Source organism: Phycodurus eques, chromosome 11, assembly GCF_024500275.1.
Source record: "Phycodurus eques isolate BA_2022a chromosome 11, UOR_Pequ_1.1, whole genome shotgun sequence".
In the NCBI taxonomy this organism is placed as follows: Eukaryota; Metazoa; Chordata; class Actinopteri; order Syngnathiformes; family Syngnathidae; genus Phycodurus; species Phycodurus eques.
Window position 1 is genome coordinate 3,503,770 of NC_084535.1, and position 142,730 is coordinate 3,646,499.

At 40.6% G+C, this 142,730-nt stretch overlaps 9 protein-coding genes across 20 annotated transcripts; 5 read left to right on the forward strand and 4 right to left on the reverse strand.

The window, feature by feature from the left end:
• The first annotated feature begins 8,791 nt into the window (after positions 1-8,791).
• On the forward strand, positions 8,792-18,156 carry mrps5 (mitochondrial ribosomal protein S5). Its single transcript, XM_061690185.1, is given in 13 exon segments — positions 8,792-8,856; positions 9,197-9,328; positions 10,333-10,458; positions 10,527-10,640; positions 10,758-10,877; positions 12,133-12,167; positions 14,073-14,096; positions 14,098-14,164; positions 14,699-14,745; positions 15,017-15,074; positions 16,542-16,604; positions 16,723-16,859; positions 17,764-18,156. Coding segments are annotated over 13 exon segments (1,197 nt in total). The 5' UTR covers positions 8,792-8,807; the 3' UTR covers positions 17,989-18,156.
• Positions 18,157-18,554: 398 nt separating this feature from the next.
• Positions 18,555-21,977, reverse strand: LOC133410045 (myelin and lymphocyte protein-like). Of its 2 annotated transcripts, none has more exons than XM_061690771.1 (5): positions 21,730-21,977; positions 20,789-20,924; positions 20,081-20,233; positions 18,860-18,982; positions 18,555-18,754 (listed from the first exon to the last, which is right to left on the reverse strand). In XM_061690771.1, exons 2-5 carry the CDS (start codon positions 20,879-20,881, stop codon positions 18,680-18,682), a joined length of 444 nt encoding a protein of 147 aa, XP_061546755.1. In that variant the 5' UTR covers positions 20,882-20,924; positions 21,730-21,977; the 3' UTR covers positions 18,555-18,679. The 2 variants fall into 2 exon arrangements, with proteins under 2 accessions (XP_061546755.1, XP_061546754.1); XM_061690770.1 differs by having other exon boundaries at positions 20,066-20,233.
• A 436-nt stretch (positions 21,978-22,413) lies between these two features.
• Positions 22,414-28,505, reverse strand: LOC133410044 (myelin and lymphocyte protein-like). The gene is made up of 4 exons (XM_061690768.1): positions 28,364-28,505; positions 25,212-25,376; positions 24,925-25,098; positions 22,414-23,993 (listed from the first exon to the last, which is right to left on the reverse strand). The coding sequence occupies exons 1-4, from the start codon at positions 28,448-28,450 to the stop codon at positions 23,919-23,921; spliced, it is 501 nt and encodes a 166-aa protein (XP_061546752.1). The 5' UTR covers positions 28,451-28,505; the 3' UTR covers positions 22,414-23,918.
• A 5,452-nt stretch (positions 28,506-33,957) lies between these two features.
• Positions 33,958-42,257, reverse strand: nphp1 (nephronophthisis 1). Of its 2 annotated transcripts, none has more exons than XM_061690037.1 (20): positions 42,116-42,257; positions 41,852-41,913; positions 41,318-41,378; positions 41,098-41,237; positions 40,819-41,020; positions 40,204-40,305; positions 39,964-40,100; positions 39,821-39,869; positions 39,640-39,727; positions 38,257-38,351; positions 37,933-38,061; positions 37,338-37,412; positions 37,120-37,230; positions 36,954-37,036; positions 35,932-36,008; positions 35,728-35,804; positions 35,538-35,650; positions 35,339-35,412; positions 34,687-34,731; positions 33,958-34,582 (listed from the first exon to the last, which is right to left on the reverse strand). In XM_061690037.1, the coding sequence occupies exons 1-20, from the start codon at positions 42,179-42,181 to the stop codon at positions 34,356-34,358; spliced, it is 2,013 nt and encodes a 670-aa protein (XP_061546021.1). In that variant the 5' UTR covers positions 42,182-42,257; the 3' UTR covers positions 33,958-34,355. The 2 variants fall into 2 exon arrangements, with proteins under 2 accessions (XP_061546021.1, XP_061546020.1); XM_061690036.1 differs by having other exon boundaries at positions 35,728-35,827.
• A 2,600-nt stretch (positions 42,258-44,857) lies between these two features.
• On the forward strand, positions 44,858-75,168 carry LOC133409496 (pantothenate kinase 1-like). 7 transcript variants are annotated; one of them, XM_061689572.1, is made up of 9 exons: positions 44,858-45,743; positions 52,966-53,112; positions 53,738-53,773; positions 54,003-54,208; positions 55,457-55,710; positions 57,240-57,416; positions 59,421-59,544; positions 60,734-60,859; positions 74,957-75,168. In XM_061689572.1, exons 1-9 carry the CDS (start codon positions 45,494-45,496, stop codon positions 75,071-75,073), a joined length of 1,437 nt encoding a protein of 478 aa, XP_061545556.1. In that variant the 5' UTR covers positions 44,858-45,493; the 3' UTR covers positions 75,074-75,168. The 7 variants fall into 7 exon arrangements, with proteins under 7 accessions (XP_061545556.1, XP_061545558.1, XP_061545557.1 ...); XM_061689574.1 differs by lacking the exon at positions 74,957-75,168 and adding an exon at positions 63,659-68,513; XM_061689577.1 differs by lacking the exon at positions 44,858-45,743 and adding an exon at positions 46,112-46,272.
• LOC133409495 (monocarboxylate transporter 12-like) lies at positions 75,081-82,435 on the forward strand. Of its 2 annotated transcripts, XM_061689569.1 has the most exons (8): positions 75,081-75,283; positions 77,943-78,046; positions 78,138-78,281; positions 78,902-78,997; positions 79,071-79,230; positions 80,331-80,957; positions 81,225-81,484; positions 81,778-82,435. In XM_061689569.1, exons 1-8 carry the CDS (start codon positions 75,165-75,167, stop codon positions 81,975-81,977), a joined length of 1,710 nt encoding a protein of 569 aa, XP_061545553.1. In that variant the 5' UTR covers positions 75,081-75,164; the 3' UTR covers positions 81,978-82,435. The 2 variants fall into 2 exon arrangements, with proteins under 2 accessions (XP_061545553.1, XP_061545555.1); XM_061689571.1 differs by lacking the exon at positions 78,902-78,997.
• Positions 82,436-82,871: 436 nt separating this feature from the next.
• On the forward strand, positions 82,872-88,565 carry LOC133409717 (uncharacterized). 3 transcript variants are annotated; one of them, XM_061690123.1, is made up of 7 exons: positions 82,872-82,981; positions 84,416-84,899; positions 84,984-85,154; positions 86,093-86,223; positions 87,139-87,265; positions 87,339-87,429; positions 87,504-88,565. In XM_061690123.1, exons 2-7 carry the CDS (start codon positions 84,423-84,425, stop codon positions 87,521-87,523), a joined length of 1,017 nt encoding a protein of 338 aa, XP_061546107.1. In that variant the 5' UTR covers positions 82,872-82,981; positions 84,416-84,422; the 3' UTR covers positions 87,524-88,565. The 3 variants fall into 3 exon arrangements, with proteins under 3 accessions (XP_061546107.1, XP_061546105.1, XP_061546106.1); XM_061690121.1 differs by having other exon boundaries at positions 84,416-85,154; XM_061690122.1 differs by having other exon boundaries at positions 84,416-85,154; positions 87,342-87,429.
• Positions 88,566-89,361: 796 nt separating this feature from the next.
• Positions 89,362-104,473, forward strand: LOC133409585 (actin-related protein 2-B). The gene is made up of 9 exons (XM_061689808.1): positions 89,362-89,521; positions 91,970-92,080; positions 94,277-94,492; positions 95,314-95,386; positions 95,487-95,623; positions 96,264-96,413; positions 98,197-98,342; positions 98,426-98,558; positions 102,277-104,473. Exons 1-9 carry the CDS (start codon positions 89,363-89,365, stop codon positions 102,445-102,447), a joined length of 1,296 nt encoding a protein of 431 aa, XP_061545792.1. The 5' UTR covers position 89,362; the 3' UTR covers positions 102,448-104,473.
• A 5,366-nt stretch (positions 104,474-109,839) lies between these two features.
• LOC133409584 (sprouty-related, EVH1 domain-containing protein 2-like) lies at positions 109,840-141,877 on the reverse strand. The gene is made up of 6 exons (XM_061689807.1): positions 141,332-141,877; positions 126,111-126,303; positions 125,646-125,814; positions 121,638-121,702; positions 114,733-114,894; positions 109,840-114,583 (listed from the first exon to the last, which is right to left on the reverse strand). The coding sequence occupies exons 1-6, from the start codon at positions 141,358-141,360 to the stop codon at positions 113,795-113,797; spliced, it is 1,407 nt and encodes a 468-aa protein (XP_061545791.1). The 5' UTR covers positions 141,361-141,877; the 3' UTR covers positions 109,840-113,794.
• Positions 141,878-142,730: the final 853 nt, after the last annotated feature.

The window sequence follows — 142,730 nt, forward strand, 5'->3', positions numbered from 1 at the left end:
TACAGTATATTACAAAAACCTAGCATGAGAAAAGGGGTGTGTAGACTTTATATTCACTGTTACAGTATATGATCTGTTGTTTGTTCATGTGATGGCACATATATGATCTCCTGGCCTGATTTTATGGCTCTCGCAAGTACGCTCTGCTGCACGTACACACAATCAGCTATCCCAGTGATTTGGACGAACACACGCGCGCACACACATGCCTTTTTTCACACAACACTGATGGAGTGATCAGCATCATTGCGCCGATGGCTTCTGTCAATGACTTCTGAAATTGTTCTGAGGATGAGAAAAGAAGGTACACGCACTACCTAACACACTCGCGTAAACACACACACACACAATTTGTACCACATCGCCACCCCGGGGTTGGAGGCAGGAAGGCAAGTAATTTATTTTATTTTATTTTTTTAAAAGGAGGCTTCAAACGGTTTAATGCCACTCCTAGTTAAAGTTTACGATCAAACGAAACATAAAATTACACCTTGTGTATTTAAAAACAACCACACAACTTTGCCTTGAGACAATACCCCCTAGCTTAATGTTAACAAGTGACGCAAGACGCCATTGACATGCTAACACTTAGCATCCATAGTGGCTCTTTTCGATGCAACGAATTTTTGATGTCGTTCACAGTTATCACAATTCTCACAGGCATATATTCTTTATCCCCTGCGAAAAACAAATTACTGTAACATTACTGCACTTACTGCAGTCGTGAAAGTCTTCTTCATTTGTGTCTGGATGACAGTGTTATACTGCCCCCCGGTGGATAAGTAACACATTCCAGAAGGCGCTGCAAGAAATTCATCCTGATGCACAAACCTTTTGTTTACATTCTAATTGAATGAAGTTATCACTATTTTTATAAAGTAGAATATTGTACAGTATCATATTTGTATTATATTTTTATACTCGTGAACAAATAAATGATGACAAGTGCACTAATGACATTCACATAAAAAGTGTTTTGTTGGTTTTTTTGTCCTGCCTGCCACACACAAAACTCACCACGGCGCTCATCGGCAGGTCGCAAAGTCGTTTGAAGAGCCGTCCGAGGTCGCAAGCGCCGCCGTGTAAACGAGGGGAAGAGGAGGCCATAAATCAAAGTGTCGACGTCGCCGGAAGCGTCGCAACTTCTTAACGTCCGCCGAGTTTTAAGTTTAAGACGGCCCAACGGTTTGACTTTGAAGGTAAGGTGAACATGATGTTGCTTGTTTGTGCTGCACACATAGGGAAGGAAAGGAAAGGAAACTTTGGTAAACCAAGGGCCAAACAAATTATAAATCAAATATAAATTGTGACAGAAGAAAACAAAAACTTTTTTTTTTTTTTTTAAGTAATGCTATGAGAGAGAAGTTGTATTTTTACGGGAAAGATTACAATCAGATTATTACAAGAAAAGGGGACGATTTTTATTAGTAACTTCAAAAAATCTTAATGCTACAAAATGTTAGTCAAGATTCTTGCATGAAAAGATTTTATATTATCAGAAAGAAGTTGCAATTTTACAAAAAAAAGATATTTCTACAAGAAGGTTGAAAAGTTGCTGATTAAAGTAGCATTTTGACGAGGAAAAAAAAGAAATGATTTAAGCAAAATAAAGCCAGTTGTTTACAAGAAGAAAAAAAAAAAGTCAGAATGTTACAAGATTAAAATATGATTTGGACAAGAAAAGGAACATTTGTAATTGTACTGAATCATAATGTTTCAAGATAATAATTTTTAAAAATGTAATATCATCATTTAAGAAAGGTTCATGTTATGATGATGATTAAAGTAGTGTTTTTACAAAAAAGAAAATGTAAGCAAACAAGATTAAAGTGTGATGTTTATGAGAAAAACAATTTGTAGTGTAGTCTTGAACAAAAAAGTTCCAATGTTATGAGAAAGAAGTTGCATTTTTTTCCAATATAAAAAAAATAGGAGGAAACATAGTTGTTAAAGTTGCCTTTTATGAAAAAAGATGTTACGAGAAAAAATTACAATATTTACCTGGGGGGCAAGAAAATCTATTTTACATGATTAAAATATGTCCCATTATGTGATTAAACTAATCCTTTGCACACACACAAAGTTGGAATATTATACAGTTAATGTTGTATTTTTCACAGCAAAAAGAGTCAGAATTTTATGAAGTTAATGAAAAAAATAATTATGTTAGGTGATTAGAAGTTGTGTTTTCATGAGAAAAAAAAGTCGAAATGTTACACATTTAAACTTGCATTTTTTGTTTACAACCAAAAAGTCCAAATTTGACGAGGAAAAAAAAAAATGTTACTTCACGAGATTAAAAGTTGTATTTTTACAAGGAAATAAAGTCGCCGTGTTACGCAGTTAACGTATTATTTTTTTAATCAAATAAAAGGCAGAATTTGACAAAAAAAAAAAAAAAAAAGGTGACACGAGAAAAAAAAATGTACGTTTACGAAATTGCAAGTGTCAAAGACGGTGATTTTAGCAGCATGTATACGCTCTCGTTAAACCTTTTCAAAAGGTGTACATCAAATACAAGTTGGAATTCAAGCGCTGCCTGCTTATTGATTTTTCCTCTTGCTTCTTTTTGTGTAAATGGCGCAAACAGCTCCACTCATCACCGTGCTGACAAGCTGATAGTAACACGGCCGCCGGCTCCCACGCACTCGCGCGTTGCATTGTAGTCCTGTGAATACGTCGATGATTCACGGCTAACGGCTAGCGTCCGTTTCGTTTTGCCGTAATGGAGGCGGGAGACCGAGTCTGCGTCGCCCCGGTCGCGGCGAGACGTTATCGCACCTCCGTTACGGCTCTCCAAAGACGGCAATTTGTCAGGAGTTAGTATCCGAGCCGTAACAGAGGCGGGAGATTGGAGTCTGCGTCGTCCCTGTCAAAGGGGGTAGTGAGTGAGATGATGTCCTGCCTGTCTCGCCATAAAGTGGAAAATGTTCGGCAGATGGACGTTTACCACCTGTGTTACCAAAGGTGCAAAATGGTCGTGGGGTAGTAGCAGAGCCTTCACATCCCAAACTTAAAACAGGGCTGTCAAACTCCTTTTTGTCGAGCGCCACGTCGTAGTTACCCTTTCCCTCAGAGGGCCGTTATGACTGTGAAACCATATAAATGGTTAATTACCTCCTATTATTGCATATACACATCAAATACTGTAGATGAATAACTCCAATTCTGATATCAGAAGCCAAGGATACTAGATTGTTCAGTTACTGGGAAAACAAAACAAGGGGGATTGGTAACAAACAAAAAAATGCTTGCAATAGTTTAACATTATTGATTACATATGACAATTTAAAATGTTGGTACAGATTTTAGCAAGGATCACAGGAGTTGATGCACATGCTTTGCTTTCGTGTGCCACATAAAATGATGTGGCGGGCCGGATCTGGCCCCCGGGCCTTGAGTTTGACCTTAAACATTGCCTGAGCAGTCACTGAATGTATTTTGTTTAAAACAATATATATTTTGTTCTTAACGTTTTTTTTGTAAAATGTTATTTAATATGTTGCATCTACAGTGCGGAAAAAGAAACCGTTTTTAATAAATTGTTAATTATAACATGACTTATATAGTATAGTTAGTAAAGTTTTGGAAGGTTACAATTGTATGTTAAAATTGCCTTAATCACATTTTGGTGGTTAACATTCATAACGTTTATAAATTAGTTTTGTTGAGAAAAATCTTTTGTTGAAATGTGACTTAAAAACTGGCCTGTATCATTGACAAAAACTACTTTTTTAACTAAGTTTTTTAATATGTTACTTAAACATTCCCTGTACTGTTTATAATTGGATTTTGTAAATAAAGTTTTTTTGTTGTTGTTTTTTTTTGGTATACTGTCACTGAATGCAGCCCTATGGGGGGCACAAGTCCGTGCAAACTGTAGGCCGGTCCCAAGCCCGGATAAATGCAGAGGGTTGCGTCAGGAAGGGCATCCGGCTTAAAACCTTGCCAAACAAATATGAGCGTTCATCCAAAGAATTCCATACCGGATCGGTCGTGGCCCGGGTTAACAACGTCCGCCACCGGCGCCGTCAACCTGCGGGGCGCCGTTGGAAATTCAGCTACTGTGGGTCGAAGTCAAAGAAGAAGAAGAGGTGGAAGGAACTTGGAGGGACAGATGGTGGCAGACTTTGCAACAAGGATGCAAATGGCTGTAGTGAACACTTTTTTCCAGAAGAGGCACGAACATAGGGTGACCTACAAGAGCGGAGGTAGAAGCACACAGGTGGATTACATCTTGTGCAGACGATGTCATCTGAAGGAGGTTACCGACTGTAAGGTAGTGGTAGGAGAGAGTGTGGCTGGACAGCATAGGATGGTGGTGTGTAAGATGACTCTGGTGGTGGGGAGGAAAATTAGGAAGACAAAGGCAGAGAAGAGAACCATGTGGTGGAAGCTGAGACAGGACGAGTGTTGTGCAGCTTTTCGGGAAGAGGTGATACAGGCTGTCGGTGGACGGGAGGAGCTTCCAGAAGACTGGACCACTGCAGCCAAGGTGATCAGAGACGCAGGCAGGAGAGTACTTGGTGTATCTTCTGGCAGGAAAGGAGAGAAGGAGACTTGGTGGTGGAACCTCACAGTACAGGAAATCATACAAGGAAAAAGGTTCGCTAAGAAGAAGTGGGACACTGAGAGGACCGAGGAGAGGCGAAAGGAATACGTTGAGATGTGACACAGGGCAAAGGTAGAGCTGGCAAAGGCCAAACAAGAGACATAGGATGACATGTATGGCAGGTTGGACACTAAAGAAGGAGAAAAGGATCTATACAGGCTGCCCAGACAGAGGGATAGAGATGGCAAGGATGTGCAGCAGGTTAGGGTGATCAAGGATAGAGATGGAAATATGTTGACTGGTGCCGGCGGTGTGCTAGCTAGATGGAAGGAATACTTCGAGGAGTTGATGAATGAGGAAAATGATAGAGAAGGGAGAGTAGAAGAGGCAAGTGTGGTGGACCAGGAAGTGGCAATGATTAGTAAGGGGGAAGTTAGAAAGGCAGTTGGTCCTGATGACATTCCTGTGGAGGTATGGAAGCATCTCGGAGAGGTGGCTGTGGAGTTTTTGACCAGCTTGTTCAAGAGAATTCTAGCGCGTGAGAAGATGCCTGAGGAATGGAGGAAAAGCGTACTGGTGCCCATTTTTAAGAACAAAGGTGATGTGCAGAGCTGTGGCAACTATCGAGGAATAAAGTGGATGAGCCACACAATGAAGTTATGGGAAAGAGTAGTGGAGGCTAGACTCAGGACAGAAGTGAGTATTTGCGAGCAACAGTATGGTTTCATGCCTAGAAAGAGTACCACAGATGCATTATTTGCCTTGAGGATGTTGATGGAAAAGTACAGAGAAGGTCAGAAGGAGCTACATTGTGTCTTTGTAGATCTAGAGAAAGCCTATGACAGAGTACCCAGAGAGGAACTGTGGTACTGCATGCGGAAGTCTGGAGTGGCAGAGAAGTATGTTAGAATAGTACAGGACATGTACGAGGGCGGCAGAACAGCGGAGAGGTGTGCTGTAGGTGTGACAGAAGAATTTAAGGTGGACGTGGGACTGCATCAGGGAGCAGCCCTGAGCCCCTTCCTTCTTGCAGTGGTGATGGATAGGCTGACAGATGAGGTTAGACTGGAATCCCCGTGGACCGTGATGTTTGCAGATGACATTGTGATCTGCAGTGAAAGCAGGGAGCAGCTGGAGGAACAGTTAGAAAGATGGAGGCGTGCACTGGAAAGAAGAGGAATGAAGATTAGCCGAAGTAAAACAGAATATATGTGCGTGAATGAGAGGGGTGGTGGCGGAAGAGTGAGGCGACAGGGAGAAGAGAGAGCAAGGGTGGAGGACTTGAAATACTTGGGGTCAACCGTCCAGAGCAATGGTGAGTGTGGTAAGGAAGTGAAGAAACGGGTCCGAGCAGGTTGGAACGGGCGGAGGAAGGTGTCGGGTGTGTTATGTGACAGAAGAGTCTCTGCTAGGATGAAGGGCAAAGTTTAGAAAACAGTGGTGAGGCCGGCCATGATGGACGGATTAGAGACAGTGGCACTGAAGAGACGACAGGAAGCGGAGCTGGAGGTGGCGGAAATGAAGATGTTGAGGTTCGCTCTCGGAGTGACCGGGTTGGATCAAATTCGAAATGAGCTCATCGGAGGGACGGCCGAGGTTCGATGTTTTGGAGACAAAGTTCGAGAGAGCAGACTTCGATGGTTTGTACACGTCCAGAGGAGAAATAGTAGAGTATATTGGTAGAAGGATGATGAGGATGGAGCTGCCAGGCAAGAGAGCGAGAGGAAGAGCAAAGAGAAGGTTGATGGATGTCGTGAGGGAAGACATGATGGCAGTTGGTGTTCGAGAGAAGGATGCAGGAGATAGGCTGACATGGAAAAGGATGACGCGCTGTGGCGACCCCGAACGGGACAAGCCGAGAGGAAAAGAAGAAGAAGAAGAAACTGTCACTGAAAACAAAACATGAATAGCCAAAAACATTTTTAATAACATTTGAAAACATTGCCTGTAGCATTAATAACATTTTGTTAAAAGGTGACTTAAAACTGCCAATACAGTTCATAATTTTTTTTTTTTAATATTACCTAAAACACAGGGGTTTTTTTTTAAATATAAAATGTTACTTAAGACATGCTTGTACAGTTAATAGTTTTTTTTGTTGTTGTTGTTGGGGTTTTTTTTGGTCAAAATGTTACCCACTGTATTGCCTAAAAAGTTTATAATTTGTGTGTGTGTGTTTGTTTTTGTATGCAACCTTGTTTTAAAAGCCTGAGATTGAGCTGCCATTTGAATAAAAAACAAAAAACAAAAAAAACAACAATTTCAAGCATTATTTTTTTGGAGGTCCTGCCCGCCGCGACGCAGCGTGGGCGCCCGTGATTGCAGCCCCCTCGCACGCCTCTCAAACTGCAGAAGCAGCTTGTCGAATGCGTCGCATAATTACCATCAATCACGTCCAGAGGCTGGATGCTGATTGGCGAACCTGCTGCACGCGCGAGGAAAGAAAGCGCTCGAATGACAAGAACGAACGCTGTCACGAACTCCCAGTGCGATATTTTCATCAGGGGTTGCCAAAGTATGGCTCTGGGGCCACATATGGCCCACTACGTTTGTTAATCCGACCGACAGGTCATTCACGTTATCAAGAGTCCTCTAATGTGTGTTACATTAATTTAGCCGTTTATTTCCCTAAATTTACAAATTTGTATTTTTTTTTTAATTCATTGACTTCACGCTATAATTGGTTAAATGATTCATTGTGAGTAATATGATTAAAACACTTTTGTATACGCCTTTAACATTTCTTTGTTTTGTCAATTAACTGTTTAGTCAATGATAATTAAATTACAATAAAATTAGATTTAATTTTTATTTTATTATGAAAATAAAATTTGACAATTATAATTACATAATTAGCAATAATAAAATGTAGAAACAAAGATGATCTATTTCACTATTACAATAAACTATTTCACACATTTTTGCATACACATTAGATTTTTTTTTTCCACTGCAGATGACCTTGCCCATCTGCCCGTTTTCAAAATCAGATGTCGCCCTTCTTTACAAATGTTTGCTCACCGGTGATGAATAACAAATCATCTGCAAATACTCAACACATTGCATGACACTCGAGCAACAGAAATGTATTCATTTGCAGCATTTTGGTAGCAATTTCCCTTAATGTCGTCTCCCTTGGCGACTTCAATTTATTCTGCATGTTGTAATTGTTCCTCGTCTCTTGATGGGATAATTGATGCCAGAGGGGGAAAATGAGGCTCGGCAGGGTCTTGCATATGCAGTCAGTCATCACAGAAGCCGGCGAGTGAAAAAGCCTGTAAAATTATTTTCTTCAGGTTTCTTATTCGCATAGCAAAGAGCTAAAAGGATTCAAATGTCATTCATGTTACCGTCCATCCATATTTCTATATTGTGTCCATGTTTTCAATACGCATCAGGGGTCACAGGTGAGCAAATCGCAGGGTACATATAGAACAAAAAAAAACGTTTACACCGACGGACAATTTAGAATTCTCAATTATTGTTTTGGGAATGTGGAAGTAGCCTTAGTACCCAAAGAACCCCACGCAAACACTGAATAAACACTGAAGGTATTTTAAAATTTAAAATTGTATGTATTTTTAATTAAGTACAAAACAATAGTTAAATAAGCCCCCCAAAAAATACATTTTACATTTATTTATTTTTTATTTCAAAATTAAACATATACTTAATTTTAAATGAGTGATTAAATTGTCAAAATGAGAATACTTAATACAATACTTATATTAGATGACCAAAAGTAAAATTTAAAGATTTTTTAACCTCACTTACACATTTTGAGGACCATTATAAATACAACATGGTGGTATTAGTTTAAAAAAGTAATTTATCAACAATTATTATCCATTAATTATTCATTATTCATTATTACCCATTAATTATCCATTAATTAAAATAATATAAATTATAACCTCAATAAAATCTAATAGTAAATATTCCAAATTAAAATACAATAATACAAAATGATTTGCATGAGGTTTCCTGATATTTGCACCCTTTTTCTGAACAGGCGAAATTCGGACACCTTGGTAGTACTGGAGTAGAAATTTATAACTTTTGATTTTTTTTACAAATTATTACATACAATGAATTACAAATAAGTGATGCAATAATCAAACTTACAATAATTACTTCGTGCAATTCTAATAGAAATAATGTTTTAAAAGATATGCACGTCGTTGTTTATTGTTTTTAAACAGGCGAAGCGCGGCCACCTCGCCGCTGCCTTGTGAGGACCCGTAGGAAATCCAACATGGCGGCGGCCATACGTGTGTGTTGTGCCCTCCGTATCACCGTTGGAGGTGAAGTATTTGTCATTTATTTCCCTTGTTTTGATTATTTAATGACCGTTTTATGACGTTTCTGTGTTTGTGATTAAAAATTTAACATGTTTATCAATCGGGGCAAATCCTGCATAATGTGTCAGTCATGATCTGCGTTCGTAATTACGCTGCTTGTACAAAATAGTACACCTAATATTGAGGCGGCTGCCTTTCCTTCTTTTCCTTTTTTGGTTGTTTTTTTTCTTGCTCATTGTAATGTAGTTTTCGTTACACAGTGGAGACGAAAACAAAAGCGCACACTTTAATTAAGACTGACTGACCGTTTTGTCTGTCTGATCACGGCTGTCTCTCACCTCAGGTGCAGCTCCCCTCCGCGCAGTAGGGGGCGCCCTCCACGGATCCCAGGTGCTCAGTGGAGTGTCCCCCGCACTTCCTCTTGTGCCTGTCGGGTGTTGGCAGCCAAGCAGACACGGCAGCTTTTTCAACAAGTGTAAGGACAAATGCTGCCATCAGGAGCCCTTTTAAACTGTCGCTAACTAAAACAGCAGCACCGACAGAGGCAATTATCTTATATGGAAGTTTCGTGTCTTTCTGTATAAGGTAGAGTAAGCAAGTCCTTTGCGCTGTATTTATGATAATTATTCCAAAAATAAAGCCCCGCCAGAACCCTGTAGATGCTTCCTCCATCTGCGTTTGAGTAAATAAATGCCCATTCTATGCTGTGTTCCACATTATCAAGCACATTTAGTTTTTTATTTTTCGTAATTAGTTGGATCAATCGTTGGAGGATTGGAATATTTCTGATATAACAATTATTAGTGTCTATAATCATCTTTGTTGTTATTTTTTTGGTGTAAAATTACATATTCTTATTCATGTATTTAATTTTTTTACAATTTAATATGACATGGTGAGAAACTTAATTTGTGCCTCTTTTTATGGGAATATATATTGTATTTAATGGATGTTGATTTATTTTGACAGTTTTGTCGTCCGTATTTAAAAATATCTGCATAGATGTGACTGCGGTTTTATGTATTTAGTTTTTTAAATGTATTTATTTAATGGACGAAACTACAATTTTGTCATTGCTTTTAATGTTTCGTTATTTTTAGGTACGTTTTTGCATTTGGTAAACTGATTCTTTTAGGTACGTTTTTGCATTTGGAAAACTGATTCTTTTTAATGGGCACAGTTTTTTTTCTGCACTTGTTCAAATGAAAACTATTTTTAAATACCTGTAAATGTGTGAGTGTAGTTTCAAGCAGGCTTGTATTGAATTTTTTGTTTTTTATTACTAAAGTAAAATATGTAGTGTTTTCTGTGTTCTTATTAAGGGATGCTCCACAAATTCTCAATAGGGTTGAGATCAGAGGATCGAGGTGGCCACATCTTGAGTTTTTCAACCTGTATATTCGTAGCAGCGCAGGGAATTCAAATTTTATCATGCGAATCCTTTTGTAACGCGTGTCCTCATTGCTTGCTCCTGCACAGTGACGGCCGAAGAGCTGTGGAAAGGCGTGCTGGCCGAGTCGGGGGCCGGCGCCAGGAAAGGTCGAGGGAAGAGAACCAAACGCAAGCTGAGGAGGGACCTGAACCGAGGCCAGAACATCGGAGAAGGTGAGGAACACTTCGGACCGCGAAGAGTTTAAAAGTGAACGCGTGTTGCCTCTGACTTGACCGCGTAGGGCACGGAGGCTTCCTGTGGCCGGGGCTGAATGCGCCAGTGTTAAAAGACGGCACCGTGCAGAGTGTGAGCCGCAGAGGCCAAGCCGAGCAGCAGGAAGTGCAAGCTGAACTGGGTACACACAGATCCGCGCACACGCACGCACGCACACACACACACACACACACACACACGTGTTGATGTGCATGGTGTGAAATTGAATATGCGCTGACGTTGGTTTCCTCTCTTGAAGTGCGTCAGCGTGACGAGTGGGAGAGGAAGAGGAGGATGAAGGTGAAGCGGGAGCGAGGCTGGACAGGAAACTCTTGGGGGGGCACCAGCCTTGGGGCCCCCGATCCGGGACCAAACGGAGGTAACTTTGAATGTTTTTTTTACATTCATTCATTCATTCATTACTTACTTCCCAACCTACATGTACAGTATAATTTACTTTTACTCCACTGACGATTGTTGCTGGGGTGCCTTTTCTACAAATGACTTTCTTCAGACTTCTGATTGGTTCAAATGGCCATATTGCAAGTGGTTATAGTGCCACTCATTACTTTGGAGTTTTTTTTGTTTGTTTTGTTTGTTTTGTTTTGATAAAGCAATAAGTGTTGATTTACTTTCCCATTGTAGTGGATTTTTTAAATAGATTTTTAAAATGCTTTTGATTTAATTTTATTGTATTTCTCAATGTATTTTTTTTTTTAATATGTATTTTAATTGTTGCAGATTATTTATTTTTTTTAACCCTATTTAAGAGAAACATTTTGACATATCTTTAAATGTGTGAATGCAGTTTTATACATATCATTTTTGTAAAATAAAATGTTCAAAAACGTGTTTAGACTTTATATATTTTTTACCCTATGGGTGATTTTTAATTTTTTTTTACATTTATTGAATTGGTATGTATTTTCTTTGTGACCCTAAAGAATACTTGTATAATAATATTTAATTACATTTTAAACAAAAATGGAAACATATAATAAAATGTAATAAAACTACTGTTATAATAATAATAATCCATAATATATATAATAGATCAAAGTAATTTAATACAAAGCAATTTAACAGCAAGTGGATGCACGTCCATGCATATATAATGCGCTATAGTAATACTAGTCATGTCTTTACATAATATAATATGTAACTGAGGTTTAAGGCTCACAAATGCATTGCAAAGCTTGTCGCCACCTCTTGCTTGGACTTTTACATTTATTTCTCCCCCCCCTTTTTACCGCTCTGGTGCCCCCACCGCTAACAAGCACTCTCAGGTTGTAAAAATAAAGTGAGGGAAAAGAAATCCACAAGAGGCCTGCACGCTGGATGTGATGTGCACCGAGCTGGAACTGCCTCTGATCAGCACCGCAGATGGTTCTGTGTGTGTGTGTGTGTGTGTGTGTGTGTGTGCACGTGTGCGTCTATGTGTGTGTTATCCCATCTTTTTAAGGACATCCTTTGTTTGCTGTTAATTAAAACGGAACACACAGCTGTTTTTCTCAAAGAAAGGTGCTTTTAGAGGTCACTCAGAGCAATGCCAAAAGGGCTCATGGGTATTTTTTGGGGTCAGCTTGGACTGTTCTGTATGTGCTAATTTTTTATTTTTTATTTTTTGGGGGCAGAGACCTACGAAGACTTCGACTCTCGTGTCATTGAGGTGAGTGCCGTTGGCCAACAATCGTAGGTTGTTCCTGTTAAGTGCTAAAAGAAAAGACAAGACAAAAGAATGTAAAGGAGATATACATTTTGTGCGAGAGAGACAGGGGTGTGTGTGTAGGTTGAAGGGTAATGTACAGTGTGTGTATCCCAGTGTGCGTGTTCATGTGTGTGCGTATCTGTACTTGTGTTTGTGTGTGTGTATGGAAGGGTAATGTGCACTGTGCGTATGGATGTGCGCATGTTAAACAGGACGTAACCTTAACTCCATTAGTACTAATTGATGCAACTAAGTTAATGCCTCAAGGTCACGCACCCACCCACGCACGCATCATTTTGCACAACGAGGTAATATGATTTTAAATTGAATTTATTGCTATTTTTCTCATTTGCTTTTTTTGGTGTGGATGTGTGTCCCTCAACGTGCTTCTAGACACACATGCACACGCATGCACACACACGATTAGGTTGTGTGCGTGTGAGTGTTTTCCATTGATGAATCTTCTACAGCCCTGCTGTAGGAATTAGACTCCCCCCCGATGGCCACTTAAAAGTTAGTATCGCAAGTGCTTTTCGCGTGTGTGCATGTGCGTGTGTGTGTGTGTGTGTGTATACGTGTGTGCGCACATTCAGTGTAGCCTAATGAAATGAAAAAGGCTGGACTCCCAAGGACGATGACACCGGCATGCCATTAAAGAATACAGCCAGCAAGGTAGAGGAAAGGAGTAGGGAGGGAGAAAGAGGAGGAGAGGAGGGGGGGGGGAAAGGAGCAAGGGGGTGAGGATGGGGAGAAGGGAATGGGTGAGGAAGGAGTATATAAAAAGTGGGATGAAACGGAGACAGCGCAGTGAGCGGTGATGTCCATCGCCACCAATCTTGTGTCTGTCGCTTCTGCTTTGCTTGAGTTAATTATATTTCCTTTCATTATTTTCTTTTCATCCGTGAAACGTACAACCTTGAAAGTTGTGTCGCTCGGAGGAGGACAAAGTGGCTGAATGAGAGCAAGTCTGCAACACGACTTTGAGATGAGAGAGAAAATTAATTACTTAAGTTGGCATAACCATGAAATCAAGAATCGGGGAGGAAAACCAGTTGCCTGATATTAAAAATCAGTTAGTACCCACATATATTAAAAGACCATTTAACATCTTTGACATCCCAAATATCTTTTGTAAACATCAAAGACAATTTATCGGTAACCTGACATATCCATCCATCCATCTTATACCGCTTATCCGAGGTCGGGTCGCGGGGCCAGTAGCTTTAGCAGGGACGACCAGACTTCCCTCTCCCCAGCCACTTCATCCAGCTCTTCCGGGGGGATCCCGAGGCGTTCCCAGGCCAGCCGAAAAACGTAATCTCTCCAGATGACCGAGCTTCTCACCCTCTCTCTAAGGTAGAGCCCGGACACCCTGCGGAGGAAACTTATTTCGCCCGCTTGTATCCAGGATCTTGTTCTTTCGGTCACGACCCATAGCTCGGCGAGGCCCCGGGGGTGCATGGGAGTTCGCCCAACCAGTCTACATGTGTTTTGTGGACTTGGAGAAGGCATTCAATGGTGTCCCTCGGTACCGAACCCCCTGATACGGGCTGTTCGGTCCCTGTACGACCAGAGTCAGAGTTTGGTTCGCATACCCGGCAGTAAGTCGGACTCGTTTCCGGTGAGCCTGACATATCTTTTCGTAAATATCAAAGATAATTTATCGCAAACCTAGCCTCCGTTATATATCCATTCTGTATACACGCATGAGAACCGGGTGGCATTTGTCCCATAGATCTCTTCTCTGCGGTGTATCATTGCTGACCCCTAGTGTTTGTCACGCCTTTTTACACTTGTTTAGATGTCCATGGACTATATACGCGCGCTGCGCACACACACATATTTAGCGATTGTCATTACCCGCAGGTGAAGAGCGTGTTCAACATGACAGGCCAAGGAAGGCAGGAAGAGGTCCATCAGCTGTCTGGTCGCCGTGGGCAACGGCCAAGGCGCCGCAGGTATAAACACGCTGGACACTTCATTGACTGCACTACAGTTGCCCACCGCTGCAAGTCACAATAATAAACATTAAAGAATATAATAATAAAAGGTTACATGATTTGTACAAAAGTCATAAGTGGTGCAGGTGTACCTAATGTTGTGTCCTAATAACTATTTGAATTATTTTTTTAATGCCTTTTAGGACATATTAGTATATTATTCATTTTATGTGAATTATATTTTGGCTCAATCAGTAACAAAGACAATTTTCTGTTTTCCATCTTGAATCCAAAGTGGACTTAGCTCAGCGCTCTGTGGTACACCATTCTCCAGTCGGTCATGCCTTTTCATTCAAAGCTAGTCTATACGGGATGGATTCTCAGTGCAGAACCAGAACTGAGTGTGGGAGTTTGATTCAAAGAAAAATAAATGCATGAATAAATCATCGTTTCAAAAGCTGTCAATCATCAGTTATTTTAACTATTTTTGTTTGTTTTGTTTTGGTAACAAGGTCATCATGTGTGAATGCGGCGAATCCATTTTGTGTGCAGGTTTTGCCTTGGGGAAGGCGGCAGACAGAAACACAGCTCTCCGCAAGGTGAGAGCAATGATTAGAACTTTAATTTTTGACGTTATGAGCACATTGAACATTGTTTTTTGAAGTGTTTAAACTTATTGGTGGAGGTCATTGACCTGTGGTGTTATTCAAAGATGAATCTTTATTTTATTTTTTTTTTATTTTTTTTTTACAGCTCTTGAATTAGATGTGTTGTGCAGCTATTGAAATGCCTGTGAATGTATTTTATTGACTTTGCAATCATAATTGCTACTTTGTGTGTGTGTGTGTGTGTGTGTGTGTGTTTGCACAGGCAAAGAATCGAGCCATCCACTACTTGTACTACATAGAAAGATACAACAACCACACCAGTAAGTACACCCTGACATTGTCAGCCGCTACTTTTGAGAACCAAACTGTCGAAAAAATGTCTCAGAATTGTATGCCTCAATATGAAATCAACAAAAAATGTGCGATTGGCTCCCTAAATGCCATTGAGGACGTCAGCAAAGCTTTTTGTTTGCCTTGCTGTCCGTCAACTCAACACAATGACATAACAAAGTGAGCAACAAGGAAGGTTTGGCCTTTTTCTTTTTTTTTTCTTCCCTGCTTGAGTCATGATGTATGATTCATTAGGCACACAATGTTCCTAAGAGCTCTTCTTTGTTTGGCATTTTAAATGTCTTTTTTTCTTTTTTTTTTAAAGACATCACCCAGCAGGATGAAAAACACAAGAAAAATAGGGATAAAGTGGAACAAAAAAAGCAAATAGCAAAAGATATTTGGTTTTAATAGAGGGCAGACACAAAGTGAAATGACATAAGCAATATGAAAAGTAGGGCTGGGGGGGGGCAAATAATCTCTGCTAAGTCGACTTAAAAAATAGTTTGACACAAAATTTCTGCCTCAAAGCTCTGCCGAGACACAACAAATAAAAGGTTCCACCCGGAACTGTGTTTGCGCCGCCGGAACCCATATTTCACACGGACATTTATTGTAGACAGACGCAGTGTTGGGCCAATGATACACTTTGCCAAAAACCACACAGGAGCCTCTGTAAGTGATTTTTTTAAGACATCGTTAGATGTGTAATGCGCATAGAACATGATAAGAATGACTAAGCTGAATGGTGGTTCGCGTTTTTGTTTTGTTTTTTAGCCTAAAATGGTAATCGCAAGCGTGCCGATCCTAATCATGATCGCTCACTGTTTAGCATTTAGCTGTCTCAAACTCTGTACACCAAATTTATTCCGTGCACACAATACCAACACATGCAGTTTAAGGATTGAGGTCCATCCCCCTAAAATGAGAATAAAATACATTTTGGTAGTGAAGAAAACAATATTTTGTAACAGTGACGGGGCGATTATTATTTGGTTATTCGATCAATAATCAATAGGAGAATCGATTCTAAAAAGATTCAGTAGTGACAGCCCTAATGAAAAGACAACAAGAAAGAAACACAGAAGACTGTCACAACTTAACTGAAATAATATTTGTCGTTTTTTCGCAGTGGATAAAACATATATGCCTGTGAGCATTGTTGTATGCTGTCTGCATGTATTGCTACTGTTTTTTTGTTTGTTTGTTTCTTTGTTTTTTGTTCACAAAATAGGGTGTTTTCAAGGTTTTTAACTACCCCAATATCGACGCTAGTTTTGTATGCCAGTCAATGGCGTTTTGCATTATGTGTTAACATTAAGCTAGTGGACTTTCGTAAGGCGAAGTTATTTGGTTTAGTTAAAGTGTAATTCGGTTTTATCTTTAACATCAACTTGGAATGGCAATAAACAGCTTAAAGAAAACACTTGGCCTCTTTTTATTTGTATTTTTGACAGTTTATCACGACATCGAATCCAAGTTCAAGAGGACGACGCTTCGTATGAAGAAACAGAATGAAGGTGCTCAGTCTGTCATGGAACAAAAGGGTTTATTGTTGAAGTTGAAACGATTTAAAAAAAAAAAAAAAAAAAAAAGAAAAGAGTGCGCGCGCGACTTTTTCCCGGTGTGCACTCCCAGGTTACGGCCTCCACTGTCACCGCGCCGTCATCACTTTGTGCAAGCTGATCGGCTTGAAGGACATGTACTGTAAAGTGGGCGGATCGGTCAACCTGCTCAACATCACCAGGGCGCTTTTCTCCGGACTGGCCAAGCAGGTGAGCCCTGGCGCATCATGATAAAAGATGGAAAACCTAGATTTGTTTTGATTGAAATTATACAATGTATGCAATTACATGGTTTATCATTGAAAATATTGACTTATTATACTATATAGTCATATAGTATTATAAATACTGTTGAATCATCAAAAATGTACTGGTATAAAAAAAAATACTTTTTGCTGAAGAAAGAAAATCTGTTGTAATCATTTATTGTTCATTTGTTAGTCAATTTGAAGTCATTTATTATATATATGTAATTGTTATTAATTGATAAAACATTTTACAATGTATTTGTAGTTAACAGTAAAGATCATCAATATTTATCATGCACCATTTATTTTTTACTCATTTTAATCAATTATTAAAAATGGATAAACTATATAAATCATATGTGTAGTTAGTATTATTTAAACATTGAGAAGAATATTTTACATAATATTTGTGGTTAACAGTAATAAACGTGTTTATCATGTCATAAGTAATTCAGGAGTTTATTTCAATTGTTCAAAATAGTCTATAAATGATATAGACATATTTGTATTTTATATTTAATTAGGTTTTTTGTTTTATATTAAATTTTTACTAATTACAATGTGTTTTCTATACCATATCTCTATAGATATTTGTAATAGTACTTTCTGTATATTGCCCTATTATGTATTAAAGTATTGCATATATTGTGTTAGATTTAATAATCATTTTCAAATTACATTGTGTATTTATTTAGAATTCTTTATTTTAATTTAATTAATTAATTAGACTTGTATGCTAACATCTAGTAACGCCACTGTCTAGTTCCTGAAATGTTCAAGTTCACAAGCAATAACTCCTGAGAGCTTTTTAATGTCCCAATCGTATTTAACGTTAATGGCTGCGCCGTGTCTCGCCCGTCTCGCAGGAAACCCACCAGACGCTGGCGGACAAGAAGCAGCTGCACGTGGTGGAGTTCCGTCAGGAGCGCGGCCCGCTGCCCGTGGTGGTGGCGTCCCCCAAGGAAGGAGCCCGGGCCCGGCCGGAGCCCGAGGACGAGATCCCCGACACGCGTCTGCACTGGGACGACGTGCGCGCCGCCCAGGGCCTCAAACGCTCCATCTGGGCGGGCGTCAAGCGCACCGTCTGGTAGAACCGCAATTAATGTGTGAAAAGCTCATTTTTGTAGGTTTTTAGTTTCTAATTATGTAAATTAGTTGTATCATATAATAATAATCATGATTACATGTCACAAGCCAACATTCGTCCTTGTCTACGCTCATCTTTCTTTCCAAAATGTGCATTAAAAAAAAAAAATGCAACTCGAACATTAACTGGATTTCTTGATTCATCCTTGAAAATTTGGCCTTCAAGGTCATGCTTAATTTTTGAGGTATTAATTTAATCATGTTTCTAATATATTGGGTACTTTATTGAGGGAGACGAGAAAAATTAAATTTCGGATTGGGGCTCATTTGGGCAAATTGAGAAGTAATTCTCAGTGCGGTAGTGGTACGTCGGCTCCCTCTGGTGGTATGTGAAATATTCACCACATGAAAATCTAATTTCAAAAAACAAAAAAGATGAAATACAATCAAACATTCGACTCAAGCTTGTAGTTATGTATACAGGCGATTTAAACTATTTCTTTATACGCTCACTTGCAACAACTGGTGACTTTTCAGTGTCTGTGGAAAAACAAGACAGACGGAAATGTTTCGTTTTATTTGTCAACACTATAAAAGCAATCGAGAAGAAGCCCTAAAAATGCTATCGCAGGCTAGCGATGAAATGCGAACTTTAAGGTCATTGAAATGTTGATCGTTGAGATGATCGTTGTCTTTTCAAAGGTTTTTCCACCGCATCGACGACAGCACGGCGTGGATGAAGTAGAGCAGCGTGGCCGTGAAGGCAAACACCTGAAACACGCAACAACACGCCAGTAACACGACTTGACGTCGAGTTAAGAATGGAATCGATATTATTATGAAGCTAGCGTGTGTACTGTCAATGTTCTAACTGACCACAGCGGCGATGTCAATCTGGTAGATTCTGAAGTCTGCTGATTTCATAACAAAGGTGATGAAGGCTAAATTGACTCCGGCGCTGAGGTAGAACAACGCGGCCAAAGCGTGATAGACAAAATCCTAACACACACACACACACAGCGGGAGGAAATAACATTTATTCATGGCCTGACCAGGTCTCGTGTTTTAGCTCATTTCCTAATTAAATGTCCTCATTCTCAACTCATTTTCCAATCTCATGAAGTTCTCGTCACTAGCTGGTGTTATTCCTCACTAAATATCGATTCTCATTCCCAACGATAATCTCATTCTCAACCCATTATTTTTGTCATCATTTCATTGTAATCCCACATTCCATTCTCAGTCTTCCGTATCACATTTCGTTCGCTTATTTCCCCATTCTCGTGATCGAGTGTATTCTCATTTTCAATCCAAGTCTCATCCCCATGATACCCCATTGCCATCGAAATCTCATTTGAATCCCATGCTTGGTTTAAAGATCATTCTCGCTGTTTTCTTCCCATATTTCACATTCTCTTTCCAGTCTAATGATCTTGATTCTCATTCTAATTCTCTCCTGTCAGTCTGAATGATCATTCTCATTCATTCTCTCAACTCGTCACAATCACGTTCTCGTGCCAACTTGGTGTTATTCCCATCCAATGATCTAGTTTCATTCTCAGCGACAATCTCATCACCATTCTCATCTCGTCGCTATTCTCAATGGCAATTCCATTCTCATCTCATGCTCATCTCCTTCTCCTTGCCGTCAACGTCGTCTTTCTCCGTTGTCATGTCTCCCCCATCTAATATCATCTCGTTCTAATCTCATTTCAATTTGATCTCATCCTAATTTCATTTCAACCTCATCTCAGTTTTATGTAATCCCCCATTCTCATCTCATTCTCAATTGCTTCCAGTCTCACCTCACTGTCCTGTCATTCACCTCCCGTCCTCAGTTTCATGTTATCCTCATGTCATTTTAATCTCGTTCCAATCTCATCCCGTTCTCAATTTATTCCAATCTGACCTCATTGTCACGTCGTTCTCATCTCCTCCTCATTTTCATATCACCCTCGTCGCATTCCCATCGTCGCCCTTATCTTAGTCTCATTCCCACGTAATACTCAAATCATTCTCATTTCATTTCATTCCAATCTCATTCCCGTGTCACGCTGGTTCTCATGCCCCCCCGCGCCTTACAGCCGCGACCCACACCGGGGCGTTCTTGTGGCATCCGGCCACGAAGACCAGCGCCCACACGAGGGTCGTGACGAAGCAGAAGACGGACACGAACATGACCCAGCCCAGAGGGTTGGCGGGCTGCACGTGGGTGGACGCCACCAGGATCCACACCAGACCGCCCGTCACCTGCACCCAAGAACCGGACGCTCAAAATATAGTCACGATGAAAATCAACAGACATGCCGGAATATTCTTTCTTCTTACAATTTCTGTCCAATGGAGAACTTTCTTTCCTTACAAAGTCGAATAAAAGAACATCAAGACTCTTCCGGATGCTTTTGTAACTTTTTCAAGTTTCATTTAAGTTCATAATTCTTAAAATTGTGGGTTTTTTCACATGGTTAAAATCCAGAATTACATTTGACATTTTTACGTATATAGATAATATCTTTAAAAAAAATAAAATAATAATAATAATCATCATCAAACTAATCATGTCTTACTGGAATGCCTTCTTAAAAAATATATCTATATTTTTAAAATGTTTAATTCTTTCCAGAAGGCTTCACAAACGAGACAGCAATGACGGCATGCAGCGTGTTTATGTATAAACATCGAACGCACCCAAATTGTGTCAGTCACAAATACTGCATCGTAATAATATAATATTCCAACTAAAAGCATGTTTCCCAGTAGCGTCATTCGTAGAGAGGATGTGGTGATCTGTGACGGGTGACTCACCAGTTCGGGCAGGTAGAACATATCCGGCGGCGTCATGCATATTGCGAGTCCGCTGGGCAGACCCCCCACGGAGCGAGTGGCGGTCGCCGCCATCCCAGAACAGCCGCTCGCGTTTCTTTGTGCTGGTCGGCGGGGACTAGAGGAGCGGCGAGCAGGTGCAAATGCCAGTGAGGCTAATTTAGTTGGCAAACCTGTTCTGGTATTGTTGCTGTTTCCCACATCTCCACACACACCCTCTTTTTTTTTTGGGAGCCGCTAAGGTGAAATTTTGTGGCCCCGGGGCCTCAATGAGGTCAGATAGAATATCTCTATTCTTGTGCTTTTGTTTGCGTTTTACACACAGGACGAAAAAATCCAAAGAGTGCGAATAGTCGTCGGTCGGCGACAATTGCTTTTAAGGCAACAAGGCAGTATCGCGGCTGGTCAATAGAGGGCGCTAGGGCGCCGCCCCACCACTGACGGTGGTCACCACATTACTTTCCTTGAAGATAAAAGCAATTTTATACGCAAGTATTATCAGAAAATATTGTATACATATTTATCTGATGCCGTTCACCTAAATGTGCAAAATATTTATTCTGACATACATTTAAAACATCGTCTCTACTCGCTTACATCTTTTTAGTCTCGCGAGTGTGCTAATGGGCGAGAATATGACGCGCGTCAGTCCAACCTGCCCGCTTTATTTACCAACAAAACAAGAGTTGGTAAATATTCAACAACCGATAATACATTGGACAGCAACGTTAGGATTTTATTTTTGAAGTTGACCCTCACAGCGCATTGGCGGCATGTTACCGTAATACATCGTTGCGGCGGCCGGCTTGAGTTCGACTTTTGGACTCGCTAGCTGCTCGGTGAGTGCCCGCTACGCTCACAACAGCTGGCGGACTTTTTCTTAAAAGCGGTTTAAATACGTGAAAATGAACGCACGCGCTTACCTTTGATGCTGACAGACTGACAGTTGCACCTTCTGCCGATCCGTTTTGAACAAACCAGGCTAAATCAAATGCAGCAGGCAACGTGCTGCAACAGGCTCAACGTCTGCGCTGAACATGGCGGCCCCCGTACCTTGAAGAACTATTCCGTTTAATTCTTATTCCGCGATCGCAATATTCGTCAAGAGTACTGTGTTTTGAGTAGTGCTGGCGCATACAATGTATTCTATAAAAAAATAAAAGATGGGAGAGTTTCGTTCCCCTTTGAAGAAAGTCCAGACATGACATCATTAAAGATTGGTCGGTCTTGTGACAATTAGAAATCAGCCCATCCAGGATTGACCAATCAGAGAAAAGGGGTTGTACCAGATGACATTATTTCAGCGAAGTTCGTGTTTTGTCTCTCCTAGACAATCTCATGAATTTGCTCCACTGTTTTCGTGAATCAATTCTTCGTAACCGCCAGACTTGCGCGGACTCCTGCTTCTTTTCCCGACTGGACTTTGACGTTTTCCCAGTTCCAAAGAAACATCGTCGATTTTTACGGACGCTCCGCTGTAATGTGTGAGACGCAAAGGACTCTCACTTGTCTTCTCTTCTTTTTAAAAACATTTAGATATATGAAATTTTACATTTCCATAGCTATCATAGTCATAAATAGTCCACAGACACTTTTGAAGTCTACTTATTATTTTATTTCACATTGTGGATTTGTAAATGTAGCCGTAAAGTGAAACCATACAAACAGTGAGAAATAACAATCAATCAGGTGGGGACATTCATCCATACACGACATATAAAGTCCGATCCTTTTAAAAAAAAAAAAAAAAAGTAAAGTAAAGAAAAAGAAAAAGCAGGGTTAAAAGCTTGAGGATGTTTTACATCTTGGTTGTAAACACGAAATGATGGAATCCGGAGTATTTGTGCACACGCATCGCCAAGGTTCACCAAAAGTCACGAGAAGCAATATTGGAGACATTTGGTTTCATCTATCTCACTCGCTTTTTGTTAACAAAAAAAACTTTATGACACTTGATCTGTTTTACAAAGTTATGATGATCCCAGGTGTATTTAGTGTGTTCTCATGAGAATTTAGGAGAAAATCATACAAAAACAAATTGTATCTTATAGATGAAAATGGTGGACGCGCTGCATTAAAATTGTGAAATATTTGATCAGAAACTGGTTAGGGCATTTGGGTTTGGAAATTATTTTTTTCATAACATTTGAAAATCATTAAAAGAAAGTGAAGTCATATTAAATCATATTTGAACATTTTATATTTCATTTCATAAATGGACGTGCTGTGCTAAAAATGCTAACTTTAGCCCACATTCCAAAGCGGCAATGGCATTAAGGTATTTGGATACATTTATTTTTAATTTTTTTAGCTAAAATTTGAAGTGTTGCTTTTTTGTTACATTTTAAAAGACATTTATTTATTTATTATATTCTTATTTTTGTATTTAAAAAGAAATCTTTGACGAATGAATTCTGTATTTTCAGTTGGTACACGGCGGATGTGGAGTGCTAAAAATGCAAAATTTAAGCAAAGGTTTAAGAATGTCATTGTTTTTTTTTTTTGTTATATTTTATGTTAATATATGTGTAACAAAAAGTAAAATCATATTTCAATTATATTTGAACTGAGCTAAATTGTGTCCAAAATGAGGGGTTTTCTTTCCCCCATTTTATTTCCAACATTCTTTTAAATCATAAAAAAAAAATTTTTTTTTGTGGGGTTTCTTTGTTTTTTTTAATTTGTTTTTTAATGTTTCTTCATTTTCAAAAAATCATTAAAATTGTCAAAACATTTTAAATAATGATTGGATTTATTTTCATAAACCTTCTTTGGGAATAAAAAAATAATAATAATGGCTTTTTTTCTTTTTCCTACCAATTGTGAACTTTTTGTGCAAAATCCTACAAGATTTTGGTGGTCAGAACTGTATAAAGAAATTATGCTTTTTTTTTTACACTTAGTATAATGTTGGGATTTGATAAGTCAAACTCATACATGTGACATTCTGTTTGTTTGCTGCTCATTCAGTCATGTGACTTTTGTAACTTGTCTGTAACAGCTACATAAAAAAATATATATATCATAATAATAAGTATTATTATTATAAAAAATATGAATAAGTGGTTCTGTGTTCAGGTTGAGGCGACTGACATATTTTTCGGGGTCCATTTTAGGCTCTTTTCCATCGGATGGCGGAGAAGATGGCGTGCAGGAAGTAGAGGAGCGTGGACACGTGTGACATCACCTGGACGACATCGCACACACACACACACACACACACGTGTGCACACACACGAGCACATCAACGTCAGGTCAGTATTCGGCCATCAGAATCAAGAAAAATACAAATAAAAAAACAGAGCTGGCCCTTTAAGAATTTTCTTTATGTAATGACGTTATCTATTTACGTTATACAGGCCCAAAACATTTCGCGCGACTTTAAAGTCATTTGAACGTGCAACACTTTACTTACACATACCAAAAGAGCAAACACAAGTTCATCGAGTTTGAAATGTGCCGTTTCTAGATTGATATTGATGAAATAAAATGTATGACAAAAATTACAATTAAAAAAAAAAAAAGATTCATATTGGACAATTGGTCAGGTGGAAATGACACAATGTCAACAACAACATTAATAGAAACATTCAAATGCTCGCTTGTTTCCTTCATTATTATTTTTTTAAATATTACAAAATATATATATATAATTTGAAAAAAAAATATACCTGACAAAAAAATGTTTGATTTTATCTGGATTTTTCCTTTTTAGGCTAAATTTAGCCAAAACGTTTTTGGAGGCGTTTGTATATTAATTAATATTTGACGTATGAGCATTTTGCGTGCAGGTTATACCGTAAGCCAACGCCATGTTCGGCATTTGCCAATTTGCCGGTTGTATTTGGGGAACCTAACCTCTGTAATTGGCTGGAAACTCGCCTATTTGGTGTTTCTGTTTCTAAAAAATGTGCACCATCTTGTGGCATCTTAAGGCCAAGGAATGATTTTTGAAGTGCGGGGGAGGGGCTTCATTTCGTCTTGTCCTATCCGATAAGAAGTGTTTCCACTATCTAGTGTCCCTATAAAACTGTTCCCGCGTTGTGGCCGCAATTGGAAAAAAAGGAACATTTGTCATGTCTGTGGCTCGGTAAATGTGTTTGCGTGAGACATCCCACCACGGCGGCTACGTCCAGCCTGTAGATCTTGAGGCCTTCGCCGATGAGGGGCACAATGGACAGGGTGCCCCCGGAGTTGACGGTGACGCCCCAGCCCTTGAGCACGGTGATGTAGGCCAGGATCACCGACGCGCTCAGGTAGAACACCGCCGCCAAGAAATGGTAGCACATATCCTGCGGGGTAAATTGAGCTGGAATTTGGCGGAATTCAGACGTTGCGCTCGATGGTTGCTGAGCAATGACACTTTATTCTCAGCCAATCAGCGTTCGCGGTGGATGCGTCTTACCAGGGCGGGGCAAATGCCGCTCTGATTGGCTCCGCACAGGTAGAGGAAGAACAAGAGCGTGGTGAAGACGCAGCAGAAGACGGACACGAACATGACCCAGCCTAGGGGATGGTCCGGGTACACGCAGGTGGACGCCACCAGGATCCACACCAGAGTGCCAAACACCTGGCGGCCATGAACACCGGTTGGGAAAAATATATATCAGGGTTTACATTTGGGTTTTCTCTTGGGAAACTACAACTACGGCCCATGGTTAAGGGGTTATATAGTACTGACGAGTTAGGGACTTATGTGGTTAGGTTTAGATATTGTTTGTTGTTTTTGTTTTTTTGGGATGGCAGTTGAGCCTAAAGTGGTGGTCAAACAGGTCCTGCTGTGTCAAATTGTCAGCGTGCCCCTTTAAGAAAACCATAACGGCCTTCAAAAAACTCACTTTGAAGCCACAACCAGCCAATCTCTTTTTTTCTTTTTTCTTTTTCTTTTGCGTCCTCCTCCTTTGACAAACATTCCTCTTGAAACTGGTCAATATTTTAAAAAAAATGGTGAATATTTAACTCTGAAGCCAATTAATTACATCGATGAACAGCATAAAAAATATATATATTTTTTTTTTCACTCTGGGAGTTGAACAGAACGCACCATTGTTGGCATCATTAGTCCCACCTGGTCTAGTCATGTGACCACTCACTATGTCCCACCGGTACGTGGATTCAGTTCCCAGAGCAGAAAATGATGCTGGTGAAGCAGCATGTTGCACATCATCTCTATTCTACATTCAAAGTGAACGAGCGCATTGCATTCTACGCAATTTCTCCTCTTATCTGGAATGGACAGCAAAGAGTGTTGGCTTTAAAAGAGTTCACGAGTAAGTGTAGTAGTCGTGTTATGCTTCATAAAGAAACACAAATGGGGGAAAGCAGAGCGAACTTTCTGGTTCTCGTTACGGGTCAGCGACTCACAATCGATGCCACGCCCCGAATATTACAAGCGGCCTCAATTACTTCTCAACCGTGAAACGCTCTATTTGAGCTCGGATTTCCACCGCAGGAATTTTGTTGGCTCGGAATTTGTTCTATACGCTCTCTGGCCACTTCATTAGGCACACCCGTGCAACCCAACTCCGTCAGAGTGGAATATAAAAGTACCAATAGCTTAGCATAGATTCCAAAGGGAGAAAAAAAAAAAAAAAATACAGTGAACCTTCATAAAAAAACTGGAATTAAAAATATATATATAATTTAACCCCCAAAAATTCTCGGATAAAAAAATGGAAACCAAATGGGGGAAAAAAATAAGTATGTGATGTACTGGAAAAACTCATTACGAAAAAGAATGCCTTAAAAATCTGCGTTATAGCAGGGGCGTAAACAACGAACCTAGTTAGCGTTACGTCTTTATTGAGTCTTGCGTCTAAATCCCCGCCGCCAAAAGCAAACATCTCCCGTCTGCCGCGGTCCGTCCGCTTGTTGTCGGCAAACATGGGCCGCGTTTGTCCCAAAACCAGGCCAGCAGGTTCTTCGATGGACTGATCCGACCGTAAAAGGAGACGAGAAATGCCCGGTTTCGATTTACGCCCACCTCCCTTTAAGTTTTTTTTTTTTTTTTTTTTTTTTTTTTTTCAGATTTAATCTTTCTCCTTTTATTACGGCACCAAAGAAAAATGGCGTCCAAATTTCCCGGTTCGAATAAAAATAACTTTTTGTTATTGTTGTGGGGTTTTTTTCGGATAAAAATTAAAAAATGTAAAGTATATGGAGAACATTTTTTGTTGTGTTTTTCAGATAAAAAGAAAAAATTGATCTCCAAATTATGACCCTGTAGTGTTTTTGATGCATAGTTCAAAGACTTTCACACAAAAAAAGTACATACTGGCTGGCTTTGTAGATTTCTCGTGCTCTTAGACAACTCAGCTCTGACCTGACGAGTTTTAAGTTTTAACTGTGTTAGTTTAGTCAGATGGTCTGTTTGTCACCGTTGCAATGAGACCATGAGCCAAAAAGTCAACACCAGCCTGCTAAAATATTCACTCAATACACAAACTGCACCGATGTTTTATTCGTAGATGGTACAGCACATTTGTATATTCACATTTTTTATATGTCTGTGTATGTGTGTTTTGCTGTTGCTATGGTGACTGAGGAGCCTCAACTCTCAGTGAACTAGTTGCCATGGTGCCTGGGTTTAAAATTTTAAAAAAAAAATTAAAATGAAGAAAAAAAGAGCAACATCAGCAGAGATAAATTAGTTTTTTGTTTTTAAATCCTGCTTTTAAGTATAAATAAAGTAGCAAATAAATAAATTATTCAAAAATTTTTTTTAAATACAATAGAAAATAAGAATTGTAAGAAATAATAATGAAAATCAATAAAACAACAAAAATGAATAATCAATAGAAAATAAAAGATAAGTGAAAAATAATTTAAAGATAAAGTATATTTAACAATGAAAAAATAAAAACAGAAAAGTAAAAAGTAAAAAAAATAAAAGCTCATATTTCTTGAATAAAAATTAAACTATGAATTAAAGATAGTTTAACAGAATTATTAATAAAACAGTACATTTAATTCTAAACAATAATAAAACTAAAGTATATTTTAAAAATGAAAAATGTGAAAACGTGAAAGAACATTAAAATATAGTAAAAAAATAAAATAGTAAATTTATAAGTAACTACAAATAATAATAATGTAAATAAATTACATTTAATATATTCACAAATAATAACATTTAAAAATAATAAATACATATTTATATACATTTGATCAATTTCAATTAATGTTTTAAAAGAAAAGAAAAAACAAATTTTGTTTAAATAATGGTCCAAAAAATAAAACTACATTATCAATAAAATATCTTTTTTTTTTTTTTTTTTTTTTTTTAAAAGGAGAAAAATGTATTTTAAAAAAAATAAGCGTTTGGCCCAGTTTTCCAAGCCGAGGATTGACTTCTTTATTGATCAGACGGTTGACCTCGTTAATCCTCAACATTAACAACCAAATACTACACCAACACCGACTGTCACCCCTCATTTGAAGGCGAGGCGCAGCCAAACAACTTTAGACAACAAACCACAAGAGGACAAAACGCAGCCTTGACGTACTGCAGTTGCAGCACAACTGCAGTACGTCAAGCAAGCATCGAAAAACACTCACAAACTCTGGGATGAAAAACAAGTCGGGGATGCTGGTGAAAATCCTGCCGCCGGTGGGCAGAACATCTCCCGACGTGGTGGAAGCCATAGTCCCAAACGCACTGCGCTTATGTGTCCGTGTGAGGCTGCAGAATGAAATACGTGAATGCTTTTAATCTGCTTTTTACGTAAAGGCCGCCTTCCGCACCTCCTCCTCCACCACCTGCCCTCCGCCTACCTTCCATGTGGCTTTGTGTGCGTGTGTGTGTCTTAAAGGGCCGTAAAAGGCAAAGAGGTTGTTTACATACACACACAAAAAGTGATTGTGAGGCAAATTGTCCATGTGGGACATGAAAAGGAGATGCAAGTTGTTGAGCTGCGCTAGACAAAATAAAAGTACGGATAATAATCGTTGAATGCGCCAAAAAAATAATCGTTGAATGCGCCAAAAAAATCGTTGAATGCGCCATAAAAGCATGCAGACGGGGTAGTTTAGCTGCCCTTAAGAAATAGGAAGCACAGGTGGGGATGATGATACAGTGGTACCTCGACTCATGAGTGACCCGACTTAAATGTTCTTGTCTTGAGTTGAGAGTAAAAATTTGACTTAGGAGCAGTAGATGGGCCACGAATTTCACAAAAAGCAACAGTTTAGCAGGCCTTCAAGCTGTTTATAGCCACTCCCAGCTGAACTTTACTGTCAAACTAAGCAAATCGATCAGAATTCCATATTGTTCATTTTGAACAACCACATAACTTAGCCTCGGGAAAGTCCGCTAGCTTCAAGCTAACGCACAATGCAAAACGCCATGACGGGCCAGCAAAACGAGCATCGATGTTGCAGTCATTCTAAACCTATAATGTCATGAACGGAACAGAGGACAGGACCCAAAATGCACGACTCCAATACAGATGGACAGTTTCAAAAAAGAGAGGTTTAATATACGGGCAGAGGTCGGTACACAGGCAGGCAATCCCAAAAAAACAGGAAACTTGAATACATGGTTAATCATCAACTCGGCAGTGTCTTTAGCTGAGGGGAGTTTCGGAAGTGCAATGAAGTGTGCCATCTTTGCGAACCTGTCAACGACTGTGAGAATGGTGGTATTTCCTTTCGAGGCCGGTAATCCCGTCACAAACTCTACGGAGATGTCTGACCAAGGACGTGGTGGTATTGGCATGGGTCGCAATTCCCCCGAAGGACGTTGACGAGAGGGCTCGTTAGCAGCACATACCTGGCAAGCATTACATAATTGATAACATCCCTCCTAACATTAGGCCACCAAAAGCGTTGTTCGACCACCGATTGCGTTTTGACAAGGCCTGGGTGACATACAGTCCGGTTAGTGTGTCCAAAAGGCATTACCAAATACTCGTAATGTCCCGTTGGTGTGTTGAATGCTGTTTTCCATTCATCCCCCTCCCTCATCCTGACTAGATGATATGCATTTCTTAAGTCTAGTTTGGTGAAAACCTTGGCTCCCTCCAGGAACTCAAAGGCTAGGCTTGGTCTAGTGGGACCAAATGATCCTTGACGGCGGGGGACAGTCCTTGAAAAATTCTATCGAGTAGTGCCCTGTTGTTCCACTGACTCTCAGCTGCTAGAATACGAAACTCAATCGTGTAATCTGACACCCTGCGCTTGCCTTGTTGTAAGGGAGTGAGCTGCCTCACGGTCTGGTGTGTAATACCGAAATATTTGCTCCATAGTCTTTATGAAAGAAGCCCAACAATGACACACGGCGGAATTGCAGCTCCATTCAGCAGTAGCCCACGCCTCCGCAGGACCAGTCAGGTGGGAAATGAAGAAAGCGATTTTTGCCCGCTCGGTGGGGAAGGCAGGAGCCTGCAGCTCAAATTGGAGTTCGCACTGAGTGATAAATGGCTGAATGGTCCCAGAATCTCCAAAGAACCTCTCCGGTCGAGAGAGCTGTGGGCGGACAGCAGCGGAGGTGGCAGGTGGAGGCATGGTGACTGCTTCACATGGAAACGGTGGTACAGTGGCGGCACCGGGTGCTGTGCCAGCTGGTTCTTTCTTCTTAACCGTATTTAGTAGAACTTCAAATTGTGAGGCCACCTGTCTCATCAGAGTGTCCTGATGCGCTGACAATCCCGTTAGATGAAGGTGGAGGGCAGCAAGCTGCTCATCCTGCTTCGAGATGTGTTGACCCTGCGCTTGAAGGGCTTTGCTCACCGGGTCTGGGTCTGCTGGGTCCATGTTATGGCCACTTCGTTTTGTCATGAACGGAACAGAAGACAGGACCCAAAATGCACGACTACAATACAGATGGACAGTTTCAAGAAAAGAGAGGTTTCATATACGGGCAGAGGTCGGTACACAGGCAGGCAATCCAAAAAAGGCAACAGTATCCAAAAAACGTGAGGCAAAGAGGTGGGGAAGATGCTCTCAGGAGCAGGTGTGTACGAGACTGGGGGAAAACAACAACCGGAACACACACCCATGACATATAATCAATTTATGTTTGAACACAAGCGACAGAAACTCTCAGACAGAACATACGACAATACTCACCGGCATATATTCCTTATCCTCTGCGAAGCACGACTAATATTACTGCAGCTTGGTTGCGCCAGTCTTCCATCGAGTCTACCTGTAGTATGGCTGTATATATTATACCGCCCCCTGTTGGCCAAGGTGCGCACAGCAGAAGGAGCAACACAAGGCCCATTGAATTATCATGATGCGCAAAGAAACCGTTTCATTCTTTACATTCAATTAAATTAGGTTATGGCTTTATGTTTTTATAGAATGCAATACTGTGGAGTGCTATTTTTGTGATTAACACGCTAAATATAAACGCGTCAGTTAAACTACATGGGCAAAAGTATTGAGACACTTGCCAGGAAGTCGTCCAATCTCGAATCTTATTTTGTCATCGTCGGACGACTTCCCGCCATACGTCCCAATACTTTTGTCCTGGGCTTAAAGATCAAGAGTCATTCCACCCACAGGAAGAAGTCAATGTGACAAAATAAAAGCTCACAGGTCGTGTGTCCATCTATGTTGTTGATGGTGCGGCTTTTTGAATCTGTCGCCATAGAAACCACCTACGCTGTGTTTGGATGCACAATTGCCAGGAGACACACACGCCCGCACACAAATTACACGCAAAACACTCAAATGGTTGATTGATAGATTTTGTCACACTGAAGTGCACTTCCTGGCACGTGTCCCAATACTTTTGTCCATCTAGTTTAACGCGTCTTCATTTTTTAAAATTTGAATATTAAGGTAATGTATTCATAGAGAGCGTTTTCTTCCAAGGAAAAAAAACATTTTTCAAGAAAAAAACTCATATTCTTTGAGATATTTGTATCGGAAAAAGTCATTTTGTCAATCATTTATTATTATTTTTTTTTTAAGATTTTCAAAATAATGTGTTTGTTTGTTTGTTTTTTTATTGCACAGCAACAATAAATTTGTCTATGTCCATGTGTGTATCTCATTCAAGGATGTCGCTTTTGTATTTATTATTATTCTAATTTTCAAATTCACTTATGATAAATAGACAAACGTATTGGGACACTTGTGACGTGACCCTTCCACAGCAAACTCACCCGAGCGCGCCGAAAACGACCTTTCGTTCGAAGCGGAAGCGGAAACTTCTCGATAAACGATGGTAAATCTGTGCTGTTGTTTTCTGGGTTTGTATTCGCGTGACGTGACCTATGAGGGCAAGAAGAAGAGGAAGACTTTGCGGTCACCAAGGGGATGGGATGGCGGAATGTGGAAATACAGGATTGCCCGTGTTATTAGCCAGCAAACACAAGCACAGATTAGACATTAGTCTTTTCTTTTTATGATTATTACAATTGTTAGACTTCTTGTGGACTGTGGTTTTTGATCGCCATGCAATCCTAAAAACAAACCAAAGCAATTGCCCCATTAAGACAAATACAAATGTACCCACAAATCCGATAAGAATACATATTTTTGCATCATGTTGTCATCCGTTTTGGAGGATTTTAGAAAAGCTATTCGGTTCCACACTCCTGTTTTATCTTTAATTTTGTTGACATAACAGAAGCATATTTGGTCAGAGAAGTGAATTTATCATAATTATTAAACATGAAAAATGTTTCACCGAATCAGTGAAGGAAAAACTGCAAAATAGGAAATATGTCTGGCACAATAACATTTCTGGCTTAACATACAATATATGAATATAAAAATGAACATTTTAAGTTTTTTACCTTCTGTCAAGAAAATGTAACAATATGTAACTGGGATTAAAGAAAATGTCTGGCAAAAGTAAAATATTTTGGATTCAATGTACTGTATATGAAAATCAAAATATATCAAAAATGTTGCAGGTCATTTTATATATGTAATATTCTTTTTGAAAAATCTAACAGTGGGATTCGTTGCAAGTTTGTTGCAAGAAAACGTTTAATAAAGACTTATAATATTTAATAAAGACCATTCCAATATATCATAGATGATACTGTAAATACTATATTTTTAGAAATAGAAATGACAAAACAATTATTAGACCTGAAATAATAATTATAAGCAATTTGTGCATGTAACTATATCAGAAAATACATTTCATTACATCTGTAAATATAACTACAATCTTTCTTTAAAGACTAAAGTTTTTAAAAATATATAATTTCCTTCAATAGATTATTAAAACAATTAGATTTAGACATAGATACACAAGGACATTTTCAAAAACGTACACATCCTTAGGTTGAAAAATGATGGCAATAGCAGCACAATTTCATCTAGGATAAAAACAAAAATGTTTTATATATATATATAAAATAAAAAAATTGTTTTATATAAATTTAAAAAATATATATATATAATATTTGTGTACTAACGCACACAAATGTTGGCCTGAACACATTCCAGTGGTCTGAGTGACTGACTCATCAGCTGCTTGGTTTTTATTTTTATAGCCAACTATAAAGAGAATGCACGCTTCAACTAATAATTAACACAAAACGCTCCTTTGGTACCCCGTAACCACACACACACACACACACACACACACACACACACACGTGAGTGATGTTGACCTAATGGGAGGGGGCCAAACGATGCAGCTCAGTGAGCACTTCAATGGCCGACCAGGAAAAATGTGTTTGAGCCACACCCAGATAGCAGGAAAAAAAAAAAAAAAAAAAAAAATATATATATATATTATTTTGTAGATTTCTTTTATGTGTTTTCTATATTATTTTACACTTTTACATTTTATTTAATTTTATTTGCATTTGTATTAATCAATTTTGCAAATATTTAGTATATATATATATTCACTGTAAAATGACTAATTCTATTCTATAAATGAATGTTAAAATAATAATAATTTATCTGCATTAGTTGACTAATGAGACTCTGAAGTTAAATGTTTCAAAATAAAAATGTCCAAAAATGAGCCATTGCCATTTTTTAAAATGACATATGCCAATAGTGGGGAAAAAACAAAAGGGTCTCATTGTATTTTTATTTTTATTTTATTTTTTAAATGGTGACATGCATTGAGGCTATCACCAGTTTAAATTTGAAGGGTTAGTTAGGGTTAGGTTAACTAACCCTAACACTAGATTCGACACGATATATATATATATATATATATATATATATATATATATATATGTCACTGTAAAATGACTACTTCTATTCTATAAAAGATATGCAATAGTTGACTCACAAGACTAGCGCTGAAGTTAAAATGTTTGAAAACATTTTTAAAAAACGATTATTGTAACTATCCATCGCCAGTCTTTAAAATGACATACGCCACAGTAGGGAAAAAAAACAGAAGGGTCTCATTATATATATATATATTTTTTTTTTTTTAATGGTGACGTGCATTGAGGCGACCACCAGTTTAAATTTGAATACAAATATTACAAAAATATTTATGCTGTATGTGTTTTGGTTTTTTTTCATCCATGTCCATAATAAAGGTTTGGCATTGCGGTGTTCTCTCTCGCTCTAGCGCGCCACCCGCAGGAGGTCAAAGGTCATCTCAGTAACGTCAAAGGCCAGATGAGCGCGGCCGGGGTCGGCCAGTAACTCCGAGCTCCCCGATGGGCCGCGGGCCCGCTTGAGCGCCTCCAGCGTGGAGGCGATGAGGCGCGAGCGCTGCTCCTCCGAGGCGGGGTCGGCCCAACGGTGGGACGGCAGAGAAGACGAGCGCAGCAGGAACGACGCAGACGACTGGAACGCCTTCGCGAACTCCTGCTTCACCCGAGCCTCGTCTCTCTACACACACAAACGCACAGGGAAATATGCACACACACGCAGGACACTCTTTTCAGGTAGGAAGCTGAGCGCTCCCTCTGTAGGTGAAAACAAGTAGTGCACACCTTCTGTGCCCGGCTCATGTTGTTTTCCGCATCCATCCAGGCAGTCTGAAGAAAATAAATAAAAACAAACACATTTTGTGTGTGGAAATAGATTTGAATGTCGTGATTAAATGTTGTGAAATACAACATTATAATGATATACAGTGGACTCCTGCATATCCGTTGCTTGGCATTTGCGATTCCCATATTCATGGATTATGTTTTGGAAATAATTTGTGGTATTTTAAAAAAAATTTTAAATGTCAATTATCATGATTATTTTCATGAATAACGGGGGCCCATTAAGGAATTAATTGAATTAATTTAATATTATATTTGCTATTATTGATCATACATTTTTTAGTAGTATTTCCATTCAAAAAAGTACATAATAAATACTATTGAGAATTTTGTACAAATATTAAAACTATTATGTTTACATTTATATTTTAGTGGTATTTATGATCAAATATAATTATTATTATAATTTAATTATCGTTCTGTTCTTTTCACAGATTTTTAAGGAAGGGGTCTCAATGTTCCCCCTGATTATTGACAATTGAATCAAAAGCCTGTAGAATATACAGCATTCTGTATTTTATTAGCATTTATAGTAATGTCATATTTATATTTTTTTCTCTTCTTACTTTTTTATAAGGGAGGGGCTACATACCCTGACAGCATCCAGCAGGTCGGGTTGGTCCACGAGGGTCGGGAAAGTAGCAAGCACGGGACTGAATATCAAATCTGAACAAAACAGAGTCGTAGTGTGACGCGTCTTTGTGGAAACGAAGGCAGTGTGTGTGTGTGTGTGTGTGTGTGTGTGTGCGTGCGTGCGTGCGTGCGAGCGTGTGCGTGCGTGCGTGCGTTACCCGCGTTCTGCATGGTGGGCCGGTCCACCAGCAGCGCGTCGGCCAGCAGCTGCCTGTACATCGCCAGCAGCGGGACCGAGCTCAGACAGTGCAGCAGCGTGTTGGGCAGGAAGCTGTGGAGGGAAAATACACGCTACATTTACAACACACATGCGCGCACGCACACACACACACACATCAACCTTCTCACCTGAGTTGCATTTTGATGCGACTGTTGGGCGTCTTGAACTTGACGATGAGTTTGGGCTGCCGCCGCGCTTTCAGCATCTGCTGGAACATGCCAGCTGGAGCTGAAAAAACAAGACGATGCTCATCCCTTCTAACTTGTGATTTGTATTCCTAATAAGCGGGAGAATTGTCAGGTGTGTGACGAGACCGGAGGCGTCGCTCTTACGTGCTCGAGTGAGCGACCCCTCCATGTCGACGTCCTTCTCGTAAGGAGTGCCGCCACTCACTGGGATCTCATATGTCCTGCGCGCGCGCGCACACACACACACACACACACACACACACACACACACATACACGGGATTACAGAAGGCATTGATACACACGGGTTGAAGCAGAAATGATCAATTTCAGGGGGCGGACTGTACACCAAGTATGCGCACAATGTGGCAGTCTGGTATACAGTGTGTGTTTTGTACAAAATATGAAGGTGAAATATGAGCATTTCCTCTTTTGAAGTGAAAAGCAAACAAAACATTTGTATAAGTCAGGAGCGGAGGAGAAAGAATGAAGGATCTGGAGCTACTGAAATTGTTGTATGAGTAATATTTTCAGTTTCGGTTTTAATTTTAAAGTATTTGATTTTATTATTCTAATTTTGTTTTATGTATTTTATGACTACTTATTATTTTGTAGCGTTCATGTCCTTTATTATGTATTTTCTATATTATTGTTACATTTTTACATTTTATTTAGATTAATTTTATTTGCATTTGTATTAATCAATTTTGCAAATACATTTAGTTCTTCAATTTTTCATTATTGCATTTTTGTTTCTAAATTGCTTTTTCTTCAGATTGTCATATAGATACCTTTTTATCTTCAATGTTTTATTTTACTTTTATTTCATTTTATTTGCATTGTACTAATGAATTTATTTCTCATATATTTATTGATAAATTCTTATTTGTATTGTATATCATTCTTTTTTTTTAGAATAATTTTCCATCCTTTTTATTTTTGCAATTATGTTTTCATTTTCAGTGAATCTTTTATGAATTTTGAATATTGACTTGTCTTGTCACTTTTATTATTTTTGATGTACATATTTGATCATATTTAATTTGTGTTACAGTATTTGTATTTTATTTGTTTATTCGCATCTTTTATGCATTGTTCTTTTTTGACGACGTTCTTTTTTGACCCCCCCCCCCCCCCCCCCCTCCCCGGTGACGGTGTTCAGGTCACCTGTGAGGAAGCGGGTTTCCGGCGGCGTCGCTCAGTTTGAGGAAAGTCCAACCGCAGCTCAGGTCTCCCCGCTCGCCTGTCGACTAAAACACAGCCAACAGCGCTTATCTAAATAACCGATCAGCGCCGTTTCGTCCATTTTACGCTCTTGCTTTCTCGTCCTCACGTTGCGTATGAAGGTGACGCCCAGCTCGAAGAGGATTCCGAGGTCGGGGTTGTCGGCGTCGCAGCGCAGGAAGCAGTCTCCGTCCAGCAGCGAGGGCAGGAGGCCGGCCGTCTGCGACAAACACATGACCCGCGTCAGTCTAGCGGGAAGCAGCGTAAACACACTTCTGCAAAATACGGGAGGTGGGGGCTCGGCGGGGAGCGTCGGCGTCCTCGTACCCGCGGGGAGAAGAGCCATGTCCTGGGCTTTTTGGGGGTGTAGGTGGCTCTGACCGTATGGATGTTACTCAGCACCTGGAACGCAACAAAAGCGACATTATTCCTTGCTATTATGGTTGCTATAATAATGGTTGCTGTTCACGTTAGCATAGCATGCACCGGAAGCCAGCTATCCCGTGTTCCGCGCCGGTAGCGTGACGTTTCCCGCATAGCGGATTTGTCTTTGAAGGACCCCTGAAAATGGGTCAAATGGTCGCTACCAAGAAAATGGCAGATTTCCTGTGTCTTTCCGGTTATGGCTTCATGAGACCTTTTTGAGGAGCTACTCATTACGGACATGCCAACCTAATTCCATGTTGTTATGTGAAACTGGCCTTGGTGGCTGATTTTTTTTTTTTAAATAGCTGCAGCGATAATGACTGACATCCATCTCATCCAATGACGCATCAACTGTCGCTTGAAAAGCCAGCTGGTGACATCACAGACAAACCGTGTAGGAAGGCGGGGCTTAAAGGACAGCTCGAACAGGATGGCGGAGTTTTTAAATAGCATTGCAACAGGTGTTGTTGTGATGGGTAAAATATCAAAGACGTGCCCGAGTTCCGTCGAAGGCGCACAGGCGAATGTGTCTGCTGAGGACTTGGACGCCGACCCCGGGTGTGGGAATACTCTTGCAGCTCCACAGGGTGAAGCAAACGCACGTCCGCGTGTGTCGTGGGCGTACCTGCAAGGCGTTGGGAAGACAGAAAGTGACATGAAGTTCTGTGGTTACATGTCGGATACAACTTTAGCTCGTATTAATGGGGTCGTCACAATAAAAACAACAACAAAAACTCAAAACCTTTTCAGCAAAAATAAAGGAATCGTCCGTCAACACAAACGCTACCTTGGCAGAGCTAACGTTTATACATCTCCTCACCCTGCCAGTGTCCGGATCCAAGAAGAGGTCGCTGAAGGAGAGCTGTGATTGGCTGAGCTCCGGCTGCATGAAATGACTTCCTCTGTATTTGGCACCTAAAACACGAGATCCACGTTTTATACATTTCACTTTACGTTTAAAACATCCGATTGTGCTTTAACACAAATCTTATCTGAGGCACCGAAAGTTGTGATTACACTCTTCCATGCTTTTCCTATCTAGACAAACACATTTTGCCAAACCAAATTTTCTTGTATTTGGGACGTAATACTGTCTTTATAGTGGCTCAGTAAACGTGAAATATGAATTAAAAACACCCACGCATTCCTGAGTTCCAGATGTTTTTTCTGCCGACTAGCCTGAAATCAGGTCATTCGTATTTCTCGAGCTTATCTGCGTCACGAGCAAAGATCTGCGCCCCCCGAGCCAGCGCTGTCAACATAACAAACGTGTGCTCTCACAAGTGGGTCTTCTACACGGAGGCAACCAATCAGAATAAAGGAGGCGGTCTTTGCCAAATATGGACAAAGCGGATACAAAACTGAGTCAAACATAAGTAGCTGTCAGACTGGCCTTTTCTGGACTCTCATATCACGAAACCAAATGAATGAATGAATGAATTTGACACTTTTATTCTAAGTCCATGTTAAGAGAGTCACTCTATGGAGGTCTAAATTGCCAAAATACGGGACCTTTAGAGAAACTCTCCATTCTGTAAGAGTAAATGTTCCAGCAGCATTTTTGAGTCGAATTTACTAATATTTAGAAAATTAAAGGACATTGACTTGGAGTAAATAAGTCTATATTTGTATAGGTATCTTTGTTACAACTCATTTTCAGACTTGTTGAACATTTTGTTTTTAGTGTTCAATTAGATAGCAGTGAGTGTGTACGACAAAGAGCCTCTACGACAGAGGTGTCCAAACGCGAGGGCCACTTTGACATTCTTCAACTTTTAATTTATTTAACACGCTAAAAAAAAAAATCTATCTAGTGTAGGTAAAGATATGAAAATTATATACTGTGTTTTATATATAAAGCTCTGGAAGAAAATAAGAGACCAAAAGAAAGAACTCGGGACCGTTTTGGGATTTTTGACCATTTTTCATTTTCTGCAAATAAATGCTCTAAATGACAAGACTGTAAGTTTATTTGGAATTTGGGAGTTATGTTGTCAGTAGTTTATGAAATAAAACAAAAACATTTCTTTTTACTCAAACACATAGTTATACTGTATATATTTAATAGAGGGTTTTTTTGGTTTTGTTTTTTAAACAGGCCACAAATGGCCTGCACGTAGTTTGAAGAAACCTGTTTTAGAACTTTTAAAAGGCTATTGAGCAGCCGGCAGCGGACAGCTAAAGTATTGTTTGGAGTCGATACCTTCATCCACCAGCAGTTTACTGAGAGTGGACGGCCTGAACCCGGAAGGGATGGTGCCCATGGCGGCGAGGACGTCGGTAGCGTCAATCTGTCACACAAAGATAAATCATGTTGAAATCTAAAACAAACACTCTGCATCTGCTTTTTTTTTTTTTTTGCCGGGGATCATGAAGAGTGGTACCTCAGTTAGCGCTTTTCTAAAAGTGGGCCAATTCGACTGGGGAGCGTCACTGCGGAAGGATAAGCCCGTTTATGAATGAATGAATGAATGAAGGAAGAGGGGAGAGTCAATGACTACTAAGGTCAAACAAATTCCAATCAAACCTCCGCTTCTCTTCTTCTTCTTCATCATCTTCTTCTTCTTCTTCGCCCAGCTCTTCGGAACCCTCTTGCTCCTCCTCAGCCTCGTCAGACTCTTCATCTTCTTCTTCATCCTTGTCGTCACCGAGGACAGAACCGATCTGTGAAAAGGAAGGGTGTGTGGTCGATGACGTCAACGTTGTACCGGGTCTGGTTAGCTTGTGTAGCTGCGCCTAATATTTTGGATGGTGGTGGTTGTGGAACCTTCAGGTATGTTCTTGGCACCACTCCTCTGTCGCCGTTGGCGTTCTCGGCCAGCCACCAGCCGTCACTCGTCTTCCTGATGATTTTCAATGTGTCGCCTCGCTATGGTTGCAGAGAAACCGTAAAGTGTTAAATTTGTGAATTTCTTTTTTTCTTTACTTTATTCTTATTTGGAGTATTTTCTGTATACTATGTACTTTCTTATATTACTTTATTTTGATATATTGTGTATTTGTAGATTTTTTTTTCAGTGAAATATATTGCATTTTTTTTGTCTAATACTTTTGTATTTTTGTCTTATATTATTGTATTTTTTTTATATCTATTATATTATTATTATTATGTTTTGCAGAAAAAGACATCTTAACTCCAAATGTTAAGGCTTTAGAGGTTCTGCTGTCATTATAATTTAAAAAGAATAATAGAAATTGATGAGTTTGTATACTTTTTTAAAAGCGTGACAGGGATTAAAAATGTTTGATAATTTGCTTGAATTAAAAAAAAAAAGAACAATTATATCAAAGAGGGTCCCATAAAAGGTTAAAGGATGAAATTGGGACTCGCTATCGGTATGTAGCAGTTTGGAACCCCAATATAAATCACCTGTCACATCACCTTAACAGTCAAATCTCCATCCTGGTCCCCTTTGAAATCACTGAGCGCGGTGTAGATGCAAGGCCCCGAGTGCGGGGTCGCGTTCGGCGCTTGACTCTCGTCCTTGCGGCTGTCGTCCTTATCGGCGGCGGTGTCTTCGTCGCTGTCGGCCTCATCGCCGTCTTCGGTCCCGTCGTCCTCGCCGTCTTCTTTCTGGGCGTCACTGTGGATGAAACCGTGTCCGTTTCACTGACTCTGTGAGAGGTACGGCCGTTAAATATGACGCGTCAAGCTACAGACCCCGTCGGCGGCTCCGTGCTGGGTCCCGGCGGCGACAGCTCCCCGGAGAGTTTGTTCAGCTGCTCCAGGACGTTGTGCAATCGTCTTTCTTCCTCGAGTTTCCTCTGGTCGTAGTTGCCCACTGGTGCAATCTCATCAGCCTAGAACATGCACAAACTGTTACCTATAGAGGCCCTGCAACAACAACAAAAAACTGAATTCACATCATACAACGTGTCACCTTGGTCAGCTGTGTCAGATTCTTCAGTGTTTTCTCTGCGGATATCTGAAGTTCTTGGCACCTGTTTAAAACGTGACACTTTTAGACACAACACTGATGACGTGATCATTTTTGTTGATCCGTGTTTAATGTTTCATGTACCATCATCCCCTTCTGTACCCGTTTCCTACGGATTGCTGATTTGTTGGCCGTTCCCAGTAATAGGAGGTGCCCGTGCTTCTAAAAGTCAAGCCAAAAACGGCACCTGTGTCTCTCTCTTTCCGTTTTCTATTCACTAACCCAACCAGTCGAGACAGACGGCCGCCCCACATTGAGTCTCGGTTCTGCTCGAGGTTTCTTCCAAAATGGAAGTTTTTCCTTGCCTCTGTCGCCTAGCGCTTGCTCATGTGGGGTTCAATTGGTATTTTTGATTTCTATTTGTTTAAACAAGTGAGGATGGTGGCCTTTGACTAGCTCCATGTTTAAAGTGACCTGAGACAAGTTCTGTTGTGATTTGGTGCTGTGTAAATAACATTGAATTATTGAGTCGGTTACCTCCGAAAGGACTCTTCTTTGGTTTCCACCTTACCCTGAACATCTTTCAACAAACTCTCCAGCTAGGAACAAAGAATTCAAACATATGTATAAGCATATGACCAAAAAGTGTCATTTTAAAGAGTATAACTAAATGTTTAACTTCCTACAGGTTGTATTTATTGCCACCTTATCCCCCGTTCGTGGCTACCTAAAGCTAGCTTGTGTCTGAACTGTTTAACGTGGCGTTAAACGTCATAAAAGTGAGCGTTTTCTATGACAAACCTGCCCCCTCATGTCGTCCACCTCTTTGTGGACCTGTTGCAGGGGTCCTTTTCCCTTGGGCGGCATTTAAACGCCCTTGTTAGCCGTCATCACTGCAATTTGTGTGGGCTCAACTTGCGATGTGACGCCGCACGCCCATTGGTCCGCCGGTCGCTAAGCAGCTGGGGTTTTACTTCCGGGTAGAGTCGCTTCATGGGCCAAACGAAATGGTAAACGTTCTTAATGTTTTCACCCACTTTGTCGGTCTACTGTTACTTTTAGCGTGAGAATGTACACCTAATGTTACCTTTGTGTAACAAAAAGTAGATTTATGTAAGCACTTCGATTGACCTTCACAGGGTGCATTGCGCTTGCAGTGAAACGCGTTGCCTTCGGTTGCTGCTCGTTACGTACTGTTTTCTGCAGACGTTCCGCGATATAGTACGAAAAACAATGACGTTGCATACGTGAAAGCCCATTTTAAGTCAATATACATTTATTTTTGTGTATATTTCAAAGTGGTATGCTTCTTAACTAGTTACAATGTGCAATGCAGTGTTTTGGTAGTCAAAACTCCCACGATTCTCTTTTACCACCGTTTATGTCTGATCGTCGCCCATTGGCTCTTGGTCGCTCAGCAACCGGGTTCTGTTTTCGGGTTTACTTCGCTTACATAATGTTCCTGTTTACCAAGTTTCTTGTCAAATATAATATTACACAAAAATAATAATTGATATTTAAAAGATTATTTTAAGTAATTCGTCACGGTTGAGAATGTTCAGGACATTCGAGAACACGGTTTAGGGCCCTCTAATCCATTAGGAACCAGTGGTAGTTAAAATCCCCACAATTGGCGTAGGTCTTGAATGTAACAAACACGTTTTCCCATCTGTTGAGCATGATGTCATTCATGTGTCATGGCGGGCTCTGTGTTCTGCATGTAAGGTTTTAAGACCACTTTTTTTTTTTTTTTTTTTTTTACTTTTTGCCCTTCAGAAATACGGAAGCATATTGCATTACCTTGGATAAAAAAAAAATCCTGTTTTTCTGAGATTTGTTTTGGAGGGCTTTGTTATTTTGAATATTTCTTTGTCTTTTTCTGAGTTTTCTTTTCTGTTTTTCTGTCTAATTTTTTTCCACCTGTTATTCTGACTAATTTTTTTTCAGAGTTATCGGGACACATCGAACTCACGCGAGAACCTGCGAACTGTTCTTAATGTAGGTTAGTAGGGTTAGCCAAAAACTCCAGTCACAAAAACACTGTTACATTTTTTTTTTCATGGAGGAATACATTGTTGTCGTTACATCTTACTCCTCAAACTGTGTTCTGCTGGCATCGCAAATATTTTTGTGGAGTGCCTGAGGCGCATCGTGGAAGCGCTGGATGTGGAAAAGACGAGCAAGGCCTACAGCTGGGATGGCAATCAACTGACCTGGTCGCAAAAAAAAGAATGACGACATAATTATTAATATGAGCTTTTCATAGTTTTTGATTTTAATCAAACCAATGGGACTGTCAATGAATCGTTTGACCTTCACATTATGGTGTAATGTGATTTTTTTGTTTTTTGTTTGTTTGTACTATACAGTTGTGCTTGTAAGTTGACATTCCCTGGCAGAATTTTAAAAAATATTGTCAATTTTTGGGAAAATATGATGCGAGCCATCTCCTTATTTTCTTTATTTAATTTGGCTATTCTGAATGCCTTATATTGTCATTTAAAGCGTATTCAAATACATGTGTTTAGCCTGATCACTTCTTTTTTGTATTTAAAGAATTGTATACATCTTAAAAAATCTGCCAAATTTTGTAAAGTAATGAGCACACCTGTATATTGCAGTGTGATAATAATTGCATGTGCATGAAAAATGTAGGTCATTCCTAATGGTTATTGTGCATTATTTCCCACAAGAGGTCACGTTTGTGTTAGTTTTTATCTTTAATATCCAATGTTATGATAATCAATCAAACTCTTTTTATCTCAAATATCCAGTTATGTTATTCAACCAATAAACCAGTCCGCTTTATATTTAGACTCCACAATATAAAGCAAAAAGATGCAAGTATGCAGATAGACCAATATAAGTATGAGAAAATATGTACATATTTATTTAGCACGGACGTTTTTAGGCTTTATGGATGTCAATTCGCTTGCTTGGTGGCCATTAAGTTGGTAATATCTGGGTAAATTATTTTTTATGTTTTAAGTGGGGGTGGTTATACTTGAATTTTACTGTAGAGTTTGTCGTTCAAATTATTACTTGTAAGTTTTTTTGTTTTATTATATTTTTAAAAATATTTTGATATTTTCTCCCTTTCTTTCTGATGGCAACCATGTACTTATTTTCTGACACATTTAGTTTTCAACTGTATATGGGTCACATTATTTTGTAAAGCAATTATCTCCTTTTTTTTTTTTAAAAAAAGAATATATATATATTTTTAAGACAGCACAGTAATCTCGAGCTGTCTAATGTGTTTTTACGTCAACCCAACACCAGATAGTGCAAAAGTAGCTCGGTCAAAATTCTGCTGCAACTCAAGAATGCAAATGTGCGAAAAAACAAATGCGGTCTCCATTTGCTCGACACGCTTGCACAAGCAATAATTAATAATTAGCTCCATTTCTTTTTTCTGCATTGTACTTTGCATCCTCGGCTGGTGCCGATCGAGATCTCATTGTGCTTTGGCATGCAATAACCGCGACTTGAGTGTACGTGTGCGATGACAGGCGGTTGTTTTGTGCACAATCACATCAGTCGGGTATGCGAAAGGGAGGAGGGGGCGCGCTGCGCGCTTGCACGCTGCACGGGGAATGACGGCGGCTCTTATAAATAAAGCCAAGCCCGCAGCTGCACACCCCCTGCGTAAGCCGTACCGTAGGACGCGGAGGGGACTCGTTTGTTTTGTCATTTGAATAGGAGACACACAAAAAAAACCGGTCCAGGGAGGTGAACGGGTTTTTCGGGGCCTCGCTCTGTGACGTCGAAGACGACGCGGAACATCGGTCGGTCGCCCGGCCGTAAGTGTAGGGAAATGACCGCGAGTGACCTCTGTTGTTTTAGCGACGGTTAGCATCTCCAGCGCTTTTTTGTTTTAAATCGTCAAAGAAATGAACCCGTGATAAAAAAAAAAAAAAAAAAAGCGTTCGGTTCGGCTTATTTGTAAGGCACGGTACGGTTGTGAATACGGGGCTAACGTGAGCAGGCTATGCTAATTTAGCTTGCTTGGTTAGGTTCCCGGCACCCGTAGATGCTACAGGGAAGCTAGGCTAATTTAGCTCTCGCGATTAGCTTCCCGGAACCCGTAGATGCTACAGCGAAACTAGGCCCAGTTTCCCCCCCCCCGTATTTCGAGGTTCGCATCCCGGCTAGGATACCGTAGCACCAGCAGCGGCTATGGATAAAGCAAAGTCAATGGTGGACAAGAAGGGACCTTTCCGGGTCAACAACGGCCCGAGCCAGAGGAGCTACAACGGCCACATCAACGGCTGCGGCGGCCTCGCCTCGACCAGCTCGCCCAGCAGCAGCGGCCAGTACGAGAACAGTCACTACATGAACCGAGGGGAGGATGTGGCGTGCAACGGCTCGCCGGCCAAGAAGAGCAGGCTCCGGAGGAGGACCGAGTCGATGAGGCGACACAGACCTCGTAAGTGTGGGCCACACTTTGGGGATGGGAACGTTTGTGAATAAATTCGGGATTTGAACACAACAACGCAGCATTGGTAACAACGCACTGCGTGTTATTTTGTCATTTTTGTGGCTTCTTTCGTCCCGTACGGTTGACTTGCTAGTTTGCAGTCAGTGAGTGTCGCCTTCTTGGCATTTATATACCTCCGCTGCGTTAGCCGCGTTCTGATTGGTCGACAACCGGCGGTGGCAAAGCTCCTGATAAGTGGGCTTGGCATGGTGTGGCCAATCAGCACTTCACTCTTGTCTCCAGGCCGGCGTGGTGAATGGTACAAGACCACGCCTACTTATTTACCCAGCCTTCCGGGCTTCTACATGTGAGTGAAAAATCACCCAGTTGAAAACTTCGTGTTTTTTTTATTTTTTAAAGTGAAGAATATTGAAACGTATCCGAGTGGGCTAAACACCGGGAAGTTTTGCTTTTTTGCGACTCTTCTGTGACAGTTTTCGTCAACTTAAGATGAAGTTCAGAAATCAAAAGAAACCTGGTAAGTGTGTTACTTTGTTATATTTAGCCAAATGTTTTTTTTTTTTTTTTTTTTAAAGACTCTGCTCTTGGTGTTGAAATTTGAAGCACAAATCACTTTACAGGGTTTAAAGTCCCCCCGACATGGCGCTTCTTCGCACATCCTTGAGCTGAACAGAGGCGAGTTTGTTGTTGTAACAAAACCTGCCATTATTGTGCGGCTCGCAGAGATTTGCTGCACTTTTAGGGGCTTGGTGATAAGTGTAGACTGTCAACATTCCTAACTTGGAGGGGGCGGGGAGGGGGGGCAGAATTGGTGTGGACATCATTTTTGTGCATGGTTCCACTCTCAAGGAAACTGCTGTCACTTGTCGTTAAAATGCATCAACATCGCCGATTGCGCTCGATCATTAGTTTGTTTGCTCGGAAAGCTACTAGATACTTTTTCCTGGCGCAAATTGAGGTGAGAGGTGGTACCATTCTGACCATTCGAACGAAGTATCTACTTGTATTATATTGTTATTTAACAATTGTCATTCTTCAAACATGACACTTGCCTTGAAAAATACCTGCGTCTTTGTACGAGATGGCTCTGAAAAGCCCCAAAAATCATAAGGTTTAACTTTATTTTTTTATGTTTTATTTTTATTTTTTTACGCATCTGGTCTCGAATAATGACCCAAGTTTGTCGGGCATGGTATCAGGCTGCCAAAAAGTTTTTTGATGATGCGCAGTTTTGGAGTTCAAGTCAAGCTTGGCACTCACCAATCTGATCATGTTTTATCTTTGAACAAGTGTAAGAATAATAGTGAAATAATGATGGTCCTCATTGAAATGTTATGTTAAAAAAATAATAATCAATCAAGCACACCACACAGTTTTTCTTTTTTCAAAAGTTCCACTTTGATACTTCTTTCAAAATGTGTCCAATCATTATATACCAGTGTAATATGATTTTCCCTTTTTTACCTCATCATTCTGATTTGCTGGGAGAAATCACATGGTTCTAATATATTGTATATTTCGTGAGGGTTGTGGCATCCATATCGATTTAACTTTAAGTAGGAAAAAAAAAGAGCTATTTGGTTTAAAATAAATCACAATTTTAAAACATAAAAATTTCCTTGAAAGATTATTTGGGAAAAATTTACAATTGATATATTTTTTTTGATATTTTAACTTATTGACAATTATGTTTAAAAGGAAAAAGAAAAACTGACGATAAAGCTTATACTTGTGTGTCTTTGACATACTTGGCAAATAAAGAGGATTCTGATTCTTCTACATGTATGAATTAAAAAAAGTGGTCGACTGAATGAGCAATGTGTTATCGCTGATTTAAAAAAAAAATAATAATAACATGCAGAAGACGGGAAACTTTACAATATACATATATTTTTTTCCATCATGACAGGCGTTGACAAGATTAGCGAGGAGTGTGCATTAAACAGCGAGGTGTGACCGGCCTGCAAACGCATCAAAGAACCGCCCCGCTTATGTAATCGGGCTATTGCGGGGTCCCGCTGCCGGACAGCCTCCTCTTTTATGGCCACGTTATCTTTTGGATGAAGGCCAGTCAGCCGTCCCGATGAACCCTAATGCCACCGAGAGCTTTTCGCCGGGAATGTTTGCCCCCTCGGGCGTGTGGTTTTTAACCCCACATTTGTTTCCTGCTCCACATTTGAGCACAAAAGCCTTTCTTTTGTCTCCTCTTTTGTCGGCCTTACGGTGCATTTAAATGAACTTCTATGAAAGGGGAAACATTACCTGACCTGACTACTTCATTCACAAGCGTTTCCCTTGGATTTGGCCAACCAATGACAATCAAACAATAGATAGAAAGTTGAACCCAATTTACAGAATCTTAAATTGGTATGCCTTGTAATGAACTACAATCGGATCGCTCACTTCGGCCGATGCGTGGACTCTTGCGCTTTGTCGACAATAAGAAAATCAACGACAACATCTCCCGTGGCGCTTCTGTTTGTCCTTGATAACTAAAAATAAGAATTCCGCGTTTAGTTGGGTTGACGGTTGGACACTCAGGAAGCCGATGAATAATTTCAGTGGGTTTGGGAAGAAGCTGCGTCTGTTCAAGGTGTTCCGACAGTAAAAAGTTTAAACGGATTCATGAAGTTCAATGTCAACAAAACGCTGGATCGCAATGTGACGAACACTAAACTTCCTGTGTGCCACTTGAATTGAGCCTCTTTGTTGCCGTGTTGTTACGCGACTGGCGTAAAAGATGAGATTAAAGGTTAGGTAGTTAATTGGAACGTAAACAGAAAAGCTTAGTCATGTCGACAAGTTGATCAGTAAGCGTGGATACAATAGATGAGTCAGCCATTATACGTACACACGCACATATACAGTCCGTTAACCTTCACGGACATAAACGCCATCCACTCCCAAATCTTTCTCCTTGACTGAATCACAGCGCCGTGCGTGTGTGTGTGTGTGTGTGTGTGTGTGTGTGTGTGTGTGTGCGCGCGTTTGCAGAAGATAATCATGACCAATCAGTTCTTGTCTGTAAAGATAAAAAAAAAGTCATATTGCGGAGTCGCTACTTCTTCATTAACTCAACAATTAGCAAGCGACGTTTTGTGTGGGATTTTAAAATACAGACTAACATAAGTTTATTACAGTTAGAATGACTGAGAAAAAGGAAAAAAAAAACTTACCCAAAATAAAGATATGAGGGGAAAAGTCGTTTTTGTACGAAAGTTGTCGGGTACATGTAAAAGAAAGTTGAATGGTTAAAAAAAAAAAGAAAAAGTCAATTTATTTCAGTACGACCCGTGCATTATATAGATTCATAAACACTTGGGAAAATACTCTTCATCTTTAAAAAAAAAAATCAGTTTTTTTTCAGTACTACTTATAAATTATAGATTCCATAAACACTTGGGAAAATTCTTTTCAGAAGGCAAATTCCTGCCTAATTTATAAATTTAAAAAATATATTTCATTGTTTCTTGATTGATTGTTAGGTAATATTCTAGTTTCAAGAGATGGTGAATTTGTTTTTTTGTTTTGTTTGCTATGACCTATAATCATTAAAATTATGCATATAAAGTAATCATGACATTTTTTACTGTGATTGTTTTTAGTGCATCTCAGTTTCCCTTCATGTAAACTTATTGATATTTTATTTTTATAATACAATTTTATTCCCGTGAGATGAAACTTTATTTTCTCGTAATATTAAAACTTTGTTCTTTTTTTCTTCTAAAATTGTGACTATATTTTCCCAAAATTGAGAAGATTGCAATTTATTCTAACTTTTGTCTCCTAAAATTATGACTGTATTGTCATAAGGTTATGATTTTATTTTGTCTGGAAATAATACAAATTAAAAACAAAAACAAAAAAAAACGACACTTTAGTCTTGCTTTTTTTGTTTTTAGTTTTTACACGTTTAAGTTGTTTAAATTAGATTTTCTTGGCAAAATACTGTCTTGATTTTGTTAGTAAGCTTTTGAATTGTTATGAGGTTCTTCCCAGGCATTTTAGTATCATATTCTGTGGTTTATTTATGTTTTAAACTTTCAATATAGGTAATTACTGGCGGATTTTCACTATTGGCGGTCGGGCTTGACTCCTATCTGTCCACTGTGTTGTTTTCTTTTCTGTTCAGTATCACTCTAATACGTCTTCTTTATTGTTTGTATTTAAGGCATGTAGCACAACACCTCAGCGATTTGGATGTGTTATCTTTTGTTAGGTCCAAACACTGCTCTGTTTGTTGTTGTGTTTTTTTTCGGGACGGGGGAGCTCATGTTTGCAGACCTGAGATCAGGTCAGTGGGTGAGAGGGAAGCGGAACAAGGGTCGAGGTGACCCGGACCGGGTTTCGAAACGGGACACCGTTTCGTCCGTTGGCTGCGTCACGAGCAGCAGGTGGAGCAGGCTGCGAAGAAAATCTCTTGACTTGCATGTCCGGGCGATTGTGATTACGTGGAAAGGGTTTTTCCAAGTTATTTTTGAATTAGCATCTGTTGTTCCTGGAGCCCAAAAGGTTCCAGTGGCTCCTTTTGTCTAACTGGAACATTGACATAAACATAATCAATCAGATCTGTCCAAAAGTTTCTGGATCTCTTGAAAGTACTAACTCTAGCAGGAATTTCCTTTGACCCTGATGAATTAACCCCAGAACTAAAGTTACACAGTAGTTAGACAGTACTTCCCGCAGTCTAGACCCAGAGAGTTTCTAGTTCCTGCTGTCGACATGTCACCTAAAGTCCCAGGAACATTTAGATCCCGGAGCTAAAAGGCTCCAATCAGAGCTGCAGACCCTTTCCCAACGGTTTCCTGGACTTCTTGAAAGTACTACCCCACTAACAGCGTCTGCCTTCGACGCCGATGCACAATGGTCCACCAAAAGGTCCTAGTTCCTGGTCAAATTCATGCCACCTAAAATTCCTGGAACTTTTGGATCTTGGCACTTGTAGTTTCTGGAACTAAATGTCTCAAATCAGGCCTGCAAACCCTAGCGTAAAGGTTTCTGGACCTCTCGAAAGTTCTACCTCCTAGCATGGTCGATAAATTACCCAAGAACTAAATTTTGACAGAGGTCTGCACGATGGTCCTCCAAAGGTTACTCGTTCCTGGTTCATATGGGTCTTGAGCCTCTGCATGCTGTTGATCAGCTTTTTTTTTTTTTTTAAAATCTGCACATGGATCAGGATGTGGGTTACACTACTGCAACGTTGTAGTGGGTATCTGCTTTCACTAGCAGACACACAACCTTTGCATTGTTCTTAAACAGGCGCTCTAATTGGTTGAAATGTCGTCGCAACAACGATGGACGCCCCAACCAAAAAAAAAAAGAAAAAAAAAGAAGAAAAAGTCAACCGTCCCGCGCCAGTTGGCTTCGTGATGTTTGTCGCCTGGCTCGCCGCACCTGAGTGACACACTCGTCTCGCTTCTAAAAATAGCTGCGCGCCAAAGGAGGACAGTGAGGAATGCATCCATCCATCCATTTTCTGTCGCGCTTCTCCTCACCAGGGTCGCGGGCGTGCTGGAGCCTATCCCAGCTATCATCGGGCAGGAGGCGGGGTACACCCTGAACCGGTCGCCAGCCAATCGCAGGGCACATAGAAACAAACAGACATTCGCACTCACATTCACACCGACGGGCAATTTAGAGTCTTCAATCAACCTACCAAGCATGTTTTGGGTATGTGATAGAAAACCAGAGTACCCGGAGAAAACCCACACAGGCACGGGGACAACATGCAAACTCCACACAGGCAAATATTTAGGAAATACTTTGTATTATATTATTTGTCAAGCTCAGCAAAGGTGGTCTTTCACGCCGCAATCTCATACGATGAACTAAAAAAAGTTTCCCTCATGATATTCCGACTTTATTCTCATACAATTGCGACTTTATTCTTGCATTATGACTGAATTGGAAAATTACACCTTGATCCTTAACTTCTTAACATTTGTCATTTTTTTCATAATTTCATGAGGGGGATATATTGTAATATTGTGGAAAATGAAGTCCTAATTTCATGAGAAAAATACAATATGTGATTAAAGTCTCAATCTTATGAGAATAAATTAGAATGTTACAAGTAGAAAGTCACAATATGATGAGGAAAGAGTCTTAACATATGAAATAGATTACCTCTTTACTAGAAAAAGTAAATCATATGAGAATAAAGTCAGAATATTACTCGAAGATAGTTCTAATATTACAAAAATAGAGTCAAAATTTCATGAGAATAAAGTCATAATATTATTCGAAAAATCATAAACCTTAGAGAATAAAGTCCTAATTTCATGGCGAAAAAGTTTAGTAGAAAAAGTCTAAATCTCAGGAGAGTAATGTCAGAATATTATGAGAGGACAGTCGTTCTTTACAGGAATAAAGTAATCATTTCACGAGAATAAATAATATAATATTCTGAGAAAAATAATCATGATCTTTATTGTCCTAATTTTCTAAGGGACGCTGTCGTAATAGTATGTAGGGAAAAAAAGTCGTAATCCTATGCGAACAAAATCAGAATATTATTTATTCACGCAATTTTCACTATATTCTTATAAGATTATGACTTAATGCACTTAAAAAATCGTCTTTGCTCTCACAAAACGAATAAACTTTCATTCTTATAAAATTATGACTTTCTCGAAAACGCACAACTGAATTGACGTAGAAGTGTCAGTTTTCTCGTAATATCCCAGTGTGCGTGTGTGCGTGTGTGTGTCCTGAAAAAAATTGTCATTTTAAGATTCTGAAGTCATGTTGGCCATTCAAGATGCACTATTAGCATTGAGGTTGGGTCCAACCCCTGATTGAATGATTCATGGATTGATTAAGGGTTTATTTCACCATCATTATGTGACTCTGAACAAAACATACTGCGTGAACACCTGCAATTGCACTCATAAATCAACGGAGTGTAGACAAGCACGAGTAAGGCGATAAGATGGAGGCTTGAGAGCAAAATGGGATCAGAAGCAACTGGAATGAAAGCAACAGAGAAGTGTGAAAAGGAAAAGGGGGCATGATTGATGGAGATTTGCGGGCGGTTGCCTGTTTCCATGGCGACCAGCGCAGCGCCGCCACGTTCTCGCCAACCCGACGAGCAGGTTGTGCTGTTCTTACCCGCCTCCGCCGCCCGTGTTATCTGAGAAATCTATTGTGATATGATAAGCCTATTGTGCTATAAAGAAATGACGCGGCCTCCTTTGTCTCCCGTTAGCGTTCCCGTGGTTCGGGATGGACATCGGTGGCACGCTGGTCAAGCTGGTCTACTTCGAGCCCGTGGACATCACGGCGGAGGAAGAGCAGGAGGAGGTGGAGAACCTCAAGTCCATCCGCAGATACCTTACCTCAAACGTGGCCTATGGTAAAAAAACAAAACAAAACAAAACAAAAACACACACCTATACTGTACAGTCAACCATCGTTATTTGTAGGGATTGGCGACCAAGACCCGCCTTAAATAGCAAACATTTGCGAATAAGATACAAATATGAGACACTTTCCCCTAAAAATGTTTACACATAGAAATTGCGCTTATCATGGGGGTTATTTTCCAGACCCGCGCTGAATAGGTGAAAATGCACGGCGTCGAGAGACCAGATTCGAAAAGAAAAATGGAAATTGTTTGACCTCCCCCACATGCTTAAAATACATTTAAACTCATTCAAACAGACTTGAACTTATTATATAAATCAACCATTATATTGTCAAACACCGAAATGTTCACCCAAACCATATGATTCGTTCTCACAAAAGTCTGGTAGCTTAATGCTAACGATGTGAAACGTCACAGACAGGCTAACAGAAATTAGCATTCAACCTTTGAACAACCGCTACAGCAACACATACAGAGTATACAAGAACAATAAACATTGTATATTTATACACCAAAATGTTCAATCAAACCAAAGTCTGCAGTTTTATTGCTAACATATAATATGAAATGCCATAGATGGGTGAATGGAAATTACACTCTGCCTCTCTTCCAGTAGACCTCAGTGCTGCCCAGCATGTTGCGGCACAACGTAAGTGCTACAAAGAAGGCGTCCAGTCTCGAAATTCCGACTTTATACTGTAAAAACCCATTCAAAATTATTTCTTAAAAATCTATGCTATCGCGGGGGTTTACTCATGTTGGTGCGTTTTTCTGTCAATCCTTTTGGTTATGTTCCACACAAAAATTGGCGAGTAGGCGAGGGTTGACTGGTACACGTGATTGTGACGGGAGATGTAATGCAGCGGCCTCTCCGCTAGGCAAGACGGGCGTGCGCGACGTCCACCTCGAGCTGCGCAACCTGACCATGTGCGGCCGCACGGGCAACCTGCACTTCATCCGCTTCCCCACGCAGGCCATGCCGCGCTTCATCCAGATGGGCCGCGACAAGAACTTCTCCAGCCTGCACACCACGCTCTGCGCCACCGGCGGCGGCGCGTACAAATTCGAGGACGACTTCCGCACAGTGAGTTATAAACACTCACATTATGTTTAAATGTGGCTGTTGTTCTTTCGTTCTAAATTGATTTAAATATGAGTTTCCGCTCCAAATGCTACAGTCACATACAGGGGTGCCGATATTTTTGAGCACAACTGTATATAAACTGTACATACGTGTGGCTGTGTAAAGTGTAATTTTAATATTTTATATATATATATATATATATATATATATAGTATATTTGTTGATATTGTACCATATACACATGTAAATTATATATTTTTTAACCTTTCCAAATGATTTCCCTTTGTCAAAATGTGCTTTTTCATTTAGTTGGATATATATTCTTTATCTATGAGTTTTATTTGATACTTTCCATTTTTATTATTAATTCAACTATTTGTTACAAGTTATTTCAAGTAACAAAATCGAGCATTTTGAAGGGATAAATCACATTCTACTATTATAATAAATTATATTTAAAAAGACAAAACATTAGCTTTTGTATGAAGTATTTGGAAAATATGTTGTACTACAAAAGGAATGAGTGGATTAGGTCCTCTGTTACAGTTTATTGATATATTTTATATATTTTTGTAAAAAAAGCAATTTGTGTCAATGTATTTTTTATCCCATACACCCACGATACAATATGTATGTCTATATTTTTGTCTTTTATTTCATTCAACTTAATTATGAATAGCTATAAAAATGTTTGCTTAATTTATCATAGAATAAATAACTAAAAAAGATTCAGCATCCAATTGTTCCTATCTTAGTTTGTTTTATATTTCATATAAAATCATCTTTCCCCATTGAAAATATTAGGAAATGCCAGTAATTCGTTTCAGCCCCCCGAAAAACATGAACATGTTTTTTTTAAATAAGAAAAAAACTATTCAACAGTATTGCACGTTATAGAAAACATAATCAAATAGAATTAAAAGAATTTAAGAATTTGCGCATCATGATTTCTTGCATTCATTGCGCGGCTCCTTCTGGTGCGCCATGGGCACTAGGGGGCAGTATAATACATACTGGCAAGACAAAAAAAAAAAAAAAGAAAAATCGTCCAAGTGACCCGAGGTACCACGCTTCCTGAATTTAGATGGATGTATAGAGGCAATGGCTGACTTTTTATCACAGCCATGTTAAACACTGACATGTTTTTCAGTGACAATCTGGATGAAGGTGCAGCTCCAGGAAGCTATTTTCAGCGTTTCCATCAGCAAGAGCCTCCAGAGTCCTCACGCTGCTCTGCTTGTTGTCCAGATGGCCGACCTGGAGCTGCTGAAACTGGACGAGCTGGACTGCCTGATCCGCGGCCTGCTCTTCGTGGACCGGGTGGGCTTCAACGGCCACCCCGAGTGCTACTACTTCCACAACCCCTCGGACACGCAGAGCTGCGTCAAGCAGCAGTGCACGCTGGACAACCCTTTCCCCGTGCTGCTGGTCAACATCGGCTCCGGCGTCTCCATCCTGGCCGTTTACTCCGAGGGCAACTACAAGCGCGTCACCGGTACCAGGTCAGTGCCCTTCATCGCATAATTATAGTATTTATGTAATAGTTTTAAATCAAGATATGCAGTGACGACTCCTAAAAACATCTTTCAAGGTTTAAAATCAATAAGTTTCCCCCTCGGTATCAAATGAGTGACTGATAAAGCCGCTTTGTCGGGAAGAAAACATGCTAAAGGGGAACGTAGTTAAAATATGTACGCCACTGGTATTTTTATGTAATACCTCCTTGCATGATGCAACAGATTAGATAAGTAATTTTATGACGCAAGGGAGGTTTTTACACATTACTCACTTGTCATTGCTCATTGATTTTCTCATTCATATTTACAAATGTAATCAAAGTAATTGTATTAATTATTACAGTAATTATGGTTAGAAAACTCCCGGGTGACACAAAATTAAAAAAAACATATTGGCATTTGTCGCTATCCCTGAAGTGAGGTGTGGTCAAGTTTATTTTAATTGATTTTAATATTTCTATTTATGTATTTCCCTGGCCTTAAAAAATATATTTCCAAATTAATCCCCTTCATCACCTTTTAGTGTTGCGTTTGCATTGTATATGTTTTTATTGGTTTGATTTCTATGTTTTATAAATAGAGTGGAACTTTGATAAAACGCACACCGATATAATGGATATCGGCTAAAACGGACTGTCGGGACTGAACGGTGCGTCCAAAAATAGTTTCCATTTGTCACTTAAGATGCAGTTGACAAAGTCCGTTAGTTCCAGAATTGGCCGCTGTTGTTCACTGGCGCTGTGGCGCAATGCAGGCAGAGAGAGAACTGGACTGCCGTATTAGCAGGTCACAGATATTAAATATATAACTAGATCCAGTTCCAAAAGACGTGCCTCCCGTGCCTATGTGGCGGCCATGTTGAATGTGGGCCATTGAGGTGGCGGCTATGTGCGGATGGTTCTATCTCTTGTCTGTTGCACAAAGCGCGCTCCGCAGAGAGAGAGCGGCATGGCTGCAGTGTTAACTCAGAGGAATACAAAACACAAGTTTATGGCGTGTAGATGCTATTTTTGCAACAGTAAAGGTTTTTTTTTTGTTTGTTTTTTTGTTTGTTTTGTCAAGCCATTTGCCCTTGAACAGATTTGGAACTAGGAACCATGTAAACGGCTCTCTATGATGAGTGCTGTACGTTGACAATGTCACCATTACCAAGCAAGTTTGGATCAAATGTGAAACTTTCAAACATTTTCAAGCTTTTTTTTTAAATTCTCATTTACGATAATGTTTTACGTACTTCAATGTAACAGACAGTCAGCTACATTGGACGATCCCCCCGCCCTTATTAGTCCGTTTTATTTTTTAAAATCATACTGCATTTCTTTTTCTATTTTGGTGGACACTTTGTATATTTAAAAATGTCTTTAAATGTAATATATAGTGTAATAAATGACATCAAAAAATATATCTAAAAATACATTTAAAAAAATGTTTGCTGGATGCATACTATAAATGACATTTAATTTCTGTAGTTGTACATATATTTAATTCCTATAAACTGCCCCGCCCCCCCCCAGTCTGGGAGGTGGTACATTCCTCGGCCTTTGCTGCCTGCTGACGGGCTGCGAGACGTTCGAGGAGGCTCTGGAGATGGCGAGCAAGGGCGACTCCACCAACGTGGACAAGCTGGTCAAGGACATCTACGGCGGCGACTATGAGCGCTTCGGCCTGCAGGGCTCGGCCGTGGCGTCCAGGTGTGTGAGTGCCACCACTGCTGCGTTTGCCATAATGCATCTGAGAAAACACGCAGAAATAGTTCATCCTTCCCCATTGACATCAATGGAATTCCCATTAATCTGTTCCAGCGCCCCACAAAACACAATTTTTTTTTTTGTAACGTGCTCATCCATCCATTTTCTCTACCGCTTATCCTAACTTGGGTCGCGGGCGTGATGGAGCCTATCCCAGCTATCTTCGGGCGAGAGGCGGGGTACACCCTGAACTGGTCGCTAAATCACTAAGTCAGAGTACCGCTGTAATAGCTAAAAAAGGTTTATAAAGGCCTATAGATGCCACAAGATGGTGGCAACGTATTACTTTGGGCTAAACGAAACTCCTCGATTCACTTCAACATAGTTCCTTGGCACCAAGATGCCACAAGATGGCAGCAAAGCACTTTTTTTTTTTTTAAGCTCCCTCAAAGCTCCCCCAACTCACCTCAAGAGACTTCCTTGGCAACAAGATGCCACAAGATTGCGATGAAGTAATACTTTTGTTGCATTGGCCTGAGCACACAAAAAAGCGAGTTTTTCAGCAAATGACTAAGAATAGATTTGAATGTAAATGGGTGAATATGCGAATGCTGAACCGCAAATATGCGCGGGTTTACCTTATAGGCTCGAGGATAACCTATACTCGCTTACAAAATGGCGAACTCACTCGATAGAGCACTCTATCATGGATAGGACAGAATTCCAAACAAAGCCCAAGTGATGTGAGTGGGATTTTTAAAAAAAATTATATATTTTTTGTATTTTCTTTAGGTTTCATCCAGACATTCCTGCCAGCGTTTATCATTCCGCAAACATGTGACTCCATAGCATGCCTCGACGGCACCGCGTGCTACATGTTATGTTAGTCACATTTTTCACCCTTTACCCAAGAGGTCAACACATTAGAAACAGGTCTCAATGGAGTACAGACTACTTCAAACTACAACCACCATCATTAACATTATAGATGGCCCACTCTGTTTTTTTAGTCTGACCCACCAAGTATTTATGATCAATTATCAAGAGTCCTGTAATATTTGTTGCATTAATTTAGCCGTTTTTTTTAGAGTAAGTAAAATGTAAAATGTTTTCATTTTCTTGTGTATTTTTTTTTTAAATTAATCTCATGAAATAACAGGGTAATTTATTTATTGTAAACAATAAAATATTTTTGTAAAATAAATATTTTATATTGGCATTTAAGATTTGTTTTCATAACTTAATTATAAACAGTAAAATGAAAAAAAAAAAACAAGATAATTATTATCTTACTAATGAGATAAACTATTTGACATATTTTTGACACATTTTAACTTTTTTTTTTTTTTTCCTCATCTACAGATGATCTGGGCAATCTTTATATAGTACATGCTGGTAAAAATACACATAAATGCACCTACTCTGCAATATATACAACAGTTTAATTAATTCCAACAATAGATATCCATAAAACCATAAAAGGAGACGGTTACATTTTTGAACATTTGAAATGTTAATTTATTAAGGCTCATGTTAATGTGGTTTGATAAAAGGGGCATTTTTACAAGAGGAAGCACTTATTTTCACATAATCTGAAAAGAAAAAAATATTTATTTCTATTATTTTGTGGAATTTGTTGCAACATCATGCTGATGGGAATTTGCTTGTTCTCAGGAGAAATAAAGCAATATGCACAAGTGTCATTTGCTCTTTTTTATGAGAAGGGTAAAAAAAAACATTACAATTGTAAATCTGATATTTGTAGATACAATTTTATTTTATATTTTAAGGCCTGGTATACTGTAACAGTTGCAAACAAGAAAAATCCAAGACAAACTTTTTGCCTGTTAATCTGCATTCAGCTCAGCTCAAAGGTTGAGCCATAAAGCAACGTTTTGACCAAGAACAACACTCATTTTTATCTCCGTCGCCACATTGTTACCGTGTCAAAAACAACACAAGCGTTCACACACGTTCAATGTGATCTTCCTTCTTTTTGTTCTTCAGTTTCGGTCACATGATGAGCAAAGAGAAGCGCGACACCATCAGCAAGGAAGACCTGGCGCGAGCCACGCTGGTCACCATTACCAATAACATCGGCTCCATCGCGCGCATGTGCGCCGTCAATGAGGTAAATGCGGGAAAAAAGTCACATTGATGAGTGATTAACAAGTGAAAACCGCGGGGCTTGTGACTTTCTGCGTGCGGTGAGCTTCTTTACAGTGTTGCCTTGTGGCAATGGCGATCAAGCAGCATTGTACAGGGCTATCACGGCACGCAGAGCCGCAGCAGAAGAGATGGCGCAACACAGAAATAGGGTGGGGAGTTTTAGGATTATTAGTTTTCATTTTATTATTTATAATATTTTATAAAATATGAAAATCATTGTTGCATATTTACCTATTTTAATTCCATTTTGTAGTTATTACATATCTTGTATTACAAAAAAGTAAATAAATGAATACAATAAAAAAATAAATAGAATAAATAACTATATAAAGTAGAATAAAAATATAGATAATATAATGAATGATGAAAAATAATTTAAACCATACAATAAAATATATATAAATATAGTTGTATGTCTTTCTAAAAATCGACAAAAAAACAATAATAAAATGGGGGGAAAATCCAACAATAATTATAATAAATCTTTAAAATAATATACATTTTTCATTTTCTGTAGAGCTCGTCCTCATTAGGGTCACAGGTGAACTGGAGTCCATCCCACCTGACTTTTTATAATATACTGTATATTATACATCCATCCATCCATTGTCAACACTTCTTATCCCGATTAGGGTCGATACATATTTTAAAAAATGAAAATGAGTATATATATTATTTTTAATATTAGTATTATTGTTGTTTTTCATCATTTTATTTATTTCATCATTTTAGATTGTATTTATATATTCTAAATCTACTTATTGATTTATTTATTTTCATTGATTTTAGACTGTAAAATATCAATTTAAAAAAACATTTGTGTTCATGAGGTTAGATTGTACTGGCCAGTGTAACTAATAAAATGGTGGGTGAGTGTATATTGTAGTTAAAAAAAAAAAAAAATCATCTTTTTTTTTTGTATTTTCTTTCGAGTTTGGGCTAATTTTGCTCTGCCTTGTTCTCCCCAATCCTCAAGTCTGCTCATGAGTGACCCCACTCACGCCACCATGTGGCGAGGAGGTAGCATTGGAATTTTCACCTCTGTTTTGTTGATTGATGACACATGGACATGTTGTTGTTCTCCTTTATTGTTATATAGTACACTTTTATTGTAAATTTGATGACAATGAGGGAACATTTTTACTTGGCAGAAAATCGAGCGTGTGGTGTTTGTGGGCAATTTCCTGCGCATCAACACGGTATCCACCAAACTGCTGGCCTACGCCATGGATTTCTGGTCCAAAGGACAGCTGCGAGCGCTCTTTCTAGAGCACGAGGTAACAAGTCACATTTTAACAATATTAACTATTATATAAGTACAACCTCCTCCTTGAGGTGTCACCTTATCGTGGTGGAGGAGTTTGTGTGGCCCAATGATCCTAGGAGCTAAGTTGTCTGGGGCTTTATGCCCCTGGCAGGGTCACCCATGGCAAACAGGTCCTAGATGAGGGACCAGACAAAGCACAGCTCCAAAAACCCAGATGATGACAACCAATTCAGGAAGACGTCACCGGGGCCCCCCTCTGGAGCAAGCCTGGAGGTGGGTCCCCATAGGGGTCGGGTGCGGTGTGAGCTGGGCGCTGGCCGAAGGCAGGGACCTTGGCGATCCGATCCTACAGAAGCTGGCTCTAGGAACGTGGAATGTCAGCTCTCTGGCAGGGAAGGAGCCGAGCTGGTGTGTGAGATTGAGAAGTTCCGACTAGATATAGTCAGGCTCGCCTCCGCACACGGCTTGGGCTCTGGTACCAGTCCTCTTGAGAGGGGTTGGACTCTCTTCCACTCTGGATTTGCCCACGGTGAGAGACGCCGAGCAGGTGTGGGTATACTTATTGCCCCCCGGCTCGGCCCCTGTACGTTGGGGTTTACGCCGGTGCACAAGAGGGGAGCCTTCCTCCGGCTTCGGGGGGGGGGGGGGGGGGGGGGGGGCGGGTCCTGACTGTTGTTTGTGCCTATGCACCAAACAGCAGTTCAGAGTACCCACCCTTTTTGGAGTCCTTGGAAGGAGTGCTGGAGAGCGCTCCCGCTCGGGACTCCATCGTTCTACTGGAGGACTTCAATGCTCACGTGGGCAATGACAGTAAGACATGGAAGGGTGTGATTGGGAGGAACGAGGAAGCAGAGTCTGGGTTCTCTGAGGGTGGCGCTCCTATCTCTGGGGTTGAGGTCACCAAGGTGGTTCAAAAGCTCCTCGGTGGCAAGGCCCCGGGCGTGGATGAGAGTCGGCCGGAGTTCCTAAAGGCTCTGGATGTTGTGGGGCTGTCCTGGTTGACATGCCTCTGCAATATCGCGTGGACATCGGAGACAGTGCCGCTGGATTGGCAGACTGGGGTGGTGGGCCCACTTTTTAAGAAAGGGAACTGGTGAATGTGGGGGATCACACTCCTCAGCCTCCCTGATAAGATTCCCATCAGATTCAGGAAGAGCAGTGTGGTTTTCGTCCTGGGCGTGGAACAGTGGACCAGCTCGACACCCGCAGCAGGTTCCTCGAGGGTGCATGGGAGTTCGCCCAATCAGTCTACATGTGTTTGGTGGACTTGGAGAAGGCGTTCACCCGTGTCCCTCGGGGAGTCCTGTGGGGATGCTTCGGGAGTATGGGTTATCAGACCTCCTGATATGGGCTGTTCGGTCCCTGTAAGACCGGTGTCAGAGTTTGGTACGCATTGCCGGCAGTAAGTCGGACTAGTTTCTGGTGAGGGTTGGACTCCGCCAAGGCTGCCCTTTGTCATCGATTCTGTTCATAACATTTATGGACAGAATGTCTAGGTGCAGCCGAGGTGTAGAGGGTTCCGGTTTGGTGGCCTCAGAATTACATCTCTGCTTTTTGCAGATGATGTGATTCTGTTTGCTTCATCAAGCCGTGATCTCCAATTCTCACTTAAGCGGTTTGAAGCAGAGTGTGAAGCAGCTGGGATGACAATCAGCACCTCCAAACCTGAGACCACGGTCCTGAGTCGGAAAAGGATGGCGTGCCCTCTCCAGGTCGGGGATGAGATCCTGCCCCAATTGGAGGAGTTCAAGTATCTTGGGATCTTGTTCACAAGTACAACCTGAGCTTAACCATTTCAATATAATTACAATTGCTTACTCTTAAAACACTCTCAACGGAACACACACATAAAACACGATACCTTTTCATCACAATCAAGTGCTGAGCAGAAGTCACCGAAGAGTCCAATTCAAAGTGGTTTTGTTCACAAAAAGCTACTTGATTTCTCCGCTGAGACTCATGTCAGTCACATAGCGATGGAACTAATTAGCGGCTAGCACCAGAAGCTAATGTAGCAGTCTTCGTCTTCGCTTGGTGTTTATTCTTGTCAAACGTCATAAACAGCTGGACTTAAATGCACGCCAATGGTCACACAATATTTAAATCAATTTCAATCAATTTGTTCACAAAAGCTGGTTGAGACAAATATGAATCGTCTCGCAACGGAGAATGAGCTAACAGAGCTACATCTTCACTCACTGCTAATTCTTGTCAGACTCAATTAATTCATACTTGTTTTAATCTAAATGCAATGGCGCTAGCTAGTGATAAGCATGAGAAGCTAACACAGTGGCCTATACCTTCACTTCGTGCTCCTTGTGTTGTACTCAAATGCATCTAATGGTAACGGAAATAGCTAGTGGCTAGTGTGAGAAGCTAACAGACCAGTCTACATCATCACTCAGTGCTCCTTGGGCTCAAATGCAGAACACCATTCAACGTACTTTGTTCACTAAAAGCTAGTTGAGACTAATATCAATATGAAATGAAACTGGCTAGTGCGAAAAGCTAACATAGCAGTATACATCTTAGCTCAGTGACACTTTTTGTCAAACAAATTGATTGAATGCACGATGCTGGTCAAGGAAGATCCAAATTATTTGTTCACAAAATGCTAGTTGAAACTAATATCCATCATATGTTTACGAAACTAGCTAACCTGAGAAGGTAACGTAGCGGTCTATACCTTCACTGTGCTTCTTGTCTAACGTCATAAACACGTGGACTCACATACATCAATTGAACGTCATTTTGTTCACAAAAAGCTGCTTCATTGAACCAACACATACGTTTCGGCGGTTCCCCTCAGGGTTACTTCGGAGCTGTGGGCGCGTTAATGGAGCTTCTCAAGACCACCGAGGACTCCTGAGCTGCCTCCCTCCCTTCAGTGCTGTGATGTCATCAACACTGGAAACACTGCAAACGCTGCAGAGGCTGCTAAAGGAATCACTGCGAGACACGAGAATAAGCAAGAGAAACTGGGGAAAAGCCATTGGGGAGCGCCTGTACTTAGCCATCAAACCGTAGAGGTTGTACTATTGTAATTGCTAATTTATGCTAATTGACGCTGTCTTTGCCTGAGTTTTTAATGACAAGCTACTGTAGCAGTTTGCCCCTGGTCAGTGGGTGGCTTTTTAAGATGAGAACTCAAAAGGGGATTAGCCTAAATGTGGTTAAACTAATGAGAACTTTGCCCCTATATGGTCGAATAGGAACGCCGCTGCACATGGCCTTTTTTTTTTTTTTTTTTTTTTTTTTTGCCCAGCCTCCTTTCCTGATTCCCAGTGTGGACCAACAGTGTGTCTTCTCCCGAGCTACGCTTCAGTTAGCATCTCTTGTTTTTTTCTTTCATCACCTTGCCTTGTTTTACTGCCGCCGAGATTTTACACACCACACTATTCAGACTAAAAAGTCATCTCTCAGAGCTTTTCAGGTCACGCTAATATGTTAAAAGGGGAAGTGACCAGAGGAGCTAATCAAGTGGTCAGCGTCTTCACTTGGCACGCCGGCTCGTTAATCAACGCGAGCCGATATCCTAATTGATGTTCAGGATGTCGAAATCAAAGTCCTTTGTTCGCAACAATGTCGTCAATTAGTCCTGTCAAGCTAACGGGCAAGGGAACACAAACAAGAAGTAGAAATCCTGCCAAAATAAACAACGCTAAAGATGGCCTTCTGTGTCCATTGGTCGTAAAAGATGGCGCAAACCATTCAGCAACTAGCGCGAGATGTTAACATCGCAGTAGATGCTGTTACAAGATATACAAATCCAACGTTTTTTTGTTTACAAAAAGGTGGCCATTAGTCCTTCAAAGCCAGCAGCAATGGGAACACAAACCGCAAGTAAAAAAGCTGCTAAAAAAAGCCTTCGCTGTCTGCTTACCGCTAGTTTGCTTAACCATTCGGTGGCTAGCCCAAGAGGCTAACCAAGCAGCCAAAAATCTGGTCAGTAGTCCTGTCGGTGATCCTGTCAAGCCAACAGGAATGGGAACAAAACCAGGCAGTAGAAATCTGCCAAAGGATCCTAAACATAGCCTTCCGTGTCCGCTAAATGCTTAAATGCTCAAAGTGGGCCATCTCAAGCTCCTCTGCCACTGCCCTTACACTTTCTGCCACACTTCTTTGTGCCATCTACCCTTCGATTAAATGCCTCTGAACTATTACTGCTGACACACTTTAGCATTTAGCTCTAGCACTAGAGGTTTCATCCAAAAAAAATGTTCCCTCCCAGGTGGTTCTTTTGGGCAAGTCTTAATAATAGTCATGACGTTGACGCTACCATAGGTACTCAGCGTTAGCGTAGCATCTTAGGTTTTGCGTATTTGCGGTTAGCATGTCTACACATACCTTGTTCGTTGGTGTTCTGCACCCTCACTTGATTGTCCAGTTTGCTGCCTTTTTTTCCCTTGTCCGCTTGAATCGAAATGCTTCAAAGTTGCAAAAAGATTGAACTCCTTGCCACTGTCTTCACGGCTCTGTCACACTTCTTTGTCATCTAACCTTCAGTAAAATACCTCTGTAGCATCACTCGCCAACACATTTTAGCATTTAGCTTTAGCATTAGCACTGGTATCTATTTTCATCAAACTATGGTTCTTCAACCCCCAGGGGTATGATTTATTTCGTCATGTAAAAATCCAATGTGACCCAAAACGTCGTAACTGTAACATAACCACAGGTAGTTAGCGTTAGCAGAGCGTCTTTGATTTAGTGCGTATGTCGATTAACAGATCAAGATGTACCCTTTTTTTTTTTTTTTTTTTTTTGCGCTAGCCACTTCCTGTTTACAATCTTCCAACCAATGAGAGAAGAGAGCGATCTCTTGGTTGAACCAGGGTGGAAACACACTGACTATATATGATACTACTAGACTAAACTGAAGCTGTGGAGTCCACCATTTTGTGTAGTTTTGCTGTTCTCTCAGACCACTGTGTCACCCTCCCCCCCTTTCAGCCCGATTCCTCCCACCTTTATTGACATGTCGCCCCCTTCGCAGCTAGCTCACAGCTAGCGAAACGTCTCAAAGGTTTCACACACGTTAACCATCAGCCAGGAACTGATAAAAACTGTTTGTGTTTTCAGTCCTGCACCCACTGTGTCTCTCCACCACTTATTACGCATTTTTGTTGTTGTGCTCGTTGCCTCAGTGAAGCTCCAGCGTGACCTCGAACGCTGACCTCGACCCCCCCCCCCCCCCCCCCCCCCCCACACCCCATTTAACGCCATCTATTTATGTCCATGCCTTCATGTTTGTGACCTCATACCACAGTGTCTTTTGCCTGTTTCATACGGAGACCCCGCAAAACGGTTCGGCATGAGAAGTGAATGTCTGGTCTTCCCACCCCCATCCGGCCTTGCCTTTTTATACAATCCCGCCTCTGATACGACCTCCGACAGGTATATCAAACAGTTGTCGGACGGTGACTATTGCTTTCAACACAATGGGACGTGAAAAGCGAGTGTCAGGTCTTCCCACCCCTGTCCCGCCTTACCTTTTCACGCAGTCCCACCTTTGTTACGGTTATGATACTACCTCTAAAGCCGGAATATTGCCGAATAGATCTCCCCCTCATTCCATGCCAGTGCTGTAGTCGTCTTGTAACGTGGTGGTACTAGAATTAGAAAAGCCTCAACAACCTTCATCAGCTACTGTACATACAACTGGACTATTTAATTTAATTCTTATTGTTATTAATATATATATATTTTTTTTTTCCATGTTGGTTTACAATTTCCATTATGACGGCAAACATCCGCTAGATATGAACACAATGGCATCCTGGGCGGCCATTTTGTGATTAAAAACGTAAAGTACACTACGAATTATATATGGTTAACATATAATGTTATAGTCACAGGAATTTTAGGAGTGGACTTTTAAATTTTATTTCCGGGAAAAAGCCTGTAATATTAGGTGGACGCACAATCTATTCTAATTAGATCTCATTACGATAATAATGCTAACAGATCTATTCAAGTATCACTATATTAATTCTGTTTGTAGTGTCTGTTTTCCTAGTGTAACTCGTTAAGTTGTGTGATGATTTCTGTGTTAGCATCAATGCTAACACAACAAACCGCTGGGACCATGTCAATATTTAAACATCTGTTATGCCCGTGAGCCATTTGGCTATGCAGTAAGCATCTTAACGTATGGAAGGCGTTTGAGCATCTTTCATATCCATTTAAGATCTCAATACAAGTACGCTCTTTGTCCTATGCTAAAAACGACCACTTGGATATGCAAGCGTGACAATTGGAGAGAGAACTCCTCCTCCTTTTCGTCTTGTTCTGCTGATTTTTATTTGAATGCCATTTAAGGCGATGTTTGTTTGTTTGTTTGTTTGTTTTACCTTTTAACACCAATTTGGGTGGACAAACGTGTCTCGACAAGTGCTATGTATCCAAGTCGACCTTACTTGTCGTGACGCCTCTTGCACAACTTGAACATTTTTTTTTTTTTTAATGCCTCATTGGTTGTTAAACAAACATCCTGTTGACTTGTCCAAGCCTTTAAACTAAACGATACTGAGGAGAAAAAGTTGATATAAATGATTGTCCGGAATGCTAATTAGTTGTGTGCGTGTGTCTCTGTGTGTGTGTGTGTGTGTGTGTGTGTGTGTGTGTGTGATATACACACACAGAGGTTTTTGTAAATATGAATAATGATGATCTAATCCACACCAGCAAGCTGTCATTTGTTTTAACTTGGCCAGCTTTCACAAAACATCTCCTGTATCGTGATACACATGATATCGCGATATATACAGAATGATTGATATCGTGGAAGAAAATCATCTACAATCCGTGATGATGACTAGGGAAGTAATGAAAACTTGCGATATAATATCACAATATTTTTTAACAATACAAAAGGGTACACATACACATACAGCAATTGTGTGATAATTGATATGTGGGAAGGAAACTATGTAAGCTACTGTGCGTCACGACGTGTAACAAAGTTAAACTCACGATACAACGTTATCATGTTTTTACAATGATACCAATGGTATCACGATACAGCGATTTGCATAACAATTGATTTATTGGGTGAAAAAATATCAATACATTTCAATGTTTGTATTTTTCCTAAAGCACAAATTCTATCATGATTGTAATATGAATTTATATATTGGAAGAAAACAATGTATGATGCATTGTACATATTTAAGAATTTAAGGAGAATGTGATTATTTTCCTACCACACTAATGGTAACGTCACTTTTCCAACTAGACCGAAGATACTGCAATATTTTGGATGTAGTGGAACACAATTGTGTACAATATCTATGATATATAAAAACTATGTTTTTCCAACAATATCAATGGAGTCACGATACAGCCATTGCGCAATAAGTGTTATAATGGATTAAAATTATCAATGACAAATCACGATATTGATGTAACTAATCAAAATGCAACAATATTGTTGCAGTGATAGCAATGGTATCACGGTACAGCTCCATATTATGTCAACTTTAGCATTTATTTTGGGGGTTGTGAAGTAAATAAGTAAGTCTTGTTTGTTGTTTGAGATGTTTGTGAAAGCTGCCGTTGGTTGTTTCATAATTTCTGCTCCTTTTAACACACAGAAAATGCCATGTGCAATGTATATGTCATGATGTGAACAAGACTTTTTCTCAAAAGGAATAAAAGTCAAACTGGATGAAGTCACTTTTCTAATCTTTGTTTGAAGCATGTATCTAGCAATTTATTTTGTGGGAGTCAACGTTAAGAAAGTCAGATAAGAGGCTAAGCTAACACACACACACAGTACTGTATAGTGTAGTGTAGTGTTGAGAATAATGCAGGGATTCTCCTCCCCCCGCTTCTCACCGGCACACACGTGAATATATATATGTTGTTTGCTCAGCCACTAGTGTTGCAGAACACCTTTACGGTGTCGCGGCAGGCGCAGAGAGACTCAACTCCTCCAGGTTTCTGGAGGCATGTTGCCCGGAAACTGATGTAAGTTAAATATATTATTATTATGCAAAGTTAATTTAAAAAAAAAAAAAAAGTCCATTTGTCTTTTCTTTATTTTTTGTAACCAATTTTGTTTTTGTCATGTCACTGACTTTTTCCTTTGTATGTGTATTTATTTGTGTCTTGCAACATTTCAACCAATAAGCCAACACTGTATAAAACTCCATTCAAACTTTCTAAGTCAGTTTTTATGTTACAAAAGTAATTCAATTGCAGTTACACTTGTTTTTTGCTGTGATGTAATAATGTGAGTCATTATGCATTTGCCAAGATTTAATTTTTTTAAATCCACGCCAACTAGCGTGGACGCAGCATGGTGTCAAAAAGTACGATGATCATGGGGGATTTTCACAATAATACGGGACTCAAACAAACATTCGTTGTGCTTGTGAAAAGAGCTACACGGAGATTTTTTTTTATTTTTTTTGCGGATTTCTTCAACATAGTACAACCAATAAACCGACATGCTACCTGTAAAGCTATATGTAAATTAAAAATCTATAATAATTTCACCTATGAGAATCATTAGAAATGTATGTTAGGTTACACACTTTAACCTAGTGGCAACCACACAGTTTCTTTAAACGCATCCATGTTTTCGCAATACAAAAAGTTGTTTTTTGGTAGCTTAAAGTATGTAGCTAAATATTGTGTCAGCTTGCTAGCTAGATTTATGTTAGAAGCTAACTAGTTTTATTTATTAGTTTCAACCTGTTAGCTAGTTTTTACGGTGTTAGCATATTTTTATTTTATTCGCTTTTTATATGTATGTTCTGTTGCAAAATTTTTGTTGGCTCCATCCTGCTGGCTAGATTTATGCAACTTGTGCATTAGTTGTCTTCTTAATAGCTAGATCTTCAGTAACTATATGTTTTAGTAGTTTCAGCTCGTTTGATTGTTTTTTTGCATTGTTTATGGTTATTACCTGGAAACTAATGTTATGTCACTTTAGAAAATGTGACGTTACATTTGCGTTAACATTTAGATTGCAAATGTTATGTTACTTTGGCGTGTAAGCCTACAGCGAAATCTTTGTGAGCTTTTTCAACTGCAGTTTTATTACTAGCATTGACTTGGTATCTAGTTTGTTTATTAGCTTTAGCCTGGTAGCTGGTTTCACATTAGTCACAAACTAGCTGTATGTATTAGTTAAACCGAGTAGCTCATTTTAGGTATGTAACTAATTATGTGTTAGCTCCAGCTTGCTAGCTAGAGTTTCATTAGTCGCTAGGTATATGAGTCACAGCTAGGTAGTATTTTTCCCTACTTCCGTCTACGTGTTAACTGTCTTTATTTATTAGCTTTTGACCGTGTAGTTGGATTTACATTTGTAGCTAAGTAAGTGTGCAACAAATAGTCAAAAAGTTTATTTACTAGCTTCAGTTTTTATTAGTTTCAATCTGTTAATCACTTTTATGTATGTTCCTAAATTTGCTGGTTAACATGGTTGATCACTGGCTTCTACTTGGTCACTAGCTGCATTTACTGGCTATCAAAAAGTATATCACTAAATATATCTTAGCTACAACTTAGCTAGCTAGAGTTAGTATATTTGGTCAATTTATATATTCATATTTAGTAAAGATTGAGTATTTCGATTTAGCTAGATTTAGTAGCAAACCTAATTTTGACTAACTAGCTACTTATTAGCTTCGAATTGGTAGCTATTCTAAGCTATGTCGCAAAATATATCTTTGCTGGCTAGATACATGAGTAACCAATAATGTGCGATGAAGCTAGTTAGCAATTTAACCTACTAGCTTTTAACTGCTAACTTATTAGTTTCGACATGAGAGCTAGTTTTAGTTAGTCGCTAACTACAGCTAGCTGGCTGGATTTACACTAGTAGCTAAGAATGTTTTCTTACTAGCTTCATCTTAGTTACTGGTTTATTAGCTTTAACATGGTAGCTACTCTCATTTGGTGAGTTTCAGACATGTTGAGGCCACCAAGAAGGCAAGTGAAAATGTATGTATTTTAGGGGTCCCTAAAATGAACACCCCTCCCCCAAAGCCCGCTCAGTAGAGTCTTCTGGAAAGCCCCTTTCATCAGTTTCATTGATCGACATGAAATTAGGTGAACATGTCAATCATAACAGGACGCATGAAAAAGTCTCAAATGTCCCAAATGGAACAGTAGTCTGCCATTTTGGTTTGAAACATTCATTTTGTGCAAAATCCAGGGATCGTACTTTAGCAGTTGATCCAAATGAGTTCCAATCGGGAGCAGGTATCCTACACAGACAGGCGAGGCTAAATTGCCAGGTTTTTTTAAACCAGTGCCATCCCTTGTAGGCGAAGCATCACGTCAAATGACGAAGAGGGCCAAACATGAAAAAAAAGGACCCCTTGTGTGTTTTGGTGTGAAAAAAGAAGCCTCCTAGCCAGCTGTGCTCTATTTGCATTGAAGCCTTTCAGAGGAACTCCCATCATGCATGAGCTCCAAGAATCCACAGTAGCACGCACGCACAAACACACACACACGCACACATGCCTGATAACTAAACATTCAAAACAACCGTGTTGGAAAAGTTTATGCTGCGATGAAAGCAAACGGGTCAAAGCTCAAGTTTTTGTTTTTTTCCCCTTTTTTGTTTTTTGCTTCATCATCCCTTGTGGCTGCGAAAGGTTTTCCGGGTTGTGAAGTTCGCCCCCGTGTTGATTGACAGCAGTGCCGATGACAAAATGTGTGCTTATTTACACAGATGTCGCACATCAAGCTGATGCAGCAGTAAAAACGATAAATTGTGCTTCACGGCAGAAGCAAACAGGCTATTGCGCACATTCTTAGCTACTAAGAAATAAATCTAGTTAGCTAACATGAGCTACTAGGTCCGACTCTAAGATAATAAATACAAGTAGGTAGCATGTTGAAGCTAGTAGTAAAACATGCTAAGTGCAATATATTTAGCTACAAGGAAGTAAGTCTTTCTATAACCCCAATTCCAATGAAGTTGGGAGGTTGTGTTAAACAAAGACAGAATACAATGATTTGCAAATCATGTTCAACCTATATTTAATTGAATACACTACAAAGAAAGGATATTTAATGTTCAAACTGATAAACTTGATTGTTTTTAGCAAATAATCCTTAACTTATAATTTTATGGCTGCAACATGTTCCAAAAAAGCTGGGACAGGGTCATGTTTACCACTGTGTTACATCACTTTTTTTTTTTTAACAACATTCAATAACCGTTTGGGAACTGAAGACACTAATTGTTGAAGCTTTGTAGGTGGAATTCTTTCACATTCTTGCTTGATGTACAGCTTCAGCTTCAACAGTCTCTTCTCATGTTGTTCAACAGTTTCACTCAATAAAAGTCGAAGGTCCAACTCCCCAAAAAAAAAAACAGTCCGGGGTCTCCGTTGTCATATTTTACGCTTCATAATGCGCCACACATTTTCAATGGGAAACAGGTCTGGACTGCAGGCAGGCCAGTCTAGTACCCGCACTCTTTTAATACAAAGCCACGCTGTTGTAACACGGGCAGAATGTGGTTTGGCATTGTCTTGCTAAAATAAGGCGCGTTCATGAAAAAGACGACGCTTGGATGGCAGCATATGTTTCTCCAAAACCTGTATGTACCTTTCAGCATTAGTGGTGCCTTCACAGATGTGTTAGTTACCCATGCCATTGGCACTAACACAGCCCCATACAATCACAGATGCTGGCTTTTGAACTTTGCGTCCATAACAGTACGGATGGTTCTTTTCCTCTGGCCCGAAGGACATGAAGTCCACAATTTCCAAAAACAATTTGAAATGTGGACTCGTCGGACCACAGAACACTTTTCCACTTTGCATCAGTCTATCTTAGATGTGCTCGGGCCCAGAGAAGCCGGTGACGTTTCTGGGTGTTGTTGATAAATGGCTTTTGCTTTGCATAGTAGAGTTTCAAGTTGCACTTACGTATGTAGCGGCAAACTGTATTTACTGACATTGTTTTTCTGAAGTGTTCCTGAGCCCACGTGGTGATATCCTTTAGACATTGATGTCGGTTTTTGATGCAGTGCCGCCTGAGGGATCGAAGGTCACGGGCATTCCAGATCGGTTTTTGGCCTTACCGCTTACATGCAGTGATTTCTCCAGATTCTCTGAATCGTTTGATGATATTATGGACCGTAGATGATGAAATCCCTAAATTCCTTGCAATTGTACGTTGAGGAACATTGTCCTTAAACTGTTGGACTATTTTCTCACGCACTTGTTCACAAAGAGGTGAACCTCGCCCCATCTTTGCTTGTGAATGACTGAGCAATTCAGGGAAGCTCCTTTTATACCCAATCAAGGTGCCATGTGGGATGTTCCCAACAGTTGTTTGATGAGCATTCCTCAACATTCTCAGTCTTTTTTGCCACCTGTCCCAGCGTTTTTGGAACATGTTGCAGCCATAAAATTCTAAGTTAATGATTGCCTGCTAAAAACAATCAAGTTTATCAGTTTGAACATTAAATATCTTGTATTTGTAGTGTATTCAATTAAATATAGGTTGAACTTGATTTGCAAATCATTGTATTCTGTTTTTATTTATGTTGAACACAACGTCCCAACTTCACTGGAATTAGGCTTGTAGCGAGGACTGTATAAGTGACATAATTGAGACTAAATACCAGGTCGTAGCTATTAAATAGGGCAAGTTACCAACTTGAAACTGGTAAATAAAGATGCTAACTAGCTGTATCAGACATATTTAGCTACTAAGAAGAAAATTAGCCGACATACTGAAAAGTAATACAAATAGTTCGCTACAAATCAGTTATCAGTTATACAAATTGTTACAAATTTCTATCATAACAGGATGTACAAAACTACAAAGCTTCACCAAAAGTGATCCCGTCCTGTTTGTTGTGGTGTGTTGCATCCTCATCTTCTTTAGTGTCAGGTGTCCTCAATAACAACACAAAGAGTGTGCTTCTTTTTCAGATAGAAATAAACGGTGGGCGCGGGCATTCGTGGAAAGAGTGTCAAACTTCACAATCCCTATTGTGAAGTGTGTTTGTGTAGGTCAGTGACAAACCTCTATCCCGTCTGGGTTTGTTAGCCGGCAGGCTGTTGCATAAGCGAAGTGGTGTGACTCACAGCACTTGCAATAGTGTCTATACGCATGCCGGGTGATAAGCCGCAAAACAACCCACTGACCTCTTCTTGGCCAAGCTGTGTGACACACTATCAGCTTTCAACTGAAAAATTTCCGTCTTCTCAGGTGGTATCAGAACGATAACAGAGGTGGGACACTTAATTCTCTTCTGCCAGTAAAAGTTTACATGTTGCTACCTTTTTCAGTGTCGCTGTTCAGTATTAACAGCATCGAAGCGGAATGGGAAAAAAATCAACTTTGTGAATCCCTGTCACAGGTTTTCGGATGGGAGAAAAGAGTGAGACATTGTTCCGCCTCTCGTACAGCTCTCCAATGACAGAAAACTGTCAGGAAGTAGTAACAGAGCTGTTTAACAGAGGCCAATTCTGTGTCTGTCCTGTCACCATGTATTTGGTGGAAGAAATGATTGAAACATTGTCCCGCCTGTATTACGGCTCTCCAAAGGTGGAAAGTTGCCGGGAAGTACAATCAGGGCATAACAGGAGTGAGAGTCAGACTTTCTGTCAGAGTTTATCGGGCGGGAGAATTGAGTAAGACATTTTTCCGCCTCTATGTGGCTTTCCAAAGTCATAAAATTGTTTGGAAGTAATATCAGAGCCTTAACCGAGGCAGGAGACCAAGTCTGTACTGTCTCTGCCACCGTTTATTGGATGGGAGAAGTGAGTGCGACAGTATTGGAGCCATAACACAGGCAAGATGCTATGATGACAGGGGCTGGAGTGTGAAATTTAACACTTTACACTCACTCCTCCCGTCCTGTTGTGTTTAAAGCAATATCCCACCATCACTGGGTTCTGTGTGAATGGCATATGCTGTTTATCCCTGTAAAAGAGGCCATTATTGCCTGAAAAAGTCAAATATTTTCCCGTCTTTGTTGTCCTGTAAGTATGCAATTCATGGACATTTGTAAAGCCTCAAAGGCAATAATTTTATTTGGGTTGCTTTCTCTGTGTGTGTGGGTGTGTGTGTTTGTGTGTGTGTGTGTGTGTGTGTGTGTGTGTTTGCGTGTGTGTGTCAGAGAAAGAGGAACCGGAGGCGGGACAGAGGAAACAGAGGAGGGAACCTCGGGAATCTCCTTCAGATCCTGCGCAACTTCACAAAAGTGCCGACCAATGCAGAAGAGCTGGGCAGATGAGAAGCTGCTGCCGACGTTGTGAGGTGTCCTGAGCCGAGGCCGAGAGGGAGGGACCACTAATGACAACTCTCCCCGTGATTGGTCGCAAGCCATGGCTGTCAGCGTGCAGGAGAAGCCCCGCCAGGGCCAGGTGACCGAGGAGGGTGGCTGGGGCTGGATTATCGTCGCTGCCTGCTTCCTCGCAACCGTCTGCACACGTGCAGTCACCAGGTGTGTGGATAGTATACACACATAGTATATACAGTGTACACTACGTGCGCATGTATGTATGTATGTGTGTGTGTGTGTGTTGTTGTGTGGAGCGGTGTAATGTGGGGTGTGGTCAGTCCCATAAAAATACAAAATAAGTGCGATCAGTCCCACAAAAATACAAAATAAGTGTGTGTGCGTTCCCTCATAGTTGCACAATGGTGACCCCACAATAATATAAAAACAAGAAGTGTGTAGGGTCCTATGTTAATAAAAAACAAGGATTAAGAGAGAGAGAGAGAGCGCTCCAAGACAAGTTAAGATGTGTGTGGTTTCCACATTGTATTCTGCACTGGTAGCCACACTATGCAGTAAAGACAATAAATCATGTGTGAAAAAAATTTATTCATTCTTTAATTTTAGGCAGCGCTTATCCTCACTCGGTTCGCGGGCGTGCTGGAGCCTATCCCAGCTGACTTTGTAACTTTTCCTTCATTTGTCCATAGTTTTAGTTTATTAGCGCCTCTAAATAGTCTCTCACTTAGCAGGTGTTCATTCCTGAACAGCTTAAAGTGTTACTTTGTTTTTTCCCCTCCCACTAAGGCTATGAATTCCTGCTGAGGTGTTTCCATATTGATACTTTTTTTTTTTTTTTTTTTTTGCAGTCAGCACATTTCCATCACACAAAGTTATGAATTAAGTCCTCCAAAGTGCACTTGTGTTGTTTTGGTAGTACTAGTGTCTCCTCTTGAAATCACAAAAAAGATAAAGAAGTGAATGAGGGACAGGTGTCATTTGATAACCTCCTCCGACTCGTCCCTATCGCCCGAGACCGACCAGCAGAAGACGTGAAATTATATAAGCGTGCTTATACAATGCCTCATAGTCCACGCACTTCCTGACCCGACACGTTACTCAGGGTAAACATTACTGGACTTTCTATTCGCCTCATTAGTATGCAACAACTGTTTGTGTTTCCAGAAATATAAATGTCATGCAAGAATAATTGTAACAGTGGAAATGATATGGTATGTCATCCATCCATCCATCCATCCATTATCTGAACCGCTTATCCCCACAGGGTCGCGGGAGCGCTGGAGCCTGTCCCAGCTATCATCGGGCAGGAGGCGGGGTACACCCTGGACAGGTTGCCAGCCAATCGCAGGGCACATATAAACAAACAATCATTCGCACTCACATTCACACCTACGGGCAATTTAGAGTTGTCAATTAACCGACCACGCATGTTTTTGGGATGTGGGAGGAAACCGGAGTGCCAGTGTACTGATGCAAGAAACCTCAAAAGATTGATAATTGATACTACTGTATCCATACTGTGCTGTAAGAGATAATGATATAATGCATCAAAACAATGATATTTGATACTGGAATGTGAGGGATAATAATATGACTGATCGAAACACTATAGATATTTGATTCAGGTGTATCAGTATTACGCTATGAGAAATAACAATATGATACATATCGATATTTGATACTGGTATATCGATAGTGTATTGAGAGTGATAAACGATACCACACATCAAAATATCAATATTTGACACTGGGTTATCAATACTATGCTCTGAGAAATAACAATACAACGCATCAAAAGATTATCTATTACTTGTGTATTAATACTGCTGCATACAGATACATATTGATATTTGATACTGGTTTATTGATACTCTGATGTCAAAGGTAACGACACAAGTCACATCAAAACACTGATAATTGAAACTGGTGTATTGAATACTGTACTAACTATATATTTTTCTCACTAATCACATTTGAGCACATATACATATCAAAGGGTACCTAGGGGACTGGTATGGGGTCGGGAGGGTGTGGGTGTCGGACCGGGTTTCAGCACATCTGTGCCCCTCCGCCCTGCCTGCCCCCCTGGATTTTAAATGCATCATACACACCCATGGTCTGTAGCACTACAGCCCATGGAACATCCATTCAGCCATCCATTTTTTTTTACCACTTATCCTCAATAGGGTCACGGGCTGCTGGAGCCTATCCCAGCTATCATCGGGCGGGAGGCGGGGTACACCCTGAACAGGTCACCAGCCAATCGCAGGGCACATAGAAACAAACAACCATTCGCAAACATTCACACCTACGGGCAATTTAGAGTCTTCAATCAACCTACCACGCACTTTGTTTTGTTCGACTGATGGACTCTGATTCTCAATAAACTTCAATTATAATACTAAGTAACCATAGCGGAAGCTTAAAAACTCCACTGTGACACAGTAAAACTGTTCCGGCATAAAAGGGATACAGAGCCTCCATTCTGCTTGACATAACGGCCGAACAGGACAAAAAAAATAAAAATAAAACAAAAGATACTGTACTAAGAAATTAAGCAATATGACACAAACTATGTTTGTATGTTTTATGTTTAACATTAAGGACTGCTTTTATATGGTGCTCTTTTTTTTTTTAAATTGCCCTATGGGAGCGGTTGAGATTCATCTTATAAATTGTGCCTAGCAACAAGCTGCAAAAGAATTCCAGCAATTAAGTTGATGATCTACAGTAAGTTGCTGCGAGATGGCTAATGTTCATGGACGAGTGGCAATAAAAGTTACCGCACTTTCTTATACAAACTTACGACATGTTTTATTTTTAATTCTTAATGCACGATGATGTCCGCTGTCCGTGTGTTCAGATGTGTTTCCATGTTCTTCGTGGAGTTCCAGCTGCACTTTGAGCGAGATTATTCCACCACAGCCTGGATCCACAGTCTCGTTGATTGCACCACTATGCTCTGTGGTATTAAAATTATTCTTCTTATTTTTTTTTTATTGAAAAGTGGTAAAAACAGTGTTGTATTTTGCTCAAGTCAGACATCATGTTTTTGCAGCCCCTTTGGGTGGTTTCCTCGGCAACCGTCTGTCGTGCAGAGCCACAGTGACACTCGGGGGTCTCTTGTCCTCGGTGGGTTTGGTCCTTGGCTGCTTTGCCTCCACTCTGGAACATCTCTATGTCTCTCTGGGAATCCTTACAGGTACGTCCTTAGGACGTAAATATGAAAATATGTCATACTAGAGGTATAATTGTGTCCTTAAAAAAATAACAATTTGACATATCCAAATATTAATATTGTATTTTGTATCTTTACTATACTCTAATTGATAACAACACAACTCTTCAAAATGAACATATTTGACACACACATTTTATAAATAATTGATATCGATATTTGATACGGGTGTATCGATACCACACACTGCGCTGTGAGAAATAATGTTACAACATAGCTAAATATTTACTTGATACTAGTGTATTGATACACTACTAGTAGCAATGACAATATGACACATCTAATTATTCATATTTGATACTGGTGTATTGATAAGATACTGACAACAATCCCATGCGTATTGGTAAATCAATACCATTCATACGACATTGTAAATATAAATTTGATACTGGTGTATTGATATTGTACAGAGAGATACAGAGATAATGATATGACATCAAAATATTATTTGATACTGGTGTATTGATGCTGTACGAAAACAAAAATATTTGATATTGGTGTGTTGATAATATGCGATCGGTGTTAACTGCGGCATGTAATGAATCAATATTTGATACTGTTGTATTGATACTGTTCTCTTTTAGGTATGGGCTTTGCTCTGTGCTACACGCCGTCCATCGCCATGGTTGGTCGTTACTTTAGTAAGAAGAAAGCGTTGGCATACGGCATTGCCCAGTCTGGTAGTTACTTCATTTTGTTCTCCCGCTTTTCAATCATCCCGTTCCGTCATTATCGTCACGTTCTGCTATCCAGGCAGCGGCATCGGGACCTTCATCCTGGCTCCGGTGGTGCAGCTGCTCATCGACCATTACTCGTGGAGGGGGGCCATGCTGGTCCTCGGGGGCTTCGTCTCGAACTTGTGTGTCTGCGGAGCTTTGATGAGACCAGTGGTGGAGCCCAGTGAGAAGCAAAGGTGGGATCTGTACAAATAGCAAACTAAATAGCAAGCCCGTTCGCTCATTTGGAATCAACCAGCAACTGTGAAGCACACAAATTTAGCTCATATTTGATACAAGTATGTTGATACTGGACAGTGAGAAATCATGATATCATGTCAAAATACTGAAATGTGATCCTGAACTCGATGATAACGATACAACACATCGGAATATCTACATTTGATATTGGTGTATCGATACGGTGGTGTGAGAACTCACTATATCATACATAGAAATATGTATATACCTGTTTATTGATAGTACTGTGGATACATTAAAATATTTATATTTAATACAGGTGTGTCAATACTGGACCTTGAGAAATTAAGATACATAATAAACATCAAAAATGTCTAGTTAAATGATTATGTGATAATTTTATTTAAATGTTGACATTTGATACTGGTGCATCAAAACTGAACTGTGACCGATAATGATACAATACTACAAAACATAGATATGTCATTATGGTTTAGAGATACTATACTGTAAGAAATAATACATCAAAATATCACTATTAATACTGTTGTGTTTGTTGATACTGGACTGTGTGAAATCATGATGTCGTCCATGATAATATCACTATTTGTTACTGGTATATTTCTCAGAGATAAAAATACAACACATTTTAAAAGATTTTTTACTCGTGAATCGATACTGGACTGTGAGTGATTAGGATTGGACACATTTTGATACGTTTGATACAGGTGTATTGATAATGTATTGTGAGAACTCATGTTATGTATATCAAAATACTGACCTTTGACACTGATGTGTTGATACTCCACTGTCAGCATTTATGAGTCCACACATCAACATACCATGGAAAATATTTATTATTTTAAATAGTTAGCTAGCTAGTTAGTTAGCTAGCTCAGCCCGCTATCTTCCGCGATTTGTTGTAGTTTAAATTCAATTCCATTTGCCCTACTTGGTACATAGGCTACCCCCCACAAAAAATGTACACTCTGTGTATTAAAACACACTGTCTTAATGCTAAGCTAAGCTAGCTATTCCATTGTTAATGCTAGCACATATTGCTAACTCTTGTGTGTTTTTTTTTTTCCTTATGAAGGATGTCGCTGGAGTCCAAAGACGAATCCAAAGAGGTCCCAGCAAAGACGCAAGAAATTAGCAACCTGAGCTACACTGAAGGACTTCTGATTGCGAACGGAGTGCTGAGAAACTGCCAACTGGAGAACAGCAAGCTCACTGAGGTTAACAAGCTAGCTGAGGCTAACACGTTAGCTCTTCTGTCCAGCGGGCCTGGTGTCAGGCTAACGGATCTTAAGGTAGCTGAGTGCCTTTTACTTAGCAACACACTAACGGCGGCCATGCTCGGGGAGCTAGCCGACACTAACCTGGGTAGCACCGTAGAGAGTCCTAACTTGAGCAACAGAATGGGCGTCACAAAGACAGAAGTTGTGCCTTCTGAACCTTTAGTGACAGCTAACATCGACAGAGGTCGTTGTTACTGCCTCCAGCGAGGAGAGGACTTTGGCTTCTTGGTGGTTCCGAACTTCCTGGTCCTGGCATCGTCCTTCCTGTTCCTGGCGTATGGTTGTAGTACTCCGATGGTCTACCTGGTTCCTTACGCCCTCAGCAAGGGATTGGAGCACAAGCAGGCCACCTTCATCATGTCCACATTTGGAATTAGCGGTATTGTGGGTAACATCACCTTTGGTTGGATCACAGACAGGAAGTAAGTAGCGTCTTGCCACATTTACAAAATATTTGATAAGGATGTATCGAGACTCCATTGTGAGAGATCACAATATCATTCAACAAAATATCAATATTTGGTACCTTTGTCTTGATACTGTATGTAGTATGAGATATAATTATATAATGTATCAAAATATTTATATTTAATACTGTTGTAGCAGTACTGAAGAGGAAGTGTGAACAATAAGACACATTATTAATACCACAATACATATTGACATTTGATACTGTTTTTTTTTTTCAGGTATCTGAAACGGTATCGCATTCTAAGCTACATTCTAGCGATCGCGGTGGAGGGCCTGAGCTGTCTGTGTGTTCCGCTCCTCCACTCCTTCGCCCCTCTGAGCACGTTCGCCGTGGTCTACGGCTACTTTGACGGCGCATACGTGGCCCTCATCCCCGTGGTCACCTCGGACGCCGTGGGGTCCGCTTACCTCACCTCCGCCCTGGGCGTTGTCTACTTCCTGCACGCCGTGCCTTACCTCGTCAGTCCACCCATAGGCGGTGAGACTTTGGGTTACTTATTATTTGATTATTAAAAAAACAATTTCAAAAATAAAAAATATTAACAAGATAAACCTTTTGATCAAATGTTTTAATATTTTTTATGAATACATTATAATCACATTTAAAACTATTTTACATAAAATACACTAAACTTAGTAAAATAAGCATTTTAATGTGACATTTGATTAATTATAATAATTGAGAGGTAATAAAAATAAAGCATACAAATTAATTATTATTTTGCTTTTGAAATCTATGTCAGCTAATTGGGTTTGTGTGCCTTTCTTCAGGTTGGTTGGTGGACATGACTGAAAACTACACGGCGACCTTCTTGGTCAGCGGCGCTTCGTTCATATGCAGCGCTGCCATTCTGGCGGTGGCCATGTTGGTCCGACGTAGCCGTCGGTCGGGGCTGAAGGCGCCCTGCCCCGAACACGCCCCCACCACCACCACCTCCGCCCCCGCTGTTTGTCATCAGGACGTCATCTAAGCGTTCAGATGTGTATTTTTGTTTGTAATAACCAAACACTCTTAAAAAAACACTTTTTTTTTTTTTTTTTACAATTGTTTGACATTTTTGTATATGCAACTGTGAAAAATAACGATACTACACGTCAAATTATCGCCATTTGCTATTTGTGTATTGATACTGTACTGTGAGTGATAAGGATACAACATATCAAAATACAATATGTGATACTGGTGTATTGGCACTGAACTGTGAGTAATAACGATATGACACATCAGATTATTGATATTTGATACCAGCGCATCAATACGATATGTCACTGAAAAATAAAATAAGAATAAAATAAGAAAATAACAACACAAAACATCACACTATTTGTATTGACATTTTTTGCCATTTTATTGTGTCATTGAATTTATGTACTGAACTGTTCTTGTATGTTGTAAAAAAAATAAAATTCACAGGACCAAACATGCTGTAATTGAAGAATACACTGTCTCCGTGTTGCGTTTTTATGATATTTATGGATTGTACAGTATGTTTCCTACAGTGTTTCGAACGTTCGCTGACCAAATACAGTGAAACAGGTGGACTATTTGTTGCTTTTATCGATTATAAGCCATGTCGAAAAATGGAAATAATTTTAATGATGTAATATATTTTTCATAATAGCATAATATTAATATTAATCTAACAATATATTTAAAAAATATGAAAAACGTTCCTCTCTTTATGAGTTTATAGTTGGTTTTCCCATTGTCCAGTAGAGGGCGGTGTCAATGTGTTCAACAGCACTAGTGTAAACAAAGATCGTCTATTCAAACATACTCTTAACTTTGAGCAAAACAGCTTCTTACTGGTAGAAGCGCCGTGAAAAACAAGTGAAACGACTCACAAGTAAGATGTCTTATGATATTTACGACCATCTCGGTGTGACGACGAAGAGGTCAGCGCTCAAAGGCGATGGCTAAATTGCTAATCGGATAAAACACACAGAGGAGAAAAAACACGAATAAGCTGGACAGGTATATGATTTAAAGTGTCACTTTGCGTTATTGGGCACTTGTAAATGGCGTGTTTATTGTTTGGACTGCCGTCCGGAACAAGGCTGAACTGGCTAACTTGCTACCTAGCCGGCGGCTAATCATCAATCTGCGTTTTGACAAAATGGCAGAATGTAACATGTATATCATTAGGCGGTATTTTCGTCAAAAAGTTGACTTGATAGTTGGTGCCCCCTTGAGTGTGTTGCGTTGATTGTAGGTTTCACATTCAGGCACCCGGGACACCTGTTCAATCAACCGATTAGCGATCATGCTAAGCTACTTACACGGATGGGACTTGTTGTGTTTTGACTGTCATATAAGTAATTATTATTATGTTAACCTGCATATTCTGCCTTTGCTGGGTTCTGTGTTTAAAATAACAAACAAACAAAATAAAAAAAAGATATGTTATGGCTCTGATGCTGGCACTATACTGGATCCTGGTGTAATAGAATAAAAAAGTGTCCCTGTGTGAAAGTGCACAGTTACCTTTGCTGTGTTGTGTGTATTATGATGTTCTGTTACGGCTCTGATGAGGCCATTTTGAAGGATCCTGTGCAAAATATGCTTTTGATAGTAAAAGCTTAATTTTCACCCTGCAGTGTCATTTGCTGGATTCTGTGTAAGAGAAACTTTTGACTAATCACTGGCATTTTCCACAGTGTCGCTGACAATATCCTATTCCGCAATATGTTCTGCAGTGTCGTTGTGTGAAAGCACACACAATTTCCTGCCTTTACTGGGTTCTGTGTGAAAGGCAAATGCGTATAATTGCCAGATCACCTTATGCGGCCATTTTTCAGGATCTCTGTGTAAAATAATCTTTTGATTGTAATAGTTTTTCACTGTATGAAAGTGAAACCTTGCATAGTTCTTTTGATATCCTGCCTTTGCTGCCTTCTGTGCGATATGGGAATAAATGCCTGACTTGTTATAACTCTCTTTAGTGGCATTTCAGCATAAAAGAAGCTTTTGACCATTAAAGCCATCATTTTTCCGCAGTCCCGATGTGACGGCGACTCCAGCCTTCGCTGGGTTCTGTTTAAAAGGGAAGGACGGATACATTCCGGCTATCTGTTACAGCTATTTTGCAGCATGTCTGGGTAGAAAAAGGCTTTTGGCTGTAAAAGCTGGCATTTTTCTGCAGTGTAGCTGTTTGAAAGTGCGCACACAGTTGCCTCTACTGGGTTCTGTGTGAAAGGCAGATAAATGGCCTTCTGTTTGAGTATCTTGAGTAATCGCTGTGTCAAAGAAGTGTTTGGCTGAAAAAGTCTGCATTTTCCACCTTCCTTTGCTGGTTGATGTATAAATATGTAATGAAAAAAAAAAGCAAAGGTGGATATGTTTTGGCAATTTTTCTGGATTTCTGTGTGAAAATACTAAACTAATCCTTGTGGTCTTCCTCCTCCAAAGCGAATGAATGGAGCCAGACGTTCTGACCTATCAGCACGCAGCAGCTCGCCCGCCATTGGACGATGACATCGGGGAGGCGGGATCAGACGAGGAAAAGTTCCGGAGTGTCTCTCGCGGCCTCGCTGCTTACACCGATCCACCGTTCCGCCTCAAGTGCGGCTTTCTTCGGCAGACGGAACCGCCCGGCGGTCCGCCTTGGCCACTCGCCAACGGGTTCTGCGACACCCCCGGGGACGAGGCGGGATTCGCCGATTTCGCCGTGTTCGCTGAGCAGGCTGCCGACCCGTGGTGTTGCGGCTTCGCGGGAGCTACGATGCCCTCGAACGGTCTGAGGGAAGCACGAGACGTCATCATGGACTCCGAACCCACAGCGTCTCTGCGCCGTCTCCATCTCAGGACTCGGGACGCTCCCCGAATGTTCCCCACCTCCGGGGATCAGGACTCCCTCTCGTTCAAGGGTGCGTCTGAGAACTCGGAACCCAAGGTGTCCTCGCTTGCTCCCCACGAGCATCACACCGATGTTGACGGTGAAGAACACATGGTCAATGACATGTGTTCCGCATCTCAGGGAACGTGTCCTACCTCTAAGCCGTCCTCGCAATTCCTCGCCGACGACTCCGGCGGTCCGCGGGGTCTCCCCCCGAGCGACAGCTTCGCGGACTTCTGCTCGGCCGCCACGCAACAAGCTGGCAGCGAAACGTGGGCCCACTTTAAAGACCAGGGCGACCGCACGCAACAAGTAGGCAGCCTTCGGGTGGTCGAAGGCTCCGTGAGCCGTGGGTTGGGCTTCCACCAAATCATTTGCATTCAATTATTATGTCATACCATTTTATGATATGACATAATACTTATCATAATGTCATATCACTATTTATTATTTATTTTCAAGTGCATACAGTCAGCCCCCATATATTGGCGATGTAGAAATAATTAAAAAAATTTAAACGCTTAAGATGATTGGGACGACATATCCATCACAAATCCAACATCCCTGCATGAATAGTTGTTTAAAAAGAAAAAAGTGTATTATTATAGGGCTTTTTTTTCTTTTTTTTTAAAAAGAATAAATGTTTTTTTTTCGAGAATATAGTCGTAATTTTTTTGGGGGGGGGAAAAGGTGTCTTTTTCAGAATTAAAGGCATAACATGACAAGAATTCAATTCTACATTTGAAATTCATTTGTTAACTTAAAATATGACTTTCTTTCTTCATTAAACTTTGACTTTAATCTCCAAATATTACAACATTATCTTGGAAAAATACTTACATGGAAAAGGATGACATACTGTGGCGACCCCTAGCGGGACAAGCTATAAGGAATGGAAGATGATGATGACTTTTTATCCTGACAAAAAACGTCTTCTCGAAAAGATTCTTAAAGAGACTTAAAAAAAAAAAAAAAAAAAAAAAAAGTATTATTCTCATAACATTCAGACTTTGTCACCATAACATTTTTACTTTTTTTTGTTGAAAATAGACAACTTTTTAATTCCTATGGCATTTAGGTGTACACATGGTGGTTAATATATTTAATTGATGTTAGGATTATGAGGGGTCCCTTGGTAATGTTGATATAGATCCCTATACCCAAAAGGTTTGAGAACCACTGCTCCAGGGACACTGAGCATAACAGACTGGCAATGCCCACTTTACTAACTTTTATTTCCTGTCCACCAGCTCCTCCGGGCGTCTTTTCCCGAGATGGAGGTCCCATCTGTGAGCAAGGAGGATGAGGAGGAGGTGCCCAGCTTGGAGGCACTGCTTCTTCCTCGACATCTCCTTGACTGCGAGGAGGGCACTGTTGAGCGGTAGGACAAAGAAGAGCCCTTTGGGAAAACATTTGGGGTTCAGATTTACCCGTGAAGACTACATTTATAGTAGTGACCAGCAAGAAGAAAAAAAAAAAAAAGTTGTATTTAAAAGCATAGTTTATTTTTCTTTTCCAAATTGAAAGTGCCTCGGATTAACCCCAAATAAAGTTCAGCTGTCTTCATCATATGTCTGGGCACAGTATGGCAAGACTGAAGCCTTATCGTACAAAGAAAATCAACCAAGCCGGGATACATTTTGCAAATTACACTTGAAGTCTTGTAAACGGATGTGGGAAAATATGAAACCAAGGTTGCACTTTTTTGGCCATAACTCCAAAATGTATGTTTGCCGCAAACAGCACTGCTCATCACCAAAAGCACACCATACCAACAGTGAAGCTTATACTTCTCGTACTTCGGGGCCTTTTTTTTTTCTACAGCTGGAGCTTGGGCCTTAGGCAACATGGAGGGAATTGTGAACACTTCAAAATAGCATTCAGTGTTAGCAAAAAATGTTAAAGCTTCTGCTAGTAAACAAAAAAATGAAAAATTCCAGGAAAAGCCTACAAGAACAGCTGAACTCACATTTAACGTTTGTTTGAATGTGATAGGGCAATTCTGACTACCGCCACATCCCCAGTTATAAGGGTGTGCACACTTGTGCAACCACATTTTTGGCTTTTTGTTTCCTTTTTGCCCTTGGGGGAAGCAAAATCGAGTTAGAGGTTACGTTAATGGGGAAAAATGTGGAATTGATTTATCGTGGTGTCATTTTTTCATACAACAAAATATGTTTGAACAGAGGTGTGCAGACTTTTATTTTTTTAATATCCTCTCTATATTTGACTCCACATTATTTCATCATAGGACACTGCCTGTTGTCGCAAATTTCTTTTCTATACGTTTTGCCAGGGCCCAGCCAGGCTTTTGGCTCCCCCACCAGGACGCGCACTTCGTTGCAGGCCTCAAGTTCCAGTGGGGCTCATCCCGCGCTAACAGGACGCTGCTCAGGTGTCTCGGCGTGGCCTCCAGGAACGCCGTGAGTTTGTTTAGTTTTATCCAACGCTGTTACCATCCATTTTAAAATGGTACTTTTTTTTATTTTATACTAGCAGCCCAACAAGGACTGTTATCCAGAACACACAGTAACCACCTCCAGGGCCCAAACTCACACACGTGGGCCTCTCAAACAACTCAATGCAAGTATGTGGAAATATTAAATATTCTTCTGTCAATGGAAACCATGCGGCTTAACTGTTGTCTTTTTTTTTTTCTAGCGGAGCAGCCCAGGCCTTAGCAGTTCTCAGGTGATCCTCGTCCTGTTAGTCATCTCACTGTGTTCTCTCCCCTCAGGCAGAGGTTGGGAAAGTTGTTGCAGAAACGCTGAACAGTGTAAAATGGTTGTTATTTTTAGATGTTAGATGCTATTTCTTGTATCATTCATACAGTGTACAATCTTTTCCGGGATCTGTGAATGATTTTGTGATTTAATTTGATAATCAAAAGAAACCACTTGGCTGTGATAGGACAATGCAAACACAAAATGGTGCACTCCAGCAACCTCAGAGTTACATGACTTTCTTTGTCGTCAACTTTAATGGGTCCACACCCTCTATTTGTTCATTTATCTCTTAGTTATTCTCTATTTCCTGTCCACTGAAGTATTACGCGTACGGGCATGCCAAATCCCTAGCTTCTCAGTGTTTCATCATGAAGATTTTCCTATCCTTGTAAATATTTTTTTTCCATCAGGATAAGATGTGCCTTTATACGCCATCAATTGTATCCCCCCCCCCCCTCCGAAAAAAAAAATATTTATGAATTTTGTTTTTTGTTTAGTTTTTTTTGGGACCTGTTTTTACTTGACAAATTATTTTTGTTAAGTCTTCAGGTTTATTGCTTCAATCCAAATGGCATGCAGTACAATGCAAAACTGTAAATAGTGAAATAAATCAGAGGATATACTTGTGGCTTGTTTAAACTGTTTCTACAACAGTTCCGCAACCCCTTGTATGTGCGGCACATTTTTTGTGCCTTTTTGATGCTTTATACACATCATATTTCTGGATTATAAACCTGCAATATTTGGCTACTGCGATGGCATGGACTCTTAAAACGCAGGCAACGTTATCAAGACTGAAAACAATGTATGAAAAACATCCACTAATTGCGCTTTTTTATTTACCATTTAGAGATGCTGTATATCTATATTTCAAAGACCCAATCTTGGCTATCATGATGACAGTCAGGCAGGGGATTCTTAAACGGGGTTGACAGGCGTTACTGGCAAATGTGAAATTTTGAAAAATAAAACTTTGACCACAACTACTTTCACTACTTGTGCCCTTTTGACAATTAGGGACACCGTAATTCTCTAACATTAAAAATTTTTTGAGTAAAAAAATATTTGTCGAAGCAAACCATTTTGGGGGATACAATGGTTGTTGTCTTTCTTACACATAGCAACAGGAACTCTGAAATGGATTGACACGCGACACTGTCGACTTCTTTTTTTTTTTTTTTTTTTACCCTTTAGGACCACTAATTCTGCAGTTGATGAAAATTCAGAATTTTGTGGGTTTTAAAAAATAGAATTAGCTGAAACAAAAATAATCTTGTTTTTCAGATAAAAGCAAAAGCATAAAACTAATTTCTGGACTGTGTTTTGGTTGGACATTTGGGGGTAAAAGCCACTGACATAAATTTTCAGGGGTAAACGGAGAGACAATTTGGAGGTTAACACAACCAAGGGAAATTTGATGCTAAAAGCAACCAAGGGAGGTTGGTACATTTTGTGCATAAAACGCAACCAAAGGACATTTTTGTGGTGAACACAACCCAGATACAGTTTGGGGACAATGCACCTAAGGCACATTTTTGGGGGTTGTGAAGTGGAAAATTATGAAAAATAGAAATTTGGAGACAACTGCAGTGCTTCCACATTTGTAACCCTTTCGAGCGTTGTAATTTGAGCAAATTTCACAGATAACTGTTTTTTTGTGATGTGAATTGTTATTGTATTTTTAAATTTACTTTTATTTTTTGATGAAAACAAAAGGGGAAAAAACTATACATTTGTTTCCTTCGACACACAAAAACATGAATATTGCGTACCAACACAGACACACACAACCGGATGAGCCCCCGTCCCTTCCGCCTCCTCTCGTCCGGGCTGGTGTGGCTTCCTTCCGGGCTTGCTGAAGAAAAGTTGCGGGGAGGTTCAGAGGCAACCGGGACTCTAGACAGAATGGACAGCCAAGGACGGAAAGTGGTGGTGTGTGACAACGGCACTGGGGTGAGTTTCGGACCTCGTCCCCATATTTAGTCGACCCGTCGCCATTTTAACCGCTTTGAGAGAATCAGGAAGTAGAGCCGCCGTGCTAACTGGGCGTGTGGCTAACCAGCTCGGCTAATTTTCATTCATCCAGACGTGACACGGAAACGACATTGAGAGACTTCGCTGTTATTTCCCCCCTATAAGTGAATACACCAATTCGGCTTTAGAAACACAATATCGACCGTCAATATGAAAGTATATCAAACAGGAGCGTGTAGTTATAACACCACTCGGACGACAGCGGATAGCCACCTAGCCTGCTTAGCTTTCCAGCTGTCTGTCTGCTGTTTTCCGACGGGCAACGGAGCCCTTTGAAGCGGTTTAACGTCACACAAACGTCCACACTTTACACGCTTAACCGCCCTAGCGCATATTTATTACTATTTTAAAAACGCTCCAATGCGATTTGTGATGACTATTAGTTTTTATCTCTCTTTTTGTTTTTTAGCAAGCTATAACCGTTGTTTGCTAGGCCGTGTCAGGTCAATTAAGGTTTAATCGTTTTTTCGTCCGCCGGTTTGGGATTTTGTTTTGCAAAAACTTCGGACTTAATATTTGGTTCTCCGAATTTTGTGTTCTAATGTGTTAAGAGTATTTTCTTGGACGTGACGATCATTTGTGCCGACAAACGCACCAGGAAGTGGTCGGCTTGCTAAATAAGAGATGATTTAAACACGCACAGCAGTCTCACCTGCACGTTAAATCGCTGTTTTTGCAATAATAATTCGGGAGATTCGTAGTTTTATTGTAATTAGAGGGTCAACAGCTTGCCAATTAGTATGTTGGCATGTGGTATGCATTACTGCGGTGTGCAGGAATGTCATCTCGTTGGCTTTTTTTTTTTTTTTTTGCAGAAGAGACTTCCTCTCCTACTGCTTGTCAGCATTAAAACGGGATGTTGCACAAAATAAGGCTAAAAAAGAAGTCCAATATAATATAGATTGTATCATTTGATCACATTTTTAGAAAATATGGGTCAAGAATTTCACCTTCACGTCTCAGGTTTTATATACATTTTCAGGTGTGGTTGCAAAGAAAGGAAAAGACAAAAATACAAAACAGGTTTTGCTTTAAACATCTTTTTAGAGCACAGCATTAGCCAATAGCTCACAATGTTTACAGAGATGCTTCTCCACATCCTGAAGTATCTGCATTATTATTCTGAGGTAATTACAAGTTGTATATATTTCTTACTTTTGTACTTAAGTAAATACATGAACCTTTATAACACACTTTTTATATCCAAAAGTCAAGCTGTATCTGTAATTAGCCAAAAGTTTGAGTTTGCCATGCATGCATCTCTCTGGTTAAGAGGTTTAAAAAATGTTTTGTGAAGGGAAAATTCTTGGTAAATTTTACATGGGATGCCCCCTATTAACACCATCCTTATGGACATTTTGCTCTGGTTTAGTTTTGAGGTGATATTAAAACACAAACAAAACAAAAAACCAACTTGTTTTTGTCCACACAAAAACATCTCTTTTTATCAATCCACTCCACATATAGAAAACGCAAATGACAAATATAGCTTTTTTTTGTTTTGTTTCTCCTTCGACAATTTCTTTTCATCCTGATACCAAGCGAACAAGCTCTGAAGCAGTTTTTTTCCCCCCTCTCCTGCATTAATTTGTATCAACTTCTGCAGAATATTTTTTTTCCCCTGTACAGGTTATGTGAAAATATGTGCTTCCTCTCGGAAAAGTCTCCCTTTTTAAATTTAAATGTATGTAAACATCCTTAATCAATCAAATTGTTTTACATGTTTAACAATTTAACATCAAGGTGACCTTGGCAAAATAGCTGCAGCTTGGAAGCACATGCCTCACATCAAAAGTGTCCAATGTGGGTAAATGACTGCTTTTGGAACATATGAATGTGCACCATGTGTTTGTAAAATTTCAAGGTGATTGACTCTGTGATTGAATTCCATCAGGGTCTTTTCTTGGCATAAAAAAACAAGTAAAAATGATTCTGGTCATTTTGTCTGTTTCGAAGTGGAAATTAAACTTGCGAGGGGGGAAAAAAATGCTGTCGACGGGTCGGAAAAGTCAATACAGTGATGAAATCACTACGTTGGAAACACTGAATGTGCTTTTGTAAACTACCTCCACTCTGGTCACAGCCATCTTGTTAGTGGAAGCAGTGTTTGCCAGCGGGGACACGCTAATAAAAAATAAAAAAAAAACAATCGTCCTGACAAACCAGTTCAAATTAATTGATGAAACAAATTTATTGTGCAGCGCAACTGGTACTTTTCAACAGATTAAAAATAAAGCCAAAGGAAAAAATCCAAACATGCTTTAGAAGGCTGGCTTTAATGTAGTAGTTGTATTGTAGTAATCAATGTCATATGTGCTTAGATGTCCTTACAAATTACTTTAACCCCCCCCCCTTGTTGTTTTATAGTTTGTCAAGTGCGGCTATGCTGGCTCCAACTTCCCAGAGCACATCTTTCCAGCACTGGTGGGCAGGCCCATCATCCGCTCCACGGCTAAAGTGGGAAACATTGAGATCAAGGTACGAAACTCTGGTCGTCACAAACACCTAGCTCTCTGTCCCAGGTCGTCAGATGAGCAGCGACTGATGAAAGCATTTCAGACATATTTAGACATCTGGAAGCTGTTTTAAATTGTGTAAAAATGTTTAATATGTCTCATTTAAAGCCGTCGTTTCCCCCCGCCCCCATGTGTGGTAAACACTTTTATTGAGTTTTCAGTCACCCCGCTCTTGCTGTTTGCAAATATTTGTTTTATTCCTACTGCGGTTTTATACACACAAACTTCCTCTTCCTCCCATGTGTTTCCCTTTTTGAAGTAGAATTCCCACAAGATGGTAAGTGCAAGACGGCGTGTGCCCCCTTGCATCATCTTGCCTGCCTGCCATGATGTGACCAACCACTTTCTTTGCCGTTTGTTGCTTTCTACTCACACTTTGAAGCCGTCGTTTTGACATCAGGGATGATGTGCTAAATGATTACTTGAAGTTGTGTTTGGAGTGAATGCCAGCTCGAGGTTACGCTGATGACCAAAATTAAAATACAGGAGCCTATTCCTGAAAAACTATATTTAATATTATTGTAAGCCATTTAAACATATAGAGTTTGAACAGTAACTGTGTGCTTAAATGAAGGAAACTAAAAAAGTAGTACTTAAATATTGATTCAATTAAAATGTATCACACACAAAAGTTGAATTAAATTTGAACCAAAATGTTTGAAAACACAGTTCTAAAGATTAAATGCAAATGTATTTCAAAGTAAAATACAACTGAACACTACTCTGCAAATATACTAAACTGAAAAAAAAAAAAGTTTAAACCGCAGAAACATTCTGCACAGTTTGAACATTTCTTTCAGAGATTCTTTTGTGTACCACTAAAATTAAGCTTTTGGCGAATCACTGATTCAGATGAACAAGTTGGTCTCAACATGCTCGCGAAAACACCAGTTCTTGCAAGCACCTGTATCTGACCAAATGTATGTACTATTTCAGGAGTGCTGAAAACAACCCCCCAAAATTCACTCAATAGGTGCCCCGTAACAGTTGGGAAAAAATGAACCCTAATCACCAGTTTCACCGATCCACACGAAATTTGGAAGCCATGTCTTTCAGAACAGCACGGATGAAAAAGTCTCAAGGATCATTGTCTGAAATTAAGGTATCCTAGACAGATGGCCAACACGAAAATGACAAGCGCTTTTTTTTTTTTTTATGTCTAGGCCATTTCCTTGACGATCAGGCAAATTTCCGTGTAATTTCATTTGAATGTTTAACAAATGTCTCTAAATGATCTGAACTGCTCTTTCCACACTTCATGTTGCCGTGGCTGAACATCCCAAAGATGACATCATGATGTCAATCTTTAGACTCCAAACTATTTGAACAAAAAAGTCAGCGATCTTAGTGCTAACATAATGAGAAAAGCCATAGACGGGCTATTGGAAATTAGCATTGGTGTTCCAGTAATTGTAAACCTTCAAACAACTGCTACTTAGAAACTATATGACTTAATTCCAGACAATCATACATCCACTACTCACAAAAAAGTGTGAAGACTCCTAACGGCAATTGATTAACAGTACCTCACCTTAAAACAGGATGTTCTCAGAGGGAAGTGGCCACTGAACTTTGAGAGTCATCAGCAGGTTGCAACAGATAAACTTGAAGAGTCACAGAAAGGCATACAAGTGGACGTCCTTGAACATTTTCATTGAGCTGACAGCTGTCGTGAGTTTTTCCGTGCATTCAAGGGTTGAGATTTGTAAACATGACTCATTAGTCTTGAGTGTAAATTTAGAAGAGGTGTAGAAGAGTTCTTCAACTTCCACACATTTTCCTTTCCCTTTTTTTCATATTTTTTCCCCCATGTTTATTTTTAATGTTTTTTTTTTATTGCCCACATGAAGAGATCGCAAAATCCAAATTTGAACTCATAAAACAGTTGCTAGTGTCATCGGTTTTGATGGTTCCAGACTCTTATGTTGAGACAGGGCTTAGTTGCTGCGCACAGCTCGCGGGCTGCGCTAAAAAAACTGTTTTGTGCATGCGGAGTGGTGGTGCATGCTGGGTAATGTTCAAAAGCAGACAATGTGACGGCCTACTTTGACTACAGATTTTAGTTCTGATCTGATACTCACATCTCGCCTGGTTGCTCCCAGATGAATTTGGACTAAATGTAGGTCTTCTCCCATGCCCCCCCCCCCCTTTTTTTTAGGATCTGATGGTGGGGGACGAGGCCAGCGAGCTGCGCTCCATGCTGGAGGTCAACTACCCCATGGAGAACGGCATCGTGCGTAACTGGGACGACATGAAGCACCTGTGGGACTACACTTTCGGGCCCGAGAAGCTCAACATCGACTCGCGCGACTGCAAGATCCTGCTCACCGAGCCCCCCATGAATCCCACCAAGAACCGGGAGAAGATCATAGAGGTAGGCAAAATCCCCTTTTGACACAGCATGGAAAAGTTGGCATTTTTTACATATTGTGGTTCTGTGAGTGCCAGCAGTATGGAACGGCAAGACAAAGACTTTTCGCTTTGTGAGGTATAATAATCCCCTGCATATTCATCAGCAGTCATAAATTCACCGGTCAGTTTATTTATTTAAATTTTTTTTGGGGGTGTGAACCTTACCTATCCCCAGCTAGTTTGTGAATAAGTCAAATTTGTTTGCGCTCTTTCTGAAATGTCCTAAGATGCCACAAGATTGCACCAAAGCCCCATCTAAAACAGTATGTATGTACATTGGCTTGTGCTCTAAGATGTGACAATAAAAATTTCAGGAAAAGCATACTAGAACCTCTGAACTTTATTTGGGGTTGGGACTTTAATGGAGGCATGGATGTGCTGACCCCCATTTAACATGAGTTTAAATATGATTGTTTAATTCTTAAAGGTTGCATATTTTGGCTATTTAGCCCTACATAGAGTGACTACTTAACATGGACTTAGTATAAACATGTCAATTTCATAAAAATCAATTTTAATCCAGAAATTGGCATTTAAGCAGGGTACTGTACATTGGCGTCAAATAACTACCTGTATGTTGAAATGATGTATCTCGACTGAGAAGAGACCAGTTTCAATTGTCGGGGGCGAGCTACGTTTAGTCCGGGTTGTTAGCGGAAGAAGTTACGAGAGAGTCTTTGAGAAAGCGGTTATTATCTGATTACGGAATGCCATGTAACTTAGCAAAACTGGTGACAGTAAATATCCGTAACATGCCTGATCCTTGTCTTGCGCCCCCTGCAGGTGATGTTTGAGACATACCAGTTTTCGGGCGTCTACATAGCCATTCAAGCCGTGCTCACACTTTACGCTCAAGGTAAGGACGGAGAACTCGGGGGGGGTTACCTAACACTGTTTGTTTTAATGAGCACGTCTGGCTTATTTTAACGAGCGCACCTTTTTGTGTGTGTTAACAGGCCTTCTGACTGGCGTGGTGGTGGATTCTGGCGACGGCGTGACGCACATCTGTCCCGTGTACGAAGGATTCAGCCTGCCCCACCTGACCAGACGTTTGGACATCGCGGGGCGGGACATCACCCGCTACCTCATCAAGGTCTCACCATCAGCATAGTAGTGTTTTATTTGCTCAACTGTGGATATATTGGGTTGTTTATGTGTAGTATAAAACTAAATTAAAAAGATTTATGTTGGCAAAATGAACAAAAAAGCTCTTCACAACATTAACATGGGCGTACACAACACTGGAGGGTCGACTGGAAAGCTGTTAAACATGCAGTCTTCACAAAATAAGAATCCTCTTTAATACTGCGGTAAGTCTCCAAATAAGACTTTACAGTGCTGCTGTTTTGGTTTGCAACAGCGTTCAAATGTGCTTGGCAGTTTACAATGTCAGTACGTGAACAAGTGTGTCTATGAACCAAGATGTTGCAGTTACGACTGTTTTTTTTTTTTTCTTCTTTCATTTGAGGGAGGACTTTGTGTTCTCAGTGGATAACCCATGCTGACTAATTGGGGCACAGCGTTTATTAGTGGGATGGCCAAAACTAACTGTTAACCGTAAAACTTAAAAGCATTAAAACTGGATGTGACTTTTCTTTTTTTGACCAGTGCTTACGGCGTTTGTATTTTCTGGAAAATTACCCGTATTTTCAACAGTAATTTTCCTTGACATTTTAGGCCAAAAATTGGACAGACTGCTCAGTATTTCTGCTCATCTTCTCCCACGGTCTTAGTTGCTGCTGCTGCGAGGCTACGCCTTCAACCACTCGGCCGACTTCGAGACGGTTCGTATGATGAAGGAGAAGCTGTGCTACGTGGGCTACAACATCGAGCAGGAGCAGAAGCTGGCGCTGGAGACCACCGTGTTGGTGGAGTCCTACACGGTGAGAGGTGTGGCCGTGGACACAGGTGGTCTTTCTGGTGGTTGACTGATTTGTTTGTTTGTTAGTGTGCATGCTGCCTTCCTGTGGACATTATCTGCAGTGGCGTGGAAGCTGTAGCCTTGGGCCTCCACAATGAAATGTCTCTTTCGCTGGAACCTCTTCATTTTCCCATGGGCCTTTTGTTCATGAATTTGAATTTTGGGGGTAATTTATGAGGACTAAACGAAGACCACTTGGGGGTACTTTAAAGAGGTCCAGGAATCTATGGGGCTTTGGTATGCAGCACTGCCGTTTTGAAAGTACTACCCCCATAGCAGCGGCTTCTTTTGGCACTGATAAATTACCCCAGAACAACAATCTCCTCATTCCTTGACCTTCATTCTCAGGAGAATTCTCGCCACCAAAACATGCATAGTTACTGCAGAAGTTCTAGAGTAAAGTAACTCCAGTTGTATAAAAGGATCTTCTTTTGCCAGCATTTTAGTTCATGGCTAATGGAATTTCGAGCGGTCTAGGAACCTTTAGTGCTTTGGTCTGCAGCGCTTGAAGCATCTGAAGCAGGTTCTTTTTTTTTTTTCCTGACCTGGATCACTCAACCTTTTGACCCCCGTGCATTGCCAATGCGCTAGCTAACATGTCCTTTGTTCACAAACAGCTGCTTGATGCCACAAAATTAGCCACTGAATGCACAACGGCCCAAATGTACAAAAACACTCACATTTGGTTTCATATTTATATCAGATGCTTCAGAACATCGCCACAAAATGGTCACGAAATATAAACATAAAGTGCGACAGAGACTTTCTCTTCGTAAAAACTTGCTTTTAATCAATTCAAGTTAAAATATTTTTTCAAGCATTTGAGATAAAATAGTCTAGGACATTTAAAAAAAGGGAAAATTTGTAATTTGTTCAACAAACGCAGCTGTTTTTTTTTTTTTTTATCGTTAGACAAGCATATTTGTAGCCTGGTGGTGTTTACTCTTTGGATGACAAATGGCCCCTTTGCTTAAAAGCACGGCTTTATATAACAAGCATGTAGTCTTAATTAATGGACTTTGTTGCGGGGGCCGCTTTAAAGTTGGGATGCAAACATCTGGTGGTCGGCGCGGCCATGCTCGCTCGCCAGCCTTGCTTTTCTTTCCGATGTTCTTTTATTTTTTTCCTCCAGAACCACGGAATCCAAACGCATGCCTTGGCGAGCTCATGTTGTGTCTCTGAGCTCACTGTGACCGGGTGTGTGTATGTGTGTTTGGCTCCCCTCGAAACAAGGAGGGCAATGTGAGCGTGGCCCGTGGAGCCCGTGGACATCATTTCCTGCGCAGCCACTTTTGCAGCGGTGGCGGCTTCCTCTCGCTGCCCCCGTGGCTCAATGAAGCCTTTTTATAGACACACACGCGCGCACACACACTTGTACAGGCACAGGTTGTGTTTCTGGTTCAACCTTATAGTTCAACCCAAGATTTTCAGCAAAAATATGCAGGATGAATTTTGGAAATCCAGCTGTTGGCACACATCGCTAGACCTCATGTCAGCCAGCATCAAAGGATTAACTGTACTGTGTGTGTTCTCATGTATGACAGACAATGTGTTCTCGTGTGTGGGTGTGAGTGAGAAGGTTGTATTTGAAGGGGACTTGTTAGTTCCTTTTACACTTGTATGAGTGTTAAAAAAATGTGCCTGAGTTACTAAAGCTTTTCAGTTTCTTTCAGCTGTGTGATTCAATTCTTCCCTGCTTTCTTTCCTTTCCTTTCATATCCGTCCGTCCTCCCACGCGTCTGCAGCTGCCAGACGGCCGCGTGATCAAGGTGGGCGGCGAGCGCTTCGAGGCGCCCGAGGCCCTCTTCCAGCCGCACCTCATCAACGTGGAGGGCGTGGGCGTGGCCGAGCTGCTCTTCAACACCATACAGGCGGCAGACATCGACACCAGGTGAGCGCCCCGGCCGGCCGTGACTGAGAAAACGGCGCTCCCGTATATGATGTGAACATTTAAAAAAAAGTCTTCCTCTCCAGGCCTGAGTTTTACAAACACATCGTGCTGTCGGGGGGGTCCACCATGTACCCGGGGCTGCCATCGCGACTGGAGAGGGAGCTGAAGCAGCTGTACCTGGAGCGCGTGCTCAAGGGGGATGTGGACAAGCTATCGGTGAGAAACTCATTTGCGGTTACACTCCAATAACGATTTGAGAATTAAGTCAATCCTTACTATTTGCGGGGGTTAGGGACTAATAAAAATTACCTGTTTTTATAGTTTAAAACCTAAATATAAGAAAATAAGTAATAATAATAATTAAATGTATGTAGTGACATTTTCCCCATTTATCACGCACACCTTTCACCCTGTTGTTCCCCTCCAGGGCACGTTCAACTGGTACAGTGCATTGCTCTGCCACCAGGTGGTGCCATTAGCACTGTGGCTAATTTGCTGTTTGTTTGTTTATTTATTTATTTTAATCCACTTATTTAGTAGCGGTCAAGTTGACCCATTTTTTGTTAGCAAAATATGTATTTATATTGTTTATTATATTAGCTGACATTGTTGTATTGACACAAGGGGCTTAAAGAGGGGCAGACTCTTCTGAGGATTAAAAATGCAGCGGGTCAATTTGACCCATGAGCATTTTAACTAAATAAATATAACAGGATTGGGAACGCTCTGCATCAGTGACCCCCTTGGAGACAACATTGTTGTCTTCATAACCCATGGGGTCTTTAACCCTCTGGTTATATTACGGGTCAAGTTGACCCGTGTTAATATTTTAAAATATTAGAAACTTATTTTTCCAGCCTCGTTCTTCTTTTTATTGTTTATTTTTTTAATTTACATGTTGTAATAAATATATTGACCTTGCATTGACACTATAGGCACTTTTTTTTTTAGATGGGTGACCACACAGCGGGCCTCATTGACCCTGAAATATTTTTGTTGCAACAAAGAAACAAACAAGGAGGGTTGACAAAATCATTGTCTCTCTATATATATATATATATATATATATATATATATATATTAAAGACCTTAGGAGTCATTCATCCTGCTGTTGATTGTTAATCAGGCACAGCAATAATGTCCCTGGGTCAATTTGACCCAGTTCCTGTTTGATGACAGAGAGGGGGGGGGGGGTAGCCCGATAAAGATTGTTGTACAATATCTTAAATGAACTAATTATAAGATGCGTTGTACATATTGAAGTTTTATACCTAAAAAGAATCCTTTTCAGATATGTCAATTTGACCCACAACAACAGGGTTTACGAAAAAGGAGTGGGTCTTTCTGGTGATACAAATGTTGTTTTATAGTCAACGCTAGCAATGTCTACGTCAGTAATGTTCAACAGTACACAATCACAATTGGTATGTAAAAATACTTCAACCACTGTTCATGTTAACATTGGTAAAAGACTTACCATATTTTCACGACCATAGGGCGCACCGTATTAAAAGGTGCAGTCTCAGTTACGGGGTCTATTTCTGTATTTAACGCATACATAAGGCGCACCGTATTATTGGGCGCAGGCATGTTGTAAAAGATAAGCTAGCTTAAAAAATACGGTAGGATGCATGCACGCTAAAACAATGTTTTTAAAAAGGCAGCGGGAGCAAAACTGAGTTCGGTTGTACTTTAATGAAGTATTTAACAATGTACTCACGTTATTGTTTTGATCAATCCTCATCCACAAATCCATCAAATTCCTCATCTTCTGTATATCCGAAATGAACAGCTGCCCAAGTTCTCCAACAAACACGCCGGGTTCCCTCTCGTCATTATCAGAGTCAGTCTCGTTGCTGGGGGGCTGTTCAGCAATGATGCCGGCTTTCGCGAAAGCTCGGACAACAGTCAAAGCAGATACCTTAGCCCAAGCATCCATAATCCATTCACATATGGTGGCGTAACTCGCCCGGTGTTGCCTCCCAGTCATAGTTGCAGTTGTTTTTTCACAGCGGCTGTGAGATGATTAAAAAAAAAATAATAATAATCACCATAGGTGGCAGTTTCTCTCCATTACCATGGCAACCAAACACAGCAGTAAAAGCTGATTTCTCGTGCCCCATTGTGCGTATTGCTACCGTGGTGGTCCCTTCTTCTCTACAGTGTGGTTCACCGGGATGTTGAAAGTGAGTGGCACCTCGTCCATGTTGGCGATGTGGTTGGACTGGATGTGTTTGTCGCCAATCTTTTTACTGCAGTAGGAGTGGAAGATGGCCAGCTTTTTCTTGTAATCCGCCGGACGTTGCTGCGTCACGGTAGTCCTTGCCCCCGGATGGATAGATGGCGCCGTTTCATAAAACGAAAGCACCAAGACTGACCTCCTTGAAAATGTTAGATTTTCATTTCTTCTGCAAGCCTTATTGCCCTTATTGTCGATTGGTGACTGTAGAGACGCTTCTCCCGGCTGTTCTTTGCTCATTAATCCACATTATAAGGCGCCCCGTCCATTTTGGAGAAAATTTAAGACTTTTAAGTGCATCCTTATGGTCGTGAAAATACGGTAAACGTAATGACGGCGACAGACAATGTTTTGCAAACCTGACAAACAAACTTGTCATGCAAGTGTTAAAAAGATTTTTACAACTTGAAAAGAAATTGTCATGCCAAAGAAAAAGCAGGAGTTAAAAACAGTAATCATGCAGTCTTAGCTTTATTGAAAAAAGTAAAATGCTCGGCATAAAATAATAATAATAAATAAATTTTAAAATAGTCTTAACGTAGAAACAAAACAGTCTTAATGTCAATTTGGTGTCGGCGGAAAAAAAAATAACTAACCACTGTTAGTGTTAAGTAAAACAAAAACGTCATATTTTAACATCACACTTCAGCCAAAAAAACATGTTAAGAGTAATGCCGAAAAAGCAAAACCACATAGCGTCACTGCTCGCTGAAGTGAGTTTTTTGTGAAATTTTATGCTCATGTATTGCTAAGTGTAGTAATCATGTGTATCATCACTTGTTTTCAATGTTAACGTAGACTTGTCGTTTTTTCATGTTTTATAGTAAGGTTGCAGCTACTGAATATTTTTAGAATTGAATATTCTACCAATTATCCATCCCATCAATTGATCGAGTCATGAGATAAAAGTAGATTTTGCATTATTAAACAATATCATCAATACAAAATGTGGTTGCAAGGTGCCGGTATTATTTTTGTCCACTCGGAGTCACCATCCTCGCGTTCTCCGCTGTAGTATCTGTGACTTTGAACGTGTGGGGCTTTAAAAGACGGGACCTTGCCTGGTGGGTGACACGCGTGCGTCTGCGAAGGAGTGAGTCGTTGGGTGTCGTTAGCTCAGGTTAGCCAATCTGCGTGCCTCAACGTCACTTGTGGCCATAGCAGCTTGTTACTGTGTTTATGGGTTCATTTTGTTACTGGTTGTTTGATAGAGCGATTAAAAGTGCACCGGAAGCGTTTATCCTTGACAACTTCTGGGGGCGTTACAAACGATTTTAACAAGTGGTGGTAGGCCATATTAAATTAGCTATCATTGATATGTTACCTTTTGTGTGTTGGTGATCGAAGATGACCTATTGTGGTACACGTTGCACTCTTCCTTGTAAAATGTGAAACGATCCCAATTTTGGACATTGTCTTTTACGGACTCTTTCCTCCTGGCTTGCCGCCATCACACCAACATATATCTACTCTGTTGTAACAGTAGTAGTAGGAGTCTGTGTGGAAAATGCTAGCAACCAAAGATGGATCGGTTCTAATCCCACTGATGTTTTGTGCTGTTTTTCGATATTCCTAAAAATGACATCAGAATTCTGAATTGTTAAATCGTGCGTCCACCCGACCCGTCTCCTCTGACGTGGACGCTTGTAAACCAGGAATTGTTTTTGATGTTCACTTTGTCTTGTTTTTAAATAGAAATTCAAGATCCGCATCGAGGACCCACCCAGGCGAAAGCACATGGTGTTCCTGGGCGGGGCGGTACTGGCCGACATCATGAAGGACAAGGACAACTTCTGGCTCACCCGTGAGGAGTACCAAGAGAAGGGGGTGCGCGTTCTGCAAAAGCTGGGTGTCACCGTCAGATAAAAACACACGCATAAAAACACACACATGAAAACACAAAAACAAAAATCTATTTATCCTTATCCTCTTTCCACCGTCACCTCTCCTCTTTCCCGCCATCACCTCTCCTATTTCCTCCTTCACCTCTCCTGGCAAACGGTTCCATCTTTTTGCACAATTCCCATATCGTTTGAAAAGAAGAAGAAAAAGTCGGTGTTGCCGCAATGGCAGAGAAAGTCGGGGACGTCTTGAAGGGAAGCCTTACAAGCTTTTTGATATCACAATCAGGGTCCACAAAGTTTTTTTGTTTTTTTTTCCCTCCCTGCGACTAATCACATTTTTATAAGCGACTTTTTTTTTTTTTTTTTTCCCCAGGGAGAGGGATAACTTATTCCCCCCCCTCGCCTTCGTTGCAGTGCACTACTACCATTGTAATTGGAGTGTAACCGTGGTAACAGACGTTTGGTTATAAGTTAAGCTCCTTTCAAAGCAGGGTTTCCCCCAAATTTGGGTCCTTTTATAGGAATGACGACGATCCCTGAATTTGTACGCAGGTCGGAATGCACCGCATTCTTACTGCAACGCTATCGCACTCGTCGTCATCCCATTAAATATTTGTATGCAACAATTCTAGACCATAAATATAAATCAAATGAAAAACTGAAAGCGGTGTTGTTCGATTAGTTCATTGCGCAGCCATTCGTAACCTTGCCACGTCGTATACCAAGAACCCCGTGTAATTTATAGTTTTACGGGTAATTTAGCTATAAATTCAACAATCTGATTTTGACCATTTACGGTGGCCCTGAAATGTGAAGTTTGGAGGTTACGAATGGCTGTGGATGGAATAAGCTAGTAGAAAACAACAGAATTTGACAAAACCCAAATTTGTCGGCATGTACTGTAGTCTCTTTGCTAAGCTACGCTAATGTAAAAGTAAAGTTGTGATTGCAGTAAATATTTGTACGTAAACCCCTTGTCGACCATAAAAGTAAAACTGGCAAATGAAAAATTATAAGTAACGGATTCTTACACCGGTGTGCTAACGAGTTTCTTACGTGTCGTTTGAAACATTGTAACTCGGTACAGTCGTCAACAGAGGTCCCTGTGTACATTTTCGTGAGCTGGCCTAGGTTGCAAAATGTCCTTAAACAAATGTCTGCCATTAAAACTTGCATCATGTCAAAGTCAGAACATAAGCAGAGCTGCGGTGTTGTTGGATGCACAGGCTAGCCACGTAACTACTACAGAGGGTCCTTCGTTTTCATAACCCAAATTTTTACGCGAACCAGAACGCACCATAGTCTGTTGCTAAGCTACACTAGTGCTGAAGTTAGGTCGTAATGAACGAAATAAAAAAAACAGCAAGTACGGTGGTAACTGAATATCACAAATAATTTTTATGCCACTGTGTTAACTAGTTCATTCCGTGCCGTTTGAAACCTTTGTCAGGACAGGTTGTAAAGCAAGGAGCGCCTGTATCGTGTTTACGAATTTACAAAAAAAAAGAAGCTTTAATTGGTGTGGCTACTACACGAAAATTTACGACCCAAAGAAAAATGTTCAAATTTGGGAAACCCTGTCTTGAAGGAGCACACACCCAAAAAAAAAGAAGACGAAAAATAAGGTTTCTATGATTTATTTGTGTGATGGTACTTACCAGCGTGAGGGGGTGTTTAATCTGCCTAAGTGTTGATAAAAAAGGCCTGGTGTTGTGTATTTACTCAAAAGGCAGCAAATCACGGAAAGTTGAAATGGAAAATGCTGTTTTTTTGAGAATTTGTATTTTCTTCGGGTCCCCCCGGCATGCTCAATACTGGAGGCACTTCACCTTGTTTTTTTTTGGGGGGGGGGGGTGATTGATTTTTGGATTGTATATTTTTCTTTTCCTCCTTTTCCATGGATGTCTTATCCAGTGCCAAGTGCAGTTCGTTTTATTGTACGTCTCTGCTCTCTTTTTATTTTTTTGTCGCCACCATTTTGTTTTGACTGTTGTTCATAGCATAACTGGCTAACGCTGATTTAAATAAAGAAAAGTGATTTATAAGGACGCCTGCCTCGCTTATTATTAGTACTCGTGAGTTTGACTCATTATCCATGTGTAGCAGTCACAAGCCAAAATATTACATATTAGACCCCCTTGTTTCTTCAGTTTCTTGTTCATTTTTAATACTTGGTACAACTAACGGTACATTTGTTTGGGCAAATGTAATGATGACAACAAAAAATAGCTTGCAAGAGTTTAATTTAAGAGCTGACATCTAGCCATTTTCCCTGTTGTTTTTTTGAAAAACAATCACTGTGAGCAATTAAGCTTAAGCATGTAAAATAAGACAAATTATTACGGAATCAGCTATATTTTGTAGTATTCGTTGTATTTTTCAGGTAATATACTTTTAGTGGTACCAGTCATTAAAATGAAGAAATTGAAAAAAACAGGGTGGTCTAATAATTTTTTCCATGACTGGATCTATCTACTGTATCTCGTTCCATCCATCTCTCTATCGTTCAACTCACCCATCTATTCATCTTTCGTCCCAGCTTTCATCCATCCATCCTTCATAGTTCCATCTGTCAATCATCCATCTATCCCGTCTTCCATCCTTTGCTCATCAATTTATTCACTGTATTGTTCCAGCTGTCATTTCATTTGTCCATCCATCAATTGCATCTATCGTTCCATCCATCTACCACATCTCTTCTTCATCCATCATGCCTATTCCCTTCATCGTTCGTTCATTCATTCATTCGTCTATACCTGTCGTTCCATCCATCGTTCATCCATTCCCTCTATTGTTCCATGTATCCTTCATCCATCTAGCCCACCTATTGTATCATCCATTTATACATCTCTCCTTCCATGTATCATTCTATCCATCCTTCATCTATCATCCATCTATGCATGCATCTGTTTATCTATCCATGTTTCCATTCATCTGTTTATCTATCTGCCCAGCTATCTGTGTATCCATCTATCTCTTGCTAGACATTTGAAGTAAACAGGAGGAGGAGGAAGTGGAAGAGTGGCGCCAGCAGAGGAAGAAGGGTGTCTTTTCCTTGCCTGAAATAAAATAAAAAAAGAAGAAATCCTTCTCCGACCTTGGTTCCATTTTAATCCCTCCACTCCTGCCACCACTTCCCCGACGGCCCTGACCTTTTACCTCCGGTTTGAAGTTTTCCTCTCCTCGCAGACAGGAAACGAGAGGTCATTTGGCACCGGAACCGCAACAGGAGCACAAAAAGTAAATTGTGGGTGTTTCAAACAAGCTGGGAAGTGTTCCTCGTTTAAGTGCAACCGGAGCAAAGAGAAGAAACACTTTCATTTAAAAAAAAAAAACAAAAAAAAAACTGCAATTTGTGTTGCAAAAGCTCATGACACGCTCCATAAACCTCGGGAACAAGCCACTCAAGACTCTCGTCTTCTTTTTGGAGAGCTCAAATATTTGGTTTTTATGACAAACTGCCTTCAAGGAGACACAGGCTTTTATTTTATTTTTTTTTTAAAACAGCAAGACTCAAAACTTTAAATGATAAAAACATATTTTAGCTAATAAAATTTAAAACATTCTGATCAAATAGTCTTCTAGTTCCTGCTGAGGTGACTTAAGGTCTAGCGAGCATAATGGCAATCACGTGATTACCTCTTGACAGAAAGCACCAGTTAAAAAAAAAAAACACGCACAGAGCATACAATCTTTTTTTGTAGAAGGGCCAACAATGTAAAAAAAACAACTGATGGTAACAATGTAAATTTATGGACAAAAAATAATTTAACTTTTTCCCCGGAGAGCTATTAAATAGGAGTGACGCCATGATAACTTTTTTATATATCCACCACGCCAACAACAACAATGTTTGATGATAATAAACTTCATCCATCCATTTTCTGAGCCGCTTCTCCTCACTCGGGTCGCGGGCGTGCTGGAGTTTATCCCAGCTATCATCGGGCAGGAGGCGGGGTACACCCTGAACTGGTTGCCAGCCAATCGCAGGGCACATACAAAAAAACAACATTCGCACTCAAAATTCACACCTGCGGGCAATTTAGAGTCCCCACTTCATGCATGTTTTTGGTATGCGGGAGGAAACCGGAGTGCCCGGAGAAAACCCACGCAGGCACGGGGAGAACATGCAAACTCCACACAGGCGGGACCGGGGATTGAACCCGGGTCCTCAGCGCTGTGAGGCTGACGCTCTAACCAGTCGGCCACCGTGCCGCCACATGATTATAAACTTTTACATTTAAATGCCAAATGTCACTTATTTATCCCATGTATTTCAATGATATGACGTTTTTTCATGCCAAGAACGCTGTTGGTGGATAAAGGTCAGGTGACTTGTCGGTATCGGAAAACCCGGGATCTCAAAATGGTGAGGACTCGACTCGCTAGCTAGTTTTTTTTTTTTTTTTGGACACAAACAAACAGTTAACCCCTTCAAGTTTAATTTACTAACTCACAATGTGACAACAAGTTAAGTTAAAGTATTTAGGAGTCGTCATCGGACGTCAAGCTGCGGAATAAAGAGTTATGAATGAGATAGGACGTCAACTACCTGGAGACAGAGAGACTGCTCCTCGGGTAAGTACGTTTTGGTCAAAATGGCTGTCAGTTGTTCATTTTGAGACGCTAATGCTAACCTGAAATATGCTAATGGCGGGACAATATTTTCGTGTATACAATGCTTTACTATTCAATTTGTCACATAACGTAAATTTGTCACATAACGTAATATCTTTTATGTGGCACATAGCTCCAGTAATCGCAAATTGTGTCTGGATAAAAAGTCATTTATGTATTCCATCAAGTGTGATTATTAAACTTATTAGTTGTTTTAGTTTTGAAATGCACGTTTTGCCTGGGAGTGTCTGTAAAGTAAGGTATAATAAAACCTTCACTGACTCCTCGCAAACAATTTGGCATTCTTAACTGAGGAGGGGATTTGACCACTATATTGAAACTAAATAGAACTAAAATTAAAGTAAAACTATTCGCCCATTGAATGTTACCAAATAGCGTCGAAGCGTGTATCATAACTGTTAGTGTCAGCATATGCATGATAAAACTGAATGTTTTTAATTGATAGAGGTAAATGAATTGTATTGCTCCAAAACATGGCAACACAGTGGTTGAAATCTGATTTGACAACATATCCAACATACATGTGCTACGAACCAGTGCAGCAAAGACAAACGCTCCGAAAGGAAGAGAATGCGTTGTTGGGAATAAATTAACACAATTTCATGGAACAAATACAGTGGTGCCTTGACTTGTGAGTTTAATTTGTTCCCTGACCACAGCTGTGACTCATCCCACCCCATTGAAATGAATAGAAATGCCATTAATCCGTTCCAGTCCCCATAAAACACCAACAAAATATTTTGTAACGCACTTTTAAATAAGAAAACTAGCACGCTACAGAATAGTACTTTCTAAAACCAAACCGTTATACATAATGAAACAAACTGTAAAGAATTAAACAATTTGTGCGTCATCATTTAATGCTTTAATATATTGAATGTTTCCTTCTGGTGTGCGTGCCTTGGCCACAAGTGGGCAGTATAATACATACATTAACAAAGAATATGGTTACAACTGCTCAGTAAGCTGCAGTAATATTGGTCGTTTTTTTGGCAGAGGATAAACACTATATCCCTGCGAGTATTGTTATATTGTCCGTCTACTGAGTGACGCCTTGAATCTCGAAAAAGTCGTAAGTTGGGTCATTCGTAAGTAGAGTTACCACTGTATTAGAATTTAGGTAGTAAATTTAGATCAGTGCTTCTGATAGTGTTTTGGCCAGCAGAGAGGGCCTTAAAACATACTGGTGTCTCGTCGCACTGATTTAAAAATGTATTTTAAGTCATTGCCTATCTTTGGACATGCTGCACCTTGGCGGCATCCGTTCCCGTAAGGAAAGCACTCGCAGAGGAACCGCGTTGACCCTGTTGTACACGCAGCTATCTTAAATGTTTGCACATGTGCGCCCTTGTGACGTTTTTTTGTTGTTGTTGTTGGGTGCAGCCGCTGAGCTGGAGTAGGCCCCCCAAAAGCCCTGCAGGACTATGGCTTTTTTCCCTCTCTTCTCTCTTCAGAGCCTCCTCCCTGAGTCATTATCGCCCACATGCTTTTTGCAGAGACATCCTGAGCTTGAACGGCCTTCTCGATGGCTATCACATGTTCCCGCTGAGGAGGGGAGGCAGCTGGGAAGGAGGAGAGTTTTTTTGGACACAACGTTAGGAGTTAGAGGAACTTTAACTCTGGAACTTTTGGAGGAATAGTTTACTCCAGATTTGACATTTAAAACTAAAGCAAATAATGTGTCTACAGTGCTGCCTTGAGAGTTTTACAACTGACTCCGTAAGCTGCAGTAGCATTAGTCATTTTTTAAACAGAGGATAAAGAATATATGCCTGTGAGTATTGTCATATTGTCTGTCTGTTACTTCACAGTTTGTGTTCTAATATCCGTTGCTTAAAAGGTTAAAGCACCGCGACTATGAATGGCATTCCTTCGCCCCGTCTGTGGTGTTTTGCATTATGTGTTAGCATTCAGATAGCAGACTGAAAACTATGGTGGTTTTAAAGACACAAAGTGTAATTCTCTCTGTTTTATGTTTAGTTTGACAGTAAACTTCAATAGTTGCGGCAATGGAGAGCTTGAAGGCATTTTTAATTTTATTTTTAAAAAGGAATTGTTCACTTTCTGCCAAACTGCTGCTTATTGTGAAGTGAGTTGAGTTCAATTTGCTGCCCCCATCTAGGGCTCATATCTCCAATTTTTGCTTGCAAGTCGAAGTCATGTCATGCACCGCACAGCGAAAATCTGCAAATAATTGATTGCATAATTCAAGCAAGCCCTTAAACGAACATCCTCTCCTGTCCTGAGCACCGGTGACCACCAACAGACTTTCTTTCTCCATTTTGTCCTTATTATACAAAGTCGGCGCGATCCACTCTTGTGTTGTCGCCACGGTAACGAGTGTATCCGGTCGCATTTGAGTTGACAAGATAAAGCCCAATGATCGTAAAAAACGGGATGCGGTGGTATCGGAATACAATATTTTATTGCAGTAGTCTGACAGTGCAATCGTGAAAGAGCCAATTTGTCTTGTAGTCTGATCCAGGCATTACGTGTTGCCTGTCTCCGACGTGTTGTCTGTCCTACACCGGTGGTGATTTTTTTTTTTTTTTTTTTTATATATTTATAACTTCTTTGACCGTCAGATATTATAGTACCATGTCAAAAGACATGCGACAAGGCTAAATGTAAACTAGCTTTTGGATTCAAATATACTGTGCACGCAACAACGCGGAGTTAATGTCTTTTGCGGATCGGATCGGCGAATGACATGAAAGCCGATCAGCATAAAATGTTAAATATCGGCCGATACCGATGAGCCCGATCAAATCGGTGGAAAGTCCACCTGTTTTGCTGAAAAATTAGCCTATTCGCTGTTTTTGTTTTCATTCTGAAACACCAAGATGACTTCAAAGCCCTGTTGAAAAGAGAAGCAGTGCTTTGGCACCATCTTGTGGCATCTACAGGTAATTATAAGTCATTTTGGGTTGGGCGTCAATTACAAGCAGACCTTTGCTATTCACGGCAGGGCTCGAGCCTCAGTAGTACTGTATGCTTAAAAATATTTGGTTGCCACTATTTTCTATGACTTCTGATTTCACAATCAATTTAATGTTGAAAATAGAAAATCAAATGTTGTGGGCAATTGTGTGAATGTAATATGTTGAGGTGATCAACCAGAGATTTTCAGTCATTGCGCTTAGACTAATACAAGTAATCTTAAATCTTTTCATTTTAGGAAATTGCAACATCAACAGTTAGTGTCACAGGGTCATCAGGTTGCAACAGAGATTGGAAGAGTCACAGAAAGGCATAGAAGTGGACATCCTTGAGGGGGGGGAAAAAGTGCCGTTCAGCTCCTTGTTAGAGAAGAGCAAGTCATTACTGGCACCATTTTCTAGATGAATCACGCTTAAAAAAACCAAACAAAAAAACAGGACCATCAGAAAAGAAATCGGTACAAAAATGACCTTATTGGATTATCTTCCTTATTTGCATAATGTTCCAGAGACCTCAGGCTGTTGTGGAAATGTAGACATCGATGCACTAAAGGAACTTTCTAGCACGAGGAAACAAAAGTGCCGGGTACTTTGTGTCTTGATCCTGTGGTGCAACATTATGAACGTCTTTCTCCATTGTAGTATCGAAGAGGAAGTGAATCGTAGCATCCCATTGACAATCAGCAGGCAGGCACGGGTGTGCTTTCAACATTTTCTTTCCTTTTATTGGCGGCGGAAGGCAAAGAGTAAGACACACATTTGACTTGAGTTTTTTTCTCACAAACCCCCCCCCACCCGACACACACCCACACGCACACACACTCGTTATCTACAAAGTACTTCCTGTTCCTTCTCAAAAAGCAAAAGCTACATCCATCGTACGTTAGTTAGAAACAGTTATTAAAAAAAATAGAAATAAAAATGTACAACATACACGAGATATATAACTTTTGCTCTTGTGTGTTTTTTGTTTTTTTACAGAGGTAAAAATGCAAAGCGTAAAAAAATGGGTCTAATTCAAATACAGGGAGTCATAGTTTTTTTTTAAAAATAATTTCTCAACTTAAATATGAGACAGAAGAAGCCTATGCGTTCAGGCACTTGTAAATTGGCTCTGAAAGGACACAAAAGAGTGGATGGAGAGAAGAAAAAAAGACAAACTTTCCAATCTGATTGTCTCTCCCTGGTGCGTGGCAACACAAACGGGATGCTTTTTTTTTAAATTTTATTTTATTTTTTTATATAAAATCCCCGCAGATGCAGCGTCGGGAGGTAAAAAACACAGGACGTGTGAGACGGCCGAAAGGAAAAAGGACATCCTCAGCCATTCTGGACTTCAACTATAGTAAGTGACATTTCCTTGGCACCACAATCGGGACGGGAGCTTTACTTCCTGGATTTTAATTGAGACGGAAAAAAAACAACAGCACCCTTGTCCTTCTAAATGTTAAAAAATGTATTTTCTTGAAAAAAAAGTTTGTGAACCATTTACATCAAACTGGTTCCAGTAAGGGGTGAGAGAAAGTATCGCAATATCGGTACATTATAGCTACACCAACATATCAGTACAGGATTAATAATGCCGATATTTGAACAGTATAGATATGCCAATATTATATCAGTACAGTATCGAGAAGCCAATATCAGTACAGTATAGATTTGCCTACATCAGCTGTCGATACAAGATAAATATGCCAATATTGGTACTGTATTAATACGGCAGCATAAAATTTTGATACAGTATTGATTGGCCAATATCAGATATTGATACAATATAGATATGCCACCATCAGATATTAATAGAGTGTAGGTATGCCAATATGAGATGTTGGTACAGTGTTGAAACGCCAACATCAGCTATCGGTACTGTATCAATACACAGACGTCAGATATCGTTACTGTATCTATACGTCAACATCAGCGATCAGTACTGTATACACGAACTAGCTGACATCAGATATCCGATATTGATACATGATTAATATGCCAACATCAGACATAGTTATAGTAGAAATATCAGATATCTGTGCAGTATAGACATGCCTAAATCAGCTATCAGTAATATATCGATATGCAAACATCTGCTATTGGTGGTACTGATACGCCAATATCAGGTATCGGTACAGTATAGATATGCCGACATTAGCTATCAGTACTGCATTGACACACGGACATCGCCGCATATTGGTACAGTATCCATACGCAGATATCAATACTGTGTCGATACGCCAACATCAGTTATCGATGACGTGAAATGTTTTTCTTCGACCAAATTTTGTTTTTAACTAGATATCAGAGTATGCATGATATCGCAATTTATCACATCTGATTTTCTGTCTATTTTTATTGTTGCATAATCGTTGCATATTATCCTCGATGGGCTAAAATTTATAGTTGTAATGGTTTCATCCATGTCACTTACACCACCACAGCGCTAGTATTTATTTTATCGTGTTGCTTCATGTGTTGTTCGGATTTAACATACCAGTGACTATTGTTTAGAGTTAATGAAAACTAAATGACAGAATTTTTAAAGGACTGAATAAGCAATGCTAACACTTTACCACAAATGTGGCATTGTATTGAGCTGTCTGGTTATGAAATGGTCAAAAATGGATAAATTCAGTAGGGATTTCTGTTTCAGTGGGTTTGAGTACCTGCTCCACTAATGTGACCGGTGGCCTTAACTGATTGTACGTCGCGGATGTCTTATTTTGAATTATTAAGAAAAAATAGTTTCAACCAACTTTGTCACCGCGTTTTTCGAGCTCTGAGACCTAAATCTTTCGCTCTGGATTGTTAAGGCAAGTGGCAGCAAAAGAACGCAGAAATTTATCCGACCGGATTTGGGTAATTATATTTGAGGCACCTTTTGGAATAATAATCATAGCAATAATTGGCGAGTGTGACTGGAGGCACCACGAGTGAGCCACATGGCCAAAACGTCCTTGTTTCTGCTGGTGGATCAGTACAGTGAGAAAATAAATACAAATCTTTTGGGATGTTTTGATTGGTAGGCTATGGATTCATACTGTACGTTGAGGTGTAGTGTCTCGATCGGAACAGGGATACCGGAACATAAAGAATAGAATCAAGAAAAGAGTACAGTGTTCCCCCACATATAGGAGATTTTTAATTTATTTTTTTTGTAACCTATCCTCTGTAATTCGCAGAAAAACTCATATTTGTTGTTTTTGTGCTCAGGCCAAAGCCCTGTCTTGTACAAAATTATTGCTTTGGTGCCAAGGAGCTATGTTGCAGTGAGGGGAGGAGCTTCATGTATTCTAGCCGTACCCCTGTCTAATAGACAAGTAGTGCTTTGCCACCATCTTGTATCTATCTATAGGCAATGTTAAGTCTTTTTAAGGGTATGTTTTAGCTTATTGCAGCAGGGCCTTGTCCTTGTATTTGTGGGGGAACACTGTAATTCAGGTTCTCTTATGCCAAAGTCAGTGTACAAAGTATAAAGTACCTGCATATGTGATACATATATGTTCAGCTATAAAACAAAAACAGAAAATAAAAGGCCCCCTGAAAAGAGTGCTGTCTCTCGCCCAAAAACGGAGCGCTAAAATGGCTGCATGGAGAGACGAGACAAGTGTCTGCCTTTAGGGGGAGCTTATCTTCCCAGGCCTCTTAGAAAATGCACCAGTTTTTTCTAGACTTTTTGGCTTATTTCAGTTCCAGGAATTTTCAGGCAATCAAGCAGAACCTCTGCGGTTCTCCTGTCTTTCCCTGTGCTTGCGTTGGGTTCTTTTTTTTTTTTTTTTTTTTCCCCCCCCACACGTCCTCTCAGCTGAGGGCCTTGTGTCGCCCCCCGCAGCAGCCGCACGCAAGGCCCGCCCGGTGACACGCGTTCAGGGGCGGGTACAGGCAGAGGCAGGGCGCCACAAGAGACAAGCCCAGCAGGGCCAGCCAGCGTGTGCCCAGCCGGCCGCCCTCGCCCCCGTCACAGGAGCACGGATCAGAGTAGTCCCCTTCCGGGTCGGACATGCAGTGGTAGAGCATTGTGTCTGCGAGCCACATGCAGCTGACCCGCCTGACGCAGCCCCGCACAGGGTCAGGCGCGTCCTGGCACCAGCCCCGCCTGTTCTCCGCCACCAAGAAGGCTTCGCCGCAGTGCTCGCAGTGCGCCCGCTCCAGCCCGTCCTCCTTGCGGCTCTTGCCCCCGTTGGTAGACAGGGAGGAGCTGGGCAGGAAGGATCGAGGCTGGGCGGAGACCACGGAGAAACCCTGGCGGTAGGACCCGCCGTGGTGGCCCTTACCGACGAAGGGTCCGAGAGCCGGGTCGGAGTCCGAGGGCGAGAGAACAGGTGCCAGCGGGTACGTGTAGTCGTGCTTCTGCGTCTCGGTCTTGGCGAAGTGGACATAGGATTCCGTGTCGTCCATCTGGATGAACTTGTCGCGCATGGTGGCGTGGCGGTAGTCCTCATAGCCCGTGAGCCAGGAGCGCTCTGACGGTCGCGCGTGGAGGTGCTCGCTGATGCGGTCGCCTGTCCGCTCCCAACTGCGCTCACGCGGGTTGATGCGCACAATTTCCTCATCCTCCTGAAAGGTGACATGAGGAAGCCGGGGCAGAGGCTGTGGAAGGAGAGAATACTTTAACACAGTGATTCTCAACTGGTCGGTCAGGACCCAAAATTGGGTCGCAGACGGGTAGTAAAAGATTTCAGGTGGGCCTCGCCCTAATACAAGCTCTTTCGTTTGTCCTATTCGAACAAACTTCCCACCTGGTCTAGCAGGTAGTGGTCCGAGAACCGGTACGATTCGTGGAGGTTGTGGCGATATCCCAGCATGCACCTGTGCCTCTGCGGAAGAGGCGAGGATTCGAGCGGCGGCAGGCAGCTCTCCAGCTTCTGGGACGAGGAGTTGGATGAGCTGTCTGTGGCATTCTAGGGAGGAGGTGGAGGACAAACAAACACAGGATGCGTCTGAGAGCAACGTTGTCATAGGATGCGACGAAAAAAAAAAAAAAACGTGGTCGCCATCAGGGGGACGCCGCGATTTGACAAACAAAAACAGGAAGGCTCTGCTCTGATTGGGGAAAAACAGGAAAGGAGAGCTTTGTTTTTCAGTTTTTTGGCTTCCTCATTTGGAAACTGGGGCAAACTTTTCAACTCATCTGCCTAGAAACGGAACCATCAAACCAGCAAGTAGTCCATAATGGCTTTAGGGATGACTTATAACATTTGTGGATGTGGTTAGCATGTCAATGGAGTTAAACAGTTTTGACGTAGTCCCTTAAAGGAGACATCCATCCAGCCATCCATTTTCTAGCGGTTGTCGTCACTTGGGTCACAGGTGAGCTGGAGCGTGTATTAAACATGTATTCATTGTGCTAGTGACACAGAGGAATAGCGGGATGCAACCTGGACCGGTGGCCAATTTCAAGAGTCTTCAATTAACCGAAAATGCATGTTTTTGTAATATGGGAGGAAGCCAGAGTACCTGCAGAACTGTGAGCCAGGCATGCTAACCACTCCCCCCTCCCCCCCCACACAATTTAAAACAGTTCCCAGGTGTCTTAATGTCAGTTGCATGCTTTTGTCAAAATACCAAGGAATGAAGCATTGCAATGCACTTTACACTTCAAAGCCTCAAAGCCACTGTTCTGCTTGACATGCTTCTTTAAAATAAAAATAAAAAAGCGAATTTTCTCCGCTTTTTGCCCAGACACTGATGTTTTTGGTGAAACCAAGCCATGTTGTACTCCTTCCAAAAATGCTGGAAACCAATTTATTTTCTTCTGGTGAAAGAAGAGGGTCTACACTTTCTTTTAGTACGTTCGGTGTGACAGAACACAATATTATGTTGGTCTTCTTGAAAGATCAGTCAAAATGCTTTCAAACGGTTGGCAATATGGCAATAACTGTGCGTTGAAAACAGCTGGCAGTGAATGAGTTAAACATCTCTGTCAACAATGGTTAGTCCATCTATTAGCAGGACTTCCGATTTGGGGTCAAATCTCTTTTAAAAAGGCAAAAAGCTCATTTAGTTGACTAAAGGCTTTAGCAGAGATTAGCCCTCGCTGACATTTCCCCCAGCTCTCTGGAGCATTGTCCTGATGATAGTTGCTCTGGAAGGGAATTCCCTACAGAAGCCTGCTGAGAAAGCCATCAACGAGCCTCCACTCGATCAAAAACAATTTGTTCTTACAATTCCGCCAGTCTCGGGTCCACAGCGTCGACAGATTTGCATGTTCGATCCACTTTGCATGTTCACGTCACCCGCATCCTGACAGCCTTTCTGCCAAAAGGCCGTCAGGGCTCCGCTCCAAATCAAATCTTGGCGAGACACCACACACGTCTGGCCACGCAGCACTCGGGCAGATCGATTTCAGACAGGCACACCGGAGGTCGCAGGCGCGGAGGGGGCCTCGCCGCGTCCCAGCTGACAGGCACGTGTTCGGGAATGCGGTTTGTAGGGGATGTTTCATGGACGGGAAATATGGTAGCAGGCTGTGTCACGGTTAGATTTTGGGGATCTTAGACTTTGGCACTGTACAAGTCAAAAACGCTGTCCAGATTTGGTAAACAAAAGTGCAGGAGAAAGGCCAGGTTTTTCCAGGTTCATCATGGTTCAGCCTCAAGTTTTTTGGAACCTTTCCAGAAAACGTGCAGCTCATTGTGCAAGACACCGAAGCCAAACACTATAAAAACATGTTTGCTTAAATAGATCTATTTAAATGACAGTGAAGCAGTGTGACAAAAAAACACTAAAACCAAAATGCTTTCAATTTGGATTAGCAGTTTAGATTATACCACTGCAACTGTCAAAGCTATTTGTTAGCCCGTCTAGCGTTTTTGCATTGTTATGTTAGCATTAAGATAGCGGAAGGCAAAGTTGTGTGGGTGTTTTTAAATGTTTGTTTTATGTTTAGTTTGACAGTAAACTTCAACTGGGAATGACAAACAACTTGAAGCCTCTTTTCTTTGCAGAATTGTTTGCTATCTGCCAAACTAAACAAATCTGCAACAGCTTTTATCTCAAGGCACCACTATACTAGCAGGGCTTATTAGCGGTTATCCGATAAAAGCGAGTCTCTTTAAAACAATGTTTCTCGCATTACACATCTGTTTTAGCCGTGGTGTCATTTTCATCCCTCGGAAGTTATTCCTAAACATGATCACACAGGACAAACTGTTCACCTCTCGCGCTTTGATCCCATCCATCTATGAATTATTTTCCAGATTTATATGATCCAGATATGTGTGTTTGTGTGAAGCTATACCCGCTATATCCTGGCCTCTGTCCCTGAGCAGCGCTCCCCACATGGACACTGCCATGCTGAGAATTCCAGCCCCCCCCCCCCCCCCCCCCCCTTCTTTGCTTTCTTACAAAAGCCCTTGCGGAGCAGCCGGCCAAAAATAACAAAACATACTCTGTACTCTGGCCTGCGAGGCTGCGACTAATTCAAAACAGGATCGGACTGCTCACTCTGCGAGCAAGTTTGAAATGCATTTAAAAAAAAATAATACTAATCTGAGTTTATACTTCTGGACATAATCTCTCCAGTTCCCAATTCTGGACACTTCCGAGCTACTTTCCAGGCCTTTGCCTCGCCCTCCTGGGACGAACCCAGAATTGACCCTCAATCCCCCCGTTCGCATCCACTCCCCCTGTTGTGAACGAGCCAAAATAGAGACAGCGAGACAGAGGAGATGTTCCGAAAGGGAGGTGGAGGAATCATTTAGGGAAGTATGTCCCCTCGTCCCCCGCCCCCTACCATCCCCCAGTGACTGTCGCGCTGCTAACTTTGGGAGATGTCATTAACGGAGGCTAAAAGGAACAGCAGAAAGGACAACATTGAAAGTATTACGTTAGTGTTCCCTCGCTATATTGTGGTTTATCGTCCCATCCCGCCCACACTATATTGCAGCTTTTTACACTATTGAGTTTTGACAGTGTACAGACACTCGCTTATTTACGAATATTAATCTCATGAATGCTTCGGACATGCAAACACTTCTGTGTTATTTTGAAAAAAAATTGAATAATTGAGCAAGTCTGAATTTAGGTTTGTGCACCTTCAGTGGACATGAAGAAATGCAGAGTATTTGACAGCAAGAGGAAGACAAGGTCTCCTACTAGAGATGAGAAAATATATCACTGTTTAGTATAGTTGTATGGTGGTTGATGTTGGTATGTGTTACTGCGCCATTTCTGTTAAGGTTGCAGTTGTTTGAAGGTGAATAATTATTGGGATGATGCCAATTTCCGTTAGCCGTCTATGGTGTTTCATACTACCTGTATATGTTAGCCTTATGCTAACAGACTTTCATAAGACAAAAATGTACTTGTTTTGGTTGAAAATGTTGCTGTTGAAATGTCCACTGTTTAATTATTTGTTTTATGTGTCAGTTTTACAGTAAACTTCAAAATGGAGTGACAAATAGCTTGAAGCAAGCACACTTCGCCTCTTATTTGGAGAACTGTGCAAGGAGAGCCTTCTTTTTGTCTCCTCAAAGAAAATCTGAGTGAGAACAGGCGCTGATAAATACCTTAAGTGTTTTAAGAAGTTTAAGTGTGTTTTAAGATGTTTAAATGTGTTTACAGCGTGTAGGCAGGAGGGGGGGGAAACTACATAAAAAAAGTTTTATATGGGTTCTCTAAATCACGGATTTTCACTGCATCCAACAGATTGACTGTCTGTTGTACTAGAGCGGCTCCAACTACCGGAGACAAATTCCTTGTGTGTTTTGGACATACTTGGCAAATAAAGATGATTCTGATTCTGATACAGGGGTGCACACCCCTAAGTGCTATGGAGAAGAATATATATATATATATATATATATATATATATATGATAAAAAACTAATATGAGTGCCATCTTTTTCAAAGAAATAAAGTTCCAATTTTAAACAAAGATGTATTTTGCTGGGATAAAAACTCAGACTCTTCTCCTCAGTTTGACCCCCACCACCATAACTGCAAAATTCTCTGCCAATGTTCTACTAGAACCATTTTGACATTTAGTCATTGCAAAGAGAGACTGTTGGAAGGAAGGAAGGAAGGCTATCACATGAGCTGCGAGGGAATTCTTAAGAAGCACTATTCAGGAACTATTTGGGGAAGTTTCCCTTCAGAGCCCTCATTTAAAAAAAATAAATCAATCAATCATATAATAATAGTCGTCGTTTAGAATCTGAAGGATTATTTTGTCCTTATCAGCGATGCTATATTGTGTACTGCCTTTTTTTTTTTTTTGTACAAGAACCGGCAGGGCGTACAACCAGCTCAGACCCGACTAGTTGGCAACTTAAATGGGCCGATAAAAACAGGTTCAACAGAGGTAAAGAGGGAAAGTTGAATCATGCAAGCACTTTGGTACAACCCCAATTCCAATGAAGTTGGGACGTTGTGTTAAACATAAATAAAAACGGAATACATCCTCCATCCATCCTCCTCAACGTACAATAGCAAGGAATTTAGGGATTTCATCATCTACGGTCCATAATATCATCAAAAGGTTCAGAGAATCTTGAGAAATCACTGCATGTAACCGGCAAGGCCGAAAACCAACATTGAATACCCGTGACCTTCGATCCCTCAGGCGGCACTGCATCAAAAAATTACATCAATGTGAAAAGGATATCACCACATGTGCTCAGGAACACTTCAGAAAACCAATGTCAGTAAATACAGTTCGACGCTACAGCCGTAAGTGCAACTTAAAACTCTACTATGCAAAGCAAAAGCCATTTATCGACAACACCCAGAAACGCAGCCGGCTTCTCTGGGCCCGAGCTCATCTAAGATGGACTGATGTAAAGGGGAAATTGTGGACGTCGTGTCCTCCGGGCCAAAGAGGAAAAGAACCATTCGGACCGTTATGGACGCAAAGTTCAAAAGCCAGCATCTGTGATGGTATGGGGCTGGGTTAGTGCCAATGGCATGGGTAACTTACACATCTGTGAAGGCACCATTAATGCTGAAAGGTACATACAGGTTTTTGAGAAACTTATGCTGCCATCCAAGCGACGTCTTTTTCATGGACGCCCCTGCTTATTTCAGCAAGATAATGCCAAACCACATTCGGCACGTGTTACAACAGGGTGGCTTCGTAGTAAAAGAGTGCGGGTACTAGACTGGCCTGCTTGCAGTCCAGAACTGTCTCCCATTGAAAATGTGCTGCGCATTATGAAGCGTAAAATACGACAACGGAGACCCCGGACTGTTGAACAGCTGAAGCTGTACATCAAACAAGAATGGGAAAGAATTCCACCTACAAAGCTTCAACAATTATTGTCCTCAGTTCCCAAACATTTATTGAATGTTGTTCAAAGAAAAGGTGATGTAACACAGTGGTAAACAAGACCCTGTCCCAGCTTTTTTTGGAACGTGTTGCAGCCATAAAATTCCAAGTTCATGATTATTTGCTAAAAACAATCAAGAACATTAAATATCTTGTCTTTGTAGTGTATTCAATTAAATATAGGTCAAACATGATTTGCAAATCATTGTATTCTGTTTTTCTTTGTTGAACACAACATCCCACATACAATAAAAACAATACAATAGCTTTGTATATCTGAGAGGAGCTAATTTTAGTCTGGGTGTGTGAGAGAGTCGTCGCATGTACACATGCACATTGAGTGCATTTTTTTCAGAATTTGTCATCTGTAAGCAATTAATTTTTAAGGGTAATGTAAGATGAATTTGAAATGAAATGGAATTGTTTTGGGATCACAGTTTGTGATGTATTTATGTTTTAATCTACATTCAGACCGTTAATGAGAACACTTACAATGAGCATGGAGAAAATGCTAACATTGAACTAACCGTGTGGTAAAAGGCCAACCCGAACTGCAGTCAAAGGGCCTATGTGACTTTTCGTCTTAATAACACTTTATAAACCCAGTTTATTTATTTACTTTGTCTTTTATTATGTTTTTATATTTCTCAATACAGTGGTAATTTTCTTTATTAAAAACTGGAAACAAAATATGGTGGTATTTTGGAGGGATGGAACGAATTAATGGCATTTCAAATTCATTTCAGCGGGGAAAATTGATAGTAAATTTCGTTACAAGCTTGGTCACAGAACAAATTAAACTTGTAAATCAAGGTAGCACTGTATGTCCCCTTTAAAGAATCAGTACAATCGGTAAATGTACTGTATTCATGTTCCCAGGGAATTTCTTTGAATGACCATCCCTTGCTTTCCCAAATTCAAGTGTAGTGGTGTCTCGTGACAGCTCTGTAGAAGCCTGCCTCGGCCTCTTTGAGTGTTTGTTTGCGTCTCTGCGGTGGCGGTACACTCCCAGCAGAGCACCCATTAGTCTTGGCCATCGCAGACAGCCAGAGTCCAAAAGATGAACCCACGAGGCACTTCCTCTCGTAAATCAGCCGCCCCGCACTAAGCTGAGAAACAGCTGCGAGCCGCTCGTTTGCTCACTCGCTGCTCTCTTTTTAATTTGCCCGAGTGGGGGGGAGGAGGGGGTCAGGCACAGCGGGGGTAAAGGGAGGCAGTAGGATACAGGAAGTAACCTTCTGACCCTGCCTGCTGCTCTTGGTGTTGGGTTACAAGGAGGTTGGGGGAGGGTCCCTTTTTTAAAAAAAATATTTATTTTATTTTTTTTGCAAACAGCTCGTGTGTTTCCCGAGCTAAGCAAAAAGGAAACATGCTTACGGTGAAGACGTCGTCGTCGCCCAGCTCGCCCTCGTTCTGGAGTGCTGTAGAGGAGGTTGTGGAACCTACAGAGGAAGAAGGGGGGACACGACAAAAACAACAACTCAACAACAGTAGTTATGGTGACTCTGAGGGCCACTGACTGTAAAATTCATGAATGTATTAATCACCTTAACATATTACATACAGTATACACAATTCCGTCTACATTTGATCATTATTTTGTCTATTTTTAACAAAATCAGATATTGTGGTACAGTGGTACCTTGACTGACTAGTTTAATTCTCTCCGCGACCAAGCTTGTAGCTCACTTTACTTCCCATTGCAATCAATTGAAATGCCATTAATACACAAAAATAAATTTTTCAAAAAAAAAAAAACTTTAATAAAGAAAATTAGCACTGTATTGTAAACTATAAATATACAAACATAACAGAATTTAAAGAAATTAACTGGTTTTATAAAGTGTAACTAAGCTTAAAGTCTCCCACATACACTGTAGTTTGTGTGTTGATGTGTACCTTTAAGGGGCGTGGTCTCGTGAGTGACATCAGGAGCTTTGACTCCAGCTCGGGTTGGCAGTTTACCACGCAGTTAGTTCAGTTTGCATCTCCTCCATGCTCCTTGTGAGTGTTTTAATTTTGTATTTGTGTGTTGGACTGTTTGTGCCATTCAGTGCATTGACTATCTTGACAGTGCATTAGACTATCTGAAGCTCTTTTCTAAGTCATATTTTGGCTTGCAACAAAGCAAATAAAAAATAAAAACAACAACAACCAAGTGATAGCTCGTAACTAAAAAAAAACGATAAGTTGGAGCACTCATAAGTCAAGGTACCACAAGTATTGTTGAATTTATGTTAAGAAGGGATTTGGTGGGGTGAAAATGTTTGTCATGACTGTTAAATGTTGGTACAGCATTTCCGACAAAATGAAAAGAACAAATCCATTTTGCAAGAAACATGAAGTCGATACACTATTTGCTTTAGGGGGCCACATAAAATGATATGGTGGCTTGGAAAAGACCCCTGGGCCTTAAGTTTGACCCGAGTGTTTTATGTTGTGTACCACTTACCCCAAAGCTTCCATGAGCAAAGAGTGTTCCTATAAAGTCAATTTGGAAGATTGGGGCGATAGTATAGGGACATTCCACCAGAAATGTGGAGTTGGTTCACCATTTTCAGTTAGAAAAGCTTCCAAGACTCCCCTGGGAACACTCTGCTTTGTGCACTGGGAACAGAAAAGGGCCTTTCCCAAATGGTTCCCACAAAGTAGATGGTTGGTTGTCCAAAATGTCAGAAAGGCTAAAAGATTCAGGCACAACAAAGTTATTTCCCCCCCCAATACACCTCTAATGCACTTTAGACTAAGTAATTATGCTTATGCTGTCGCTTAGTTTTAGGGCAGACTTATGGCACTCACATCAGCAGACATCAGACACGTGTCTGATTTTTATCTACCTTCAGAAGAAGCCTGGTTCTGATATGATTCATGCTTCCCCCCACCCCCTATTTATGCAGTCAGATGCATATCCCAAATCATCTAAACCATGCAGTATAAATCCAGGCTGCGTGACTAATTAATTGATTGAGACCCTAGACTTTGACTAGACTGTGTCCGCGGATCTTTAAAGACCCAGTAAAGTCTTTAAATGTTTTTTAAAAAAAAATACATTAAATATACAGTATGTGAAGGTAAGTGCTGAAAATGTGGGAAGACTGAAAACAATTAAGTACTACATAGACTTTACACCGATTTTATCGGGCTGATCGGTATCGGCCGATATTGAGCATTTTATGCTGATCGGTTTTAATGTCATTTGACGATCCGATCAATGACGTTATTGATCGGTTCCGCAGAAGACGTTTTTACGCCGCTTCGCCATCGTATTGGTATAGTATTGGAAATATTTGACGGCCAAGAAAGTTCATTCATACATTCATCTTCCGTTCCGCTTATCCTCACTAGGGTCGCGGGTGCACTGGAGCCTATCCCAGCTTTCTTCGGGCGAAAGGCGGGTTACACGCTGAACTGGTCGCCAGCCAATCGCAGGGCACATGGAAACAAACAACCATTCACACCTACGGGCAATTTAGAGTCTTCAATTAATGCATGTTTTTGGGATGTGGGAGTAAACCGGAGTGCCCGGAGAAAACCCACGCAGGCACGGGGAGAACATGCAAACTCCACACAGGCTGGGCTGGGATTCGAACTCCGGTCCTCAGAACTGTGAGGCAGATGTGCTAACCAGTTGTCTACTCTGACCCAATAAAGTTATTAAAAAAAAAACATGTTGGCAGTGTGGAACAGACAACACGTCTGAGACAGACAACACGTAATGCCCGGATCAGACTACAAGACAAATTTGCTCTTTCACGATTGCACTATGTCAGACTACTGCAATTGCAATAAAATCTTGTATTACGATACCACCGCGTCCCGTTTTTTACGATCATTGGGTTTTATCTTGTCAACTCAAATGCTACCGGATTCACTCGTTACCGTGGTGACGACAACAAGAGTGGATAGCGCCGACTGTATTCTAAGGGCAAAATGGTTACCGGTGCTCTGGACAGGAGAGGACGTTCGTTTAAGCTTGCTTGAGGTATGTCTAATACCATACGGCTCGCAAGCATGCAACAAAACGTTATGTAGCCTAGCAAGCTAGTGGTAGCACGAACGGTTGTACATAAACATGCCGCCGTTCTGTCGAATCATACTCTAAAGTTTCGGTGTGGATGAAGTAATTTATTTAAAAATAAAGTAATTTAATTACAGGAAGTTAGCAGCCAATATTTCTGTCATGTTGTAATGTTGGTTTGACCTGACTGATTAGAATACACGATCTGACTAGAGCAGTGATTTCCAACCTTTATGGCGCCAAGGAACATATTTTACAATTGAAAAATCTCACGGCACACCAACAAACAAAAATGTCACAAAAAGTGGATACATGAATTATTGTATTTACTTCCTGCCATCTAATAGAAGACCATTCATTTGTTCTCTCTGTCACTATGCCTCCCAGGCATAAATAGAGGAACGAAGATACATTATTTCATGTAAATATAATGTTTTGAGCAATTAAGTACACAAGTACATACAGTAAATGAACAGGTCATTTCAATAGACACATTCCTCCATCTTGTGATCGGATCGGTTATGGTTTTTTTAAACTCGCTGATTGGTGATCGGCCCCAAAAATCCTGAGCGTGTAAAGCCTAGTACTGAATTGTTGAGATATAGCATTCAACAGTTTTTCACCATCTCAGTTGTCTGAATTATTTGGGTGGGGCTAAAAACTAGCCCATTGACATGTAGGCTTGGGCATATACTTTCTGGCATAAAAAATAAATAAATAATCATCACGTCGCTACATGTCACACCCTTCGACGGACACAGCAGTGTGATGCACGGCCTGCTGAATTTTAACGGAGGGGAAATTGTCCCGTCGGCGCGGCTGCGGGCATTACGCCTCTCTGCGGCCCGTGAGAGCGCGTGCAATGTGCCTTGCTGGGAATTCTCGCCAGGAAAGAAGGCACACATTTTGATTGACAGCTGAAAGTTGCACAGGGCGGGGTTTCCGGGGCATTCAGTGACACGCCCACAGTGTCTGGAAGCTGAGAGAATGTCTCAATCCTTGACCATTTTGAAGCCTGATTTCACATACTTTACATATTATATAAATATATATAGATATAGTTTATGATATTTTTTTACTTAACTTTTTTAATTCATGAAAATTTGGCAAGCTTGTAAACAATACTCTTTCCTGTGATGTGTCAAATTTGGACATTCTTTGGGTCAGTTTACTGGGCCTTTAAATCGTTTAATGCCACATCTACTTCTTAATTTTTGTTTGGATGTTGCTATCAAAGTTATAAAGTTTACACTTCTCGGCCAAAAATCTAAAACAATTGAAGGAAAAAGGAAGTATGGCAGAAATTGATCGTGCCTTCCTGAATGTCATTTTAAGAACTCGATGTTAGCGGTGACGTCGCCACGTACCTTCCGCCAGGTCCTCGACGGCCTTCCGCACCCCCCTGTCGAAGGCCCTGGCATCGGCCGGACTCTGGAAGGACAGGCCACACCTCCGGTCCTCCACCTTCCAGTGGTGAAAGGTGGGTGTGGCGATGGTGTACACCAAGTCCTTCCTTAGCGGGCAGTCCATGATCACCTGCCAATCAAACGGACATCAGTCAGGAGTAGTGTTGCAGGAATTTTTTAAAGATGTAAACTTTCTATAGGAATGAATGGGAATGAAGCAGGACTTTACTACTTGTAAATTGAGTTGATATTTTAATATAATCCTGACGAAACAACAAGATTTCACGCAAGCAGATGTACCTAGACCAGTGTGTGCCCCAACTTAGTTTCATGGAAATTTTCTGGAAACTTACTGGAAAATATTCAACCATTGTCGAGAAACATTTTGTCAAACTAAAATATTCGCCGTTTGTGTGGGGGCATCACCTGTTTGTCCCGTAGCCGCTCGCCCCGGATGAGGAACTGGGAGATGCCGGAGGGCGGCAGCTGGAGCAGCTCGGGCGGCCGCAGGCGGCACACCCCCACTCTACTGAGAGCGCCCCCGTCCTGGGCCAGCCAGCCTCCGCTTGAGTCGTCCCGCGTCATCACCACTGCTTTCACACGCACGATGTAGCTGTCACTGCAACATCACAGCACAGGAAGAAAAAGAGTTAGACCCCCGATCGGATTGATCACCTTTTGCAGGATGAACCCTCGCTATATCGCAGTTCATCATTTGCACTTTGCACCCCCTTTTTATCGTGGATTTGTAAGCAACCGGTTTTTAAGTGTTTTACAGGGTACAGTCTGGTTTGAAAAGAGTTGCCTACTTTCAATGTGTTAAAGTAGCAGTTATTTGAAGGTTTATAATTACTGTAACATCTATGTAAAATTGACTGTCTGTTGTCGTACTAGAGCGGCTCCAACTACCGGAGACAAATTCCTTGTGTGTTTTTTGGACATACTTGGCAAATACAGATGATTCTGATTCTGATTCTGAAATTTTCATCAGCCTGGCATTTTTCATTATTTGTTAGCATTAGGCTAGGTGACTTTCATTAGACGAAATTATGTTTTGGTTGAACATTTCGGTGTTTAAATAATGTTGATTTGTCTTTTGTTTTACAATAAACTTTGACTGGGCGTGACAAAACCAGCTTGAAGCAAGCACGCACGCTGTGCCTCTTTTAGAGAACTGTGGGAGTGAGAGAGTGAAAACGGGCACTAAGGAATACTTTAAAAAGTGTGTTTTAATAAGTTTAAAACATGTTTAAGTGGTTAAAGTTTGAATGTTTTTTTTTTTTTTTTTTTTTATAAACTATTTTTTAAAAAGTATGGTCTTGATTCTTTCTGTATGGCAGATTTTCACCTATTGCAGATGGGTCTGGAATGTATCCCGGCCGGATAAAACGAGGTTTCACTGTATCATCCTTTCCCCCGTCGAGTTTGCTTTCACACATTGGCAGAATGTTTGAGGGCGTCTGCAGTCACAACTTTGCCTCGTCCTCTGATGTGGGAGGTGTTAGAAGCACACGCATTACCATAAACACATTTAACTGACACTGCTTTAACTTTTTTTGTTTTTTGTTAATGGTCTGGATTTCTATTTTTTACCTTTATACTGTAGTTGGAGTCCCATCAATGTCACATGAAAATCCCGTGATTGGACTACATGACAACTAATGCGTATCGAAATGACCAAGGAAAACTAAGTTTTCTCTTCTGGCAAACAATATATTTGTGTGACAGAGTGCAAAGACTCCATTCATGTTTTTTTTTTGCGGAAGACAGTTACGTGGGAAAGACAAAAGCAAATAGTAGTTACTTTGTTTCAATAAACCACAACAGCGACCAATAAGAACGTGTTTTACAGTAAGTTCAGTCGACAGCTTTGTAATTCTGCGACAAAGCGCAATTTTTTTTAGGGGGGGGGGGTCTTCACAGCATTCAGAACAACATATATAGAATAAAAGGAGGTAAACAGTGACAATATTGCTCTTTCTTGTTACTCCCCAATTTGCCAGTCATATTCAAAGAGTGAGCAATTTTGTTTTATTATTCAGGGCGTCCCTAAAGTCTGGACACACAGGTAACGAACGACAATGTGGAGTTATCGCATTGACTTCACGTGAATCTTGCAAATTATATTATAATGTTGAGCTTTTGATAAGTGGTGGGCGTGTTCCATAAAATTGTATAGATTAATTCCCACTGCTTCTAGTACATGAATGGCAATGTTAGATTTGTTTGTTTATCAAATCAGATTTCAACTTCATCCTTCCAGGACAATGGCGTAAGCATTTTTCTGTCCTCTGATTGGTTGGTCAGAGCAAAACTTGTTACAGCCAATTTAGACTATAAAAACATGTCTGATGCAAACTGTACAAATTCATACATTTAATAATCAGTGTCTCTGGTGAGTATTGTTTTTATTTTTTTTGTTTTTGTCATGCTAGTCAAAGAATATTAATTGTGAACTGCTCCTAATGTTCGTGGCAAAGTTGCGTGTTGTTGCCCTTTTTGTATAGTATTGTTTTCTTTAATTGCAAAGTGATTAGTGGTGGTATTACGACATGGAATAAGTCAGGTAAGTGCCCAGTGAAGGCCCTGGTACCAAATGCTTGGCCTACTACTGTATTGATAATATTCCAATTGAATTAACTGTTGTTGAAAATGTCATTTCTTGAACATATGCATTTTTGCACGTGTGCATAGTTTCAGAACACCCTGGATAGTGGTTAACTTCCCTTTCCTCTTTGATAACAGCTAGGATTGTAAAATTGGGATTTTTTCTTTTCAACATTGCCTGTATAGTTAATTGACTTTAAATAATATTCTATGGGAAATTGTTTATTGGTGGCGGCGGGGGGGTTGAACAAAATGGAAGTTTAGTCTACGGCATTCACCAGTACAAGACAAAAGAGTCGTCATGTTCCAACATGACAGTCGCCACCCTCCATGGCGACACAATGAGCTCGGTGCACTGATCTGACAACAACAGGAAGGAGGCTTTGTGTATGCGTGCGAGTGTTTTTTTTTTTTTTAAATGAACATGCAAAGCGGTGGGTGGATCGGCGCTCCACTGTTTGTCTGTCGTCACGCCGTCAGCCAGCTTGTCATTCAGTCACTTTTATGAATGTGCGTGGGTGGGAGGGAGCCGCTCGACCGGTTTCGCCACCTGTGCTGTGTGAGCGTGTGTGTGTGTGTGTGGGGGGGGGGGTAGGGGGGCACTGTCTGTAAGCTAATTATATAACAACACCTCTCCTCCATCTCCCTTTTCAGCCCTCACTTGCTCGCTCACCCACCGACACACACATCTGTATTTCATATACGGTAGCATTCCCTTGGCTTCTAAAACCTCAACTGAGCCCATCTTCAGTCATAACGACAGGTCGTATAAATAGACCGGGAAGGTAAGATTCGTCTGAAAACGCCACAAGATGTCTGACAAACGTTTCCTCCCACTTTTTGTCAGATTTGCGAAATAATCCCGAAGTTATTTTTAAGGTCAGGAACTAAAGTGAAATTAATGACTAGGCTACCATGATTGAGAAATTATTGCTGAACTAGAGGTTGTACAACTAAAGATTTTCTGTAGTCGACTATAATGTGATCAAAGTTGATTAATTGATGAAGTCATTGATATTGTTTCAGCACAGTACATCTTTTAAAAGTAGCGAGGATCGGAATAGCCGAACTAGCAGACAGGCGAGCTGAAAGGCCTCTCTGTAAATTGGCCGATTGGAAGCTGAGATGCCGAGAACGCGTGATTAGCAGCTAGTCGACTTCGAGGTTAAAATGATGCGAAGTAGTAAAGTTGACTCGAATTGGTTCAACTCATGACTCAACAAATTTTTTTTTTTTCTTAAATCGAAGACTCTCTCTTTGAATGTTCTACACTCCTGTTTCTACACTGGTGTCACCTGATGCCATTTTGTTCTTGTTCTTCATGCGCTACATTTTGCGCAGTGACTTCAAGATAGGACCAATTTGGCCTCAGCCACTGGATATCCCTCAGACTTCATTTGTCATAGTCAAGTGTTTTAAAAAGAATAGTTGGTTTACACACAAAAACAAGCAGTCTTAACATTAACTGTCTTATAATTGTATAAAGTTGTCACTCCCCATTTTGTTGTTCTTAAGACCACGAAATATAGTTGAGAGCAAATCAACTGCACATCTGTTGTATTGCAGACAATTTGCCTTAAGGGACGATTTTCTATCACGCCCATCCTTACTGTAGTTGTAGGAAATCAGTAAGCCCTAGTAGAGGAAAGCAACCCTATAGGCCATGTTTATTTGAAAACATTTTTAAGTTTATCATTAAGGTTGTTTCAGCAGTCAAAGTTATGTTAGTGACTCATACCGGTGCACATGGAGCACTCCGTATTTCTGTACAATGCCTGCATAAGGATACCGATCAAACGTTGATTCCATCGCAATGTATAAGGGCACATATCAGATTTTTTGGGGCCTTTTCCAGAAAATACTTTCTCCTGGCTTCTGATTGGTTAAAAGAGCCCAAGAGTTAGCAGTCACAGTGCTGGCGTTGTTTGAGATCCTAACATCCTGAAACCGCTCTGTTTCGATCAACATCACAAGCTGTTTCAGGTGAAGCTCCACACCGCTGACTTTTGGTAGACTTTAAACACATGTGCGACAGGTTGGCCCCCACGCAGACCACCCACAAGCAGCAATAACAAAAAAAACAACAAAAAAAAATCCAGACCTGTCTATAAGCACACTTGCTCCAAGACACACAATAGCTGCTATCAGCGCTGTCGGAAATGTGAAAATGTCACATTTCGGTCGAGTCTTGTGACCCGCGTTTAGGGCCCCCGTCTGCTGACAGGCCCTATAATCTGCGGTGGGAACACACAGGGAAGAGCCACAAGCGCTACTTTGATACACACGGCGGTGGAGGCGGCCACCGCATGTTCTCGGCCAGCACGCAGACAAACGTACACGGGCGCACACGGACATTTGGGGGGGAGATCTAATTCAGTCGAGGCAAAAGTGATGAGCTCTTTGCGAAGTTCCTTGCCTTCTATAAAGTCATATTCTAGGACTTTAAAGTCATTTTAAGGTCAGGTTTAAAACTACATTTTTCACAAAGGTGCCAAGTACAACTATTCCATTCTAGGATCAAACTGTTCCCGTCGTTAAACCTTTAGTAACCATACAGGCAAGGCTTGAAGTAACATTTTAACATTGTCAACTCAAGTGTGAAATAAGTTCTTTAAAAGTCCGATGTAAAATACAGCCATCTAACTAATAACAAAATTACAGAGATGCCACACACATCTATTTTTTAGATGAGTGGGATGAGTAATGATGCGCGTGGTGACATTAGCATTTTTAAGTCCTTAATCCGCTACATGCGGAATCATGTCACCTGACCAAAACCCAAAAACGGGGAAACTGGCTTCTTGGGTATGCTACGTAAACGAGCATATACGGTTTGATGACATGATTGTTCGAAGCCGAACTTGCAAAAATATTTTTCTTTATGGCTGGTGTTTTCGGACAAAAATCAAATGCATGTAGATCAGTTATTTATACTAATATGATATGTAAACACGAACGAAGCCCCAACATCGAATATTTCATAAGTCATCTTTGGTGACATATTTTCTTTGAAAAAAGACACTGTAGCCGTTAAGTTCCTATGGTTGCTTTGATCCGCTCTCATTCACCATTCACCCGAACCGTGAGTACGCGTTCGACCCGTTTTGCCGAATGCGGAAGTCGTTTGCGTATATACTGGATTTCAGGTATTTATTTCTATTTTCTCATCTGTTGTTGAGTGTTGCAAAAAGCCAAAGAAAAAGCAAAGCTCAAACCCAAAGGTCTTATGAGCTATGTGTAGGGGTTCTGAGTGTTTTGTGCTACTACTTTATGGGCATATTTTCCCCCATTTTTTGGAGGGTCAGATTCCGAATTGTAGTCATTAAATGACTTTTACCAGAATCTAAGTGATGGGAGAAATTAAATTTTTTATGTACTGTACTGGACTTTCAAGTACTTTGTTAAAAAGTCTGACAATTTTAATGTAAAAGTCCAACCTTTACTGATTTAACTTTTCACACGCAGTTTTTCCTGCTTCCTATTTGTTTTGTTGCCAAATGTGTTTCCGCAACGAAGTTGGACTACGTGCGATTCGTTGGCAACTGTGATAAGAGTGAGGGCAAATCATGAATCACATCCTCTTCTAATTTATACAGCCTCCCTGTCATCAGGTTGAAGGTCAACTGATGACGGGCGTATTGAGCTTAAAAAAATTGCCAATCCCTTTTTTTTTGCGCTCATATCAGTGAAACATAGTGACCAAAAAAAACTACGTTCAGACCTGCAACACAAAAACTGTTCAAAGCACTATTTAATTATTTTTTACATTACAATTACAATTGCATCCAAAAATTCCTTTGTTCAGGATTTATCCGAAATGCTACTCGAGACCTGAGCAATTCAAAATTCTTAAAACGTCACAGTTGTTCAACAAAACAACCAGTTTCTGATTGCTCAAACTGGTAGCTGTGCCGAGTGTGAAATTTAACACCCAAGAGTCACTATCCACGTCCCATCTACCTCAAAAGCAATTGTTGCTGCATCAGCTGTGTGAACAGGCACTTACCACTCAGGCAGCTAAATCTCAATATGCGCCAATTTACCAGGAAATGCAAATCCTAAAAGTACGCAATTGGCTTCCCTTGGCTAAATACAATCATATAAACTTGTAACGTACTGATTGGTGGTCAGTGTAATGTTAGTGATTACATGTGTAATTAATATTTTTAGCCTAGTTAAAAAACATTCCAACATGCTTTATAAAAATTGTATTTTGTCTTGTTTTCTGAAAACTTTCAAATAGAACTTCACCATCTACGCTTTTAGGCTAATAATATGCGTCGGTAGACATTTTTTGTGCAGCAATACGAGCAGCCTAACAGGGTCGGCCAGTCGTCAGGTTGTCACGTGTGGCATCCGACTCATGCGTGACTGATTGTGATGATTAAAAAAAAAAAAAGGCTCGTCCTGTGTGGTAAGGGCGGCGACACTTCCTCTGAAAAAGGTTTACGGGGCCACTCCTTGGGCCAATCAACAGTAGCACGCATACACACAAAGACGCACACAGGGTACGCCGCTTCGACCAGACGCCACATGCGCAAGCCAGTAGGAAGTCACGGCGACACTTCCTGGTTGATGAGCTCACGTTGTTTCGCACCGTCGCCAGGCATAAATCTTCGACGACGCACGTGTTGGCTTTGTTGATATTTGCTATTCATATTCTAGTGTCGGAATTTAGAATTCAATGCGCTTTTGCTAACCTTTCCCAAACTTACATTCAGCCCATTTAAAGGCGAAGATCATGCAAACATGATTAAATTACAATAAATTATTATTATTTTTAATCGCACTTGACTAAGGCTGATAACGGCGCACCCCCTCTCCCCTAAAAACATCCTTAAAAAGTAAAAACTAAGCCCATTTAAAAGTGACGATCATTCAAACACAATCCTTTTTTATTTTATTTTTTTAAATCACACTTGACAGACAGTGCACACAGTCTCTCCCGCTTACACACCATTAAAAAAAGTCCAAGAAAACATGATGAAAAAAAATATATACCAAAAAAAGCCCGCTTGACAGAGTGCATGATTGGGTGCACCCCTGATCCACGCACACACCTTCTCAAGACATTCCAAACATAGCTCATTTAAAGGAAAGGATCATGCGAACATAAAAAAAAAAAAGCATTAAAAGATTAAGCTTGACAAATTGTGAGATTGGGCGCCCCATCCTGGGAATAAATCAAATTTTCGCACAATAAATGTTTTTATTAGGGAAAAGCTTATATTTAACCCTTATTTCGTTGTGGAAAAAAAAAATAGATTGATGATACACCCCCTCGCTCTTCATGTGCTATGATAGCAATTATGAATATCCTAAAAATGTCATGACAGCGAATCACAACAGTCAATGGAATCTCAAAAATCCCTTTTAAAGAATCTGTGTTTACTCACAAAGTAAAGTGGTGAGGCGTTGCGGCTATACTGTACGTACAAGTTTGACACAGCTAAAAAGAAGTGGAACCAAAAGCTACCCAATTTCCACGGCAAACAAAAAAAACAAGATAGCGAGGTGAAGCGAGTTCATTCCCAAGTATTGACGCTGTCGCCTCCCGGAGGGACGTCGTGATCGGCTTCCTGCCAATCAGACGCGCTTATGTGGAACACTCGGTCTCACGTCCGCGCGGAGAGTTCGCTCAGCCGGCCAGTCGACTGGTCAGTCAGTCAGATGCGTTTGCAGTCGACATTGTTGACGGGGCCCAAACACTGCCATAAAATGTAGCATAAGGTTCTTAAAAAAAATGTAAATAAAAAATTCCAGGATTTTTTTAAAGAGCCTCCCCCCCCCCATTTATAATCGCCTAATGAAACTACGCAACATTTAATTATATTTTTTGAGGGGGAAAAAAAGTCGTAATGTTACAATAACATTCATATTATTTAGAGAGAAAAAATGTTTTATTATGTGTAGGATGTCTTTTTTTTTTTCTTTACAAGAACAAACATTTTTTTTGTGGGGATGGAAAGTGGTAATGTATGATATTTTTACGAGATAATCTCAATATTATGATTTTGACGTCAAATCTTAATGATGACGCAAAGTCATATTTTAACAAGTGTATTTCAAAAATACAACTGTATTCTCATATTACACACTTCTGAAAAAAAAAAACCCACCTTTAATGTGGAACAAATTAGATTATTTTGTCAAAACAAATGCCTCAAAAAATGGGACTATATTAAAAATAATGACTTTTGTTCTAAAACAAATAGGACTTTATTTCTGTAACAATACATCCTTTGTTCTAAAAAAAAAAAAGACTTCACGCAGCGATGTCTGATTTATGTAATACAACATAACCATAACTAACTTTTAATTGGGTCAAAGCTAAAGTAGGGAGGAGTAATCGGTTTATTGGCCGCCTCCATACTTGTGTGTAGGTGTGCATTTTTTAAACTGTTTAAAAAAAAATTGTTTTTTAATTGTAAATCATTTTGCGGGCCCGCAGGTTTCTGGACCTCATTTTGAGGACCCCTAGTAAAGGTTGCAAGCGTGTTGCGGATAACACAAACAGCAAAATAATCAGATTTCTTCTAAACCTCTTACAAGGTCAAGCAAAACCCCCCAGAATACTTAATATCCTCTTATACTGTAGCAGCTAATACGGTCAATCCAACAACATTGTTTTTAAATGGAAATGGATAAAAAGTGTTGCCTTTTGAGGACTCAAAACGCAAACATGAAAGATATTTTTGTAAAGCACATGGTTTTCTTAACAGTCAAAATACTGAAATATGTGAAAACGAAGAATGTTACGAGTTCAATGTTGGCATGCGTGAGTACTTTGCAAACCAAAACAACAGGGGCAGTATATAATAATGGCATGTACTAACGTTTGTGCGTATGATGCGTATCCAGCAAAGTGTACATTACGACAACTTTGTCAAATTTGGACAGTTGGACACTTTACGTACATTACCGTAAATTCTACAAACAAAAACAACACAGAACTGTTGTAGCGTTTCTGCATAGAACGTTCCTCCATCGAAGTGTCCATAAATGGAGATTGATGAATTGTGTACATTAAATTCTAAATCCACATACAGTGTACGCTGTGAACGCAAAATGCAAAGACAATGTCTTTCCGAGGATGCTGACGTGAAAATGTCACCTTAATTACAGGATTTTTAGTCGTTAAGGGTCCCTATCTACGGAGATCTTTTTTTTATGTCTGTGTGACAATTTTTTTATTTATTAAATCTTGGACATTGACGTGCAACCCTAGCCTTAATTTGTGTACAGCATTTGGGTTTTTTAAAGGTGTACGTGGATCGTTTTTGATCTCCTGTACATGAAACAATTAAAAAACGCAAAGAGAAGATATTTTTACAAAGATGTTGACAAATAAACGTACCCTTAACTGCAGTGTTTTCATAATTATCTGATGTTGGCATGTAAACGTAGCCTTCATTTGCTTTGCATTAGCGATGCATAACCATGGGAACTACTGAACTCGCATGTTTGCTGGCATATCACCCACTTACTGACCCAGCATACCTACTACCATGTCACTATTGTATGTAAAACTTTTTTTTTTTTAAAGTGAAGAACACACTTTATGAGATTATTGTACCCTAAACCCATAACATCACCGTCCTTGTGTTTGATGACTTGTCGATTTTGTTTTCGCTTGTGGTGGCGTTTAGGGACATAACAGTCAGCCGCCTGATATTCGATGTGATTTCCGGCCGAGTTATTTGAGTTTAAATAACCCGGAGGGATTGTGCGTGTTCCACTAATTTTATGCGTTTTTTGTTCCCCGGGAAAAGCGCCACATAAAAAAAATACATTTGCCTTGCCTGGAAATGCAGAGCACATGATACGTGTATATCGCGGAGGAGCCAACCACATATATTTACGTCAATTTATCTCTAGTGAGACGAGAATCTGAGGCCTGAGATTCTAAGTGTCAAAGTTGACAACTCCAGCTATTATTCCAATCCTGGTCATTCCCTCAGCTGATGAGCAGAGATTAGTTGTTGTTTTTGGGTTTTTTTTTTTTAATGAAAAAGGACAAACAATCAGGCTCCATTGTGTGTTCTTGGGATATAAACAGCTCAGGCTATTATATAAAAGCTGCGATGAGTACAACACAGGAAACACTGTTAACAAGGATCTGTTCCACATGATAGTGTGTGTGCGTGCAAGTGTGTGTGAGAGATGGTGGTGGTGGCGGGGGGGAGAACCATGGTTTATTAAGTTCATAGAATTGATTGGAATGCGCTGCAGACATGGTGTTTTAATTACGCACAGTATAGTTCCAACAATGCATGTTGAAAGACGGGCCTCCTCCGGGTTATTTTCAGTGTCCGCGGAAGTGTTTTCACGGTGTTAATTATCCTTAGAAATGACCCTTAATCCTTAATCTGCTGTTTTAACGTCTTTACTGCATCTAAGGCAGTTTAAACAACATGATCGATTCTGGGTAAATCTGTGGAAAAGATTTGACGTCTTTGTAATTATGTACCTGAGAGTCTGCAATCACTATAAAAAAAAATTATACGACCGTAAATAAAACATATCAGCTAAATTACCACATATACACAGTGTAAGCGCTCATAGTGAGATATCTTAAAACACTTGACATCGGTAAACAGTTTGCATTAACAGTTGGAATGTATGTTGACCCATGGGTCATCTTGGTAGTGCTAGCCAAAAAGCTTGAATGTGTTTTTGTCGAGAGTGGACATCGTTTTTGAAACATTTCCAAAACATTCCTATATCAGAAAAACTTGTTGCTTATTGCTTTAATGGTCGATTGTGGGCCGGTGGATTTTGGTGTAGGAAGATGCATTTTTGCATGCATTAAGTCTAGCGTGCTTGGAGGTCTGGAGATTATTTTTGACATCTGTATGTAAAATGTTTCCCAAAAATTTCTACAACGGAAAACAATTAGTTTTAACGGTCAATTTTTGGGAAGTCGAACAGTGGTTCAACTTTAAAGTGCTGCTAGCGTGAGCTGATAGGCGAAAATATTTTATGCACCTGGAGGCCTCAGGAACAAAAAAAATATTTTCAAACTACCAGTACTCTTTTGACATTTTGTAAACTTAAAACATTGCAGTTTTACCCACAACAAAACAGGAGGGTTAAGGGTATCCGATCGCTTTTTGACATCAGCCCGATAAACTTCTCGAAGACGTTGAGAAGTAAAGCCTCTTGTGACGGAAAACGCTTTGCTTCATTTGTATGATATGTCGAAAAGCTCCAATTTGGTATGTTGACAGTACCTGGAGTCATTAACCCTCCTGTTATGTTGCTTCTGAGGAACAGCAATCATGTTGCCGGGTGAATTTGAAGCATCTGATGACGAAAAACGGGCTATTTGCGAGTCATTACCTTGCTAGCGCTAGCCAAAATGTTAGAACGTGTTATGTGAAAAGTACATGTAAGCCTTAACCCTCCTGTTCAGTTGTTTCACAAGAACAGCAGTTGTAATCCTAGGTCAATTTGAAGTATCCGATGATGGAAAACAGTTGGTTTTCAGGCAGACGGGCCTGTGGGTCAACTTTAGGATACTGCTAACTTGCTAGTGATAGCCAATAAGCTTCAATGAGTTATGTTGAGAGTACCTGTTGGCCTTAGGGCAGGCTTAACCCTGCCTCATCAAGGACAATCAATATGAGGTCAGTTCAGCTGACTACTAAATAGACCGGAATGCAAACACATCGCAATTGAAGTCATGGGGGGTGGGGGTTTACATCACATTCGGAGGACAAAAATGCCCTCTGTTGTGAGTCTTTCAATGTTTCTTGAACTAGAACAACAAGGCTGGGCTACAGTTGGGTCATATTTTAGGAAATTCCTCAAAGATGACGTCTGTGGAGGTAAACTTAGGTATGTCAGAGGTAGTAAATGGCAAATCAAGGCTATTTGAGTGCACTTCGTGAAGGCCAGTGGCACAAATTTAGTGCGTTATTCTTGACAGTTATTACCAGTCGCCCAAATTCCACACCTAGCGGGGGTTATTATAGTCTCAATATCAAATGCTGACAAATATAAACTGGAGGAACAAAACAGTCTTAGCGAGGCGGTGAACATGCAGACCCACAACTCGAGCGTCTGCTTTGTGATGAGTGTTTTTTGTTTGTTTCGGGATCGGAGATGAATCGCTTTTCCGCGGTATGCCGACAGACCACAGATGCATGTCAACAGCTATCTCGCTGAGAAATTACAGCCAAAGATAAAACATTAATTCCAGGCATAGATATGGTAGACATATGTTGCATGATTTCTTGTGTTTGCAAATGATTGTCCATTAGTGCTGTGAAATGTTAGCATCAGTATTAGGTTCTCGTGAGTTGTGTATTTTGATAGTTCCTAAACTGCCCTCATGATAACTATTGTAATATAGACAGTGCAAGAGATACAACTGTGTTCCTTTCCGTGTATTGGGAAGGATACATGTTGTGTAACTTGACAGTTAAAGGCCAAAAACACTGTGAGCATGTATGCTCTATTTACCGGCATGAACGTGCAGACATGGTAGCTCAAAACATAACTCGCAAACAACACGTATACAGCGTTCCCTCTTGATATCACGGTTCACCTATTGCGGATTCATTGCATTGCAGTTTTTGTTTCATATTCATATCGAACAGAAGTCGCAGGATTTTGTGTGTACGCTGTCATTTGTTTGTGGTAAAAGAAATGCTTCCTAGCCTAAATCATTAAAACTAAAAAAAAAAAAAAAGGAGAAAGTAAAATCATGAATTAAAACGCATATTACAGTGACTAAAATGTACACAGTGTACAGTACTACTGTGCATAACTGTATGAGAGTTTAAGAGTTTAAAGGGTGTTTAAGCGTATAGAAAGTGTTTATAAGGGTATGGTAGAGGTTAATAGGAGTGTGGAGAAGATTAAGAGTCTGGGGAGGTTCATACAGTTTTAAAATATTTATAAATGATTGATAAAAATACGTCCTCGCTACTTTGGATTTGACCTATTGCGGGGGTGGTCTAGAAACTAACCCCTGCAATAAATGAGGGATTACTGTATAGCTGTCATGTTAATACACTTTTACACGTCAACAAATATATGCTGCATCTACTAATATCAACACGCAGACAAGCTATCGCACATGTGTATAGAAATTGTACAGATATACTGTGCGAGGACTTGTCAACAAAAAGCACTCTGTTAGCATTTACGTACACTAAGTTCACTTGCATGAAAACACAGGCAAACGCATTTGCAACTTGTGTACAGATATAGTACAGATGCACGAATGGACATTTAAATATTTTCTGTTACTATTTTGTACGTATACTAGCATCAAAGCGCAGGCAAGCCGCTCACACGGTAACTTCCATGTATAGATATAGTTCAGACACACAAGGACATGTTGTGTAACCAGAAAACGGCGAATAGCCAAAATGCGCCAGCACTTGAAATCCTGAAGTTTTCTGTGGGAATTTACGCTACATTTACTGTGACTGAATGTGCACAACAACAACTATGGAAACACTTTATTTTCAGTAGTCTCACATTTTTACTTTATTAAGGGATAATGGATAAAACAACATATTAAAGTGCTGTATTCTATATATAGGGGAGAAGACTTGTGTAAGTTGACATTTAAACGTCAAAAAATTGTCTCCATTTTACAGCCAGCTCACAAGAGAAGTCACAACAGAAACGCTGCATTTAGTCTCAAATTGGAACTTTACCAATAACAAGTATACACCATATTATAGTGTTGCAGTCCAGGGTGATATACTGTATGTTGTGTATGTGTAACTTGATATTTAGACGTGAAAAAAAAGTTTGTTAGTTTTCTATGCTTGCTAGCACTGAAGGCGTGAAGCTAGCTCCCATAGGAACCAACGACAGAAATGCTTCAGTTAGTCTCGAGTTTGAGCTTTTTGTTAATATTTTCCAGCGAGCTCAAGACAGAAGTCACTATGAAAACGCTTCAGTCCCAGATTTATCCATAGATATCCATCTATGAACCTAGATACGAATACTGTCAAATATGCGTTGGAAATGTCTAAATGTATAGTTATGGCTAACTTAGGTTTGTGCTAATAACTTAGCACACAGCTATAAGGCGTAAGTCAATTTAGAAGGAGCTGTGGCTCTCTCTCTCTCTCTCTCTCTCTCGCTCTCCCTCCCTCCCTCCCTCTCTCCCCCGCGGAGGCGAGTGCGGCCGCCGGCCATGAATGGGGAGACAGCACCGGAAGGTTTCCAGGGCTTTTATGAATGAGGACAGCGTCACGCTATCGCAGCGCAAACATCCCCCCCCCCCCCTCTCGGTGCCCTTCGGCCTCTTCCACACTTCCTCCAAAAAGCGTCCCCACCAACACACACACACTAATCGGCATGGCAGAGCCAAAATGGCGAACCAGCATAAACGTAAACGTCTCAATGTTGGCTCGATAGGGAAGCCTCGTGCAGGGTGCTCACGCATGCGTGGCGTCTAAGGCACGTCGATGTTATTTTTTGGCCGACGCAAACATGTTCAATGTTAGCTTAGCGACATAAAGTGGGCTCGTTTTTTTTTTTTTTTTTTTTTTTTTTTATGAATGGGGGTATGCAAATGAGGCGCGATTGAGAAAGACATGGCGGATGAGGCGTATCGGATATCTCATATCCTGTGAGACTTCCCCTTTCGGTTGGAGGCACCGCACGCTCGCATGCACTCGCTCTCACGGAGCTGGACACCAAATAACACACGCCGATGGGACCACACGGCGGCCTTTTGTCGTTGTGGTTTGATCGGACGTAGCGAGAGCTCCAAGCACGCTCAGCTGGGGGCAGCGTTTGCAAAACGGGGGGGCTGTTGGCTGGGGATCCGCTCACGAAATGTTTCCGATCCACCCACGCTTCTCCTCCTCGTTTTTCTCTAAACACAAGGTGGCCCTTTCGAGCTTCCCACGCAACCATCATTGTTATATTCTGTTGTCGTTTATAATCTACAGAAGTTATAATTAAAAAAGAAAAAAAAGTAGTCGAGACCAAGTTGAGCACGAGAGGGGGATGCAGTGGGGGGTAAAACGGAGGGGTCGGGTGGGGGGGTGTATATGGCTACTTACTCGTTTGGGTGTGTTTCTTCTTCTATCATGTTTCCTCGCTTCACCTCAGGTCACGTAGCGCGGCGGATGCGTTCTTCTTCGGCCTCGTCATCGCGTCGATCCCCGCTACAAATCCACATTTATCACCAAAATATCCCCCTGGAAGTCTTTTGTGTGTACAGTGCGAGGCCCCCCGCTTCTCCCTCGTCACCTCCCTCCCCCGCCAGCTGCTTTTCGATTGCAAATGTCGACCCCCACCTCCTCCAGATATCTTCCAACTTTTCAGCGGGCCAGCAGGTAGTATTAGTCCGACGCAAGCCTTTCCTCCCCCCGCCTTGCCGGACAATATGGACTCGCCCTCTGGTGCTGGCTGGTTGTCGTTATTATTATTTTTTTTTGCCGCCTTTCCCGACCCAAAAAAATATCCTCCACACGACGGTGCTGAGTGCGATTATAATCTTACAAAGCGCCTTGTAGTCGGCGTGGGGTGGCCCCGCCAGAGCCCCATCTCTCGCGCTGCTACTCCATGTTGGATTGCGAGGCAGCCAGGCAGGCAGCCCGAGTCGCTCCAGCGATGCTGGGGGAGGAGGCGGAAGTAGTGACGTAGGCTCCAGTTAGGGCTGGGAGCCACATGCTCCCCCAGCCCCCATAATAAATAGTACCCCCCCCCCCCCCCCCCCACCCCCCCTTAGATCCACTAACCACCATATCATCAGACAAATGCTAAATTAGCTCATGATAACAACTGAAAACGTACACTTTGTTTTTTTTCAATTAGACTTCAGATTGCTCATGTTTTTTAGGCTGGCACAATACGCAATGCATTCTCCATGCATACTTTTTGGAGCGCACTATTCTCCCAAATCGGGCCCCGGATGTGGGAATATCTTGCTTCCCCGAATCTGCATCGTTGTCGTTATCACTCTGTGGTTCACATTCCTCAACGCTGCTGCTGTCCTTGTTTTTTTTTTTTTTTTCCCGCCTTAAAAGTCTCTCAAAATCTCAAAAGCAATCAATCAAGATCTCAACCACAGTTGACTTGACCTCTTTCTAGTTAACCCCCCCACACACACACATTGTTGTCATAAACAAAGATGGGGGAAAAAAGTAACAAACCAGTTTTGACAAAGTAAGGAGTAGAAAATAAATATTGGTAGTAACAGTAAAAAGGCGTCAGAAAAAGAAATACTCTAGTAAGTCGACACATGATCAGGATCAGGATGAACTTCGTCCCAGAAGGAAATTTAGTTTTGAACGCTACAACATTACTACATATGTATACAATCGTTCATTCGTTCATATCCAGGACAATTCACGACGATAAAACGCTGCATATGACATGCAACATAACTCGCATGAAAAATGTGATCAAATACAGTAACAAAATAGTGCGTTTGTACATACAGGAATGTATGTATAT

Coding starts and splice junctions, on each gene's coding strand:
- LOC133410045 (XM_061690770.1), bottom strand. CDS start 20,881: ATGGCGGCGACCGCCACTCGCTCCGTGGGGGGTCTGCCCAGCGGACTC. Junction 20,234..20,788: donor TGTTCTACCTGCCCGAACTG/GTGAGTCACCCG, acceptor TCTTGGGTGCAG/GTGACGGGCGGTCTGGTGTG. Junction 18,755..18,859: donor AGATTGACATCGCCGCTGTG/GTCAGTTAGAAC, acceptor TGCGTGTTTCAG/GTGTTTGCCTTCACGGCCAC.
- LOC133409584 (XM_061689807.1), bottom strand. CDS start 141,360: ATGATAGAAGAAGAAACACACCCAAACGA. Junction 126,304..141,331: donor GAAGAAACACACCCAAACGA/GTAAGTAGCCAT, acceptor GTGATGTTGCAG/TGACAGCTACATCGTGCGTG. Junction 114,895..121,637: donor GCGACGACGACGTCTTCACC/GTAAGCATGTTT, acceptor CCTCCTCCCTAG/AATGCCACAGACAGCTCATC.
- nphp1 (XM_061690036.1), bottom strand. CDS start 42,181: ATGCCGCCCAAGGGAAAAGGACCCCTGCAACAGGTCCACAAAGAGGTG. Junction 41,379..41,851: donor AAAGAAGAGTCCTTTCGGAG/GTAACCGACTCA, acceptor CGTTTTAAACAG/GTGCCAAGAACTTCAGATAT. Junction 35,413..35,537: donor GCCCACCATGCAGAACGCGG/GTAACGCACGCA, acceptor TGTTTTGTTCAG/ATTTGATATTCAGTCCCGTG.
- LOC133409496 (XM_061689572.1), top strand. CDS start 45,494: ATGGATAAAGCAAAGTCAATGGTGGACAAGAAGGGACCTTTCCGGGTC. Junction 59,545..60,733: donor GCATGTGCGCCGTCAATGAG/GTAAATGCGGGA, acceptor TTTACTTGGCAG/AAAATCGAGCGTGTGGTGTT. Junction 60,860..74,956: donor CGCTCTTTCTAGAGCACGAG/GTAACAAGTCAC, acceptor TGTGTGTGTCAG/AGAAAGAGGAACCGGAGGCG.
- LOC133409717 (XM_061690121.1), top strand. CDS start 84,423: ATGGAGCCAGACGTTCTGACCTATCAGCACGCAGCAGCTCGCCCGCCA. Junction 85,155..86,092: donor AGGGCGACCGCACGCAACAA/GTAGGCAGCCTT, acceptor CCTGTCCACCAG/CTCCTCCGGGCGTCTTTTCC. Junction 87,430..87,503: donor TCTCAAACAACTCAATGCAA/GTATGTGGAAAT, acceptor TTTTTTTTCTAG/CGGAGCAGCCCAGGCCTTAG.
- LOC133410044 (XM_061690768.1), bottom strand. CDS start 28,450: ATGGCTTCCACCACGTCGGGAGATGTTCTGCCCACCGGCGGCAGGATT. Junction 25,377..28,363: donor TGTTTTTCATCCCAGAGTTT/GTGAGTGTTTTT, acceptor CATGGCCGCCAG/GTGTTTGGCACTCTGGTGTG. Junction 25,099..25,211: donor GCGGCATTTGCCCCGCCCTG/GTAAGACGCATC, acceptor TTTACCCCGCAG/GATATGTGCTACCATTTCTT.
- LOC133409495 (XM_061689569.1), top strand. CDS start 75,165: ATGGCTGTCAGCGTGCAGGAGAAGCCCCGCCAGGGCCAGGTGACCGAG. Junction 79,231..80,330: donor GAGCCCAGTGAGAAGCAAAG/GTGGGATCTGTA, acceptor TTCCTTATGAAG/GATGTCGCTGGAGTCCAAAG. Junction 80,958..81,224: donor GGTTGGATCACAGACAGGAA/GTAAGTAGCGTC, acceptor TTTTTTTTTCAG/GTATCTGAAACGGTATCGCA.
- LOC133409585 (XM_061689808.1), top strand. CDS start 89,363: ATGAGCCCCCGTCCCTTCCGCCTCCTCTCGTCCGGGCTGGTGTGGCTT. Junction 95,387..95,486: donor GCTCACACTTTACGCTCAAG/GTAAGGACGGAG, acceptor GTGTGTTAACAG/GCCTTCTGACTGGCGTGGTG. Junction 96,414..98,196: donor TGTTGGTGGAGTCCTACACG/GTGAGAGGTGTG, acceptor ACGCGTCTGCAG/CTGCCAGACGGCCGCGTGAT.